Here is a 144,179-nt window from a genome sequence, read left to right on the forward strand (position 1 = left end):
ACCTTGCGCCATTGTGCGGCAAAAGCTGGTGGAGAAAAATCCAACAATCAGAGCTCTGATTGTTGTTGTTCGATATTCCCCCGTATTGAAAATTGAAAAGGCCCAACGTGGCCCTCTATGCAGCGGCCTGGGTATGTGTGTGAGGCCCACGCAGAGCCTCAAAGGCCGCCATAGGAGGGATACGTTGTCGCTTGGAAAAAAGAACTGGGATGGGTTGGGGGTGTTAAAAAGTGCACACACGCCCAAATGTTACATGCGTGCACCGTTAAATTGAATGCATTTTCAGCAAAACAAAAGCAGTATCCTGAAGGCTCCCGAAATACAATTACCTGTCGACTGACAAATACACAGCCAAGATCAAATAATGACTGCTTATGGTTTTCCTTCAGTGTCAACAATATTTTGGCTGTAGATTAGACACATAAAAAAGACATACACCCAGCTCCACCCGGGTAGGCCCAAAGAGGAAAAAATAGAAAAATAAGTGCCGCAGACGTGCAGGTAATTTTTTTTAATAATGGCTTCTGTAACACAGAAACACAATGGGGGAGGGGATCATATTTTACAGTATAAAAAAATCATAAGGAACCAATGATGAATTTTTGCACTTCGATTCTGTATACAGTATTTGACGCCTGTCCTTTACTGCATTTGTAAAATGAAATCGTGATAACAACTATCACGACAATAGAACAATACACACTGTGAAATGTTACTGCCAATAGAAAAATAACATGCCTTACTGTGTGTTTGCGTGTGTGTGTCTTTGTGTGTGTGTGTACTCCATGAGTGACCCCTGCTGCATTTTTATTACATAATCATGCGTCATGCGTAATTTTAATAAAAGTGCAAAAACAATCTTAATATAATTAAAAAGTCGTGTGAATCATATGGCTTTCATTCGATTATCTAATGCCAACCATGTGAATTGTTACATAGAAGGGAAAACCATCACGGTCATTCTTTGCTAAAAATAAAAATATAATCGGTCGTGCATATGAGGTTTCTAATCAATTTATGTAACCAACATTGTGGTTGGTTTTCATACACTATCTTATTTTCATATCATTATTGTTTTAAGAATGTGGTCAAAATTGCACAGAAGAAAACAAAGTAAATAGACAATTTAAAAACCCGAAGTATTAGCTGCAAATTTCACTTCAATTTCTCAGTATTTTATACATGTTCTCTTTTATAGTGTTTCCTGTTGAAATTGACACCCACTCCTAAAGGCTTATCACTTTTTATTTATTTATTTTTTTTAACAAGGTGGCTTTTCCAATCAAGAAAATAAACAAATAGTTGCTATTACATGGTTTGTGGGGGTAGGGGGGCGTTAATAAAATAACACGGGGAAGGGTGGGGGAGAAGAAAACGAGGCGGCGGTCACCCTCGAGTGGCAAAAGCTTTGAAGTGGAACTTATTATCCCGGGAATACTTTTGGGGTTGTCCTAACGACGCGGCTGAATGGGAGAAGGCGCTCCTTTGTCAGCGATTTGTTCTCCTTTAGTGGGACGCCTGTGGAAATGTACTTACATGGGCCACCTTTACACGCCGCCTGCAAATCAGTAACCGGCCGAGTCAGACTTGCAGACGCCACTATTTGGACGAAAAGACAAAGCAAGGGACCCCCCCCTCAAAAAAAAAAAAAAAAAAAAAGAAAAAGAAACGATGCCCATTTTTTTCTCTCAAGGGAATGAATGGTATTAAATGCTGTCATAGATATGCGCGCAAAAAGCATACGGTATGTAAATGTCAGCAATTTTTTTTGAATGTGTCATTTTCATCCCACTTTAAAAAGTGTTTGCGTGCATATGCGCTGTTGGGGGATGGGGGTGGAGGAGGGGGAGGGGGGGATAAGCACCTGCGCACTCTGCTGGGGCACCTTGCAATGCAGCCTCCTGCTTTTAGGGCTGAGGTGAACATGAATACCAAACCTATTTTTACTACCTTTGTTTCGTGATAAATTCTCTTAACAACGCCTCCTGCCCAAAAACAAACTGTGGACCAAATTTTTAGGGCCCACGCTGGGTGGGAATCGTACAATTGGTAACACACGTTTCCTGGGGGATTGGCAAAATCAGCATATGTAAATCAGCATTTTTGGAACTTTAAAGTTACACGACAAAGCAGATTCAAAAATTGGATTCAAACAAATTTATTTCATGTGCATGCAAGGGCACTTATGGTGGGGCAAGGAAACTCATGGAAATGTTTCTCTTTATTTAGTATTAATTTTTCCCCTCTAAGACAGTGTCCTCACTTTACATCATACATTTTAAAGGAGTTTAATTTCCCATTTAAATGTGGTAGTCACATTGCATCAAGAGTTTTAAGCAGACAATTGAGGTATAGGTCCATTTGGCGCTGGGGGGGGGGGGGGGGGATACCTTGCATTGGTTGGCCTCCAACAAGGCAAAGAGGAAAACACTGCCAAAAAACAACTTTTCTTTAAAAGCACGATTGTTTGATTAAAAAAACATCGCTCTAACTGTGTGTGCAAGAACATCTTGCCATGGATGGCATTCTTTCTTTTCATTTATCAATTTATTTTTCTATCTGTGTTTTAAGGAGGGATGTCATGCTGCAAAAAAATGGGAGTGGTAGTTTTGGTGTAGTAAACAGTGTATGTGGATGATTGTAACAATTCATTTGAAGGGATAGGTCGTATTTTTCATGTACATTATCATCCAATATTGAGGGCTGGTGACATATTTTTAGTCAGTATGGCGAAAAAGGTAGGGTGCCGAACCAAACAAACGCCTGAGTGTCATGTACTCAGATCTCCTTTAAAGAGAGGCAATTTTTTTGGTTCACGCTGGGTCATCTTGTGAGAGGTGACCTCCAATTTTTGAGGGTGCTATGAAAAAGGGGGCATGCAGACAACCCTCTTCCCTAACCACTTTATCTAAGTCACATTATTTTACTCTGAAGTTATTTTATTCACCCCCCTCCGCCAGAAAAACAGTTTGTGTGTATTTTTAAGGGTGACATTTTTCTGTGTATTGGAGGCACGTGCCTGGAAAGGGTGGCTAGCTTTTTGTGTGGTGGGATAGAAGAGGGAATTAAGATTTGACCACATCACTTTCATGAAAAAAAGAAGATAAAAAGTTACATTGCATACATGCATGACTGAAACCTGGGAACGGAGGCCTTTTGGAGTGGTCACAAAAAGGGGCGACCACCTCTTCAAATACTGCATCTGGTTCTGGGAACTTTCTCTTTTGGGAAAATGAATAGTTTTTTGCTTCCACTTGGGGTCCAAGTAGGTCCATTGAGGGTGCATATGTTGGTCTTGTCATCTACATACACTCTAAACACGAAATAGTACTACTCACTCAAAGTCATTAAGGTCCGTAAACTCAAAAACTTTTGAGTTTTCTGAATGAGTGATGCCTTTTTAATTTGCAGTAAATCAATACTTATGAGTTAACGGCTGTCGTTTACTAATATATTTTAAGTAAATGGCAGGACGCTGCCATTTACCAAAAGTTTACTTGGTAACTTGTTGGGTTTTACAGTGTATGGTCTAGCTCAAAGGAGCTCTGCGTTCACCTCCAAGACCAAGAGGAGTGAGGAAGTTTAACATGTCACAATGTGCACTCCCAGGGGGGTCACTGGACTGACCTGGACCCTTCCAGGCTTTTCATTGCAACTTCATTAAAACAATTACTCAGTGAATACATCAGGATTTTTTAGGTGTGTGGGAATTTTTCACGTTGAGGAAGAAAGAAAATAAAAATAAACATATTTTCATTTCAAACATTTTTATCATTCTCAATTCCATTAAACACATAACTCATTTACTAGACATTTTATATGAACAATTACAACCAATCATTTTGAAACATGTTTTTTCTTTCCACCTCTATGTTGCAAAACCCGATTGGGAGCAGAAAATCAGAAACATCTTTTGGTGGGAGGAAGTAAAAATAAACAGCGGCAATGTGGCCGTACAAGTGATCACGCCCCTAAAAGTGGGACGTTTCTTGCAATTAAATGAAGTTCAGCTGTTTCTAACCTTTTTTTTCACCATTTTCTTACCTGAGGATTTACTTAGCGATGACACGGGCCTTATTTCTTGTGAAGTAACACAGCCCTAAATAATGATGCTTCCACTACAAGTTTACTATCAGCGTGGTGAGGTTCTTCTCATGATAAGCAGTTTTGTTTTGGTGACAAACTAATCAGCTGGAATCACAATCATACAGAGCACCTGGTTTCATCGGCGCATAACACATTCCCCACATATTCCCACATATTGGGAAGGTATCAAGTGCAATTCTGTGAGCATACCTCATAGCTCAGAGCAAATAAGTTGGAATATTGTTGTCACTTGTACTGCACAGATAGTATTTTACTGAAATTTGCGCAGCTCTTTGAATGTTTGCATCTTCAGCCCTTTTGTAAGGACAGTAGCGACTTGGTCATATCCCCTTTATGCCATTATTTCTCCACTTGATTACAGTCTGAACTGTGTTATTGGGTAGACATATATAATGCATTGGTAGTTTTGTAGAACACTCCTCCTGACCAGTACCTTTGAACAACAAGAGTCCACCAATGCTACGGAAGCTATGACTTGGGCTATCGAATGTGACAACAAAAATATTACAAATTCCTACCAAACGGCTTAACTTTATTTTAGGTTAATCGGATGCATGATCAAGAACATTATCAGACTTTACAGAACTTGCTGATGATCTGTTCATTTGAATCTGGTATGTTGGCGGTGGGAGACATCTAAAACTGACAAGGTAGGTGCTCTCGAGGATCACACATGGGCATCCTTGATCCAAACTATTTACTTTAATTTTAATTCATCTACTAGATCTAACAACTCATCTACAACTGATTGCAGAACACACCAAAACATATCTATGCATCTTTTCCAGTGGGCATTAAAATGCACATGAGAGTAAAATGATGTTTTCATTGTCTTGATTAATATTTTGGATTTTGTGTTTGTTTGTAACTGGAAAGACAACGAATCGATCCATGACTCTTCAAAGTAAACTGTACAATAAATACATTTATTGTCATATTTTTTTCTAAATCCTGATTTTGCAGTTGTACACTATTATCGGCACTAAGACAATATATCATATCTGGTGGCTGGCTAACATAACATCTGCGGGGGTAGAACTTGGTCCCGGTCCAACAGGCTCCATCCCAAGGACTGGGAGCGACTCCAAGCCAGTAGGTAAGCAGAGAGCAAGGTCATCCACAGACGACGCACTTCCTGGTCACCTCTCCTTCTGCACCTCGCCGCCGCCGGCCACAAAGTCGCTAGGAAAAGGCAGATAGGCGTGAGCGAGCCTAGCCCTGTGGCTTCTCGCTGAATGACCAGCTTTCCCTAAAAGCCTCTAAATGCAGGATGTAGGCTTCAGCGTACTTGGAAAGAAACAGAACATGGACAGGTGGAAAGAGATGGAGGTGGGGGGGGGGGGGGGGGGGGGGGGGGGGGGGGGGGGGGGGGGGGCAGAAGGAAAGACAACCAGATGGACTGCTTATGGGATGGACACTCTAGATTTGTGCCCAGGGATGGGAATGGACAGTACAAGGAGCAGCTTATTCGCTGGAGTGTGAACAATATCCTGTGGTGGCCCTTTCAAAATAAGCCTCTTCCCTTGAAGCGTAATGCATATCACCTCACTATGCATGAGTCAGAAACTACACATGAAGAAAACAGATGGATGAAAGAGCCTGAAGAAGCCAGTTTGGATTTAAGGTGAAGTCGGTCAAGAAGTTGAACAGAAACAAGGCAAAGGAAAAAGTAACCAAGATTTGAGGCATCCTTGCAATAGCTATACGTAATTTGTTTCCCGCCACAAAGACCAAAATTCTTCTTTTTTTTTATTGTGCACAAAGCATGATATTAAGTTACACGCAGCCTAAAAAATGTCACACTGTTTAGCGAAGCAAATATGTTCCCGTTTTAAGGTGCTCATCTTTTTATCATTTCATATCAAGTGTAGTAAACCGGGAGCAGGCAGACATATTTTGGGGAACTGAGGTAGTGCTCCTGGATCTCATTTTATGTAGACGTCCACTAAAGATGACAGCAGGTCATTTCCACACAACCGACTGTACTTTTTGCATGAGTGAATTACTAGCATCAAAACGTGTGTCAACTTGACAATTCAGTAAAAGGCAAACTTATTTGTCTGTGTTTAGCAGGTGAACAGACATTTGAAAATATGATGTGGCTTTTCTGCTCTTCTCTTTTAGTTTGAGTTGCAACCCCGTGAAATTTAAAAAGACACCACCACCAATCTATCCGGGCAAGGAAGACAGTGGAACAGCAACATTTGGCGGATTACAAAGAAAATCCGGCAATCTCACACTCCTACTCAAGTAATATGTACAGTATAATATTTTATGTTTAATAGGATGATGGGGAAAAAAGGAAAAAATGAGTGCCAATTGTCTCCAATTAACCCAAAGCATTATAATCACTCACTTCACAAATATATTTGCCATGGTACAGCATAACAAAATTTGATTGGAATTACAACACGGTTAGAGAGTTAGGGGTACTCTTCATAGCATTCAGTGACAAAAAGTACAATGAGGGAGCATGTGTATACATTTTTGACCCATTACCTTGCAAAATATCCCTCAGAACAAGTAAATATCCCTCAGAACAAGTCTAATGCCCCACTACATTTCCACGCAGTCCCAGATTAGTGTCATAGAGCGGTGCTAACATGAGAAGGAGGCATTCAATGCATCTCATTTGCCCAAAATTAGGTCAGCATTTGGACATGATATGAGGAATGGAGGGAGCTGATGTTCATGATCATAGAGAAGCCAATTATGCCAATTATTATTTCATCGGAAGTCCAGCACGGACCAACTTCAGCCTCACTATTGGAGCTTTCATCCATTGGAGTGAACCAATGCACCCACACAGAAAAAAAAACAAAAAAACAAAAACAAAAACAATAACTAATCAGTAAATAAAGAAATCATTCGGTGTGAAAGCATTGCATGACCCCTCAACCATGACAAGGCCGAGACGTCCCTTGGACTTTGGCGGCTCCAGACACATCACAGACGGAGCAGACTGAAACGGCTTGGCTTTGGCAATGACTGATATGGGCTTGGTTGGTAAGAAGAAAATGTGCTGTCTTGATGTCTGCAGCCCGGCTCGGATAAGCCAGATAGGAAGCACAAATGGCTGGATAGGCAATGAGATTGAGATACGGGGGTCTCCATTTGACCCATGTCTTCAAAGAGACCGAATGAGGCCCCAGAAGAGGTTTAGGACAGAAATGATTGAATGCCAAGATGACCTATAGTGTCTGCAAAATATAATCTTAACACCGCCTATTTGTTTTGATTGGTCTACTTTGATAAAAAGCCACCCTTCAAGTTTACGGAGCGCTCTTCTATAACATATATAATATATCCCACAGGACACTTCGCTCTGCATTGTCCTACTCACAAGAGTAATTGTGTCATTAGGATGACTCGAGCAGGGGGCAGAAACCTTTTGGGCTTCTGCAGACATATTTGGTAGCAAACGACAGTATCGCTTGCAGAAGATGTCATGTCAGATCCATCTTAGTGACAAACAGATTGGTACTCACTGCCCTACGATTCCCCAGTTTGGAACGACACCAAAATCTACACACTGTCAGAAGCCACTTTCACACAGAGATCCTGAAAAATGGCCATATCACAGCTGCGGATTGCTGCTCTGACGGCGACGATTGCTTTTGTGACAACAGGGTGGGTGAAGTGCATGTTGGGTGTTAAACTACACATACCTGTGCCAGCACAACGTAAGTCCCTGACTGACAGGTAGCGGGCAACATCTTACTACCTCTGAAGCCAGAGAATTTAATTTGTCAATTTTATCACCCAATTCTATTGAAAGTAAGCCTGTAAAAAGCTGGGTGACAAAGAAATTGGTTATGACGCATTTACCGAAACTCCATGAGAAGGTGGAAAATTGATAGGTTTACTTTTTCCAGCCCATCCTCCTACATACAACAATTCAGTGTTGGTACTGTAAACAAAGAACACAGGAAAAAAGCTATGAGCAAGTCCTGGGTTTTTAAAGTTAAAGGAAGAAGAAAGACCAGGTTGACTTTGCTTTCCACCCAACATTCAAAGTCTGTCCTGTCAGCGTACATGTATGTATGTATGTGTGTGTGTGTGTGTGTGTGTGTGTGTGTGTGTGTGTGCGTGTTCTTGTTTGCGCGCCCCGGTGGGGACATCAACCTGACTGAAAGCAGCCCGGTGGGGACTCATGTACCAGTGGGGACCTAAAATGAGGTCCCCATGGGCAAATTGCTCTGAGAGACTTCAAAATGAGGTCCCCACGGGAAAATTACTCTGAGAGACTTCTGGAAAGGATACCCCCAAGCAGGACAGCATCAGCATGGTGTGGGACTTGCAACAAAAAATAGTCTCCTACTAAAACTCCCAGAATCACCGATTGGCATAAGCGAAAGGCTTATGTCACTTAGGATCCCTCTGGTTAATAAAAGATACACCACCCTTCTTAGTGCGTATGCACCTACCCTACCATCAAAGGAAGACGCTAAGGACAGCTTCTATAAGGCATTAGATGAGGTCCTCCGCAGCATACCTAAAGAGGATAAGATCTTCTTGCTGGGCGATTTTAACGCAAGAGTGGGGAAGGACAACAAGGTGTGGAGTGGGGTGATTGCTGGGCATGGCATCGGGCATGTCAATGCAAATAGCCTACGGCTGCTAAGTCTTTGTGCTGAGCATGACTTATCCATCACAAACACCATCTTCCAACTGAAAAACAAGCACAAAGCATCCTGGATGCACCCACGCTCTAAACATTGGCACCTGATTGATTACACCAATGTGAGACGCTCAGACATAAGAGACGTCTTGCTCACTCGTGCAATGGCAGGAGCTGAGTGCTGGACTGACCACACGACTCATGATGACCAGGCTTCGAGTGCAAGTACGCCCTGCTATTTGTCTCCAGAGGTCAGGCAAGAAGAGGCTGGACTGCAGCCGGCTAGCAGAGCCTATGGCTCGGGACAAACTCCGTCTCTCTCTTTCCGAAAACCTGGAAGACATTGAGCCTATCCTGCTGGGAGAGGACTTCATTAATGTAAAATGGTCCACTATCAGCTCCAGGCTCTATGAGGCAGCATCCAAATCCATCGGATATAAGCGCAGAAAGCACCAGGACTGGTTTGATGACAACACAGACACATTAACCTCGATGCTCAAAAACATGCACACAGCACAAATTGCTGTACTCAACAACCCCACATCAACTGCGGTCCGGCAGCAATGGCAGAAACTACGTGCCCTGCAGAATGAGTGGTGGACATCGAAGGCGGCTGAAATAATATCCCAGGCCAATAAAAACGATATGCACAACTTCTATGATGCAGTAAAAGTCATCTATGGCCCAAGAAACTGCGCTGTCTCCCCTCTGAAGTCTAGTGACGGTACAACCCTCATAAAAGACCAGAAGCTCATCATCAAAAGATGGGCAGAACACTTTGAATGTTTACTCAACCAGCCTTCCCCAACAGACCCTTTAGTTGTAGAGGAGCTCCCTGATCGCCCGGCTATCCAAGACCTTGACCTTCCATCAACCTTTGGAGAGGTTAAGAGTGCTTTAAAATCTCTGAAAAGCAACAAAAGCCCTGGTCCTGACAGTATCACGGCTGAGATCAACAGCCGTGGCATCTCACTTCTGGTAGTTGCTGGTAAAGTCCTGGCTAAAGTGATGCTACATAGATTGATAAACTGCATCACAGAAAATCTGCTGCCAGAATCCCAGTGTGGTTTCAGGAAGAACAGGAGCACCGTACACATGGACTTCACAGCTCATCAGCTTCAGGAGAAGTGTAGGGAACAGCACCAGAACCTCTTTGTTGCTTTTATTGATCTGTCAAAGGCCTTTGACACGGTCAACAGGGACCTTCTCTGAAATATTCTCCTGAAGTTTGGATGCCCACAGAAATTTGTCAACATCCTTAGCCAATTTTACAATGGGATGACATCACGTGCGACTATCGGTGGCCATGAATCACAACCCTTCAAGGTGCAGACTGGTGTACGCCAGGGATGTGTCCTCGCACCAGTCCTGTTCAACATCTTCGTCCTGTGTGTGACACTGTTGCTCCATGAGAGGATCGAGAAGAACAGTGGGGTTACCATAGATTTCCGGCTTGATGGAAATCTATTCAACATCAGGAGGCTCCAAGCAGTCACGAAAGTAAGATCAGAGCAAGTCATCAAACTCCAATATGCAGATGACAGAAGCACTACAAGCTAGTCTCTCAGCTGCTGCAGATGCCTATGGTAGACTGGGCATTTCTGTCAATGTGGAAAAGACTGAGGTAATCTGTCAGTGGGCATCCATTCCTCCAGTTCATCCACGAACATTCACCATCTCCAATAAGCCATTAGCAATAGTGGACTCTTTCAAATACCTGGGCAGCTTTCTCTCTGACGACTGCAGCATCGACAGAGAGATACAAAACCGGATCAAACAGGCATCAGCATCTTTTGGCAGACTTAGGGGGAGAGTCTTTCAAAACAAAGATCTCAAACACCACACCAAGTCTGCAGTTTATCGGGCTGTTGTTGTGTCAACCCTCGCCTACAGCTGCGAAGCATGGACCCTGTACAGTCACAAACTCAGGATGCTTGAGGCCTTCCACATCAAGTGCCTACAATGCATCATTGGGCTATCCTGGAGAGACAGAGTCCCCCACACTAAAATACTCTGCAAAACCAACTGCAACAGTGTGGAAGCTACAGTCACTCAGAACCAACTTCGCTGGCTAGGCCATGTGATCAGGATGCCAGAAGAGCGCTTGCCACGTAATGTGCTTTATGGCAGCTCCATCTCGGCTGTCGCCTGGCAGGAGGCCCCAAAAAACGCTATAAAGACCAGGTGAAGACTGCAATGAAAAAATGCGACCTGAACCCGATCGACCCAGCTGGAGGATATTGCAGCTCAATACGCCATCTGGCGGCAGCTCCTCCAACAAGGCATACAGAAACTTGAGGAAGATTGAGGTGATCGACGGATCAGGAAACGTCAAAGGAGACATCATGCCAGTGCCATACCCACAACCCCAGTCAACGTCTTCACCTGCTCTGCCTGCAGCAAGAAGTGTGGATCACGGATCGAGCTATCCAGTCACATGAAATTGTCCCACAAGAAGAAGTAGAGCTGGATTGTCATCATCGGACACGATGGACAACCTTAAACAAGTAAGACATTGTAGCAATAGAGGAATGAGCACGCCCGCCAAAACATATTTATATGTGAAAATACGTATAAGTAACACGAGACCTACAAATGGTGCGTTGCATATAGCATTCGATGTCACGGCCTTATGCCAACAACGTGGCACACTAGTATCGAGAGCATCCAGTATATTTCGTTCAGATAATGATGAAACTACGGTGACATAGATTGGTCTCATAAATCGTATTTTCGAGACTGTTGTCACCACCTTCACCATGGTTCATGGGCCAGTGCAGCCAGCAATACTCGATGATTTGTATAAAATTGAATTAAATTGATACATACAGCTAATACTGCAGCCCCTATTCTATTGTAAACGCAAAAACACATGTGCAGCGATGCATTTGGGCCGCCCCATTTACGCATTTAGACAGCCGGTGGAGCAACTTTGTAACTCCACTGCGCCAGCACCGGCGCGCGTCTATTACGATTGGCCTCATATGCGCCTCATATGACATACTTCTTTAAAAATGGCTAAAGAAACAAATTTAGTTAAACAGCAATTGAAAACTATTCGTTTTGCTTGAGAGGTTTTAACTTTCGTCGTGATTCGCTGGAAACTGCTGAGATAATATAATCGAATAATCATTTACCCATGATACATTGCAGTATTTACATCGAATGACATCGACATAAATGGTTGCATTATGGAGCGAGAGAACAGGAGTAAAACCCTAATAGATATTAAACACAAGCATATTTTCATTTTTTTAAGAAGCAACGGAGTGACAATTCGTTTCAGCAAACTGCTGTTAACGATTCGAATTTAGTGGATAAGGGACATTATTTCAGAGCTGTTGCAGCACATTGGAAATCTTCCAAGCAAAGAAATTTAAGTAGACACTAATGAGAAATATTGTGCTAAGTCTGTTCTCTTTGTCATCTCTGTCCCGTAGCATATCAAAATAGCACATCATTTATTGTGTAATCGTTGTACTAAGTTCATCCTGTCTACTTGATATCTAATTTTAAGCAGATTCTTTTCTTACAGACAGTGTCGGCGTTCCACACCGACACTGTCTGTAAGTAAAGAATCTGCTTAAAATTATAAATCATTTATTGTGTAGTAATTTAAGAAAATAGAAATAGTTTGTTTATTTTATGTATGAATAAATTATTTGACTTGAATTAAAATTATTTGTATATCAGAAATATAGATAGATAATGATGTTTTTTTATTTGCATTTTAGAAATAACATGCTCCAGTGAATGTATTTTGGTTTATTCCAGTTTTGGATACTTGGGCAATCTAGTTAAATCTGGCCCCATCCATTTTAGACTTTGGCCCCTTTTCAGACACAACCCTTTTTTAATTTCCCAGATGCATCCTTCCATGTGTTCAAAATATACAGATTGATCCAAACAGCCAGAGACAGGAATAAAAGTGGCAGCAATTGTAATCTCAGAATTTGAAAATGTTTTAAGGCTATTTATTGGAATTCTTGTCAGAAATAAAGACATTGATCATTTAGTTCTTTGCATTGAATAGAGCAGATCAAGCCATTAACCAATATTGGCGGTTATGGCAAAAAAAAAAAAAAAAAAAAAAAACATGCAACAGTATTTCCAAAAGTGCCACAAATGACAATCAATAAATAAAAAGAAATAACATGATTAACATCTCAAAATGTAATTTTTGTTTTTGCAGGATCAAAGTCGTTGGATGAGATATGACATGGAGAGATCTGGAGAGACTCAACCACAAATGTCAACCAAGGTATAAGGACAGAATTGACTGAATGCAACTTTCGCTGAACTATAGTCTGCCACAAATTTAACTTTATCAACACTGTTTAAAAAAACTTACGACTTCAGGTATAGTGTCAAATCCTTAGATTTCAGCCACCTGCACATTGTGACACATAATATCTGAAGAGAGTAACCCATTTATGCAGTAACCAAACATTCTTTCATTGGCAGTTGATTTGATGGTTTTTTGTTTGTTTTTCAGATAAATGACAAAGAGAGTTCCAATGATGACAACAGCCATGACCACACTTCTAGTGATGTTGGTCATAGTGCAAGTGTCTCTGAGCTCCAAGGCCGGTCAGTATCATCATAAGAATCTATTGTGCTTAATCTATTGCAAATTCCCCCATTGTGGGACTATTAAAGGCTTTCTGATTCTATTAATCATAGATATGGGGAAAAACATATTTTTTGAAAACCTGGATTTAACATTTCTTGGTATGTTTTGAATAACTATTAGATTCTTATTCACCCTCATATTATTATGAGAATAATAAAGGATACCATGAAATCACTGGACGGTATCATACATACATACAGTGAGAGGGGGAAAATGCTTTTCAAGAGTAATTAAAGCAACACTTCATAAGCTGCATCGCTTATGGTCCAACTAGCATCTCTTCAAAACAATTGACTTCCTCTTACAATGTCTAAGACGAGAATGAGCATGCTGAAGGTCAAAATTTCCACCAGAGAGATCTTTTGAAATTGTTTATTTCAATGTTTCAACTGTTCTATAGCAAGTCGCAAAAGTGTGTAGCAAATAAACTGCTATTTATATTTGTATATGTATATATGTATATATGTATCTTCTCTTCTTTTGGGCTTTTCCCGTCAAGGGTCGCCACAGTGAATCAGTCCTCCATCTTCAGAGGTTTGATTCGCATGTTTGTTTTGGCCAAGCTTTTACATCGGATGGCCTTCCTGACACAACCCTCTGTATTTATCCGGGCTTGGGACCGGCACAATAAGACACTGGCTTGTGTCCCCTTGTGGCTACAGAACAAGCAATTCGATGAGCTTAATAAAGATGAAGATGCTCGATAAAAAGGCAATGACAGCAAGGATAATAGTCGGCAATAACAAAGGGAGAAAATCAATGTGTTTTGGCAATGAATTACACGATTGAAATTATAACGCAGCATTTTTTTAATCAATCTTTTTCATCAGTCAATTTCAACTACAGTGTTAATTAACCCCTTAGAGCAAGCAATTAACCCCTCAGAGCAAGCAATTTTAACCTCATTGTCGTCAAATGAGTGGTTGCTAGCTTTTAGGTGCAAATGTACTGCCGATTGAGGCCCACTTGTATTATCCCTGCAGATGAAGGGAACTCCGGTGGGCAACTGGTTAGTCTATAGACGTCTTGGTGCAGAGGTGCAGGGTTCGAGTCCAGCTCTGGGCTTCCAGTGTGAGTCTTGTGATTTCTAATCCATATTGTGATGAACAAGAGGCATTTTGCAGGGATAATACAAGTGGGTCTCAATCGGCAGTACATTTGCACCTAAAAGCCAGCAACCACTCATTTGACGACAATGAGGTTAAAATCTTAGCGAAAGAACATAGATGGTTTGAAAGGGGGGTAAAAGAAGCAATTCTTATAAAACAACTAAATCCTTCTTTAAACCGGTCTGGTGGGGTGAGGTTCAATTTGGATCGTTCATACAATAGCCTGCTTAGGCAAAACAGGTTAGGCAACATTCGTTATGCTGATGAGGTGATACCGGTGGGAGTGGGGCAAATAGGCCAGTCGTTAGTCAGGAATGTAGGAACAATCAGTGGGGCAACAGGGAGGGGTCCTCTGCTCCCCACAACCTGAGAGTAGTTACCTATCATAGCTGTGTCCGGCGCCGCCATGCCTGGACATTAGGGATATATAAATAGGGCCGATACGACCAGTCAGACTTTAGTTCGCTGACGAAGCCTCTTGGATAGGAGGCGAAACGTCCGAAACCTTCAAAATTGTACAGATGACGGCTGAAGAAACCTTCTCATCGATGGACCACTCCTGTACGACTGAGAGCTTACACAGACGTCTCGTAATAAGCAGTATTATCAATATAAACGATATCGATATAATGAGACTTTGTTTTTTTCATGTTTGAAATTGAAAAACTTTTGCACACCATGTCCCCACCACGTAGCAAAAACGTGTATGCGTGTGTGTGTGCATGTGTATGTATGTATGTGTGTGTGTGTGTGTGTGTGTGTGCGTGTGTGTGTGTGTGTGTGTGTGTGTGTGTGTGTGTGTGTGTGTGTGTGTGTGTGTGTGTGTGTGTGTGTGTGTGTGTGTGAAGGATGGGGCGGGGTGGTTGCTGTGGGGGAAGATACGAGGCCAGGGGTCTTCAACCTCTGTCTTAAGGTCTGCCTGTTTTCTAGCTCTCCCATGTGGCTTCAGAGCTGGTTGATGAGCTCATTTTTGGAGCCAAGAGCGCTGAAAAACAAGCAGGACAGTAGCCCTCCAGGCCTGGAGTTGGACATGCCTGTGTCAGGTGATATTGAAAACCCAGAATCAACTGTTATTTCAAACTCCCCAACACTGGCGGAGTTTGAAGAAACAACAACACGGAGGAAAAGCAATGAAAATTATGATTTATGATCTGTGTAAAAGTGTTTTTTGATACAGATTTGATTGGTGCAGTTGTAAAGCGGTTCACCTAACCTTAGGTGCCAACGCTCACAGAATAACAATCACAACACATCTCAAATCCCCATCCCTGGATGGTCGGACTGAGGCATGAAATCTAGAAGTAAAGACTGACAGCAACCGTCATTTTAAAGTCATATCACCTGTGTCAAGTCTGAGAACCGTTTAGCACCAGTCATGTCATTTTCATTCACAAAGAATGACAACAGTGGAAGAAGGCGTGTAAAAGAGTCGCTTCCACTGGCTGTGTTAGTGGGGCTACCGTTACAATTGTTACAATAGCTTCGAAGATGAAACTATCTGACTGATGAATACTGTGGATTGGATCTCATTAGATTGTATGGTATAACCCAAACTCACTCTTTATCATTATGTGCCCGCTGAGAAACAATTCAAAACAAATAAAGTGATTCTTGTCTTGCTGCATAGTGTGAACGCGACCCCAAAGGGCAAGTGGCACTTGATTAACCCCAACCCTTTCCTCCATTTACAGGACTTGTTCTTTAACCCCCGACTTTCTCATATATGGGGGATTAATGTCTATTACTTGTCACTTTACAAAACCTACAATACAAGCTCTTATCTCTGGCTGGATGCACTTGGCACTATTGTTCACATGCATACAGAGGAACACAATACATTTGCTGGTTTTCTAACGAGTAATTGTAATACAATTTACCCACGGAACCAGTGCAAAGTGAATGGATGTGTTAGTAGGACAGTCTTAATTTGCAAAAATTATGATAACATGTAAATTGTCGTGTTTGAAGTCACATTTGAACGTTAAAAACTGTTTATCTTTATTTCAAAGCATTGAACTCCTCTTTATGTTGACAAAAAAAGTTAAGCGGTAAATTTGGTTTGTCTGCTTGGTAACCTGGTCCATTTCTCACTACTGGCTACTTCATAGCGATATTTCATAGTACAAATGGCTGATACGAAATTGTTTTGTTTATTGTTTTTTATTGTTTTAGCTTTATTTGCTTTTGAGCTGCTAAAAAACGGAGGTACTCTAAAAAAAATCCCATGACATGAATTGACTAGATTTTTGTAACCCTAGATTATTGCTGAATGTCTACACTAGTATACATAACATATTGACTAAAGAAAAACGAAAACTGAAATTGTCCTAATATTTTTGTTAAAGACGGCATGGCTTTTCCGACAAATCAACAACGCTTAAGCCAGTTAAGTGGGCATTGAATACAAAGTGATTATTTCATGCTCCTCATTCAAAGAAACTAATAACTGTCACCATCCTTGAATAAACCTTCCCCCTCCTCCTATTTCATTGAAAAGCCAAATTAACATGCTGCCTTGGAGTGTGATGAGCACGCCTGAAAAAAAAAAAAAAAAAAAAGAGGAGAGGGTGTCGGGGGCATGATCATACAAAGCTTGAGGACCAATCAGGGCTTTTCTTTCACTGGTGGTTCGTGGCTGGGATTAAGAGACAGAGCTCTTGACTCCTTCCTTTCACGCTGGAGCACAAGAGTGCTTGTCAGCGACTTGGGTGAAGAGAGAGCAGAACAATACCCAATGCAGGGTTATCGTCTTTTTAATTGGATTAACCAAGACTCGTGTTCGAGTCCGGAGCATGACCAACACATTGCCATTCACTCTGCCCACATCTGATATGCTACATTAAACTATTCAAAACAAAACCCAAACACCTAAAACAAGAAAGACATGAAGGCAAAGCAAGGTAAGGCTCGTGGGCCATCTGTGGTGGATTTTGGGCCATCTGTATTGAGTTACAGCATTTGATCTGGGATGCCAAGCCAATCTGAAAAAAAAGTAAACATCACGATGCTCATCATATATAATTTTTGTTCATGGCTTTTCTTTTCTGAGGAATTTGGAAGACTTTAGAACAGGGGTCGGGAACCTATTTTATATATGCACATTCTAAAACAGTCAATGTTTTTTATTATCCACTCATTCTAAGTGGTCTCAGTCCAAGTTTAGTATTGGATTGGATTTGCCTTTATTAGTCTCCCAGTGGAGAAATTTGCATTTCACAGCAGCAAAATTATGAAAAAAATGAAAGTAGAAAAGCAAAATACAGGACCTGCTGGAGAGGCAGCCACTCTCGCGGCGCCGTCTTGAAGTCAATAGTACAAAAAAAAAAAAACGAAACAAATAACATGACAACACAAAGACACAGAGAGACATCCATTCTTAAGCACTTTCTCTACTTTTACTCTTTGGCATTCGACTCAGCATGATTCCAACTTGATCTTGGTTTTATTTTCGGATGCTTTCTACTATCTTTGTCAGTGCTTTATTACCTGGATATGATAGTGTTGGATCAAAGTTGTTGTTCTTCTCCTGGATCATGTTCTTCGCTTGTGTTGGTCGAAATAGTCAACCAGCAGTAATCAAAATGATGAACAGAAAGATTATTTAGTCTTGGAACGGCACCGAGAATGCTCTTCACCGGAGAGAGAGGGAGAGGCCAGTGGTGGGAAAAGCGCGTCTGCTCTCCTCCACAGATGTTATTTATACAGATGAGCGGGAATGACCTCATTTCAAAAGGAGCTGTGACTTAAAGCGTGGAACATTAGACTGAAATATTGAAATAAGAATGGTTGACTAACAGATATAGCTATATTTTACGTTTTAAGACCCGCGCTGAATATTCCGGAAGTGTTGTTTTTGAGTTGGTGACGAGTCTGTACGTGACGTCACTGAAGGAACGCCCCTGACCGAAAAAAAGGACACATTGTAGCAGTCCTTCCATCACGTCAATACATTTTGCTGTACTTGTTTGGTCTGAAAACATCATGTGTCACCAAATAGGGCCAGAAGAGGGCGACCAAGCTCCATGTAATGAATTTATCAGCCTGTGCAAACGGGCTGATTAATTCCTCACACGGAGCTTGGTCGCCATTTTCTGCCTGTTTTTTTTGGTGATACATTTCCCCCCAATGTTGCCTCAAAATGGCACGAAATAAATTCTTTAATCGATTGCAAACGTATATTCTTTCTTCTTCAGAACTATTTGAATCATATTCATAACTGAATGTGTAACAAGAAAGCATATTTTCCGAATCTGAAGCCATTGTTTTAATTCTCCAGCAATGCAAGACGTCTTGGCGTGACGTCACGAACTGGGGGCGGGACTTTCTGAAAATGCCCAATTCGCAGCTCATTTCTTTGCAGATTTTGGACACTTTAAGTCATTTTTGTTGGTGTTTTGCATTTGAATAAAAATATCATACTGTGTGTTTTGGGTATTTTAGATGCCATAAAACGTTTTTCTGATGTCAGTTAGGAATCAAAAAAGTGACGTCGGTTGTCCTTTAAATGTAGTGTGTGCAAAACTCATAGCACAGTTTGAACGCTACAACCCAATTTATTAACTGTCTTTCAAATATGAAAAATAGCCCATATCAGTTAATACATTTGTCTGAAGGAATATGCAAGAGATGTCATTTACAAACTATTTTGCAGATACGAGGTGTCAAGTTTTGCGAGGTGGTGATGGCGGGTGCGGATCCCAAAAAGCAGGCAGGAGGGAGCAGGAGATTGTGTTTGACAAATTGTATTAAAATAAAGTCAGCAGGAACAAAATCTAAAACATCAAAATCATCTGAATGGAAAAAAAGTACAAAGTATCAATAGAAAACCAAGATTAAAAGTCCGCCAAGGTTAAAAAAAAAAAACACATGCACAGCATACAATGCATGCGATTGCAGACAAAGCACGCAACAAACAATGAACCGACACCGGATGGTCGTGCCGTTTGTCCTTTTAAGTGTCACTGACTAAAACGACCAGCACCTGCGAGGCTGCAGGCAGGGCTAGCGTCGCTACCCATTGGTCCCCAACCAGATCATGACAGTACCCACCCTTCAAGGGGCTGCTTCCAGAAGTCCCAACAGTCTCTCAAACGGTCCACTCGCCAGGGAACAATGGCGGAGACGTCAACCGCTGCCTCTCCAGCAAACGACGGGCGGCGGCCTGATGAGAACGGGACTCGGCCTGGGGTGGACGAAGACCGGCACGGATCGTCGTGGGCGTGAGTGCGATCCCTCTCGCACGTTCACGCGACGACGCATGGCTCAACGCGGACGTCGAACTGCCAGGCGCAGAGTGGCACCCCGGACAGCCGTATGGGACCAGGTCTCGGCCGGACGCCGACGTGGGCGTGAACTGCCCGGCACCGGGGAAGCGAAACCAGTCCTGAGCCGCTCCGGGATCCAGCGGTGAGTGGGGTCTCGGACTGACAGTGACATGGACGTTGCACGGCTCGTCGTGGATGCGACTCAATTCGTCATGCACGACGACAGCGTGGCTGAACGTGGGCGTGCACTGCCATACACCCAGTGTCACCCTGGACGGCCACCTGGAAGGAGGTCACGGCCGGACGTTGACGTGGACATTACGGCTCGTCGAGTGATGCAATTCAAACTCGACGAGGCGTGGGCTAACGTGGACGTAGCATTGCCAGGCACAGGGTGGAAATGAGACGTGTCCGTTGTACCTGCGGGATCCGATGGTTGGTCGGTTCATTCTGTCAAGTTTTGCGAGGTGGTGATGGCGGGTGCAGATCCCAAAAAGCAGGCAGGAGGGAGCAGAAGGTTGTGTTTGACAAATTGTATTAAAATAAAGTCAGCAGGAACAAAATCTAAAACATCAAAATCATCTGAATGGAAAAAAATACAAAGTATCAAAAGAAAACCAAGATTAAAAGTCCGCCAAGGTTAAAAAAACACATGCACAGCATACAATGCATGCGATTGCAGACAAAGCACGCAACAAACAATGAACCGACACCGGATGGTCGTGCCGGTTGCCCTTTTAAGTGTCACTGATTAAAACGACCAGCGCCTGCGAGGCTGCAGGCAGAGTTGACGTCGCTACTCATTGGTCGCCAATCCGAACGTGGCAGTCCGTCACTGATCGGGACGACCATCACCTGGGCAGGTGCAGGCGGGGCCGACAGTGCCCCCCGTTGGTCGCCAACCAGATCATGACACCAGGAGGAGGAAATGTAAATAGATTAGAATAACATATGCACTGTGATTTATCAAGATTGCTTCTGTTTTTAGTAAGTTTCAATCGAAGGTGCAAAGTTAAAGAAATCAACATTTATTGAAGAATGGAATCACTTTCAACATTCAAAACATTATTACACAACGAAATACTCAAGCTCAATAAAATCTATTAGTGTTAAACTCCGCAAAATCATGGATGGATTGTCCTGACCGCGCGCTCTACAAACTCCCCACAGACGGCATCGCGTTCACGTGCAAATAGTACACATGTATCGTTGCAAAGAACACAGACATAGGCTGTATTAAATATACTACCTGCAGCTGAAATCTGCATACTCGGCACGGCAGCCAATCAGAAGCCTGTTTCGTGTGATTTGGACTTTACCGAGCATTATAAGGTCGTGCATTTGCATATCAGCCCCAGGAGAAAGATTCAAAAGAAGCTAACAACATTTATGACGCTACAAAACGTAAATGTACATTATACCGTGACTGTAAAGTGTACTTGAGAGTTTCGAAAGGCGCTTAGTGGCATTTAGCAGACAACGCAACGCAAAGATTGCATTGTGCACCAGTGAAAGAACAAACGTAAACTGTAGCATAATTTTCAGCTAGGGATATTTACCGTAAATTAAGCAAGGTATCATTTGTGGTCAGTACATTTTTTTGGTGGAGCCTGATTGATGGTATATATTAACCTTCCAGTCTACACTCTGCTTTTGAACTATCAAAGTTGAAACAAGTCCAAATTTCACTGTTTTCTATCCATTTTCTCATCATTTCACTTCACTCAGCCTCATCAGCAGGAAGGCTGTTTGTACACCTGCTTTGAAAGAGAAGCTTATTTTCACTTTGCATCAATCGGAATTTTGACTGTAAAAAAATAATGTGCTTGGTGCCCACCAGAATCTGACATAATTTATTTAATGAAGGCAGCAATAGCATTGATTTGCATATTATGCTCGTAGAAAAAACAACAACATTGCCATGTTTTAAAAAACTGACAGACTCTTTAGCGTTTTAAAATATTCAACACTTTTTCCCTGAAATTAAATTTGTTTTCCATTTTCTATTGTTGATTTGGATTAACTATGTCACAATAATCAGGAAACAAAGGTGGAATTTACCTCAATGCTATTTTGAAAACTGACATTATACTTTTCGAAGGTGATTAATGAGGACTGATAAATCACTTTTGATTTTCCAACAGAGCTTTCTCGATAACATAGATAGACTAACATAGATAGACTAATAGACTAGGCATTTGGTGTTTGAGTTTAAATCACATTTGTCTAAAGTACCTGCCCAGATCTTGTTTTGTGCTAAAATCATTCATGCAAGGTCAGGCTCAGAAACACCAATGTCACCCTGTTAAGAATTTAGTTGGAAATCATACAAAAAAATTAAACACCATTCCACTTGAAATGGAACCTCCCCACCCCAAACTCACTTTTCAAAAATTATACCGTAAATGTCATCTGTCTCAAATTACATTATTGAGACATTATGCAAAACATTGAAACGTTAATCCTGATTGATCAGGTCACATTTATTTTGACCCGTATGTACAACAGTATTCAGCTGCAATTAACTGCTCATATATTGTCATGAGAAGCCTATTAAAACATCAAGCAATTATTTGGGAGAATCCCCATGGTGGGTGGAATTTGAATAAAAGCACACACATTTGCCTGCCACACGGGCCCCATTAAGATTAATGGAGAAATATGTAAAACGCGACGTTTTAATTCTCCTCCGACGATATTTTGCATAAATGCAAGCTCTGGTTTACGCCGCCCCCTCGGCTCGTCATTTGTGAAAGCAATCTCAAGCAACGCTTCACCAAACGACGCTCGCAGACTAATTGATTCCCGCCGCAGTTTGGAATAGCTTCTAATCGTGTTAATTGTAATTTACTCTCTCAGTCTGTCTCTCGGGGAAACACAGACGACACGAGTTTAAATAAAGCCGCCGAGAGGGATGGGAGATCATATCAGTTCCACGCATAATAGACACGTCACGTAGCATTACACAGTACAGAGACCCACACAGGGATCCGTCTAATCTACAGAGATGTCACTGGACTTTCGTTTTTGTGGAGTGAAACTCCGAATAAAAATGGTGTGACATGAACACTAAAGTTTCCCACCTCATCCCTTTGGGGTGGAGGAGGGGTTACTGAAGTCGTTTATTCCAACATTCCTGCCTACAACTCCTTCCTTCCTCTCGGCATAGGACACCTGTTGATAACTTGCATGTTGAGTAGAAATTCACTCATAACAAAAAATGACTCCAGATTATACTCACAGTCGAGTGCAACTGAAAAGAAGGTTACAAACTAAACTAATGAATAAAAAAATACTTTACTTTGCATTCATTCTCTCCGCCCCCCCTCCCCCCCAAAAATATTTTTGCAGATCTAAGTGTTATTTGCACTTGAGGAGACCTTGCAAAATGTCATTTTTTTACTGAAATTGAGACTGGAAAAGTACTTTAAGGAATTCACACACACACGCGCGACCACGCACACACACGCACGCACACACCACACACACAAGCACGCACACATGCATACGCACGCGCGCGCGCGACTACACGCACCACACACACGCATACGCACGCACGCACACGCGCCACACGCGCACACACACATACACACACGCATACGCACGCACGCACGCACACGCACACACGCGCGCACGCACGCACGCACACACGCGCGCAGACAAAACGAAACCAATTACTACTCCAACTACCTTTGTCCACACGGACATTTCCAAACAGCTCAACTCCACCGTAATGAACTCAGTAGGAGGGAGAGGGGTAGAGGAAAAACATTCCACAAATATGACAGCTAAAGTGAATTCTTGCTTTTTCTGGCATGTGAGTTGAAATTCCAACAAGCAAATGATTTAGTTTGACATTCCACTAAAGAAAATAGGGCTTGTATTATTTTCCGGTCAAGGTGCCCCAAAACTGAGCATTCTGTACCGCATCTCAACAATGATTTCAGAAAAAAGTGCAAATCATTTAAATAACAAAATCATCACATTTTGCCTCAAAGAAGAATTAAGGAAAATAGGGAAAATATTTGCTATGGTGAATTTAAATATTGATGCTACTATAAGTTTATCAAGTCCTGACATGCAAGAAATGTTGACAGTACAATGTCATAGTTATTAATCTAAGAATATGTAAAGTGATTCTGATTATATCAAGAAAACCTTTAGAAAATGTTTCAATCAGCTCTCAAATTAAACTATTGTGAGCTGTCTCTGTTTTCATTGATATGACGGTCCAAACAAACGTAGCATTAGTCATACACAACATTTATAATGAATAGGAAATCGCACGAGTCTTGAAGAAATATTTTTATCTCTAAAATCATCTTCAAAATGAGTATTGAATAGTTTATCTGCAAGTCATACAACCTATATATATATTATATGTTTTTACTTTTTTTCTATAAACAGTGCTGAAATGTTATGTTTAATTGGTTTACTTTTTTTCTATAAACAGTTCTGAAACAAAAAGTCAACACATTTGGAGAACGAGTCATATTTTAACAATGGCTTCACCTCTTGTCTAGTGGTCATGTATTGTGAACTGGTGAACGACTAAAATCCCTCACAATTTGTGTCTCCACATTTTCCTCACTGGAACTGTTGTGCATGTGTGCGGATTCACTTAATGAAAGCCATAAATAGGAGCAGCAGTTTTGTCTGGCGACCTTTGAAAGGGTCGTGAAAACAAACAAACAAATGCTGGTGAATAGAAGACAGCAAAAAGTGAAGCGTGAGTGGGGAGGAATAATGTGGCCGAATGCCAAACAGACAGCTTACTGTGGGGCCTTTGGCCTGGCCGCTGTCCGGTCTTTTTTTTTTTTTTTCATCCGGTCCCATCCTGGCGCAGAAGCGGCCCTGTCTGCAGACACAATACATCATACAGTGGCAAGAAAGCGAGGGGAAGATGAGTGGATGAGGTGGGGTGTAAAGCGAGCTTTTCATTGCCATGGTCACCAACATGAAGCACACGAACACCCCCCCTCAATTATCCTCTGGAGAAGACAAAAGCTATGATGGGCTGTGTTGGGGCAACAGCGCTCCTTGAGCACCGTAGTTTGCCTGCAATTCCACGCAGATGTATTGTAGCATGATAGTTGGACAAACAAAATCACTGGGGACCCAAATACTGCAAGAGGCGCCTATTTGGAATAAAGTGGCTTCACCTAAAATGAGAGAAAAGGCAGCTTTTATTATATTTGGTCACAGTTAGACCCGCAGGCTGCCCACGCAAGGAACTGTGTGACTTTGGCTCAGGGGACCCACACAAAGATGCTAACTGGTGAGTTCACATTGTTCCGTGTTCATGATACGGCTCTGAATAAGGTGAGTGGGTGGGTGGAGTATTGGGGGGGGGGGGGGGGGGGTTAACGCTGAATGGGTCTCCCGCAAATCAAAATAGTGTTTGTTTACCCTTTTCGCCCAGCAGCTCCAACCATCAAGATGCTTTCATGATGACCTTGAGCAGAGTGAAGGAGTCAGCACGTGACGATGGAAAGATGGCGCCCCTCCACGAGAAGCCCCTCGGGGACCAGGTTGTGCTAAAGTATAATGGCTCATACTTTTTTACGCCCACCAACCTCAAAAAATAAAACTGAATTGAAACAAAACTGTTCTCTTATAGTGTCGGGCAAAGTCCAGTTCCTGCCTGGCCCCCAGGGTCCTACAGCTCTTTGTATTTGGTTCCTGGCAACCACATTATTTCCGTGGCATGGCCTCAGAGACCGTGACGATGTTCTGTGCTTGCTTCAGCAACGGCATGTCAATCATGCTACCGTGGAACGTGAACGCACCCTGGAAAGGTAAAAGAAATAAAACAAATAAAAACAAAAAGGTATGATAAACCTTGATGTAGTGAGCATGAGATGATTACAGTAAAATAATGAGTCTCCTCTTCTTTTCCTTTCGGCTTTTCCCTTCAAGGGGTCGCCACAGCAAATCAGTGGCCTCCATCTTTAGAGGTTTGATCCGCATGTTTGTTTTGGCCAAGCTTTTACGTCGGATGCCCTTCCTGACACAACCATCTGTATTTATTGGGACCGGCACAAGAAGACATATGTCCCTTTGTGGCTACAGAACAAGCAACTCGCTCAGTAAAAGGCTCCCAAACACACAGTAAAATAATAACTTTATTTGAGAATTATTTTAAATAATCAATGGCATCCAACAAAGTTGGATGCCAATGGCACACATTTTAATTTGCAGGAAAGTGATATTTTTGAAAGAAAACAAATGTGGGTGTGGCAGTGGCGTGACTGGCTAAACAAACACATTTTGGAAAAAAAATAATCAAAAGCTGGAAGCCCTTGTCATACCCTGTCAGACAAAAAATAACTAAGTTCTCTCAATGTCTTGCAGGTACACACGCAGACATAGTCACCTATAAAAATGAATGGGCAAGCCTATATGAATCCCCGGGGCCATGCAGGCTAAGAGCCATCCTGGTGGGCAGCGAGAGAAAGAAAGCGAGAGAGCTAGAGTAATGGGAAGATTCTGCATTACCACAGCAGATAGCCTACCGAGCTGGACACATAGGATCCAACCATGCACTAAATTAGGAACAATAATATTGTACACTTAATTGGCCCAAGGACTTCCCCCCCATTAACTCCGCCTCTTCCTATACTGTCTCTGAGAGTCACCCAAGGGTGTACATTTCGCATTATGGCGAGCTATGGAGGTGTGCGAGAGAGAGAACATAGAAAGGCATACTTGTGTCACACTTGTATTTGTATGCCCCTTCATTTATGAATGTTTAATTTGCTTATCGCTTTGGAGAGAGCATTTAAATTACTGCGTTTAGGAGTTCAACTGAGCTTTAAATGAGGTTTGCAGCTTCAGTGACTTAATGTACGTGTTGGCCCAAAGGGAGATGGGGGAAGATAAGCATATTGGCTTTTTTCCGCTAATCCATTGGAAAAGTAGACACATTTGCTACAGTTATGTTGATGAAGAATAAATAAACCTGGCAAAAAAAAAAAAAAAAAAAAAAAAAAAAAAAAAAGTTACCTTTCCTTCTTTCTGGTGTAGCTCGAATGCAGCGATGAGCTCTTTAGCCCAATGGACCCTCTGCTGACTGGGAGAAAATTCTTCTTGCACGGCCTGGACCTGCCCCGGGTGGATCACCTGCTTACCTAAATGGAAAGGAAAAAAGAACAGCATTTTACATTTTCAGAAACTTCCTTACACTTGTCGATATTATTAAACACACTTGTACAATTGAAAACAAAATCAAGCTTGATTTGGGTTACACATAAAATATGTTTGAATAAAAAATGTCTGGTAATAATTCTGACAAGAATATTAATTTATTTAATATTTTAAAGAGGGAATAAAGACATCAAGGGATATTTCTGTTTTAGTCAAGAAATGTCAAAATCAGTTGACCTTTTATCTTGAAAATAAAGACGTCTGGAAAAAAATTACAATTCCTGGTGAGTTGCCTCGTTTGTGTGGTGGAACGAGGCAACTTAGCCCCCCCAAAATAATAGCGACAACATACGGAGAGAATCATTTGGCTGGCAAAGGAAAAGTTAATTGTGTGCATTTATAGTCAAGGCGTCTGAGGAGGACCAGCACCAGACCCCGGAGGACTGTGCGCATCATTAACGAGAGCACCCCACCGCCCTACGCTTACAGCCAAACACTTTACAGAAGCACAATGCGTGCATTTAAAACAACCGAGGCAGCAGAAAATTTGACATCGGGAGCTGGTGTCTGTTTTTTTCTGTCCTTACTCTTCAATAAGCTCAATTATAATATATTTGAGTGTGTTTCTGCAGAAAGGCTGTGTGCAACGAGGTGTCACATTAATTCACGCATCATTTCCCTCTCATGAAAGTGCAGCATGAAGATAAATATTACACTGAGAGCACTTATCGCTTCCAGATACCCATTAATTTAGTGTAGTTTGAAATCATTTGTTTTTCAATAAATTTCCAAAAGAGGCGTAGCCGAGAAAATAATAGTGTGTTACAGAAACCAGGGAGGGGAAATTTGAGAAGCATGCATTTTTAAAGATTGCACGCTTCTCTGTTTTAGATGACAGTGAAGACGCGCATATTATACTCACACCTGAATAATACAATGATGGACAAAAGAATGTGATTGTTAATTTACAAGGTGAAATTCCTTATTCTTGAATGTAATTTCAAATCACATTCCTCTACTATTCCACAATACAAAACCGGCAGATATTCTTTGCAGTACTATTAATATGACAAATATAATTATCCCTCATCTTCATGGATTCAACATTCCAGACACTTGCCACAATAAGTGAAATTTGAGATGTAGAAATAGCCTTTTTAAAATATGATTTTGAAATATTTACAACACTTATTTTTTTATATATGGTCTTGAAACACAATTCTTCTTCTTTCCTTTCGGCTTTTCCCTTCAAGGGTTGCCACAGCGAATCAATGTCATCCATCTATCCCGGTTTTGTGTCCTTCATGTCCACTTTGACCACATCCATAAACCTCCTCTTCGGTCTTCCTCTTGAAACACAATAAAATCAGTAAAACGTACAAAATAAAATTACATACAATAAGAATGAAAACTGGATTTCTCCACGGTGAAACAAACAAAGGTTAATGTAATCTAATCTAATTTAAAAATAGTATAAAAACAATAAGGATGATAGTGAAAAAGGAACCATTTTTTTATAGCACGACTTTGGTTGTTGAAATGTATTATTTCATATGAAAATACTTTTTTCCTTATCTCCCAAAAATGAGAGAATCGGAAATTTTGGTGACAACAACATTCAGCTCATAGACTAATTTAATAAAAACTTACACATTAAAACAAAAAGCAACATTTTAGTTTGCTCTCATGACACTAAAACTTGATTCTTTTGAAAGTAGAAGCACACTTTAGTTGTCACTTTATTTTCCATCTACAATGATCAATGCGTGCAACTTCTCGTAATACTCCAACTAAACATGGTAAACATGCAACTTATTTTGGACACGACAACAACTGGATTTGAAAACACTCTTTTCGAGTTTATCTGAATTCAACAATTTAAATAATTAACAACGCCTGTTCGTCAGATTGATTAAAATGAAAGTCCCAGCATATTGAAATTTTTCACAAGAAATAAAAAATCTGGCTGAAAACACCCAGACAACCCTCTCTCAATATTTGCTATACCCCCGGTTAAACGCGGGAAACGCCGCAGATGTAATCCAGTGTACATTCTCAGATCAGACTTGTCTTGATAAGTTAACGCCGGTTATGAAATGTCTGGTGGAGGACGACAAATCCCCCTGAAAAAAAGGTGGGCCAAGCTGAAGGAAGCAAACCAAGCAGGAGTGAATGGCGCAGAGGGTGGAGCAGAGGGGCCCACTCCCAACATTCAAGCTGCCTTCACCCTAGTTAACCCACACAAATACACTTTTGTAATGTATCACACTCTTTCACACACACGCACACACACACACACACACACACACACACACACACACACACACACACACACACACACACACACACACACACACACACACACACACACACGCACGCACGCACGCACGCACGCACACACACACACACACACACACACACACACACACACATTTGGCTGTTAAATGTCTTTTGACATTATTAATAAGACTAAAAAACCCGTCAACGCCTTTTCCGCGACAAGACATTTACTTTAAAAACACTCATTTCAGGTTTGCCTCTGCAGTATGTGAAGACTACTGGGTGAAAGCCACTCTGTGCATGAGTGTATGTGCACGCATGTTCAGCTGAGGGAGGAACCATATTCGCACAAGTTTTGAAATGAGCTTATAAATAAAATGTATTATTATTATTATTATTATTATTATTATTATTATTATTAGTAGTAGTAGTAGTAGTAGTAGTAGTAGTAGTAGTAGTAGTAGTACTCGTTGGATGGCCAAGGAGTAATTTAAGAAGGAGTGTCAATGAAAATGAAGAATTACAATAACAAGAGGGTTGACAAATAATTTGTCATGTAAAGTTATTTTTTTCCCCGAAGATAAGAATATCGGTGTCAAATTGTAACTTGCTCTAATAAACTATTCTAAAAAATATATATATATATATATATATATTTTTTTTTTGTACAATGACAACTTTATTCTTAACTACTCTTGAAGAGTTGTTACTAACCTCTCACGATCATCAAAACTCATTTTATTATCGAGTGGCTTCATGAGATTCCAAATGATCTCCAGAAGACTTTTACGATTGGCGCGACATGCTCAGTTATCACCATGCTCAGTGTTTTTCAGTTCATTACTGTTTTTTGATGGCATGGTGTATTTAATGAAAATATGTAGTATCGTTCCGACTACCAGTTCTTTGTACAACTTTGATTCTGCCGATGCCATTGGACTGGAATAGTCATAAACAGATATTGGTAAAAATAGTTTTGTTGATGTAAGGACTATTGTTGTAAAATACAGTTTTCTTGCAACACATCAACTGTATTGTTGCAAAATCCTAACCTTTCAAAAAAAGCTAGAAACTTATTCTTTCAGAGTGATAACTGTTTCTTCATGCATTCTCACAAAACTGCACCACATTTTTACATTACATGACAATTTTTGGTAAAGCTTTGCCTTTCAAATCAATGTTTCTGATGGTAATGAGTTCACGTTACAACAATTGTACGCTCAGGAAATCGTGACTTTTGTTATGTTATAACAAATACTTCTAATTCTTGTAAAATGTATGTTGACTTCATAAACATCACCTAAAAATTATTCTTGCATTTTTTTTATTATTCATAGATCCTTATAATATTATAATATTATAATATTATATATTATATTATAAAATATAATATATAATATCAAATATAATAATATTATAAATCATATATTATAAAATAATATATTATAAATATACTATAAATAATTACACTTATAAAAACAAGGGTTGTGGGCATGCCCACACATATTCAACCTAATTTTAAGTTGGTGATGTAAAAATTGAATACTAAATTTCAAATAAAATTCAATAACAAAATGACATTTTGAAGAATATAGGTGACCTTTTCCATATAAAATCCTTCACCATTGCTACTTCATTTCTTTCATTTGTATGGCCCTATAAGAAATTTAGACACCAGGAGGAAGCTCGGTACACATGTGAGAATTATGTGTCAGGCTTGCCTGGTTGTGTGTCCACAATTAATGAAAAAAAAATGTGTTTTTGCTATTCGGAGCAAGTGTAAAATGCAAATATGTGGCAACCAGTGTGAATTGTTGAATTAAGGCGTATGTTTTTAGAATGCACCTATTTTGGGTTGCCAGTGTTGCGTTAGAGAGTACAGATGTATGTATGGTTGTGACAGCATAGACGATGGGAATCAGGTACCCTCAGTTTCAAACTGATTGCCAGCAAGCCCAACTCAGTGCTCCCCGCCCACACACACTTCCTCCCAAAATGAATCATGCATGCCCAGCGGCCAATCGCGGGCTGCCATGTGGTGTAGTCACTTCATTGGTCGATGCCTATTTGGCAAAAACGCTCTCACGCAAGTGATGGGCAGCGAATTTTGTCAACTCAACCAGGCAAAAATAATGTCTTGACTAGAGATCAGAGAGATGCGAAACATGGTGCTTCACAGTAAATACACTTTGAAATGAAAGTAGCGGTATAAATTCAATTCCTCACCAATTACAGGATTTGGGGGTCAGAGCATTCTTCTGTGCTCTGTGTACATGGTGGTGTAGATTACACAATGATCAATAAGGTACTGTTTGTGCCAGCTTTTGGCTGCAAAGCTTGGCTGTTTAAGGACGAGAAATGGCTTACAAACCAAACGTGTAGCTACAGTTTTGTACATTTTGAACTTTAACATGCATGAATCAGTCAAGTAAGACTGGTGTTTCATCAAGTATAAATACATCCTGTAGTGAGCGGAAACATATTGAAAAGTAATTAATTGATAAGTATGTTTGTCAATTAAAAACGTAAATATTGACAGTATAAAAACATTTAATCCAATAAAAAAATAGCAGTTGCAATGCAAGCTGAGAAAACAATATATTATCTTCTCTCAAAAAGAGAATAACTTTCTATTTTAATTGACACAGCCAGAGCGTTATTAATTTAACAGCGTGTTCATTATCATGGTTGGCAGTTTATTTTATCACAATATCTGGAGCGCTTTATATTTTTGGGATGGCACTAATAAATAATTGCAGTAACAGCTCTCAGTGTGATCTACAGTAATGTGGTGTAATAATCTCTCTGTCGGTGAAAACTAAGCATGAATATGTTCATTGTGAAGACTGAGTATTTGGATAAGATCTTAATAGATTGTGCATGCCTAATGAAGTGGCTGTTCAGTGTATCTTGTTCAATAGTCCCTAAGGAGAGAAAACACCAGAATAGATATGTACTACAGGAAGGGTGGGGAGTATGATTGGAATATCCCTGAATGTGGACTGTCCTGTCGGTGTGTGTTGAATGAGCGCACACGTGATCAAGGTGGTTGCTTGGCTACAGACCCGCAGAGTGCCCAGTTAACCGTCTCCGCTTTTTGCTGATAGCTCACTTTAATCACACCTGCATTTTTCACCAACACGTGCAATGAAATTTTAGAGCATCAAACAACCTCGCAGCTTGGTTGTTCATGATTAGAAATAAAAGACAAAAGTAAAACAAAGGCTATTTATTCCCATTTGCAGTACAGATTTAGTGTATGCTATCAGTCTATGGAAATGTTTTGAACAGCAAAAATATTCACCACCCCTCAATGAGTCAATAGTATTGGAAATGGTAATAAATATACATTAATTTTCGAGTTTTTTTGCCAAGCCTCATATTATCCACATTAAAGTTTAATCCACCCCTTGTGGTCAAACACAATATTGAATTGGAAAACAACTATAAAAAGATAATTAGAATAAAATGCTGGAAAGTGAAGGGACTGACATTTCCAAGATTGGAAAAGTGAGCATATCTTTAACTGCATTCCTTTTTTTAAATAAGAAGACACATTGTTGGAATTTAATTTTTTAGGGGCTGGTATCGTCTGCAATGTCATGTTCCCATTACAAAACAAAAAGACTGAATTGTACAACAGCATGAACTTTACCTGTGAAGCCCATGAGAGCTCCCTCCCGGGCCTGCTGCCTAAGCCCCTCCACGTCTTTGTAGTCGATGTATACCAGATCGATCGCCTGCAGCCCGAAAGCCTTGGCGGTGGTGACCACTTTCTGCCTGGCATACAGCAGCTCCTTGGCATCCTTGGTCCGTGTGGCCCCTTTGGGAAAACACACAGAGCACATGGGTCACGTGTCAAGGTGTGAAAAGGAGCCGAGCTAATGCGAAAGGAAGCCAAGGGGTGTACAGGAAGTGAGGAGAGCGAAGGACGACGAGTGAGGAAGTCTGGAACATATACGGTATCGCCAGAAACAAATGCTGCTCTCATGCAGGGGTGCATGACAGGAAAGTAAACAAACCTCTTTTAGCTTTTCGAAAATACAGGGATCAATGTAGTATATCTTACACTGCAAAAGCAACAATATTACACACTTTTCTTAAGTTTGATACAGTGCATTTGTACACCAGTAAACTACTATCCCAACACATACACACAATTATTGTTAATTTAAATTAGAATACTTGTCAAGGCAGAATTTTATATGAGCATCTTGAATTGGATTGTATTTACTAAGCAACAACAGTCAGCATGGTGGGAAAAAAAACAGTCAGCTTCCAGTCGCAGTTGGGACCAAGTCAAAATGGAGTGGGCTTTAGGCAAAGGGAGTGAGGAAGGAGTCATATTTGGTGAGTAAATTGACTTGCTGACAGCTGTTGCATCTGAATAAGAATCACAATCAGAATCCTCTTTATTGGATTGGATTGGATTGGATTGGATTGGATTTGCCTTTATTAGTCTCACAGTGGAGAAATTTACATTTATTATTATTATGATTATTGCTAAGTATGTAGAGCACACAAGGAATTTGTCTCCGGTAGAACATGCTGCACTAGTATCATCATAAGGAAAATGGAGGCACTGTAAAGTTCTATTTGGGTTACTGTTTAGAGAGTTAATGGCTTGGAGAAAGAAGCCGTTTAAATGTCTGCTGGATTTGGTGCGCATGGATCGGTAGAGCATGCCTGAGGGGAGTAGCTGGAAAAGGTAGGGTGCGGAGGGTCCAGTAGGATTTTCCGCGCCCTTGTTTGGATTCTTGGAGTGTGCAAGTCCTCGAGAGTGGGTAGGGCGGTGCCAATGATTTTTTCCGCCATCCTAACTGTCAGTTGAAGTCGGATTTTTGTGGCGGCCCCGAACCAAACGGGGCCAAAAAAGCTAGATAGCATTGAGCAGCCAATGTATAAACACAATCACCGGTCACAAGATTTATAAGCGGTGTTCAAACTTGGTGATTACACCACATTTGCTTAGAGCAGACAGGAGGTGGGGCTGGGTCTGAACCTAGCTTAAGGACCTTGTATCTACCATCTTGTGAACTCTACCACAGACGTAATGCTTTACGGCAGGTTCTACCCAGGCATATTTGAGGGACCAGACAGAAATGTTGAGAGGGCATCACATGACGGCACATTTTTGTTTTGTTTTACGATTTGGAATCATTGTTTCATGTCACTAACAGATTACTTGCTATGCAACATCTTTCACCGCTTGACAACATGTCAAACATTACTAACACACCCGGGGGTACATTGCATAATGGCTATTATTGACAGGGTGCACATTCGGTGCTCTGCAAAAGTATTAGCCCCCTTTTAACTTGTTGATCTTTAGCCACATTTCAATTTTCAAAAACAGATATACAATAAAATGTGATGTTTTGTTGGGGGCGAAGAGTCAACAAAATGTGTGACACAATCCTGAAGTGAATACAATCTATGCAATTGTAAACATTTTTGTTCTTTTTTTAAAAATAATGAGTGATTGTAGGAGTGTTTTACACAGGACGTGTGTGCATCCTCATCGTTACAATGTGCCTATATTATGTACCTACCTATGTACTTAACTCTTGTCTATCCGCCACCCGTTCGCCGGCATCTATACTTCCATCCGGGAAATAATCCCAGCTGTCAGTCACAACACACTACACTTTTGCTTGTTGGTCTTATTTTGAAATTCAAATGCCATTGCACAAATTACATGTACAGGCTGAAAGTACATTGATACTATTGACAACAGTTGTCAAATGTTGAATAAGAAATGTCTTATTGGTCATTAAAAGCTTTTGCAGAATGTCAACAGTTTTGTGGCTTGATTGTGGTTCCAATCAATTATGTGAATGTTGGTTTGATATGGCAATAATTGACAAAAAAACAGGCATCTATTTACATGTCTCACATGCAATGATGGTTGCACCTGTAATGACTGCAATTAAAACAAAAAAATGCGTGATAGGTACCTATACTGGCGCAGAAGTCATCAGAACCGAACACCACACCATCATGATGGAGGCTCGTCTCAGATGCAAGTCGACGGATTTCCTCGCATACCGCCTGGAGAGAAGCAAGGCAGGTGCGTTACAGGCGGCCAGTTAGTGGGCGAAACGGCGGCATCAATCTTAAATCTAATTATACCCAAGTATTTCAACTTCAAACAGTCACGGTTTGTGATCTGTCTTCAAAAAGAACACAAAAAGTGCTCATTACAAAAGTTCATTCCCTCTTAATAAATATGATGATGAACGCAAAGCTTTTCCCTCACTTTGACTCTCTATCAGTGAGTACAAACATGAAGGGACAGTGCCAGGACGTCTCCCTTTTTAAGTTTTGAAAATTCTCAAGATAGTGAGAAATGCTTTGAGACAAATCATCAGATTTTTTTTTCTTATTCATTTGCTCTTCTAAATGATGTAAAACATCAGAATGAGGAGATGGATGCGAATGTCATTTCACCATGGGAAAAATTAACAATTGTAAGTTAAAAAATACAATTTTGTATGCAGACACACACGCGCACACACACGCACACACACACACACACGCACGCACGCACGCACGCACGCACGCACGCACGCACGCACACACACACACACACACACACACACACACACACACACACACTGTGATGGAACAATATGTGGCCTCTCTTAACTTCTGGTTCCATGTCAGTGACATATTGACCTAAAAATGTAAAGGCAGCAGAGGTCAAGAAGATAATGCTGTAGTCTGCATTCAATCCCAAACAAGCAATTTTTTTGGGATGATGATACTAGTGCAGCGTGTTCGACCGGAAACAAATTCCTTGTGTGCTCGACATACTTGACAATAAAGATGATTCTGATTCTGATTATATGGCAAGATAGGAAGAATGAGGCAAAGTGAAATAATTTTGTTTTTTCCTCCGACATTCCCAAAATAACCACGGTGTTTTATTTGAACACCTTAGAATATCCCGAGATGGGACTGTGAGCGGGAATAGTGCACCATTTAGGGTCACTACGGTCCAATTGCTACCATTTGTACCTGTATCTCCCAATTTGTTTGAGGTTTAGTTTGAAAAGCTTTCTGATCTTAAAAAAAAAAACAATACACACAATGATAAAAAAACAATAGAAAATACAAATCATTTATTTAAAAAATTTGTAAGGGTTTAATTCTAATTGTAGAGAAAAAATAACACCTTTTAAAATGTATTTCAGGGGGGGGTTGGAGGATGGGCTCTAGTCATTTTTAATTTACCTTAAAGTTGAGCAGACCCACAGCCGTTTCCACAAAGGTCACCAGGCGAATAGGGCCCGTCAGCGGCCGTCCTTTCAAGCTGCGCTGAAACCTGTCAACGAACTGAAGAACACAGGCAGTGCAACTCATTAGCTCGTTGTTTGCGCACACAGGAAAACAACATGGCACCGTGCAGTTACAATGTATTAATTTTGTTTATACGGTAGACATACATCAGGCATTTTGTATCCTCTGCAGATTTTAGCATGAATGATCACATCAACCCCTTCCCTCCTTTTGATGATTCACAAATTTATTTGTAAAATATGCTTAAGTGAATAAATTAAAAGACGCGCCTTGCTCCGCAGGGCTGTAAAGTTGCTGCTCCTCACCGTGCAGCTGCCACCCTAAGTGCACTTACCACTGCATTATTAGCCCACTCTAAAGAGCTCACACAGCGCTATTGTGGGATAATTAATTCAAGGGGTTAAAAAAAGCTGAAAAAGAAAATGGAATAGAAATATTTGACTATCAGGAAGCGATATGACAGCTTTGAACATTTGTCACAGAGTAAAAATAGAGAAGGCAAGCCCACAATTTGGATATGCATCTGGATACACCGTGACATGCAACGTTCTCTTAGTAGCCATTACACGAGAAAACACGGCTGACGGTTCAAACGCCAAAGAAGCAGACAGAATGAAATATTTTACATGATCACCAGGGAATATTTCTTCATTTTTGTGTGAAGTCTTCAAAAACGCTGCACGGCGACAGAGACTTGGCGTGCTCATGTAAATACACACAGCGTTTGCATACACTTCAAGGTGAGAAGGAACAAGATTTTAAGTCTTTGAAACGCACACACACGTGCACACAAACATGCACGTGTGCACAGGCACGCGCACACACGCACACACACACACACACACACACACACACACACACACACACACACACACACACACACACACACACACACACACACACACACACACACACACACACACACACACACACACACACACACACACACACACACACACACACACACACACACACACACACACACACACACACACACACACACACACACACACACACACACACACAAACACACACGCACACACACACACAGGCACACACATCTATCGATGAAAGTAGGTCCACTGGAGCAACAACGCGTCACTTCTGCCAGGGTCTTTTTTTCTCCCCTTGTTAATATGCGAGCTCACCTAGGCAGATCTTAAAACAGAAGTTTAATTCTTTTAAAGACCAAAGCGTTCCAATTTTTTTCCAGCAGACCAGTTCACAGCAAGCATTGTGACTGCCGGTGGGATAGGCCAAATTCCAAAATCTATCATCTGGAAACACACAAACGGCCCCTCCTTCCATCAGATATTTCTTTTCAAAGCCAGTACCCCCCTTTACTTTGGAAACCGGAGAAAACTTTGCATCCCCTCACCTTTTTCCATATTAATCTCAGGTAGGCGAACCAAAACCTACCCCCTTACTTGCTAGTCTAAAAGAACGAGACCTGTATTGAAGGATTTCCAAAATAGGCCAATTTTAATCATCTTTCCATTCAACCACAGCCAGGATAAATCATATCTGAAGAGATTTGCATAAATACAAACCCATCAAAGACTTTTCATCTTCAAAAGGGTCTTTTTTTCTTTCCAAGACCCCAGCAGGCTTTGTACTGTAATCATCTGAGGTCACAACCCGGTGGGAGCCTGGCTGCCATAGCAACGTGAACGCTGGGGGCTTAGTTGGGCATGGGACGGGTGGAGGGGACGTGAGTGGGGGCTGCGTCTGAGAGTGTGAAAAGAGGGTGTAAGATAAATCTATATTTGTGACAGAAGAAACAAGATAGATAGATGTCGGCCATTGTCGGGAAATGGTGATGATATCACACAACAGACAATGTTTGAGAGAGAGAAAAAAAACACTTCTTTTAAGGGCCTCCAAGTGTTTCTGATTGCATGTTTTCGTCCCCATATTCTCGTCTTCAGCTATTATGCACTTGGAGAGGCTGATTTACAGGCCACAAGAGGGGCTTTCATTGTACTTCTCTTGTGTACAGCGGCCATTAGATGTCAATGGCTTTCACAACTAAGGGTCTTTAATTGAGACTCAATTGGGCTAGGTTTAAAAAAAAATCTATATAGATTTTTCTTTCAAAAGGGGGCATAACGCCTCTACCAAGTAGGCCTTCGGACAATTCAGAAAAAAAATCAAGAGAAAGGAAGCGATAGCGGGACAAGTTTCAATTAATTTTGCTTCAAAAGGAGGCCAGATTAAATGTTTCCTGCCTGCTGAAGTGTTCATTTCACAGAGGGGAAGCGGAGAAAGGGATAAGGGGAGGTTACGGGAGGAGGAGGAGCAGGACGGGGGCGCCATTCTTTTTGCTACACCAAATAGTGTGGCGGGGCAAAGAATGCCGCACGGCTCTGAATCTGTGTGAGAATTGTCCTTCGGACAAAAAAAGAGGGTTGTTTTGTGGGAAGGAGGCACGGGGGGGTTACGCCTGTTACAGCCCAATAAGGCCCATCAGTCACAAAAGAGGTTGCAGGGTGCGGTTGAGAGGGGGTAGGACCCCGCTAAAGATTTTCCACACAAAAAGAAACAAGCGAGTCCATCTTTTAGCAACAAATCAGTCTGGAGGTTCCTGGGCTCATATCATTTTTTTTTAAGGAGGGGGGAGGAGAAAAATAAACAAGTTAGGGAGGGGGACATGGGGAGGGAGGGGATTTACTGCGCCTGTCTTACAAGAGTGGAAAGAATCAGACACATGCTCGCAACATAAGACGCCTCAATGCGCACAGAGAAGCAGCTGAAAAGGCCAAAGAGACCACAATGGAAGAAAGAAGAGTATGGTGATAAAATAGGATGCATCCCAATGACGCGTGTATGTACCGGCTGAAGTAGAAACAATAAAGTTAAAACACAATTCATGTTGGTAAACAGGTCACTTCTGTTCTCATTGCACAAACCAAACAATCGCTTGCTGTTTTCTTAAAAGATTTTTGGGCAAAATATACAACAAATAAATAAAAGACATGAACAAGATTGAAACGGGCCATTTGTCTTTTGAAAAAGCCAAGCTTTTACGTCGGATGCCCTTTCTGACACAACCCTCTGTATTTCTCCCGGCTTGGGACCGGCACAAGAAGACATTGGCTTATGTCCCCTTGTGGCTACAGAACAAGCAACTCTATGAACTTAATAGAGATGAAGATGCTAAGTAAATGGCTCCCAAACACAAAATGGTCATCGGCACAGCAACATTCAAAAAAGCATTATTCTTATAATTATTATATTTGCACTGACAAAAGACATGATATTTCTACTGTATTACTAATTTTTTGCCAAGTAGATTATTCTCCAAAAGACACGGCATGCAGAATTCTTAGAGTTCAAGATTTCAAGAGACAAACTTAAAAAATGAAAACTGATGTGTGTGTAAAATAAAGAAACAAAAAAAACATGCATTATTATTCTTATTATTCTTATCTGTGTTAAAAATACGTTTGGGAATACATTTAGCTAGCTCTGTTTAAAACCTGCTGTTGAAAATACCGGGGCGACAGAGTGTTTTTTTGTATCCAATTTTCCTTTCCCTAGGGATGTTTTTCATCTACAGTAAAGTCTCGTTATATCGATATCGGATATATCGATAGTCCCGGTTATATCGATACTATTTCTATGCACGCACGGAGAAAATTACATGCAAACAGGGTCGGATATATCGATAGTCCCGGTTATATCGATATTTTTTCGGACTCCCTTGAATATCGATATAACGAGACTTTACTGTATTTGCACATGGGCAACTTGTACATTTGATGATATTGAATATTTTTGGTTGCTGGGAAACGTCTGTGAGACACTTGAGTCCAGTTGTTGGCATAAACAAGATGCTTCCCAACAAAAAGTTAAAAAAAGGAGAAGAATACTAAAATTAAAGTGTAAGTCAATGAGACTGTATGTGTGTGTGCATGTGTATGTGCGCGTGTGTGTGTGTGTGTGTGTGTGTGTGTGTGTGTGTGTGTGTGTGTGAGAGTGTGTGTGTGTGTGTGTGTGTGTGTGTGTGTGTGTGTGTGTGTGTTGGGTTGCAAATAACCACTGTAATAGGTTCATGTGTGCCGAAAAAAAAGCTGGGTTACCATACGAATCTACAGGTTTCATTTCACTCAGAATAATAATTTAAATAATCCATAATGGTGAAAACTAATATTTTTTCCAACTCAAATATTTGGCTATGTAAACGTGATAGAGATACGGTACCTCCATTGAATAGGACATTGGGGTGTGTTGTGTGCATTCTTCATCTGCAAAGACTCTTTAGGTTTGATTGAATACATTTTTAGCCACATGTTCCGGCGACAAAATAGTCTTATGTGAGTTAAGGCGCAGTTATGGGCTCCATTAAGCTTATGAAGCAAATCCACACAAATGTCTGCCTCTTGAGCAGCAGCCAAGAAAAACACTGGGGTCCATCCATGATCTTGCCACAGGGATCAATTCCCACTTTTACCATGAAATGGAAAAGCATGTTATGATTGCTTTGAAGATTCCTGTAGTTTCCTCTTACTTGTAAGGATAATACTACCTTGCATAGACCCAAAGGGTCCGGGAAGAAAAGTTGCAGGATTTTTTAAGTTATGTTCTTTGTTTTAGTGAAGTAGGTCACATGTTGTCTCACATCGTAAACCTATTTCATAATTTGACCACATTTTAAAGATGGATTATCTATAAATAAACACACAATTTTTTGCTATTGTTATTTTGTGGGGGAGGATCATTAGTCCCTGCTAATCCTGAACTATTTTTTTTCCACATCGGAAAGAAAAATGCCTGTGGGTTGTGCCAAAACAGTTGCCTGGGTGGACGTCTTTTGACAGCAAACTAGTTTTGCCCTCCTGGTTGGTTATGTGTCCCTGAGACAGAAATTAATTAATTATAAGGCAAAATATGGAAGAAACAAGAATCCATTCATGAGTCAGAATGCATATTTAAAAACTCAGCAACGCAGAATCATACAATTACCATAGATGCTAAGTACAAATAAATTTTGAAATATGTAAACAAAAATAATAAGTCAGGAAAAAAATACATTTAGGAAGATGCTCCAGGGCACAACAATTTAAGAACTTACCCATTGAATTTCTTGAGTATCCTCCACTTTGGGCAGCATGAGGGCAAGAGGTAGAACCTCAGCCTGTAGGACAACTTGTAGGTCAGCCTCAGCTAAACCACTGGACACAGAGTTGACCCTCACACACTTTTCGGTCCGGCCCAGGTTCAATTCAGCCAACATCCTGGGAATGTTTTCCCTGGCATCTGTCTGCAACAGTGGGGAAAAAGTTCATCAAGACATGTGGAGTTGTAATCAATAAAACAAGTCGAGGAGCAACAACTGCACATTGATGCACAAAACAACAGAACACATTGTACTTTGTTCTTTTAAAGAAAATATTCCGTAAAAACAAAGTAGGAAGGAAGGTGAGGACGTTCAATGGAAGGAATTCAAAATCAAACCGACGACTTGCAGTTCCAAACTCTACCAGTACCAAAACATATGCCACTATATTTAAAACAGATGCCCAGGAATAGAAAAAAAAATGGTGTTGGAATGACGGGAATGACGTCCTGTTACTGAGAGGAGCGAGGTTTCTCGCTGTGGGAAAAATGTGGTCCGAGCTAAACAACATAAGGAAACGGAAGCTTATAAGTTGTCAGGTTTGATCAGAGACTCGGGCTGTTGATGGATACTTTTGGGTTTGCGAACATGCTTTTCATTGTATGAGGCGTACATTTTTACTTTAAAATGAGTCCAGCTCAAATGAAATAGAATGAGCAAAATATTTATATTTTGTGATCATGGAAAAGTTAGCTCAATCAGGTACGGCCCATATCGCTACAAAACAATGACAGAAACAGTCAACAGACGTGAAGGGTAAAAGGTTCACCAGCTTTATTTTATAATGTGTCGACTATGAAACTTGGGGGGATGCACAAGCAGAACCATTTGGCTGAAGTTAATTTGTTTAAAGGGATTTTTTTGTTTTCTTTTCTGCAATATATTAATGCTTGCTTCATTTCAACAAGTAATTGAGGGATCACTATTAAATTGTTAAAAATAAAACATTTGAAGAACAAATTGCAGTAAACAGTCAATAGAATGCAATTATCAAGTCCGTCCTGCTGATAAAACAAGGTATGAGAAACTCTGGTTCCAGATATGAACTACTCCATTACAGAGCTCCAGTTGATATTATTAACAACCTTCTAGAAGCAATCAAAGTTACTTTATGGTTTTGAAGTATGCAGTATTAGAAAAAAAACATACTGTAATTTAAATTAGTCAATATTGGTCTATGGCCATCTATGGCTGGTCTCAACAATATGGTGACAAATATGGTGATCTTCGAAAATGTGAATGCACCATTTTATTGTCGTGCTCATGAGCCAGTGATTGTGGGCTTCATCTTTGTAATTTAAAACAGAAAGGGTTATTTACAAGGCCATCATTCACGTTTCATAAAGCTTCGAGACCACCTGCTGCATGTGACAAACGTGTAAAACTGATTCAAGAGAATTATCGTCTAACATTGATCACTGGACCAAATCAACTGCCACCTACAAATCAAATGGCCTAGAGAAATGATTGTTGGATCAAACAGACTGCATGAGGAGAGTTGAATGGTTTCACCGTAATGAGAAACTGAATCAAAATCATTACTGACCTTCGCTGACTGCAGAATATAGTATGCCGTTGTTGAGATGATGGCAAGAAATGTTCAAGAAGATGGTTAGCTCACTTTTCCCTACTCTTTTTTATCTTTATTTATTATTTTTTTTAGCATCCATAAAGAACAGCATGTTAATCTACAAGACACCTTGACCCCGACTGGATGTGCTACTCAAGACTTGAATAAAACCCTTTGGAAAAGAATGATTTTTACATTAATGGACAGCCGTCCAATAAGTTGCTTCAAAGCTTTCTCCCCTTATCACCTGGTGCCCCACGGAGCGCTCTCCCCAATATCAGCTCCATCTCCTCTTTGATTCCCTCCATCATCTTCATCATTAGAAGCTGACATGCGGAGAAGGCAGGTGGGCAACTCATCAGCCAGTGAAGGCAGGGTCTCTGAACGTGAGAGAACAAGCAGCTCCTTAACGTTTATCCTGAAACTCGGGATCCCGCCGAGTCCAGTGTGCAATAGACTCGGCATGGTTACCGCCTTGTTGACATCACATCCGACGAGAAAAGTTAAAAAAGAAGGAACTTCTCCCTTTCTCTACACACTATGGGGAATTTCTACCATTTGGAGGAACTAATTTTCTCCCACAGCCTACATCTAAGTCTGACCAAAAATGGCCAATGTTAATTTCAAGATGTTCCAAAACAGAGGCTCTGTAACAGTCAACTTCAAAGTCTTGCAGGTATTTCCAACAACAAACAATACTGGTACCCCTAAATTATCATGGTCAGTTTTTATAGTTTGAATCATTGCAGTACAGTGATTCCTCTTTATATCGCACTTCATTGATCACAGTTTCATGACATTACATTTTTTTTCTTCTGAAAACTACTATGCAGAAATAAATGTCGAATGACTCAGAGGTTTTGTACATGACTGTATGCATGATTGGTTCCTGGCACGACGTTGACCAATGACAGCATGAGTGGATTGATCCAGTGAGCTGATTGGCTGCATGTCGGGCAGGCTTCTCTGCAGCACCGGAGCGCCGCAGGGAACAGTCCTGGCTCCATTCCTCTTCACCCTCTACACCTCGGACTTCAATTACAACACCCCAACCTGCCACCTTCAGAGGTTCTCTGACGACTCAGCTATTGTCGGCCTCATTACAGAGGGAGACGATAGGGAGTACAGGGGACTGACAAAGGACTTTGTGGACTGGTGCCAGCAGAATGACCTCCAGATCAACACCGGGAAAACCAAGGAGCTGGTGGTGGACTTCTGCAGGAAACAATCCTCACCTGCACCATTGAACATCCAGGGTTCGGACATTGAGAGGGTGACCTCCTACAAGTACCTGGGTGTTACTCTCAAGAATAAACTGGACTGGACAACAAACACGGATGCCCTAATCAAAAAGGGACAGAGTCGCCTCTTCCTCCTCAGGAAACTGAGGTCTTTTGGAGTTCAGGGGTCACTCCTAAAGACTTTCTATGACTCTGTGGTGGCATCAGCCATCCACTATGGCATTGTCTGCTGGTCAGGCAGCATCACCACCCGGGACAGAAAAAGACTGGAGCGCTTTGTCAAGCGGGCCAGTTCTGTCGTGGGCTGCTCGCTGGACTCTCTAGAGGAGGTGGGCAACAGACGGACGCTAGCTAAACTAAAAGCTATGACGGACAGCTCCTCCCACCCCCTCCTGCCCATCCTGACAGCTCTGGGTAGCTCCTTTAGCCAGAGACTATTACACCCGCGCTGCAAGAAGGAGAGGTACCGTCGCTCGTTCCTACCGACTGCTGTCAGGCTTCACAATTCTCAATGACCACATGTGAAAAAAAAAAAAAAAAAAAAAAAAAAAAAAACTGGACACTTGTAAATATGGGTTGTTGCAATATATCTAAATGCATTTCTTGATTCTGCACTATGTACAGTCTTGTTTATAGAATGGTTTTTGCACATCTACATTTGCACAGTATACAGTTGACATTTTTATTTTGTTATGCTTAGAATATCTTGTTTTCTATCCTTTCACTCCCACCCCAACCCCATCCCTCTACAATTGCTGCTGTGGACTGCAAATTTCCCCATTGCGGGACGAATAAAGGTATTCTGATTCTGATTCTGATGTCTGTGCAGGCCCACACAGCACCTTTCCTTTATGTCTCGCCACGCTATTGAGTCTCTGATCAGTGTCTTGACATGCTGTTGAATCTCTGATTGTTGGCCTGCCTATCTCTGAGATACTCTTTTCTGTTTTGTTTGCTAAATGTGTGGCAAAGAAGGAAGGAGGGAGGGATGGAGATAGAGAGAGAACGCAAGAGCAAAGTTGTCTCTCACTTTGACCGTGGATGGTTGTCCGTCTAAAGTGAAACTCATCTACAATAAAACCCACATGAGCGAAAATACCCCATAGTATGACAAAATCATACATTAAAGCCATTCCCACTTTTCTGTGTCCCACCCTCAGAAAAAAAATCCCAGTGTGGCGTAAAACAAAATACTTTACTGTGCCATTACCTTGCAACGAGATTCACTACAAAAGTCTGAACAGTCTACAGCACACCGATTTACACATGCACAATAGTACAGGAAATATCTGATATAGTTAGTTTCAGATACAGCATGAATGTTGCTAAAATGGTTACAAAATGGACCTTTGCAGACCAAGGAGTGAAGACAAGAAAATCCATAACATTTGAAGAATGGATATAAGTAATAAAGATGAAAGGTGGAGGAAGCAAAGTAAAAGACATGAAAGAAATTGATGTAAGTGAAAATGAACGCAGATCATACATTTTACAATGTCTTCCCCTTTTTATCCTTTCCATACAGGCCAGTTGAAGTGTCAATAAGTGAATGCTCATATTTATGCATTATTGGAATAAAAATCGTGTACACATACGTGTGTGTGTGTGTGTGTGTGTGTGTGTGTGTGTGTGTGTGTGTGTGTGTGTGTGTGTGTGCGTGTGTGTGTGTGTGTGTGTCTGTGTGTGTGTGTGTGTGTTTACATCTGAGATAAAATTAGATATTGTGAAAAGTCCCCAGTTGTGAACAAAAAATGTTGCTCCAAACTTGGTTTCATTATATGTTATATATAGGAGTTTCACTGTATGTGTGTCCTGGGATTTGCTGGCCACTAGTTCAGGGTGTGCCCCAATTTCTGCCTGAAGACTGCTGAGTTAGACTCCAGCACGCTCACAACGCTTGTGAGGATGAGCGGATTAGAAAATGGATGGATGTATTTTGCATTACCGCTTTCCTACCAATGCAGTCGTTAGCTCTTCAGTTTCTAATCATTTGCAAACCCTACATTTGTCTCGATGAGTTTGTTAGTGTTTGTCTTCACGCTTCATGACCTGTTTTCCCTGTTAGGCAGGTGCGCTCATTTCCAAACAAGCAATTGTGTGATCACAGAGGTCACAGGTTCATTATCGTTCATTTGCTTACTTGGTCTGCTTTTGCATAATTATCGAGTTTTGAAAACACATTTATTCTCGGGACACTCATTTGTGATTGTGGAGAGGAATACTCTCAAGGTAAAATAATGTGCGATAGTAAGGATGATCTTATGTTATCTAATGTGAATTCTACACTACTAGCTTGTCATGAATTATCAGTGTACATCATCTACACTTTCACGTCGATGATGATGGGGGGGGGGGGGGTGCTTTTAATATATTATCATATTTTAATATATTATTATATTATATTATATTTCCACGTGGCTTGTAGCGGTTTGCTTGTAGCTTTTGCTTTATTGAATAAAACAAACGTTTGATTTGAAAAAAATATTGTGTATTTTTTTTCTTGAAGAAGTTGTCGGCCACCGGGGCCGAGACGTTTTGAAAGTTATACGCCCGACGTAAAAGTACGCCCCGGGCCTCCGGGCAGACATTATTTCAAACACTGCTATTTAAGCATGCAATTAAGTGGATGAACAAAATTTGCATTCGCAGGCCACAGAAAATCATGCAACAGACAAGACCTGACCCTCAGGACTGAAACTTTACACCTGTGCACTAAAATATCAACATGGTGGAAGCACAACTGAGCCAAGTAGTGGGAATTTAGAAACCGCACTACTAGAATTGTTGGGTTAAAATTTAACCCAACAAGTCTCCTTGTTGCAACGCAGCTGATTCAAATGAGCAGGTTCAATGTAAGGCTTCCACGGAGCTTGGTGATTATCTGATCATTTGAATCAGGTGTATTGGAACAGGGAGACTTGGAAAACATGCAGGAGGGTGGCCCTCCAGGACCAGGAGTGCCCACCCCTGGGTTGAATGAACCCCATAGTTGTGCCATAGAATTTTGATTTTAAATATATATTGCAAATGATTCTGAGGGGCTGCCCGGTGGAAAGTGGTTAGCATGTCAACCTCACAGTGCAGAGGTTTTGCTTTCAATCCCCACTGTGGCTTCCCTGTGTTTGAATGTTATCCCCCGGGTTGAATCAGGATAAGCCTGCATTTCGGCCATGCCTTATGTGAATTGTGCACAACAAAAGATACTTCTATGTTAAAGCACTCTCACAGTAATTGACTATCAAGGACCCTAAATTATGATAAATATATGAAAATAGCCAACCAAACTAACTTAAAGGACAATCGACGCCTACGGACATGTGGCCATAATTTGTAAAATCACTTCAAATGACTTCTACTGAGCGTATTTTACAAAGATTCCACCGCATATAGCTATATTTTACGTTTTAAGACGTGCGCTGAATATTCAGGAAGTCTTATTTTCGAACTGATGACAATCCCCACGTGACGTCACGTTTGGAACGCCCCTGACCGATAAAGCGACACAATGCATTTTGCGGTACTTTGTTTGGTCTGAAAACTTCATGTTGATCCATGTTGATGGCGAAATTAGAAGGAAAACACATAAATAATGCGATGGTGAATCGTTGTGTGTTGCACCAAGACAACTATTTGATATTCGCTGACAAAAAAATCCCAGCAGACAAATCAGCCAATTTTCAACAGAGCTTGGGCACCATCTTCTGCATTTCTGGGACGCTACATTGGAGTTGTAACGGCTCAAATTGATATGGGAGGACTTCTTTAATCGATTTCAAATATTTATGCTTTTGTCTTCAGAACTATTTGCATCATATTCATAACTGGATGAGTAACAAGAAAGCATCTTCTTCGAATCTGAAGCCATTGTTTTGTTTCTAGAGCAAGGCAAAACGTCCTGGCGTGACGTCACGAACACGGGACCTTCTGAAACTCGGCATCTCCGAGGTCATTTTGAAGTAGTTTTGGGGCACTTTAACTCATTTTTATTGCCGTTTTGCATTTCACTAAAAATATCAGCCTGCATGATTTTGGTATTTTATATGCTATAAAACGTTTTTCTGATGTCAGTTAGGAAACAAAAAAATGGTGTCGGTTGTCCTTTAAGGTTCCTTATGATCAGGCCAAGAATGGATCAATTACGTGATGGGAAGGCTCACTGCCTCGTTATGAAACTTGGCAGAGTAGCTGAAATTTTCCTTGTGAATTTTTGGTGACAAGCAGATGTTTAAACGTGTGGAGGTCAAGATATCCACATCCATAAAACGATAAATATGAAATATTCAGTATTCATGGGCCAACAGACTGAATCAATATCTCCCAGCAGCTTGTCGAGAGTTTAGTCATTCGAGACCACTTCAAGGCAGAGCAGATCTTTCAGTGTCCATAGGAATAACACACCAACACTCAACCGAGGTCATGTAGCAGTTGACAGTTGGCTGCATAATTTATGTAAAATTGAAAATCTCTGGGGTCGGACGCCGGTTCATGCGTAGGCCATAGCTCATATCATGACTGCACCGCCAACAGTGAAAAGGTAATAGTGCGTAATAACATCATGCATTGAACATCTAATCTCCGCTCAGCTGCATGCACAACGACGCAGGTCTTTCTCTGCTTCGCTGGTTTATAGGAAGAACAGCGGTCGGAAAAACATCAGTTTGATGATTCATATGCATCAGTGAAAATGTTAAGCCCAGTGACCACCAGGCAGTACTGTTAGATACACATTCTTTTAAAGGACAACCGACGTCTCCGGACAAGTTGTGTCCATAATTTGTAAAATGGCTTCAAATGACTTCTATTGAGCGTATTTTACAAATATTCCACTAAATGTAGCTATACTTTACGTCTTAAGACTCGCGTTGAATATTCAGGAAGTCTTGTTTTTGAGTTGGTGACAAGTCCGTACGTGACGTCACTGAAGGAACGCCCCTGACCGAAAAAAAGACACATTGTAGCAGTCCTTCCATCACGTCAATGTATTTTGCTGTACTTGTTTGGTCTGAAAACCTCGTGTTGCACCCAAAAGCCATCAGAAGAGGGCGACCAAGGTCCATATAAGGAATTTATCAGCCTGTGGAAACGCAATACACTGTCATGTCTACAAGAGGTCCCCATTTTTTGCCTCCTTTTTGGTGATCAATTTCGCCCCAATGTTGCCTCAAAATGGCATGGAATGAATTATTTAATCGATTGCAAACATGTATGCTTTCCTCTTCAGAACTATTTGAATCATATTCATAACTGGATGTGTAACAAGAAAGCATATTCTCTGAATCTGAAGCCATTGTTTTGATTCTCCAGCAATGCAAGACGTCTTGGCGTGACATCACAAACTGGGGGCGGGACTTTCTGAAAATGCCCAATTCGCAGCTCAATTTTTTTGCAGATTTCGGACACTTTAAGTCATTTTTATTGGTGTTTTGCATTTGAATAAACATATCATACTGCATGTTTTGGGTATTTTAGACGCTATAAAATGTTTTTCTGATGTCAGTTAGGAAACAAAAAAGTGACGTCGGTTGTCCTTTAAATCAGAATCAGAAAACCTTTATTGGTCCCACAATGGGGAAATTTGCAGTCCACAGCAGCAATTGAAAAGGGATGGGGTTGGGGTGGGGGTGAAAGGATAGAAAACAAGATATTCTAAGCATAACAAACTAAAAATGTCAACTGTATACTGTGCAAATGTAAATGTGCAAAACTGTTCCATAAAAAAAACTGTTCATAGTGCAAGAATAAGAAATGCATTTTGATATATTGCATCAACCCATATTTACAAGTGTCCAGTTTTTTTTTGTGTTTTTTTTCACACGTGATCATTGAGAAAAAAAATAAAGTCCACATTGCCAAAGACCAGCACATTCAATTTGTGGTTATTTCTTTTTGAATCGTGATTCGTGTGATCACATCATAATAGGGATCTGGCTTTGAATGCCCATTGGAGCATGCACAGAGTTTATGTTGCCTCTGCTCATTCTAAACTGACAGAACATTTTTGATTTCTTCGATGAAGTGGCGACCCGCCCAGGGTGTAGCTCAATTTCTGCCCAATGTCAGCTGGGATGAGCCCCAGTTGTGGTCATACTGAAAAAGAGTTGGACTGATTCTGTGATACTTGTGAGCTAGTTATGTGTGTGTGTGTGTGTGTGCGTGCGTGCGTGTGTGTGTGCGTGTGTGTGTGTGTGTGTGTGTGTGTGTGTGTGTGTGTGTGTGTGTGTGTGTGTGTGTATACTGTATATCGGTGGTGGGGGTGTTGCCGAGAGGTTGATACGTAGACTTCAAATGCATAGGTCTTGGGTTACGGCCTCCGTGTGCCTGTGTACAGAATGAATGCTCTCCCCGGGGTATTGTCGTTTTTCTCTGTGTCCTCTGGTTTGCTCCCACATTCCAAAAACACTCATAGCAGTCTAAATGAACACTTCAAATTCACCCTAGGTGTGCGTGTGAACGTGAATGGTTGTTTGTTTCGGTGTGTCCTGACTGGCTACCATTCAGGGTGTCCCCTGCCCACTGCCCGAAGAAAAATGAGATAGGCTCCAGACCCAAGTGAGGAATAAGCAGTTCAGAAGATGAAAGAATATACAGTATACTGTACAGGGCAAACGATGGCTCTTGGGCCACAGCCGTTGATGTTTCTAATCTGCACTGCTGAACCTCGTTACAAAAGTGTCCAAATAATAAAGAAAAAATAAGACTCCATCACTGCATGATCTTTGTCGTCTAATATCTGATGTCCCACAAGGTGGCGCATGATATGCATATATACAGTGACTTGATTTTGCAAGGAGCAATCTGTTTCTTAGCTCTAACCACCCACAGTGTATAGTTGGTCCCCGAAAAATAGTTGAAAATGAGTGTTGAGTAATAATTCATGATTCTGACAGTGCTTAGTCAAGGAATTACATGGAAGACTACGTTTTACTTTTAGTTGAGTCATATTTCCTTAAATTAACAATACTCTTACTTGATTAAGATTTTTAGGGTCTGTCCCCTCCTCTCCTCAAAAATTTGAGGGAACACCTATTAAGAGCTAATGGTATTTTTATGAAAGGTAGTGGCATTGAAATTCGCTTTCATTTATTTCATTTGAAGACCATCTAAAACAGGGGTGCTCATTACGTCGATCGCAATCTACCAGTCGATCGCGGAGGTAGTACTGGTCGATCGCAGCATGACAGCAAAAAAAAACATTTGTCAGCCTATCAAACGTCCCGTCACTTGATTGACATACAGGCCAACCATTCACATGACAACTGAATTTTTACCTTTAGGTCGCCGTGCATGCGTAAACAACGGCGCTAAACGCAGCAAAATTTACAAGCTAGTCAGCGAATTACCTCCGATTTTCACTCACTCACTCACTCACTCACTCACTCACTCACTCACTCACTCACTCACTCACTCACTCACTCACTCACTCACTCATCCCATGGCCTAGAAGGCCGTAGGGGTGCCATGATGGACATCTGGGCAGTCAGAGATCTCCAGCGCTCTCGGTCTTCAGCAGTTCGTAGCAGGGTGTGGAAGCTGCAGCCTGTCCATTCCTTAATGTTGTCCATCCAGCACTTCCTCTGTCTTCCTCTTCTCTGCTTCCCTTCCACTGTCCCCTCCAGGATGTTTTGGATAGTGAGGTATGCCTTATAACGTGGCCAAACCAGGCCATTTTACGACGTTTCACCATTGAGAGTACAGGCTCTTGTTCTCCAGAAAGGGTGGTGACTAGCTGTCTGACGTAGTCATTTGTCCGGTGTTCCCTGTAAGATATATTGAGCATCCTTCTGTAGCTCTTACGCTCAAATGCCTTGATCCTGTGCTCCGTGTCTGCTGTAAGTGTCCAGCTCTCACAGCCGTATAACAAGGTGGAGAGTACTAGACACTTGTACAGCCTGACCTTCACTGCAAAGTCGATGGTATTGCTTCTACAAATTCTGGCCAGTCTTGTCATGGCTGATGTTGCTATTGCAATTCGTGATTTAATCTCCTTTGTGGAGCTGCCATCCTCACTCACAAAGGACCCAAGGTATTTGAAATCCTTCACTACTTCTAGGGTTTGCCCGTTCATTGTGATTTTTGGTGGTGTTTTATTGTAGCTATTGACCAGCATCTTGCTTTTCTCTGGGCTTATTTGCATACCGTAACCCCTCGCCACCTTTTCCAGTCTGGTGGAAAGCTCCTGGAGTTCGGCTTCGCTTTTTCCCATCAGATCTATGTCATCAGCGAACCGGAGGTTACAGATGGGTCTTCCTCCGATGGATATGGAGGTGTGAAACTCTTCCAGGGTGTCATCCATGATGTTTTCCAGAAAGATGTTGAATAGGACGGGGGACAGAAGACAGCCTTGACGGACACCGATAGATGTTTTGAAAAGTTCCCCCATGGTGTTGTTCATGAGAACTGCACTGCTTGAGTTGATGTAGAGTGACTGAATGACCTGGATGAGATTCTTGTTGAAGTTGTAGTTTCGAAGCACCTGCCACATCCCCTCATGGCACACCCTGTCAAAGGCTTTTTTAAAGTCGATGAAGTTGTGGAACAGGTCATGTTGATGCTGGAGGTGTTTCTCGATAAGTAATCTGATGTTAAAAATCTGCTCTGTGGTACTCCTTTTTGGTCAGAATCCTGCTTGCTCATCTGCGATAATTTCCTCTGCCCTACTCTTTAGTCTGTTCAGGATGATCCTTAGCAGCACTTTGCTTGCGTGGCAGATCAGGCTGATGGTCCTGTAGTTCTGACACTGCCTTGAGTTCCCCTTCTTAGGGATAGGGATAACCAGAGATTGTGTCCATTTTTGGGGCCATTGCTTGTTTCTCCAAATATTCTGACAGATGTGTGTGAGTGCTTTAATTGTCTCGTGTCCTCCATGTTTCCAAAGTTCAGCCGGGATGTTGTCGATGCCAGGTGACTTGCCGATCTTCAGGTTCCTTACTACCTCCTCCACTTCTGCCTGGAGTATCGGCACATCGTCATCTTCGCTGGTGACCTTTGCGGCGTCAGTGGTTACGTTCTGGTTGGGTTTTATTTTGAGGTTGTAGAGTTCCTGGCAGTACTCTGTCCATCTTCTGATTACTGCTGTCTTTTCGGTTAGCAATGCACCGTCCCCATCTTCTATTATTGTTGCAGTATGTTGCTGTGTCTTTGTCAAAGCCTTCAATGTGGCGTATGCTGCTTTACTGTTGCCCTGTCGTATACTTGTGTCTATTTTTTCACACTGCTCTGTGATCCACTTCTCCTTTGTTTTCCTCATCCTCTTCCTAATATATTTGTTCACCATAGTGTGCTGTTTCGCAGCCTCTGGGTCATCCTTCTTGGTCATTTTTAGTGTCCTTCTGTGGTCACACAGATTAAGGATGTCATCTGTGACCCACGGTTTCTTCTTCTTCCTATACTTCCCTAATACCTCAGATTTTAAGCCCTTGCTAAAACATATGGTGATCAAAATGAGTGAGAAACCTGGATAAAGTAAGGGGGTAAAACATATTACTTTCATAAGGAATGGGAAAATGTGGAGCGGCATTTTAGGACTGTTCATGGAAAATACGACATTGACTTCCCACCGAAAAGCCAGCTGAGAAAGAGAACAGTGGGCAAACTAAAATCCCAGTTGTCCGGACAGCAGTCATTTTTCACTCAACATACTTCAAAAGCGAAAGCCGGCAACCGAAGCATCGTTCCAGATGAGTCCTTCCAAGACGGAGAGATGGTAAAAGAAGCATTCGTTGAAGCAGCTGACTCCTTGTTCAGACACTTTAAAAATAAGGCAGAGATATTATCTTTAATCAAAGCTCTGCAGCTGTCTGCGCTGTGAAGCCATGGCTGAGGATTTAACCCAGCAAACGTGGAAAGACATCGGACATTGTGAGTGTTCTCACTGCTGAAGTCCAGGGCTCATGGGCAGTTCTGTAACTTACTCACACAGGAAAAGTACCCCAACATGAGGAAATGTGCTACCTCCTTGACTGCATTATTCGGCTCCACTGATTTATGTGAGTCAGCCTTTTCCTACATGAAGATCATTAAGTCCAAATACCGTTCCACCATGATTGATGAACATTTGGAAATGTGCTTGAGGCTGGCTGTCAGCAGCTACTGTACGGACTATGAATCCCTGGCTGATTCAATTCAGTGCAAGTCATCAAAGTAAAGTCAGGTAATTACAAAAAAATGTTAATAGTTATTTATTATGTTATGTATATGTAGTTATTATGTGTGTTGTGCAATATTGGCTTATTCAGTTATGCAAGGTACATCAACATACATTGTACATACAACGATGAGAAGGTTTCTTCAGCCGTCATCTGTACAAATTTGAGAACTAAATTAAGAACCATCACAGACGTATTGTACATACAAAGAATCCTTAAAACATTTGAAAATAATTATGTTTTGCATTTTTGTCGTGGGTAGATCATTTTGACTTGGTAGTTTTTATAAGTAGCTCGTATGCTGTTTCTTCGGTAACCATGCTGGTAGTGGGCTTTCTAAGACTCCACACAATGTGGGAAAAGAATGACAGAGGAAAAGTATACTTGCATATAAGTTGTTCAGGTCAAATAGTCTTTGCGTCCATATCTGGTAAATGTGTCTCTATTCATATTCATGTGGGTGTGCGTATATCTACCTCTGCAGGCTCAAGAGAGTGAGTGAGGTGCTTAACCCTCCCTCCCACCATGTCTGACGAGCCACCGTGCCATCTGGAGAGGAAATCGAGTGTGAAGTACAGTATAGTTTGGGAGCAAGCTCCGTAGCAGTGGCTCAGCAGTTAGTTCATTAGTTCCAAATTTCCATGGATTAGGACAGAATCTCGAAGGCGGGGTTCCAGGGGGTGGAGGATGGAGTGACCCATGTGGGGAAAGGAGACAGAGAGACACACGCCGGGGAGGGGAAAAGTGGACCATAGGGCAACCAACAGACCAGGAGGGAACCATCTTAAGGCCGAGGAACCAGCAGCGGCAGGAAGAGTACAAGAGGGGGCCAGAAAAGATGGTGTGAAAAAGATGACGAAAGAAGACAGGTGTAGCCGTCAGTTCCGCTCCAGGGTTTCAACTCCCCCTCTTCCTCCACCCTACTGATCATACGGATATGATGATATGTGTATGAGTATTAGAGCAGTCAGCCTTATCGTCCCTCCCACCTTTCCCCTACGGGTCCATGCCCACAGTTAGCAAGCACACCATGGCTTTGACCTCGTTGGTCCATCTCTTATCCCCACTTTCAAAGCACCGGGCACCAAGTTGGAGGGTGGACACTTTGGGAGACAAGGTGGCAAGCGTATAATGTGGTCGTTCTGCAGGTTTGAAAGTTGAAGGTGACAGAATAATATAAAACATACATTTACGAGAAAAGAAACAAACAAAAATGTCATGTTTTGCAAACAGAAAAATAATTGTGGGGGAAAAAAACAGTTCTTTTGAACTGCAAGCAGTTTGCAATGTCATTTGAGAAAAAAAAACTAGCAATTGTACCAATGGCTTCATTTAATTATCCCAAATAATATTTTGAAAGACTTATTTAGGTTGGTTATAAATGCGCACACACACACACATGCACAGACACACACACACGCACACACAGATCCAAACGAATACACACAGACACACAAACACACGCACACGCACACACACACACACACACACACACACACACACACACACACACACACACACACACACACACACACACACACACACACTCCCACAAATAGCTCTGCTTGTGATGATAAACACCGACCAAACAAAAACAATGAGAGAATACTGTAGCACGTTACCATCACAGACAGCCATTATTCGACAAAATGTCAAATGTGTCTTTTTTTAAACTACTGTGGGTGACACTCATATTATACGATGGTTTCTTTTACATGAAAGCAGTTGGTTGTAAGGATGCTCTTTTGGGTGGATTTATATAGAGGACCAACGAACCAGGGAATTCCTCATTGAGCCTGAATTGCTGCATTCCTTTGGTCCAAAACTGTGACATCATCACAGGGTCATGGCACCGAGCTGTCAGTCACACAGACCGTCATTTTATTGTCTTGGTCTAAGTACAGGAACGGCCGGCAGCCATATGATGCATCTTTATTATCACAAATTATAGACCTTTGTTAGCTCACTTTTTTGGGTATTTGTTTTGTACCCATTCACCAATCACAATTTTAGTGAGAGTTCAAGAGGGCCAATGGGGAGGTGGCATGGGCGGGAAGAGAATGCCTTTAAGCTGCTGCATCTCCTGCTTTCCCATTGCTTGTACAGTGGGATGTGGTCACCTCGTTTTAAAGGAGGCCTTGGAGCGGAGCAACGCTGCCTTTACAGCACTAAAATAGGGAGAATTTTGCTTGTTTTAAATGTGTTACTGAGGCACTATACCTTTAAGTGCCCTTGTGAGTTTTGAAATGCGTTTAGAAATTAGATGTATTATTATTGTTATTGTAAAGGCATTAAATGTGAAACGACCTGTCAGCCGAATACAGTGATACCTCAGCTCACGAACATAATTGGTTCCACAGAAAATGTGTGTGAGGCGAAAAGTTTGTCTTCCGAACATTTATTTGCCATAAGAAACCATTAACATGAGAATAATCTATTCCTAGGTCCCCATGAAACATAATTTTCTACTAAATAAGCCTTAAAACTACACAAAATATACCTTATTTCATGTATGATCAATGTGCTATTGTATTATAATTAAAGAAATAAACTGTACTGGATAATAAAGTTGTTTTATTTACCTTTGTGATGGTAGTTGATTACTTTATGGAATGGATGACGAACTTCCAGGTTGCCTCTATATCAGACATGGGCAAACTACTGCCCGCGGGCCAGATATTACCCGTTAGGTTTTTTAATCCGACCCGCCAAACTTGTGAAAATTATAGTAAAAACAGTGTCTGAAACTCATGCCAATAGTATGAGCGAAATAGTATGTAAAAGCCATATCTTGCATAATCCTTGAGACAAATTTATTAACTGATAAGGGCTATTTTTCACATTTGAAAGACTTGGTTGTAGTGTTGTTACTGTGCTATGAGGTTTGCACACACTACATTTAATGCTTTAGTATATCCGGCCCAAACACTCCCTCCAAATACTCCTGGCCCGGCCCCTCTGTCAAATTTTAGAACCCATTGTGGCCCACAAGTCCAAAAGTTTGCCCACCCCTGCTCGAGATGATATCCGAGTGAAGTTGCCGTGCTTTCTCAGCGATAATACCCAAACTCACACTGTCGTTAATCCACATTAACAGAAGTTTTTCAAACTCTCCTATTGCCAGAGACCGTTGGTTCGACAACACAGAAACACCTTTTGCCACACACGCACCCTTAATAGCTTCCTTGTTCTTAAGGATGGTAGCAATGGTCGACTTAGCGTACTGGTACTGGGATGCTAAGTCACACAAATGCACACCTCATTTGTGTTTTTCGATGATCTCCTTCTGCTCGACCGTCATTTTCTTTAGTGTCTTCTTCTGCTTAACACGAGACTGTGGTGGGGTCTTTTTCGGTCCCGTAATAGCAAAAGTACACTCGATAACAAACCACGTCCGCACTCAAAGAAAAGGGTTGACGAAAACTAGTCCGCAAGCCACCATGGCGCTGTTCGACCGTGTGGTTCGGTTCGTCCGCTGAAAACTAGTTTGTTAGCTGTGACCATATGCTTGCGAATTTAATGTTCGTGAGGCGAAAAGTTCGTGAGCTGAAACGTTCGTCAGAAGTGGCATCACTGTAATTCTAATTCAGGTAAAAAGCAAAGCCACTACGTAGACCTATTGTGTGCATAATACTGATATTTTTGGTTATTTTATTGAGGATCAATGCACGTAGATAACGTGAGAAAAAGTAGACTTTAAAAATGATCAATCAATAAAAAATAATGGTCTATTTTGGACAAATTTCCAAGATATGCATCAACACTTTAATTTATTTTCCTTGTCTCATGCGCCGCCCTTTCACGCTCAATACATTTTAAACATATTTTTACAGTAAAATGGAATGCATCTTTTCATTTGGAGGAATGTAGACATGTCAGCTTGCCCCCCCTCCTCCACCTCCCAAAACTTTTTTGTGTTAAAAAGGTAACATTTGAGGTTCTGTGTCTTCACTGGACACTGATGACATGTAAATACCTGCTTACTGATATTCATTCATCCATATTCTCAAACAAGACAGACATTTGTCAAGTTGTTGTTATAATGCAACTGTTCTGTAATGCAAACACACTTTGATGTTGCAATTCCTATACAGTATTATTGAGTTTCACCAAACTCTAATATCCATGACATACAGCACAGATGAAATTACTGTCCTCTCGGACCCAGCGTGCAAGGCACTTATAATGATTTAAACAAACATAATAACCACGAAAACGACAATTTGCCAGTAGCGGGGAGCCGCTGTGTGTTCACGCGCCGCCATCTTGGGGAATAAAATAAAATAAAATAAAATAAAATAAAATGACAACACAAAGACACAGAGAGTCATTCATTCTTCAGGACATTCTGTACCAATGTTATATGGAGCCCAAAATAAATCTGTGGTATTGAGGAAAGCAATCTGGTTAAAAAAATGTCCAAGAAGAAACGCCAACGCTGATACCCGTTTTAAAAACAAAGATTGGAACCAAGATGGTCGTGCAAACGGAGAGCTGGAGGAAGCACTTGAATAGGAGATTACTTGGAACTAATAGGGAGGCCTCTCATGCTGTAAGCATTCTGAAATTACTCAGCCAGCCCATCAGCTATTGGGTGCACCCTCTGACCTCACCACAACTGCACTCTCAATGTTTTATTTTTTTTCAATTTGAGAGCATGTCGCAATGGAGAGCACACCCAGCTTGGCACAACACAGCGTTCCATGCCCACCAACATTTCGCACATACACAATGAATGGAGTCACCGGAACATAGTGGACTTTTAAGTGCAGCAACAACAGGTCTTAACGCTACCACATAAGAAAATACACATTTTAAGTCTGATTCGTTTTGTGTTTTTTGCAAAACAAATACAATTCTCTTTTCAACACCTCTGCGTCAAAGTACAGTGAGACCTCAACTTACGAAATTAATTGGTTCCCAGACAGAGTGTGTAACGCGAAAAGTGTGTATCTCAAAAAAAGATTTCCCATAGGAAACCATTAAAATGGGAATAATCCGTTCCCAGGTTTCCACAAAATATACTTTTCAACTAAATAAGCCTTAAAACTACACACAGCATACCTTATTATATGTATAATAAATGTGCTAGTGTATTGTAATGAAATAAATACACTGCATTGTATCATAAAGTCACTTTATTTACATTTGTGATGGTCATTGATGGCTTGATGGAATGGCGTTGGAGGTCGAAGGTCAAAGGGAATTGCTGTTTGGAAAGAGATGCACATTGCATGAGGACTGTAATTAAAGAAATAAACTGTGCTGTAAAATAATGTTTTATTTACCTTTTTGATGGTCGCTGATGGCTTATGGAAGGAGAGTCACCTTCCATAAGGACTTTTGGTAACTTAACCTCTGGTGTGGCTTCTCTTCTTTTTTCTTTGGAAACGCCTCATCATTTTTGCTGATTAAAAACCTCTTAAATGACACCCTTTGCTTTCTGACTTGTAAGGTCTTACGAAGCGGAGGCATCACATTATCGTTCATCATGTTGATGATTGTCATAGCCACAGTCTTTTCTGGATGGAACTGTTCGGTAAAAGCCTGTACATCATTCCACTTTGCCAACATTGCCTTTATGAGCTCACTTGATGCTGCAGCCATCTCCTCCTCGTCGCCCTCAAATGTTCTCGAACCACCTGTTACTGGCTTTAAAATCCTCAATAAGCACCGAACTTCCAGATTGGCGCATGGCAATATCGGTGTGAATTAGCCGTGCTTTCTCGCATAAAATAGCTTTACTCACGCAGTCGCCGGATAGCTGCTTTTAGTTAATCCAAATTAACAGAATTTTTTCTACTTCTTCGCTTGCCCAAGACCGTCGCTTTGAGAGCACGAAAACACCTTTTGCAGCAGACACACTTTTGATGGCTTCTCTGTTCCGGAGAATGGTAGCAATGGTTGACTTAGCATAGCCGTGCTCGGCCACTAAATCACACAAATGCACACCTCGTTCGTGTTTTTCAATTATCTCCTTCTTCTCAGCGACTGTGATTTTATTTAGTGTCTTCTTGGGCTGAACACGAGCCTGTGGTGTTTTTTTTCCGGTCCCATCATAGTAAAATTATCAGCAAAAAGCTCCAAGTAGGCGATCGACGTGTGCATTCAATGAGAGGGGGTGTGGAAAGTAGCGCCGGCTGGAGCGCTGTTCGGTCGTGTGCTTCCGCCGAAGATCACTCCGCCAGATCTGAAGGTCGTGTGCTTAGGTGTTCTTCCGCCGAAGATTACTCCACCAGCCGTGGTGGGTGTGTATTATGAAAATAGTGCTTATTATAAGGTTTAATTTTCATAAATTTGACATTCGTAAGACGAAAAGTTCGTAAGATAAGGTGTTCGTAAGTTGAGGTCTCACTGTAGTCCATTTATCGTGACTATAGGGGTGTACACACCGCAAACTTTACTCTGGTGAAGCACTGGGGCTGCTCCCCGTAGAGCGTCCACATGTAGTGAGTTGGATTGGACTATCCTCTGAAAACAATTTTAAACCCTACTCAGGAGGTGGTTTAAAAATTTACTCTGGAGTACTACCACTACAGGGGTAGACTCGCCTCATAGGAAAAGACTTGATTACATAGAATATTTTGTGCTCTGTGTATTTCAGCCATCTTTCCTTTCTGTCTCTCATTCTTTTACGATCTAATAGAACACAGTTGATCAAGTAAATCATAGGTGTTGAAGTAAACCATGGTTCTTCAATATGTCACAAACAGAGCGGTGAAAAAAAGTACACTTTACGCAGGTTTTATTTCGATATTATTACTATTGTATTTTTGGGCCGCATAAACTGCTATATGAACAAAAGTGGAGCTGCAACATCATTAAAACGCTTCTCTTTAGTAAGCAGCTTCATACGTCTGAATGCTTCACAAAATCACTGGTGTAAGATACAGTAAAGTCTCGTTATATCAATATCGGTTATATTGATAATACTCCTTATTACGATACTATTTTCATTTCCCGGCAAATTTCTAGTCTTTTTATGTATAATTAGTTCCGTTTAGTACGATACATGGTTATTATGATAATCCGGTTACTATGGTGCTCTTTTTCATCTCCCGCCGGCCATTTTGCTATGTTTATATCGATACAAAAGCAGTTTAAGGTGAATCGATATTTGCTTTGGGGTTTCTAAACAGTACCACCATTAACGAAATCTGTATCAGTGGTATCAGCTGGTCACGTATCTTGCACAGTGTAGCAGACGCCATTTTCTACCATAATACAGACGGCATACGAAGCGCTGGACTTCGGACCTGGATCAAAGAGGATGAAAACGTCACAATACTGTAGTCTTCTTATACAGAATATAGTTGTTTGACACCAATTTCAACCATGGGGAAACGAATTGTGATATCCGAACAACGTACAAGGCAATCGGGGCTGTGGGGAACAATCTAATAATCAATTCCTTCATCGCGAAATAGTTCGACGTGCCGCAGAACTCTTCATCAACGGAAGTAATGTAAACGTTGCGTTTTCGTTTTCCATACATGTATTTAATTGTGTTGTATTCAGATATCGTTATCGCTTGCAATAATGACTGCTTTTCATATGTTTGTACATGCTGGCGTTCGTGGTTTCGCTAGCGTGTACAATGTCAACAATGTCGAGTGATACTCAGACTCACGATTGCAAGAGTGCGTAAAAAAATAATAAATGATGTTTTTATTTAACGCATACGTTTATTTTTCACTTCACTACAGTACAAAAGCATGCTAGATACGCAATCCATGAAGCCAATAAGAAAATTACATGCCATATCAAAGATCCCCAATTTATTGCCCCCGCTTCATGCAGTACGGCACAGGATCGGACATATAGATAGTACGGTTATATCAACATTTTTTCGGACTCCCAAGAATATCGATATAACGAGACTTTACTGTATGTCGCCAAAGAAATACATCAAGTGCAGCACCGATGCAAATGTGTGCCTTAAAAAAAATAAACAATCAGAACATCAGAACATCAGAATCATCTTTATTGCCAAGTATGTAGAACACACAAGGAATTTGTTTCCGGTAGAACACGCTGCACTAGTATCGTCGTCAAAAAAAAAAAACTGCTAAGTGGCACTATACAGTTCCATTTTGGCTACTGTTGAGAGTTCAAAGAGTTCAAAGAGTTAATGGCTTCGGGGAAGAAGCTGTTTAAATGTCTGCTGGATTTGGTGCGCATGGATCGGTAGCGCCTGCAGTGTGCAAGTCCTCGAGAGTGGGTAGGGTGGTGCCAATGATTTTTTCCGCCGTCCTAACTGTCCGTTGAAGTCGGATTTTGTCCATTTTTGTGGCGGCCCCTAACCAAACGGTGATGGAAGAACACAGGATGGATTCGATGACAGCCGTGTAGAAATGTTGCAGCACCTCCTGTGGCAGGCCATGCTTCTTTAGCAGCCTCAGGAAGTACATTCTCTGTTGGGCCTTTTTCAGGATAGAGTTGGTGTTGACCTCCCACTTCATGTCCTGGGAGACTGTGATTCCCAGGAACTTGAAGGTCTCAACGGTTGACACAAGGCAGTTGGATAGTGTGAGGGGTAGCTGTGGTGATGGATGTTTCCTGAAGTCCACGATCATCTCAACTGTCTTGAGCGTGTTCTGCTCCAGGTTGTGACGGCTGCACCAGAGCTCCAGCTGCTCCACTTGTTGTCGGTACGCAGACTCGTCGCCGTCTTTGATGAGACCGATGACCGTGGTGTCATCTGCGAACTTTATGAATTTGACAGCTGGGTGCGTTGAGGTGCAGTCGTTCGTGTAGAGAGAGAAAAGCAATGGAGAGAGGACGCTTCCCTGCGGGGCTCCAGTGCTCGTGGTTCGTGTTGTGGATGATATATTTCCCAGTCTGAACTGTTGTGTCCGTCCTGTCAGGAAGCTGAGGGTCCACTGGCAGATCGTGGGGGACACACCAAGCTGGAGAAGTTTGGGGATGAGGAGTTCTGGGATGATGTTGACCGCAGAGCCTACCACTGACACTACCCATGGAGGTGCCAGTGGTAGTATTAGAATCGTGGCAGAGGCAGGGTGATGATTTTACGTCAAGCTCTTTGCGCATTGTGTTGAGCCTGGCACATAATATTTATTAAATAACATTCACTTTCCCACTCTTTTGAATTTAATGTTTCTCTTGTACAGCACACCAGATGCTGGTGCTGATGTTGTTAAACACGATAGATTGATTTTAGTGTAAAACTCAGTTCTCCTGTTAGACCTTTGATGCTTTAATTAAAAATGAAATAAGGAAATTTAGAATCACGACCTTTTTGTTAAGAGCAACACCATCCTCGCAGTCCAGGACAGCGCAGTCAACATCCAGTGTGGCCAGTTTCCCCAACTTTCGTTCATCATTGCCGGGGCAGTAGAGCACGGCTCGGCGGGGTACATAGGGCAGCGAAGCACCTGCAGGGTTATGGTGGTAACGCCATCCCGAGGTACAGAACCTAAGCCAGACACCCTTCCTGTTAACAGCAATAGATATGCAGAACATAAACACATAAATACACATTCATTCACATAGGTGTGACATAAATTGGAAGACCTTATATACAGTATGAATGCAGGGTCGAGGACATTGAATAATTTAAGGGTATTGGTGTATTCATCTTCAAAATATATACAGTTTTAAAGGTTCACGCGGTGACTATAGTGAAAGTCTGCAAATGTTAGTTTTTGTTTTGGGTCCTCTTTACCCTTCCGCTGTTAATTTAAGTCTTGGGGATACATGTGATGACCTGGGCTTTAGTTTTCTTTTGTTGAAGACAAACTCAACCACTCAGCCACACATATGCTAATGTGTTCGCACTGCTAAATGTCTTGGAGGTGGGGGTTGCGGTTTTACACAGTGAACGAATTCACTGTAAACCCGAAGAGTACTACTGACTCAAAGTCATTGAGGTCAGTCAACTCAAAAGCCGATTTTTTGTTTCAAAAACTCTAACGTTTTGAGTTTTTGAATGAGTCCTGCGTTTTTAATTTGCAGTAGAGCAATACTTTTGAGTTCACGGCAGGGGGCTGCGTGATGACGTCACTGCGTGCTCTCATTGGACGCCATTTGAATTCTCAACGGCTGAATCTGGCAGAGACTGACGGATTATTTATTTTAAATTAGGGTGGAAAGACAAACAATCGTATTTAATATACTATATATGTATATTACAAGGACCCAGTGTGTCAATGCTGTAGTCGCTCCACAGGAAAGGAATATTTTGAAAAGTCTGTTTGGGGCTCTTGCCGCCTTTGCTGCGAGCAAAGATGCTAGTTTGTGGTGCTTGCGACTGAGGACTTCTCCTAATGTTACGAGCTCTTCTGTGGTAAGTAGGAATTTTTATTAAACGTCTCTTGTTTGTGGAAAGACACAGCAGTATTATTAACAGAATTGTACCGCACAGGTTTGTTTGGGCGGTGGTGGAGTAACAACTATCACGAGGTGATAAAAAGTTACATTTGTATCGGCGAAGATGAGAATAATCGTCAAATGGGTGTTAAATTAAGTTTTATATGAAATTCAAAAGTTATAAGGGTCACCCGAAATCCGCCACACAGATACTGCAATGCCAGCAGGTTGGTGCTTTGAGTTAACTTTGTTTTAAACGGCAGCACAATAAGTCATGCTAATTCAACGTGAAACAGTTGTGCTGCCGTTTTAAGAAGGCACTAAGTAAATATAATGCTAGCCAAATGAAATATCACTCTGTACAATTGGTGTAGTTTTAAATGGTCATTCATGTGTAAACATAAAACTTTATAAGTGTATTTTTGAAACTGCAAACACCTGCAAACATCATTTTTCAAACTGCAAACACCTGAATGGCTTGATGGCATCATTTAATCTGGTAAATTAGATTATTTATTCAATTTAAAAAGTAAACATGGATCATGGTGTCTTATTAAATTAAATGATTACATTTGTTGTCTGTTTTTTCTATTCAACCTTTTAGCCCCAGGGTGGAAATTGAGTAACACCGCCATTATCTAAGGTATGTTTACATTTTTATTAATGCTACATGATTAATTACCCAAATCATATTAAAAATAATACATGTATGTATTTTTTTATATTGAACAGAATTTTACCTAAACTTAATTCTCCATAGGTCTCCATAGGCCACTGTCTTGGGCTTGAGATGCTGAAGACAAGTACTGCAATGTTAAGCTCCTGTCGCTTTCCCCAAATTAAAACATGGCTTTTATCTCCTCTTGCTTCTGATAAAAGAACCGCATGATATACACGAGACGCAGTCTGGCCCTTCGTGATCTCCATGCATACCTACGAGAAGAGGACTCACAGTTCTTCAAAACATGCAATGTATGTGTTGCCTGACTTAACACAAATGTCTATTGATGTATTTTGCAGTGGGAAGAGGATCCAGACATTGAAAACATTCCTGTCCCACTTCTCTCCGTGACAACTGACATCTTGTTTAACCCCAACAGAATTTCTGTTGTGATAGAAGATGGCATTGTGAGATGTCTCCCCAGATTGGCTGATACACACCTCCTCTTGTTTGGTTTAATGTATGCACTGCATTTAGATTCTCCAAAAAAATTAATCCACACATTCACCTTCATTCAGAAAATACTGCTGTGTCTTGATGATTACAGACCACTCAAACCATGGCTGCTAAGTTTGAAAAATGCTTTGTTCCGCAATATTGAAGGCCTCCAATATTACGGAACAAAGCAACACTGGATAAGTAATTTCATAGTTTTACTCTGCTTTGTATACCTAAACATTGATGTACTGTTTGTGACTGATTTTCTATTCATAATTTGATGTGTAAACCTGGATTTCACCAAAATGTCTTTTTTTTTCATTTCATGAATACTGTTTGTTTTTAGTAAGTTTTACTTTGATTTGCACCTTATAACGAGTACATTGAAATGTATTCTCTTGTATTTATTCAAGTATATGCTTGTCAGATAATTTATTTTTTAACAGAACAGCAGAGTATAATTTGTTGTTTTTTTATGTTTTGTTTTGTTATGTTGTGTTTATTTCACCTTTTATCACGATGTTGTGTTAATTACTAAAAAAGAACTGTTCAGAGGTTTATTTGTTGTTTTGGTACGTGGGCATGCTGTGCATTTGATACTGTTATCATGAATTTCTTAAAGGTTGTTTTAAACCTTAAAATGTGCACTAAACCAGACATGTGAGGTGGGTTTTTGTTTTTAGACATAGAAGGCAAATGTAAGTACAGTATACATGAATATATTTTTTTCATGGAACATTATAAATTTGAGTTGGTTACACTTAAATATGAAACCTAATTTTAACTTAAAAATTAAGACAACAAGAAAACATTAGAGTAAACTGAAAGTACATCTTTTAAGTTCATTCAAACTCATAACATTTATGTCCAAACAAACTCATAACATTTAAATTCAGTCAAACTCAGAAAATTTTGAGTAAACTGTACTCAAAAATTTTGACGTAATCAGTTGCCATAAAAATTTTGAGTATTTTCAACTTTTTTTTACAGTGTTGAGTGCAGATCTCTGGCAAGCCCAGTTTTGATAAAAACAGCAAAGATGTACAGTATTTTTAACTGCACAATGATCAAAATAACTGTCGGTACCATTTTTCTTGCGGCTGGAAGAGATTAACATTTCCATTCATTTCAATAGGAAACAACCGGTTTGTGAAAGTTTCCATTTGAGAATGTGGTCAGGGAATAGATTCAATTTGTCCTTTGAGGATCCACTGTACAGTTTTTAAATGATCGGACAAGTTTTTAAATGATCGGACAATATTAATCTGCTGCTAAATCTCACGAACAAAGATCATTTTGTTGTATCAGTGCCCTTTTGTGAGATGGCTACAAAAGGAGGATGAAGGGCTTTACAAAATGAGCGGAATTATTCTGTTTTTCACTTGTCTTTTTCTTTATAAAAAGGAGAGGGAATCACTTCAATTGCCACTTAATCCTGTCAACAATGCTTCTACATGCCCTCCAGTCAGTATTCGCTCTAATCTTCTTGTGATTTGGAGATCCACTAATTTAGGGTAACTCTTGCATACATGACATAAGCACTTTGATTGAATAGCATTTAACCGAGCAAAACAGAAAAAGTGACAAAAGGGTGGATTTGTAGATTGTAAGAGGCAAAAAAAAATAGAGGGGAAACTCCAATGTTGCCTGGCACGAGAGGATCATTGGGGTTAGGCATCAGCAAAAACAACTGTGTACTATATTGGTAGTTGTTCAACCACATAAAAGCTTAAATTGGCTTCAATAAACAATTGCTAAATTGAGGTTCCATCATACCTCAAAAGTTGTGTGAAGTCACTTAACCGTTTTTTTACACTCCTTGACAATTCGTTGAAACATAATAAATGGTTTGGAAAAAAAAAGATCTACTAAACAATGATCCTCAGTTCCACACAATGACTTTAAAAATGAAGTCAGTTTTCTTTTAGGTTTCAACAATTGTGGTTGGTATACATTTACACTTGTAAGACAAGTCCTGCATCATTTTATTTTTTTGTTTTGAACAACCTCCAATAAACATTGTCTTCAAAATATTCCAAATATACTTTTAGTTAAACAAGCATAAGACTGGTTGACAAATTCTTCAGACTTGTAAATTAAAAATAGTCGCCAGCATGACATATGGGATTATATTAGCAATGCATTTCCTTTCCTGTCATGTTTCCAGTTTTTACATGAAAAGTTATGATAGCACAGGGATTCTTGGGTATGTAAGCATCTGTTAATTGGTGAGACATGGCCACAGCAACTGTGCTTACTGGTCTGTGATCAGAAGTGAGTGTGTGTTAGGGGGTTTATATGGTGCTGGTCCTCATTAGCAAGAAGGGCGGTGGTGGCCATGGCAGCACACAGCGGCCAAATGGCAATGAAAACAAGACCAGGACCTGAAATCGGGGCTCTTTTTTTGTTACAAGGGTGAAATTAGTGTATATCTTTTGGAAACATTGTGTTCATCTATCTTGTTAAGTGGCTAAGGGGAACAAATCAGAACAGCAGCAACACATGGCCAGAACCAGAAAAACAACATTAAAGATATAATTAATATTCCATGGCATGCTGAATCTGCCCCAATAACTTACAATTTTATGTCGCTTTTGCTTTTAATGTGTCACGCTTGTGTTGAATTAATTAGCCTGCGGCAGTTGATTCATTACCACAATGTGATGATAAGCATTTCCTGTAACTCTACAGGCCTCCAACTGGTAGCATAATGGCCTAATTCGGGTGGTAATATTCATTGTACCACATGAATGATAGCAGATAACAAGAGGCCACACTCCAAACAGAGAATGACAACAGCCATGCATTCAATATGTAGATTCTCACAATTACTTCCAACACGGAAGGTGAAGGTAGATGCTGAGTGGTAAATGTACAAAATTAAAAATTTGGGTTTCTTCTCCCCCAGTTATCATTGAGTGATGCATATGCAAACTACAGTCTAATGTCACTGGTTCTAAAGACTGTAAACTAAATTGCGTGGAGAGGAAATCATGTGTCAAAGATTTAATCAGTTTAAATCAGTTTAAATAAATGTGTTTTTCATTTGGCAGCCTATCCTTTGGATGTACAAATGAAAAACAAAGTAATGTAGTTTATTCAATACATTGTAAGAATGATAATTGTAAACAGCAGTACATTGGGAAAACTAAAAACATTCTCAAAAAAAAGACTATCAACATCGCAGCGATAATACTAGTGGGGCTCAATCGGCAGTACATATGCACCTAAAAGCTAGCAACCACTCATTTGACGACAATGAGGTTAAAATCTAAGCGAAAGAACATAGATGCTTTGAAAGGGGAGTAAAAGAAGCGATTTTCATAAAACAACTAAATCCTTCATTAAACCGGTTTGGTGGGGTGAGGTTCAATTTGGATCGTTCATACAATAGCCTGCTTAGGCAACATAGGTTAGGCAACATTCGTAATGCTGATGAGGCCAGTCGTTAGTCAGGAATGTAGGAACGCCGCCGTGGGGCCGCAGGGAGTGGTCTTGTGCTCCCCCCAACCTGAGAGTAGGAACCTATCATAGCAGTGTCCGGCGCCGCTATGTCTGGACATTAGGGATATGTATATAGGGCCGATACTACCAGTAAGACTTTAGTTCGCTGAAGAAGCATCTTGGATAAGAAGCGAAACGTCCGACACCTTCAAAAAAAGTACAGATGACGGCTGAAGAAACCTTTTCATCGATGGACCACTCCTCTACGACTAGAGCTTACACAGACAAATAAATACTTTTGACTTTCGCCTCATTTGTAATCCAACATTATTTTATTTGCGCCAAGAGTACATGTAATTTTAAAATATTACTTCGGGTCTGAAAAAAAATCTAAATAAGGTATGCGCCTGAAAATGGGAAATGGGCTTTTTACTAGTCCTGTAGGTACTCAAAGCATTTTACCACCGATTCTTATTTACTCACTGATGATAGTGGGATTTCACGATCTCGCTCATGGACACTTCAACATGGTCAGGATCGGACCTACAACTTTAGTCTAGGTGACGACAACCGTACCGCTTTGCCATTCAATATAATATGTTATTAATCTGATGTTATAACATAACATAACATAACATAACATAACATAACATAACATAACATAACATAACATAACATAACATAACATAACATATGCATACAACAATCTCTGTGATGAGGCTAAGGAAAATGTTGGCGGCTACCTCAAGAAGTGGATTCACTGCATGACTGTCCCTTGGTCAGAAACATAATTATCAGTCAGCAACACCTGAGTTAGTAAAATGATCGTAACACTACGGGGGTGTTCACGCAGCACACATTTGCATTGTGTGACTGATGTTATTTATTGCGATATTTTTTAACCCTGGTGTAAATTTTGTGGATCGTTTATACATATTAAGCATCTTATTAAATAGAAACTGATTAACCCTTGTACACCTTGCTTGCATTCACACAACAGTTCTATGGTCATGTAATATGATAGTAATAAATCAGAAATAAAATATGCATGGTGGATTTGTCAGTTGTTTCAGTACTATATTTTGTATGGAATGTATGTTTAAGTCAAACACAGTTTAAGTGTAAAACACAGACGCTCTAAAAATTGTAAAATACTACAACGACATATATCCTTGGGTCTTCAGTAAGCTATGACTGAAGCTGCTGCCACATAATTACTGATTTATGTGCCAGAATCCATTGCTTTTAGTTATGCATCGCCATTTGCCCCTTCTGAGATCCTCAACTAGGAAGAGGGATTTCCTCCCCACCCACATACACTATGCAGCCAAACGTAAGCGAGCTCGGCGGATCGGGGCCTGAACTCGTTGGCAACACTTCAGCATAGCTGGGAGCAGTGATTGGTCAGCATTAGTCTTTAGCATTAGCATTATCCAGCTTTTGAAACTTCTCATGTGTCTGTGTACGTTCCTGTGCGTGAAGCACAGTACGCAGCCAATCGCAAGCGAATAACTACAATGTAGTCCAAACTAGTTTGACAGCCTTGCCGTAGAGAGAGAGAGAGAGAGAGAGAGAGAGAGAGAGAGAGAGAGAGAGAGAGAGAGAGAGAGAGAGAGAGAGAGAGAGAGAGAGAGAGAGAGAGAGAGAGGATAATGGAAGTATTATAACTAGCATTTACTTTGGAGTAAATTTTTAAACCATCTCGTGAGCAGGGTTAATTTTGCTCTGGTTTAGGCTGTTTTCAGGTGCTACATGGAATACCTTTGTAGATGTGAACACTCTACGGGGGCAGGCCTACACACCAGAGTAAAATTGGCCGTTTGAATAACAAGAACACACAGAACTTCTAACTTGTGCAGAAAGCCGTGGAGAAATGAAAGTCCATTGCAAGTGTTTTCTGTAATCTGCAATTATTGGAGACAAGTGTAAATTGTTGATTATCTTATCTTGAAGCAAATGAGGCATTTAAGTGCAATACTTCACAGAACTTGGCGGACATCACATTGAGGCTCATTCTCAACTTGTTTGCAGGTGATATTAGCAACATGGATATGAGCTCAAAATGTATTTTTAATGTTCTCTAATTAAAAATATTCTCAAAATAATGGGTTCATCGACTGTTATGCACAGTTAATAAATAGGAGGGAATCAAATGCAAGGCTGTCGTGTAATGGTTACAGGTCTGTCGGGAGCAGCTGTAATCATGCCAACAGAGGAAGGAAGTGTATGTTGAGCATATGTTCAGAAAATGCAAGAAAAAAACAGGTATGAGTTTGGCAGTTTATCAAATATAGATTGAGTTGAAATGCTTCATATACTTTCAACTTCTCTCCTTTTTGTTCAAGTTGCTCTTTCAATCGTGTACACCACACAATGATTGTATGTGCCACGTTCATTCTCTCATCAAAAGTAAAGTATGTCTTGCGATTTTGCTGAATAACCAATCAGGTATAATGAAGTACATGTCGTGCTTTGCAGCAAGACAAAAAAATCAGAAATGACAGACTTTCATCGTCTTGATCGTCAAGCATCTTAGAAACATGACCGATCATGAATGCATGAGCTGTGATGCTTCCAAACAACAAAATCAGCTACAAGGCACGACATTTGACTGCAAAATATCTGTTAATTAAAAAATAAGGATACATTTGTGTGATCTGACATTGGTGTTAAGGTGCCAACCCTTAGGACAGACATTCCGGAAACATATTGTATTAGATCATCTATTGCAACAATAATGTTGATCTGAAAATACTGATAGTCATCATGAACTATATCATCCCCAACTCCCCGATCCACCGTGTCCTCGTCCCTCCCTTTCGGGACTCATTAGTTTGGGTTTTATGGCTTAATCTACACAGTGAGGATGAAGTCATGGCAGTTATCTTGGGCAGCCAATGCATGTTCTACCTGTAATCCTTCTCAAAGACCCCCAGCTTTTCTCAAAGCCCGCAAATCTGCGCACAATGCTTTTTATGCAAGGTCTACACTGCAATGCCAGGGGGCCGACTTTGGACTTGTGTCATCCTGCCTGTATACAACGACTTTAATCCCGTTCTTCCTTTGACGGATGGAGACATCTTTATCGGGGTCTCCAGAAAGGCAAACGTTTGAAGGAAAAGGACATGAGCACTATAGTAAACAAGAGTAGCAATATGGCCGGCGGCAAGCTGTCACTATTTTGTCAAAAGCCATTCTTTGTCTAAATTAGTAGTCACTCACCAACAAGCATGTATAGCAAAATATTGAGGATTATATTTATTTTTCGGATATGAAAGGAAACCCACCAAAATGGAATAAATACATTCTGGCAGATTGCTAATGAAAAATGTATCAATTATTCATTACAATAGACAATTTGAAAAACTCACATTATTGTGTTTGTGACAACTGTATGAAACGCTGTTTCTCATGGGTAACATATATTAGGGACCATTCACATTGCATTGTTTTTCATCTACTTTATAGAACATTTGTCACATCACATTACATTGCCCCATTTTTGATGGGAAAACAATGACCACATTTATATTTTCTGCATTAAAAGACCTCAAATTTGTTCTCCCATGCTTCTTATTGGACAGCAAATAAAACATGTTTATTGACAGTGCAGAGTAAAACACTTTTGTTGACAGAATCAATGAATTTATCATTAAAAGTCAATTGAGAGGGAGTCTTAAAAGAGGTCAAATAAGTTGTCCCATTTGAGGAGAACATAAGGGGGTTAGCTTTTAACTTAGCATTTTTATTGACTCTGACAAAACAAAATGAGTGGCTTCTGTAGGATTGTGCCCTCTGCATTGGCCATGCAGGCCTTCTGAGGTCCATTGTACTACTTTGAAGGGATTGAAAGGAAACCCCACTGGTGAAAATGCAGTGGAACAGCCCCACAACAGGCCACACCGGTTCTCTTATGCATGAAAGGGAGCCATATAAAAGGCAAGATGGACTTCTGAGGTAACAGCAAAAACAAAGGCAACAAAAGTGCTGATCATGAGGGGATGACACGGCTTGTCTCAGCAGAAGGAGTCCAAAGAAAGGGCGGTAGGACAATAGCACTCCTGGCTGATGACACGTTGAATAATTGAAAAATCCACAGAAGTATCTTTTCAATTCACTAAACCCACAATCGCTGGCAGAGTGGCGGCCGGACCCTGGTCGGACTGAAAGGGGGAGTAAGGGGGAGGCTGGAACAACCGCAACAGCCTTTTCTCCCTTTAGGTTGTGTCAAATGACATGGCGATGGCAGAGGCACACAAGGGTGATGCTTTAGTAAGGATACACCAAAACTAAATCGAAATGTGGGGACTTCCGCTCCCGCAGCTTCCCCTTCTTTTTTAATCTGCTGGCCGTCAGATCCATTTCTGTGTGTGCCACAAAACATAAAAAAAAAACACAAAGCAGTAATTATGCTGCTGACCTAACGCCATGGGAACTGTCAGACAAACAAAAACATGTTTGCAATCACTGAACATGCCTCCATGTTTTGTGATCAACTCTGTTGGCTGTTAGAAAAAGCAGATTTGGACTTTATGTTCCCACGGGCTGAATATCCCAAAACTTTTAACGTGGGAATAAAGAAAGAAAAAGCAAAATAACAACAAAACTCAATTCTTCACGTGTTATACAATATCAGCAGTGAACACGCTCACTTAGGACTATTTTTTAAAACAACATTTTGGAAATTATCTCTCTGCCACATACAAGATACTATAAAATGTGTTTGAAAAAATGAATTGATTGTCTCACAGACTTCCAAAGGAGGGGGCAAACAAAACACAAAAAAACAACTTGTTCATTCGTTTATACGACTTATATTTTGAAATCAGTCATGTTATTGTTTCTAGCCAAAGCTCAGAAATGCTGGCCGGTGAAAATGATTTCTCATCGCAACAAATATGATGTCCATGCTGTCCTCTAATTATATGTTTAGATGTTAAAACCGTAACTATGTTTTGGAGGCCATGACCTGACGTGTCTTCACGTGCAAAGTTTTACATATATAAATACATATTGTTTTGAAAACAATCGTGTGATTCTTCCAATTTTCAAAAAACAATTCTAGTCTAAAATATGCTTTTGGTAAAGGAACAAGCACTTATGTGTATATTTTAACTGATACACAAAGCACAATATTTTCCATTTTTGTGTCACCACCCATGAATGGGGAGTACATTCTGATACAAAATATTAAAAAAAAAAACTAAAATGATAGAATTGTATTAAAGCGCTCAGGACTTAATATACCTCGCGTAACCTGTGTGTAATAATGAATTACCATTTCCAGATATTGAGCAACCAATTTAATTTACACTCAGTTGTTCGTGTTGTTTGGTACAGTAATGCATTTTAGTTTTGGCTTAGCTACTTGCTGAACAGTGCAACCACAGGTGAGGTAACTCCTGCGTGATAGCCCGAGAACAGACTGCTCACTGTTTTTCAGACCTACCCATGGAGCCTTTCACTGGGTACCCCCTTGCCTGATTAATGAATCAATGTGGTAATTGATTAGTGAAGAGGAGGTGGAAATAAGTACACGGGTCATACCCCCGCACTGCCCAAGCCCCAAACAAAAGGGGGGACGTAAAATAAAATGTTGTAGTGATAGCCTGCAGCCAGGCCGCTGCCCATCAAAGTCAAGACAGAACTGACATAAAGGCCCCAGCCCATTCTGCAGTGAGTCCTGTCCTCCCTCCCCAGCACTTCTTTTCTCTTGGTAATGCTCTCTGTAAAGTGACAGGAACCATTCTCTGAGTTTCTTGTCCACTCACCTTCATAAAACGAGCCGTAAAGCAGCAAATAACAGGCTTATATGGCTTCATTATGCTGCCTTAACTGGTTCACAGCCCTTGGGCTGCAAGGCTGAGGGGGTTCGCGGTGGATGTGCAAAAGGCGGGGTTGACTGTCAGCAGGAAGGACAGCCTGGTTCTCGTGGAACGCTGATTCCCAAAAGCTGTCACCACGTCCGTATTTGCTCAAGAGGACTACTTGACCCTTTTTTTTTATCCCTGTGTTGCCTTTACTCTCAAGCAGGTTCAAACAAGGTGGCACAACACATTTGAAGAGCGGTATTCAAGCCCTTTCACAGGAGATTCACAAACCCTCATTTCTGTGGAGTTGGGACAATGACAGAAACATAAATCTAAACAGAAAACAATGATTTTCAAGACACTTTCAATCTACATTCAATTGAATATCTCACAAAACCAAGATTGTTTTTCAACCTCTATTTTCAAAAGTAGCAACAACAAACTGACAGATGGAAAAACACCAGTTCCAGAGTTTGGAACACTCCATATGTGAACTGGCTAACGAAGCTTCAACAATGTGTATCTTCAGTTTCCAAACTCTAATTTAGGAGGGTTAAAGGGAAAGTTGATGTGGCAGTGGTAAACATGACCCAAAAAAGGAAATACAATTTAAACAATACACACATTTTATCTTTGGCAAATATTCAAATACGATGAAAAACAACACAAATCCTTGTATTCCATTTTTATTTACATTTTAAACAATGCTTCGACTTTGTTGTAACTGGAGGTAGTGCTCATAATAAGGATGACAAGCCATTTATTGAGAATAATGCAATTGTTGTCAGGAATAATTTGTGACAAGATGGTAAGTGGTAAAAAAAAGTGGATGGGAAGTTGGTAAAATTGGGTCAATGTTGGTGGATGACTCTTCAGGAGGTAAGCAGCCTATAAAACAGGCTTTGGCCTCCCGTCCAAACTGTCTGATCTATATAGATCAGACAGTGCACGCTGCTGTTTTAACAGTGCCACATCGATGGCAACAGGACAGCCTCAATGATAAGAGGACAGCCTAAATTTCAACTAATCATTCGTGGCCCAGATGAGGGTATCTGGGAATTTTATTTTGAGGGGAAATCCATGGACATTTTTAAGATCTTTTTTCAAACAAGAAAGTTTCATGTAACCTCAAATAAGGTTCCGACTTCAACGGACAGTTAGGACGGCAGAAAAAATCATTGGCACCACCCTGCCCACTCTAGAGGACTTGCACACTGCAAGAATCCAAACTAGGGTGTGGAAAATCCTACTGGACCCTCCGCACCCTGGCCACCACCTTTCCCCGCTACTCCCCACAGGCAGGCGCTACCGATCCATGTGCACCAAATCCAGCAGACATTTAAACAGCTTCTTCCCCCAAGCCATTAACTCTTTTAACAGTAGCCCAAATGGAACTGTATAGTGCCTCTTTGCAATTTTTTGGTGATGATACTAGTGCAGCATGTTCTACCAGAAACAAATTCATTGTGTGTTCTACACACTTGGCAATAAAGATGATTCTGATGTTCTGATGTTCTGATTGTTTAATTTTTTTTAAGGCACACATTTGCATCGGTGCTGCACTTGATGTATTTCTTTGGCGACATACAGTAAAGTCTCGTTATATCGATATTCTTGGGAATTCTGATTCTGATTCTGAGATCACAAATATTTTCAGCAAGACGGTTCGGATGTCGTGCTCAGTTGCATTGCTGCCATCAATACAAGATGATTCAAACATGCAAAACCATGAAAAAACAATGGGAATGGTGAAATAGGCCATACATGCCGCCCACACTGCACGTGAAGCTGACATTGGACTGCAGATCTGTTTCCACCATGCAGAATATGGACAGAAAAGAGACAGAGAAGAAGCTCAAGTCATATCTCCACAATTTATGTCACGACAATAATCTGGAGAGAGAGAGAGAGAGAGAGAGAGAGAGAGAGAGAGAGAGAGAGAGAGAGAGAGAGAGAGAGAGAGAGAGAGAGAGAGAGAGAGAGAGACAGACAGACAGACAGACAGACAGACAGAGACAGAGAGAGAGGGTTAGGGAGAGAGACAGAGACAGAGAGACAGAGACAGAGAGACAGAGACAGAGACAGACAAAGAGAGAGAAAGAGAGATAGATTGATCAGCGTTTACTTTTAAACATAGGTCTCAAACTCGCGGCCCGTGGGCCAACTGTGGCCCCCGAAATAATATTTTGCGGCCCACCTTGACATGAAAGCTTAATGTTAATGCGGCCCGCATGATTGATATGAATGAAACTTGTGTGTGGAGCTGAACAAACCGCTGAACAAACCATGGAACAAACACGATTTTGGAGCTACAGAGGGAATTTAATCACAGATTTGCAGACTTCAAGACGCACAAAGACACATTTCAAATTTTTGCCAACCCATTCTCTTTTGACGTGCAAGATGCCCCTCCTGTGTTCCAAATGGAGCTCTGTGACCTACAGTGCCACTCTGCACTCTGAATGGAGAAGCAGACAAGCTTGGGCAATGTTTGAGAGAGTTAACACCCAGCTTCCCTGAACTTTCTCGAATGTTCAAGCGGACCATGTGTCTTTTTGGGAGCCCATACTTATGTGAGAAGCTCTTCTCCACCTTGAACTTCAATAAGTCCAAGTACAGGTCCAGACTTACTGATGAGCATCTTCAAGCCCTACTCAGAGTCTCCACTGCCTCCTCCCTCAAGCCAAATGTGGCTCGGCTTTGTGAAAAGAAGCGCTGCCAGGTCTCTAGCAGCAAGAAGTAGGCAAGAGAAGCCATGTTTACGACAGTTCATGTTCAATATTGTATTTATGGTCAGAAAGTTAAAGGTTAAAGAAGTGTGAATAGACATTTGAAACGTTATTAAAATAATTAGTTTCCTGTGTTTTTATTCAGTCGTCTATATGTGCCTTATGATCATTATAATTATTGTATTTATTTATTCCTGGTTAATTTATTTTTTATTCATTTTTCCATGTATTCATTTAATTCATTTTTTGTGTGTGTTAAAAATAATGATTTTGAGAACATTGGAATGTTTTATATGTGCTTTTCTTGTGAAAATCCTGATGCGGCTCAGCCTCACTCAGACTCTGCGTCCAGCGGCCCCCGGGTAAATTGAGTTTGAGACCCCTGCTTTTAAACAATCTTACAGCCAAACAGTGAGACTAAGTGGTATCAGATCTTTGAGACAAAGATACTTCAAAAACGAGACAAGAGAAAACATAGTTGGGTGATGTCTTGTGTCATATTCATGTTCATTATCTGTTTTAAAATTTAGTTTTGTGATTCAATACATTTCAAATTTGACATGACATGAGTGCAAATATTAATGTGTTAAAAATGCCAAGGGGCTAAATAAAGGGCATATATTGAATATTCAATGGCTCTTCCTATCAATATAATATTTATAGAAAGAACAACTTGGAGTTGTTAAAAACCCTGCTTTATTTTTTCCTTGGTGATTCTCATGGAAACAACTTTCATCAATTAAACAATCCGGTGGTATCGAAAGGACTTCTACATGGAAATTTTGATCTTTGTATGCAAGATTGCATGGCAGATTTGACGATTAAACATTGCTCTAAAAAAGTACATCCTTCATTTTTGAAATTAAATTGGATCTGCAGACGCCATGCCGCTTGAGATTTAATTAACATAAATTCATAAATAAATAAACAAATAACCAATTCATAGACCTGATTCTGAATTTGGCTTTTCAGCTGTACTAAAACTTCACAAAAATATGAGGCCTGGTTAATTCGAATACAAAGCTTAGTTTACCAGAATCAGAATCATCTTTATTGCCAAGTATGTAGAACACACAAGGAATTTGTTTCCGGTAGAACACGCTGCACAAGTATCGTTGTCAAAAAAAACTTCTAAGTGGCACTATACAGTTCCATTTCAGAAGCAAAAATAAAAAAAGATTTGAGTTGGTGAAATGAACAATATCAGAACAGAAGCCTGGCGGGTCTGAACTGCCATGATGAGCATTGGATGTGGCTACAGTTGAGACATTCGGTCAGATGGTAGATGAGACCATAGGGATATTTGGCTTACGAACGGATGTGTCCTGCTGATTGCTTTACCTCCTCCCCCAACCAAAAACATGCCCTAACAAACCAGACTCGGACCCCAGAAAAAGTCAGGCAGATGGGTGTGCAAAAACATCCACTTGGTAGACTTCTCAAATGAACACAAGGCACAATGCTATGATGTTCTGATTAAGAACTATAACTACAGAAAAGTAGCACAGCGGAAAAGGGGACATCTGTGTATTTTTTGTCCCCACTTATTTCATCTCTTGTGGGCCATAAGAGTCATGACTGAGTTTTTTTGGATCATGGTCTGTTTCATTAAATGGACCACCACCACACAGATACATACAGTACTAAATACTGACGCCCACCACCAACAACCCCCCACAAATGTATCCCAATCCCTCCCTACATTGCCTGTGCCCCCAAGTGGTCACATATGAACATGACACATGTAATCCAAAAAAGGGGAGTTGAAAAAAGTATTTGGATGTTAATTAATTCAACCCCCTAAGATATGGTCAATTTGGGCATGTCACTACTGCCCAGGAAGATTTTTTAAAAGGAATTTAATTCATAAAGTTCATGCTCCCTATAGTGTTGTAATGACAGACACTTCATTCTTCTGACCAACGGGGATGCCGCTTGCCCTCGACTTCTGTCCGGCCGTGAGCCTTTAATTAAGACTGGCTTAGAACTGATTGATCCTGACACACCAGGACGTTTCTTGAAAAGCTGACTGCCAAAACCAAGGAAGTATTATATCGGCCAAGAGCCCCCTCATAGCCTCACCTGGCACCCCACATAAAAATATTCTATGTTGAAAGTCTCAACATTTTTGTGGTATGTTGAGAATTAACCCTTAGCTACCTTCCGTCACTTGAAGAAATTAATGATATTTGCACCAGTTCTACATTTCCCTCACTGAAATCCTCAAATAATAACGAGACAGGCCAAAATCCACCACAATGAGTAAATCAAAAACATTTCCCAGAAGCAGGAGTTGTCAGGTGTGTCCAAGATCTGTGTGGTGCTCCTCTTAAGCATGTTTACACGCACCACATGGAAGAAGTTTAAAAATAATTAACATACAAGTGTAAAGATTTGTTAAAAATTGCAGTTGGTCACACAAAGGCAAAACACGACACATGCTTAAGGGTTTTCTTCTCAACACCAAAAATACCCGGCAAACTCATGTGTGTTCCTGTGTCAGTATTTTAAACGGGCATGAACAAATAATCCATTTCTTTATTAAGGGTGTGCATTGGGCAGGAGTGGTCATGAATCAAGTGCCCCCTCTTCCTTCCTTTAATGGGTGGACCTTGGAAACACATGATCTCATTTTCAACAACAAACCAACACACTTTAGGATCAAACTGAAAATAAATATATTTCAGTAAACTAGGACGATGACATTTGAAATATTAAAAAATTGTATTATTTTGGTTTCTTCATAAATACATAATTTAAGTCAATGTAACACAATTCGTGCCAGATTCAAAGAATATGAAGTATCACGACAAGAGCAAATTTATTCTCATCAACAATTCCAGCAAAGTGCTCCAAATAAAATGTGCTCATTTTAATGAATAAAAGAAATGCAACGATCATGATAATGAAAGTGTTAATAAATAAATTCAAAACCACCTTTCACACTGCACATTTTCTCTGTCATTCTCTATGAATACATGAAGCCATATAAAGGCAGGATAGTGGTCTGTGATTGCCGATATTTTTAAAAAGTAGAAGCATTGGCAAACACAGTAAAGAGAAAGAAAGAAATTAAAGATGGCAATCACGTTTATTGCTAGCAGTGTTCCAAAAGCAAATCAGGAAGCCACTGATGGGTGGGGGGGGGTGTTAAAAGCTAGATACAGTCGGATAAAGCAGGCGTGAGGGTTCAGGAAAATAATCAAAAATATTCCATTTGAAGTCTGTTAATAGATTTCCTGACCAGGGGTGTATAATGGGTGTTAGCATAGTGCTGCTGGAAATGTTTGCAGACTGACACCCTCCCACATTTGACAAGGACATGCAGCTAACTGTTTGGTTTGGAACTCGACAATGTGTTTTTTTGTTTTTGTTTTAATGACGCGAGGAAAATTGTAGTAGGTGCAAAAATATCTGGAAATGTAGCCTGTTTTTAGACTCTTGGTTTTTAGCAGGCTGTTTTTAGGTACAATAGTCAGAGGCTTCTGTTGTCACAAAAGATTGAAGAGTGGTGGATCAATGATAAAGTGTAACTTTTAACATAGCCTCCAAAAGGTAATCATGGAGGATGCTTGATAATAAAAGAGCAAGAAGAAAAACATGGCTTTTAATTTTTATTGAAATCATGAATAACGAAAACAACTGCTCATTGATTTAAAAAAACGATTCAACTACCAAAATGCAACTATCAGAACTAAAAAATAAATCATTGAAAATAAACATTGGGTTGGATTGCATTAGCTTTTATTAGTCTTGCAGTGGAGCACCCAGAAAATAAATAAGTAGCAAAGTATTATAGAAATATCAGATAAAATGAGATAACGTTTATTCGTCACACATTGGAGAAATTCCCAATTCACAGAGGCAAACTTATGAAAATATACCAAAAGAAACTGCATGACAAAACAATATGTAATCACTGTTCCTTCTCTCTGTTAGTCTCTAAGTGGCAGTTCATGGATGGGGTACACAGTGAACTCAGAATATAAATACTTAATAAGATGTGTTTTCAAGCATTGCTATATTGTACTAACAGTCTGGATGTTTTTTTTTTTTTGTGTGGATACAGTATTTGCTATTTGAAGGACAGCTGAGAAGATCATCGGTGTCTCCCCCCCCCCCCCCCCCCCCCCTTCAGGACATCTACAACACCCGCCTCACCCGCAGAGCCATCAGGATCGCTGGCGATCCCACACACCCCTCCCACAGCCTCTTCAGCCTGCTGCCATCGGGTAGGAGACTGCAGAGTCTCCGAGCCAAGACCAGCAGGCTCAAGGACAGTTTCTGCCACCAGGCAGTCCGGAGACTCAACTCCCTCCCAGCCCTGCCCAGCCTGCCCCTTCCCACTGCCACACTCGCCGAACTCTGAGTACACCCTACATGCTGTACGATCATCCTGAACTCTATTTTTTTTGTTCTTTCTCATTTTTTTCTGCGAGACCTCACTTCAACCCTTTCTTGTTGTTTGTGTTTGCAATTATGACATTACGTCACTTTATGTACGTCACTTCCTCACTTTACATATGTCACTACCTCACTTTACATAAGTCACTGCCTCACTTTCCAGACGACACTACCTCACTTTACATACAGAAATTACAAGTATTGTCTGTTGTCAATTGTATGTCTTTTAGCCACGTTATAAGTGCCTTGCATGTCTTGCACGCTGGGTCCGAGAGAACATTAATTTCTTTTGTGCTGTATGTCATGCATATTAGCACGTTTGACAATAAAGCTGACTTTGACTTTTGACTTTGAAGGAACATCCTCCCGGAAATTAATGCTAAATTGCTATTAGCGTGTCAATAGGATTTTAAATTGATTGACTTCAGTATTTGCATGAGTGAGGTTTTTAAAACATCTTGAATTTAAATACTATATTCATTCATCTCTCTATATATCCATGTTCGCCCCATTATTTGAGGTTGGGTTGCGAGGGGCAGCAGCATTTGCAGAGAAACCCAGACTTCGCTCTCCCCAGCCACTTCTTTCGAAGGAATCCCGAGGTCTTCCCATGCCAGCTGGGAGAGATAGTTTCTCCCCTGGGTCGCTCCAGGGGCCTCCTGCCATGAGGACATGCCCGGAACACCTCACCAAGGAGGAGTAGAGGCATCCTAATCTGATGCCCGAGCCATCTCAAGTGGCTCCTGTCAACGTAGAAAATAAAGAGTGTTTGTAATTATTTTTGTTTTGTACCTGGTTTTGCATATTATCCTATTATAAATTGGTTTACATGATTTAATTTGAAGCATGCTAGAGCAAGGCAGATTCACATAATGATCTGTTGTGTTATGAAAGGTGGTATGCGGAGGACTTGTGCAGTTGTGGGCATGTGTGTATCTAGTTTCATCAAGGGAAGAGACACGCACCCACAGCCACAGCTCAAACACCAACAGTCCTTAACAAGGTGTGTCTAATGCTCCTATTTAATGTTTGGGGGTTCAGTGGCGCATGGCCTGAGGTTTTTTTGTAATCTTTTTTCGCGAGCCGAGAACCCCGACAGCTGTGGGCCAAACTGCAGACAAAAGCCGAGAGGAAGTACAGCATCATCAAAGATTGCAGTAAAAATCTGTGGCGATTTGTTTGTGGTGTATATTTTGGTGGATGATTCAGAATTTAGTCTGCTTTTCTTGATGTAAAACAGGGGTGTCAAAGTCATTTTTTGCCGCGGGCCACATTGTAGTTATGGTTTCCTCTCGAGGGCCGTTATGAATTTGGGGAACCCATTAGAATGTTTAAATCCCTTCAAATATTACATATAGAGCACACAGCAAATTAATGAATAACTCGTTTTCAAATCTGAAGTCAAGAATAATGACTTTTATTGTGGTTGACATCCAAAAATATGACATTTTGACTCAGATTTTAGCAATCATCATGGAATTTAACAAGTTTGATTTGCTTTCGCGGGCGAAAAAATTGATGTGGCGGGCCGGATTTGGCCCGCGGGCCTTGACTTTGACACCTGTGATGTAAAATGTATAGGAGAGAATTGGCAAACACATGCGACCAGAAAAATCAATATTATGTGAAACTCAATATGTAAAAGCACCAAAGCTGCAAACTCAACAAAATACAGCGACATATTTTCAATAATTAACCTGTGGCTATTATAAAGTACTAGCTAGGTGAAAGGTCCTGTGCTCAGGACATTTTTAAATGTATTTTTAAAACGGGAGAAAGTAGCCTGATGTAAAATATATATATATATATATGCATGCATTGGCATAGAATGATTACCAGGTTTAAGAAAAAAGGTCACAATATTTCCTTCACTGCCATTCACAAATTTATTCGCGAATTGAAAAGAAGATCGAGAATTTGTTCAAGTTTAGTTTGGGTGCAGACAAAGCGCTGGATATGGCCTCTGACAATGTTAGTGACCTTCGACAAGGGGGCAGCATTTCCCTTTTTACCATGTTAGGGCTTTCGATGAGAAGGTTTCTTCAGCCGTCATCTGTACAAAAGTGAAGGTTTCGGACGTTTCGCCTCCTATCCAAGAGGCTTCGTCAGCGAACTAAAGTCTGACTGGTCGTATCGGCCCCATTTATATATCCCTAATGTCCAGACCTGGTGGCGCCGGACACAGCTATGATAGGTCCCTACTCTCAGGTTGGGGGAGGCGCGGGACCCCCCCCTGTGGCCCCACTGATTGTTCCTACATTCCTGACTAACGATTGGCCTATTACACCCACTCCCCCCGGTATCACCTCATCAGCATAACGACCCTCATCAGCATTGCGAAAGTTGCCTAACCTGTTTTGCCTGAGCAGGCTATTGTATGAACGATCCAAATTGAACCTCACACCACCAGACCGGTTTAATGAAGGATTTTGTTGTTTTATAAGAATCGCCTCTTTTACCCCCCTTTCAAACCATCTATGTTCTTTCGCTAAGATTTTAACCTCATTGTCGTCAAATGAGTGGTTAGTAGCTTTTAGGTGCAAATGTACTGCCGATTGAGGTCCACTAGTATTATCCCTGCGATGTTGATAAAGTCTTTTTTTGAGAATTTGTTGAGTCTCCCCAATGTACTGCTCTTTACAATTTTCATTCTTACAATGTATGGAATAAACTACATTACTTTGTTTTTCATTTGGTAGCCTATCTTTTGGATGCACTAATTTTTGCCTTAACGTGTTTATCGGTTTGAAATAAGTAGGAATTTTATGTTGCCAAAGGACTCGTTGTAATTTTTCAGAAACTCCTGCAATGTACGGTACTGCTACTCCTCTCCTTTTAGAATCTTGAGAATTATTGGTTTCGTTCGCTATTCTTTCTTTCTGACATTTGTTGAATGACCACTGAGGGTACCCACAGTTAGTGAGTGCTCTCCTGATATGTTTTGACTCCTTTTCTCTACCTTCAGTGCTAGTTGGTATTAGTTTAGCCCTATGCTGGAGGGTTCTGATAACTCCTAGTTTATGTTGTAAAGGGTGGTTAGAGTCAAAAAGTAAGTATTGGTCAGTGTGCGTAGCCTTCCTAAAGACTTCTGTTTTTAGCGCTCTGTCCTCTTTTATAATTACTTTACAATCCAAGAAGGCTAGTTGGTTCTCTTGAATGTCCTCACGAGTAAATTTAAGGTTGAAGTCTACAGAGTTGAGATGATCTGTGAAGGATTGAATTTCTTGTTTCTTAATTATGACAAAAGTATCGTCCACATATCTAAACCAGTGTCTAGGTTTTGTCCCTGGGAAGGATGTGAGGGCCTGTTTCTCCATCTCTTCCATGTAATGATTAGCCACTATGGGTGAAACTGGTGAGCCCATAGCACAACCATGGATTTGTTTATAAAATTTTTCCCGAAATTGAAAATACGTAGTATTAAGGCAGATTTCTAATAATTGGCAGATGTGATCCGGTTTCAGTTTGGTTCTTTCATGCAGAGAAACATCCGCCAGCAGCCTCGTCCTCACCACTGAGACTGCTGCTGGGGTTGGGACAGATGTAAAGAGAGAAGTCACATCGTATGATGCCAAAGTTTCCTCAGGTTCCAATATGAGGTCTTTGATCCTCTCTACAAACCCTGTGGTGTTCTCTACGTGGTATTCTGTGTTACCAACCAACGGAGCTAAAATAGTTTTTAAATATTTGGCTACATTGTATGTAGAGGAGTCAATGCTACAAACAATGGGTCGGAGGGGGAACCCTTCTTTATGTATTTTTGGCAGGCCATAGATACATGGCGTGGCCTCTCCCGGGTATAATCTAAAATACATCTGTTTATCTATATGTTTTCCTTTCTCTAGCTTTTGGAGACAGTCAATCATTTCTTTCTTGTATCTATTGGAAGGGTCCCTTTTTAGTTGCTCATACGTGTTAGAATCACTGATTAACCTATTTATTTTGTCTTCATAATCCAATGTGTTGAGCAGCACTGTGCATCTGCCCTTGTCTGCTGGCAAAATAGTAATATTTTTGTCTTTTTGTAGAGTAGTTAACGCCTTTCTCTCTTCTAATGTTATGTTGGACGGAGGAAGTTTGGCACTACTGAGAAGAGCTGATATTTTAATGCGTAGATCATCTGCCTCTGCATACGAAAGTTTGTTATTTTTAATAGCCGATTCAGTAGCTGTGATATAATCTATTGTAGGTATAGTTTTAGGAGTCACTGAGAAATTTAAACCTTTGGTAAGTACCGCCTTTTCTGTCTCTGAGAGATCTCTGTCTGACAAATTTTTGATCCAATTCTCCCTTGCAAACTGTTCATACCTAATTTTACGCGTGTTTACCAGTAGCTGAGATTGTTTCAGTAAAAGTAATTTTTGAAATTTACCCTTTTGTCTCTCTTTGGTTTTGCTGTGGTGCCTCATATAACCGGATTTAGTAAATTCACACACTTCCTGATAGATTTTGTGGGTAAGATTAGTTTGTAATCGCTGATAATAAGTTTCTATTTCTGACTGTTTGTTTTTTATCTCTATGTTAAGTCTCCTAATTCGCAAATTTAGAATTTTCCTAGTATAATTTTGTTGCATTTTATCGGCTAAGTATCCGGGTTCCAGGGGTGCTTGCTTCAAGCATTTAGGAATTAACCGGCTCTGTCTACATCTAAGATTGAATCTGAGGTGGTTCTTTAAATCAGCTAATTTAAAGGTGGCCTTTTCTAAGTTACGTACCAGCAGAAGGATGTCTCTCCCAAAGTTGGCAGCAATACGTCTGTGTAAGCTCTCAGTCGTACAGGAGTGGTCCATCGATGAGAAGGTTTCTTCAGCCGTCATCTGTACAAAAGTGAAGGTTTCGGACGTTTCGCCTCCTATCCAAGAGGCTTCGTCAGCGAACTAAAGTCTGACTGGTCGTATCGGCCCCATTTATATATCCCTAATGTCCAGACCTGGTGGCGCCGGACACAGCTATGATAGGTCCCTACTCTCAGGTTGGGGGGGGCGCGGGACCCCCCCCCCCTGTGGCCCCACTGATTGTTCCTACATTCCTGACTAACGATTGGCCTATTACACCCACTCCCCCCGGTATCACCTCATCAGCATAACGACCCTCATCAGCATTGCGAAAGTTGCCTAACCTGTTTTGCCTGAGCAGGCTATTGTATGAACGATCCAAATTGAACCTCACACCACCAGACCGGTTTAATGAAGGATTTTGTTGTTTTATAAGAATCGCCTCTTTCACCCCCCTTTCAAACCATCTATGTTCTTTCGCTAAGATTTTAACCTCATTGTCGTCAAATGAGTGGTTGCTAGCTTTTAGGTGCAAATGTACTGCCGATTGAGGCCCACTAGTATTATCCCTGCGATGTTGATAAAGTCTTTTTTTGAGAATTTGTTGAGTCTCCCCAATGTACTGCTCTTTACAATTTTCATTCTTACAATGTATGGAATAAACTACATTACTTCAAGAGAACCAACTAGCCTTCTTGGATTGTAAAGTAATTATAAAAGAGGACAGAGCGCTAAAAACAGAAGTCTTTAGGAAGGCTACGCACACTGACCAATACTTACTTTTTGACTCTAACCACCCTTTACAACATAAACTAGGAGTTATCAGAACCCTCCAGCATAGGGCTAAACTAATACCAACTAGCACTGAAGGTAGAGAAAAGGAGTCAAAACATATCAGGAGAGCACTCACTAACTGTGGGTACCCTCAGTGGTCATTCAACAAATGTCAGAAAGAAAGAATAGCGAACGAAACCAATAATTCTCAAGATTCTAAAAGGAGAGGAGTAGCAGTACCGTACATTGCAGGAGTTTCTGAAAAATTACAAAGAGTCCTTTGGCAACATAAAATTCCTACTTATTTCAAACCGATAAACACGTTAAGGCAAAAATTAGTGCATCCAAAAGATAGGCTACCAAATGAAAAACAAAGTAATGTAGTTTATTCCATACATTGTAAGAATGAAAATTGTAAAGAGCAGTACATTGGGGAGACTCAACAAATTCTCAAAAAAAGACTTTATCAACATCGCAGGGATAATACTAGTGGACCTCAATCGGCAGTACATTTGCACCTAAAAGCTACTAACCACTCATTTGACGACAATGAGGTTAAAATCTTAGCGAAAGAACATAGATGGTTTGAAAGGGGGGTAAAAGAGGCGATTCTTATAAAACAACAAAATCCTTCATTAAACCGGTCTGGTGGTGTGAGGTTCAATTTGGATCGTTCATACAATAGCCTGCTCAGGCAAAACAGGTTAGGCAACTTTCGCAATGCTGATGAGGGTCGTTATGCTGATGAGGTGATACCGGGGGGAGTGGGTGTAATAGGCCAATCGTTAGTCAGGAATGTAGGAACAATCAGTGGGGCCACAGGGGGGGTCCCGCGCCTCCCCCAACCTGAGAGTCGGGACCTATCATAGCTGTGTCCGGCGCCACCAGGTCTGGACATTAGGGATATATAAATGGGGCCGATACGACCAGTCAGACTTTAGTTCGCTGACGAAGCCTCTTGGATAGGAGGCGAAACGTCCGAAACCTTCACTTTTGTACAGATGACGGCTGAAGAAACCTTCTCATCGATGGACCACTCCTGTACGACTGAGAGCTTACACAGACATGTTAGGGCTTTGTTCCAGCTTCAGCTGTTGTTAAACCGCAATATGCATGTATTGCATTGTATTTTGGACAGCCGCCCTCATTTCAAAATCATATAACTCCAGACCAATATAATTTAGGAATTAACTATTTTTTCTGATGAAAGAAGAGAGTCTAAGGTTTCTTACGCTACATTGAATGCTTATGTAGTCCTAAAACTCAATATTCAGTGGGTCCAGGAATTCGAGTGACAATGACAAAAACCCTGGTACTGAAGTGGACACATTTTTGCATGTCTGGCAGTGAATTAGTTAAAAGTGCTACATTCTCCATCAGTAGTATATTTTTAGAGAATTCTTGAAGTGCTGATGTGGGAAGTAAGTAAAAAAGTCCACTGATCTGGCGGCTACTAAGGATTAAAAAATACAACTCATTACCTGTGCATATAACCAGCATGGTTAAAATCCACTCGGATGTCAATTCAGACGGTGCTACTAATTTTTGGTATTTCAATTACTGTGTTGAATTTTCTTTTCTATGAACACTTGGGAAACTAGCTAACACTTCTAAACTAATTTTCGAGATATCAAAGCAAAACCACAATACTGTAAACCACCACACCATCGGGATCTCATACCAGCCCATAAATATTAGGACCCAAGTTCAAATGAATAGTATCAATGTAAAATGGTTGTTTATTTTTATAATAAACCTGTGCTTGACGTCTGTGACACTGACATTTGTCTCTGTCTTCCGTTGTCTTTGTCTTCCGTTTGTCTTCCGTTGAAATACTCCAACTAGCCTAACTTAAGTCTTAAAACTTCAAACTGACCAAACAGACCGGTATCAACACACCTGCCAGAAGACTGGACTTGATATCTAAAAATATCAAATCTATTCTGTACGAGAGCACCAAACAGACAGCTGCTGATTTGTTATCCTGTCAATGTGTCTGCGGTTTTTTTTATCCACAGCTGCAAGTGCTGGGTAACTCCATTGCTAGTGATACAACCCTTTGGTACTCAGAATCAGAATCATCTTTATTGCCAAGTATGTAGAACACACAAGGAATTTGTTTCCGGTAGAACACGCTGCACTAGTATCATCCTCAAAAAATTGCAAAGAGGCACTATACAGTTCCATTTGGGCTACTGTTCAAAGAGTTAAAGGCTTGGGGGAAGAAGCTGTTTAAATGTCTGCTGGATTTGGTGCACATGGATCGTTGGCGCCTGCCTGAGGGGAGTAGCTGGAAAAGGTGGTGGGCAGGGTGCGGAGGGTCCAGTAGGATTTTCCGCGCCCTAGTTTGGATTCTTGCAGTGTGCAATTCCTCGATAGTGGGTAGGGCGGTGCCAATGTTTTTTTTCCGCTGTCCTAACTGTCCGTTGAAGTCGGATTTTGTCCATTTTTGTGGTGGTACTACTATTGACTAAGTGCCACATCTAGAGGAAGAACAGATCATTACAAGTTGTATCAGTTCTCCTTTGGTTCAGAAAAAAATCATAAGGACTTAAACTTCAAATAAGATTTTGGTTTCTTTATGGTTTGGAATTTGCCAAGATCTTTCACATACTGCGCGCCCCTCCCCCTCCCTGTTCCTCCGGCACTGTCACATCTGTTGCCTATTCACTAATGTGCCTTCGGACTATAAGAGTCACCCGGTTTTCCTCGATATTTGCCGTTTGTGTTTTACCACTGCCGTACGCCAGGTTGGTCGATCGCCTTTTTGCTGCCTCGTTTTGTTTGGTGTTCCCCTGCGTGTCTCAGTAAAACCTTTACTCATCTACTGTTTCCATCTAGTACTTCGGATCCGTGACAAGATCATTACGTTTACCAACATAGGGATTACAAAATGACATCACTTTCATTTGGTTTACGTTGTAGTTTGTGGAAGAAAACTGCAATGACAACAAATTATACGTTTCAATACATAAGTCTCAATAAAACCAAACGTCTATCACATTCCTTTGTTTCTTCGCTTTGAAATCATGTTTCGAGAGCATGAATAGGACTGTTACATCTCATCAAAGCAATGCCAAGGTCAAGATCTCGAAAGGACGAAGGTATGACTTCAGCGCCTTTTTATACTACCCCATATGCAGGGATGACAACGGCCATATTGGACAATGTGCCAGATGCATTGTCACACAGCGCCTCTGTGTTCCCTTGACAACACGTTCTCGTGCATGACAGAAAGTAGAATGTCGCTGCATCATCCCAAGTGATTGTTCTGTTCAATCAAATGCTGTGATGACGTAGTATTCACCTTTCCCTGGCAAGGTTTGTCAATAGACAAAGCTTCTCCGAACCTGCTGTCCCACTGAGCGGCAAACAGGTGGGAGTGTTTTTAAAGGCAGCAAATGTTGCATTCTCGTCAGGATTTTTTGGGGTTTGTTAAATGTCGCAAAGGTTTGTCAAATGATTGAAACTGTCTGGCACAACAAGATATTAAAAGAAAGAAATTATTCATAAGAATGGTGGGCAATTGTCTTGTCAAACTCTGGCATAAACACTTTTTTTTGTTTTTTTACATTTGCCAACAGTCACAGATATTTGCCCCTTACCGGATTCAATGGCTTGAGGACACTTTATATGTCACTTAGAAGGAGGCGCTACACCATGTAACTCATTGCTGTTGTTGTGAAGCACTCTAACTTGAAGGTGGCAGCATCTGTGGCATGCATTTGCATGTGTAAAGAAGCCTACTTGAACAATTTTGCAATACGTTTAAATGAATCATCTAGTCATCCTTCGATACTAGAACTAGTCTAGTTAGTCTATAGTCTAATGACAAATTAGACTTCTGAACTATAATGGGTGTAGGCGGAGGGCTCAAAAACCAACCTATATTCATGAATGAATTGACTGCATAATCGAGGCTCTCCACCATAACGTGACACGTGGTGTGTTGGGTTTGACCAAAGATGGAACCACGCCAGCAACAGCTACACAACTATGTGGTAAAACTATGAGGCAAAAGTCCAGAGCGTCACGAAAAGTGAAGCACTTGGAAACAGAATCATGAACATGGCCAAATAATCGGACAGCCAGTTTTCAGTCTAGCAGAGTCTTTAAAGGCTGATAATGTGGCATGATTACACAGAAGTGGTGGTGGTGGAGGTGAGGGGCTCCTTTGCCACCTATTAGAGATAAACAGAAAGTGGATCATAACACAGCAAAGCTATGAAAGGTGAACCAAGTTATGGCGAGGATGAGAATAAAATACACTGCGATGGCTATTTGAAAAACAATCCTCAATCACTTTGCTGCTGTGAAATGTAAATTTATCCACTGTGAGACTAATAAAGGCATATCCAATCCAATCCAATGAACACAGCGTGGGTCGAGCACACCGTCCCAAAGTTCAAATGTTCTTTCATCAACTCTGGAGGTCAAGGCCAAGTTCAAAGTATGAAGCATGCACCGATGATTACAAATTCTACCAAGACTGGGGAAACTGGAACATAGTCCATTCTGAATGTCTGGAAATGGTAAGTCTGTGTGTGATGAGAGAGTTCAGGCCGTCATTAATGCGAGTGGCTGTGTCCTTAGAGGGCATTAGCCCGTGCATTATCTTGTTGTGCCAGACAGTTCCGTAGTAAACACCCTGTCAGAGCGCCTCGTCCTTGTAGTAAACTGATGTGACTACCCAGTCGCGACAGAGTTGTGTAGCCATCCTGGCACGGAGATATGGGTCATGCTAGGCTGTCCTTTTGCTCACCCCGACAGTTGAGCCCAAACTCTGATGAGATTATCTTGGCCAGCCAGGAGGCTCAGGAGTTGCAAGGCAAAAGAAAAACACAATTTATTACGCAATCACTGCCGTTGAATCTCCTCGCACTTCGCCGCAGATTCTCTCTGGTTAATTTGTACATTTGGCCTGAACATATCTACAACGTAAACCACGACTGAGCATAACTTTATCATACACTGCGGGAAAAAGGACAAATCAAATGATAATATAGTTTGCCTTTGTAGCCGAAGTTTGTATTCATCTATTTAGTTAGTTAGTTAGTGGGATATGAGAAATACGCCACGTTGAGCAGTCATAGGTAAAATTACTGCTAAAAATGGGATTAGGCATTTTGGAATGCTGGGGTAACACTGGGGTAATCACTTAGCTCAAGGTAGGAGAGAATCCCTCGTTAATATGAAAAAGGGGTGGGTTCTATATAGCTGAGAGCGTTGATTACTGCACCATCTTAAAAATCAAATCCAATGAGTCAAGACAAGTGATTGGTCCTCTCCACGTTTACTGGGTGAGTGTGCCTCCTGGGTTCCTGTAAATAAGTGACGTCACAGTGCTTAATGATGCCCAGACGAGACTCAGCTGGATCTAGAGAAGAGAGCAAAACTGTCAACAGGACTAGTTCTTCAGATAATCTCTAAGTACTATGTAATAAACATGAGTGTACTTGTTGACAGAGCTGAGCCCTTTGGTGAAGAAACATTCCCTCATCTGAAGATTGACTGAAGTGAAGATCTTCATCGTGGTCTTTTTTGACAAATAATGCTAGTGTGTGGTACTGAAAGTTGTTTCTAGGATTAAAAAAGGCCCATCATAAAGCTCGGTTAGAGGAAACAGGATAAGCGCTTGAGCCAAGGCAGTAAAAAGCTCGCTGGGAAACTTGAAAGTCACACAAATTAAGTCTGTGTCTGCCATCTGGAAACAATAAACAAACAAAAACCCAGCAGCCAAACAAACATCTTGGTAGCGAGAGAGTGATGCAAAGAGTGGAAATGAATGATGGGGAGGGGACAGTGTAAAGCGACGCGCATCATTAGTGGACACTAATGGAGGGACAGAGACAAGGCTTTGTCAAAGACAAAAAAAAGCCTGATGCTAAACAGATGACCCTGAATGTGTGTGGTAAGACATCCAACACAACACGATTGGAATCAAATGTACTTGAATCTTTCACAGGAGGACACCTGTCTGCAACCCATGGCAGTGATCTGATGGGAAGAACCGATTATTTGGAATCATTACATTGTTTGGATTAACTCAGTCGGATATGCATCACAATAAAATCATACATTTAGTGTTCATTTCATGTTTGTATTTATTTTTTTAAATAAATGCCATATGATGGACAGAGCAAGTTAAAGGACAGTGGGCCACACAGAGTGGCATCAGTGTGGCACCAGCACCTTTTCTGTTGCTGTGAGGTGTATACAATATATTGTAAACCTGAAATGAAACAGCCCTCTATAAAAAGTCAAACGAATTACACATTATGGTGTTGCGTCTCATACAGGAAATGCTCCTAAATTACACCTCATCATTCTTGAACTGACTCATCGCCACCATTGAAATACATGTAGGCCAACTTCAGAGGGGTGAGAATTTAATCCACTGCCTTCAGTGCTGGGCAATTTAGGTGTGTGTGTGGGAGGTGTGGGGGGAGAGGGGCGTTGACTACCCAAAATAAACCAAATTATGGGTCTATATAACAGTTTAAAACAATGTGTTTTGCAGCAAACCTGGAAGTAATATACTGGCCACACACATGCATACAAAAAACTGCTAGGAAATTAATACGACACAAGATATCGAACTATAACAACAACATGTTCGTAAGAAAGGCATTATGATTGGTTCCTCATACTTGGCGCAAGCAACTCGGCTATCAGCAACTACAAATAATGTGACTTGATGGCAGCACACTATCAATAAATAGTTAACTTGTTGATTGCCTTGGATATTGGATGGAATGTGTCACTCTGGTGCCGCAATGATCCAAATCCAAACTATAAACTACAAACTATCCCTTAAAAGTTATAACACTCACTTCTTCTCGCACACTGAATGAATCAAACACCAGAGGGTTTCATTGTGGAAGTGTTGGTTCATCGCTGCATGATGTCACACAATACACTCGCTTCTCATGCCAGACCTCGGCGTACTTCACAAGAACTTCATTCAGCAGCAACTGGTTCTTTCCTTTAGCTTTGTGCAAAAATAACTTCAGATGTTCCATCATGCCAAACAAAAGCGAGAGACATTAAATTGGATAAGCCATAGCAATATTGAGAACATTTTAGCCATCACATTCTCTTTCATTTAATGTACATTTCATGGATTTCGAATGCCTTTGCAGTCATCCAAAAATAAGTGTTCAGAATTTCAAATTCTCCTGAATTATTCTTCTGAATGATTTCAAGTGAACCAGGTCAGCACATACCACAGACATCAACTCAAACACACCATAGTAACTTGCGAATGACTGGTGAAGCAAATTAGTGACGCAATATAACCGTATGAAGTTGGTGACAATAGTCATATGACATAACTTTTCAAAAAAGTTAAGTTAAACCGTTTTCAATTGTACTCGGGTTAACTTTGTTGACAAACTCCTTTGCCACTTTGCCATTATTCAGTGAAAATATTGTTTTAGATTGATGGTGTGTGTTTTTCTTAAGCTAGTATAGGAAGAATACTCTTCTAAGCAAATATGCCATATATATATATATATATATATATATATATATATATATATATATATATATATATATATATATATATATATATATATATATATATATATATAAGAAGTCCATGCTGAGCGGTTGCGCCTTTTCGGCAGCATGAATATGCCAGTACTGTTTTTGAACGGGAGGAATGTCGGAGCCATTCGACTGCCATCGCTGGACACCAAAGGGGCCATTGTGCTTTTTTGCGCCTGTAATGGGCCGCATCTTCACAGCCCCGCTTTGTTTAGCGGAAAGGTCAGTGCTGTTGGACAGTCTGCGGCTGGATGGATGCATGGCTTGAGGAACCCGCGATAACAAGAAAGGAGCGTCAGCTCAGAGCGCCGATGCGTATTTGAAACTGTTGCGGCTTGGAATTGAAGCAGATTTATGTGGAACAGGAGATGTGAGACAATCTCTTTTCGTCAATGAATGCTAAAGCTGCGCGTTTGCTTTCAACATTTAGCTTGTAGTCGACGTGCACATTCCACCATGATGTCCCTGATCCACTGGTGGAAAGACGCTTTGATCCTCTCCTCTTTCATCTAGAACTGCTTCATGTCATCACAAAGAGGGTACAGCAAGTCCTGAAGAATGAATGTCTCTCCGTGTCTTTGTTTTGTCATACTGTCTCTATGCTGTCATATTATTTAGTTTTTTTTGTTCTTTTGACTTCAAGACGGCGCCCCGAGAGTGGCTGCCTTTCCAGCAGCAGCTGCTGTGAAATGTAAATTTCTCCACTGTGAGACTAATAAAGGCAAATCCAATCCAATCCAATATATATATATATATATATATATATATATATATATATATATATATATATATATATATATATATATATATATATATATATATATATATATATATATACAGTAAAGTCTCGTTATATCGATATTGGATATATCGATAGTCCTGGTTATATCGATACTATTTCTATGCACGCACGGAGAAAATTACATGCAAACAGGGTCGGATATATCGATAGTCCCGGTTATATCGATATTTTTTCGGACTCCCTTGAATATCGATATAACGAGACTTTACTGTATATATATATATATATATATATATATATATATATATGCTACATCTGAAACTGTATATCATTACATTTCCTGAAACGTTAGGTCAAAATTCCACATCCGTAAAGAGCAAAGACACACACTCCGCTTCTGTTATTTTTAAAAACAAAGACAATCATGCGCTTCTTCATTGAATACGAAATTCCGAAATATATATGAGGTATTAGCCAAGACCAAAATTCTTTTGTTGCAGTGTTCACACACTCTTCCCCGATTCTGTTTTTACAGATGTGCACTCCAAGGGTCCGAAAATACTTTTTTTCTTCCCTTCACCCCTCGGCAGCTGAAGATGTGCTGTTGATCAAAGGCTTCTGTGCTGGACCTGAGACACTTGCTATGGTTGTTTTCTTTGCCTCTGGGGGATAGAGGCCAACAGATCCATCTGTTGGCCGCATTGATCCACCTTTCGCCGGGACAAGTGTAGTGTGGAGCCTCTTCCCTCTCCTTGACCACCCACCCCTCCCCTTCATCCAGCACGTTTACTCAGCTGGGCCCTCACACCGGCCGCCAGAGTTTGTTTTTGCATAGCAACATGTGTTAACTTAATGCTCCCTAACACATTTCAAAGGCAAGCTTAGGTAATAGAGCCATTTATTGATGCATTGCCTTGAAAATGGTGGCGTCAAAGGAGAGGCTTAATGGGTGAGCCATTGACATTAGTTCATTAAGAATGGTAACATGACTATAAAACAATGACTAAAAATGTGAACCTCTACGTACCACAGGGAATACATTTCAGACACACACGCAATACATAAAAGTGCACAATACAAAAACATCATGTAATTAGTTAAAATGTGTAATTCGACTATTTACAGTTTTATAATAGTAATACAGTGAGACCTCAACTTACGAACGCCTGATAATACGAACTTTTCATCATACGAACGTCAAATTTATGAATATTAAGCCTCATAATAAGAACTATTTTCATCTTACGCACTTCGGTGGAAGTGTGTATACAAAAATACATAATTTTCTGCGGAAGAACACGAAAGCACACGACCTTCGGCTCTGGCGGAGTGAAATTCGGCAACCGAACAGCGCTCCAGCCGACGCTACTTTGCACACCCCCTCTCATTGAATGCACACGTCTATTGCCTCCTTGCAGCTTTTTGCTTATACTTTTACGATTATGGCACCGAAAAAAAACCCACCACAGGCTCGTGTTCAGCCCAAGAAGAAACACAATAAAATCACAGTCGCTGAGAAGAAGGAGATAATTGAAGAACACGAACGACGTGTGCGTTTGTGTGATTTAGCGACAGAGCGCGGCTATGCTAAATCCACAATCGCTACCATCCTTCGCATCAAAGAAGCTATCAAAGGTGCGTCTGTTGCAAAAGGTGTTTCCATGCTCGTAAAGCGACGGTCTCGGGCAATCGAAGAAGTTGAAAAACTTCTGTTAATTTGGATTCACGAAAAGCAGCTATCCGGCGACAGCGTGAGTAAAGCTATTTTATGCGAGAAAGCACGGCTAATTCACGCCGATATCGGCATGCGCCAACCTGGAAGTTCGGCGCTTATTCAGGATTTTAAAGCCCGTAACAGATGGTTCGAGAACATCTGAGGGCGAGGAGGAGAAGGCAATGTTGGCAAAGTGGAATGATGTGCAGGCTTTTACCGAAGAGTTCCATCCAGAAAAGACTGGCTATGACAATCGTCAACATGATGAACGATAATGTGATGCCTCAGCCTCGTAACACCTTACAAGTCAGAAAGCAACAGATGTCAATTAAGAGGTTTTTAATCAGCAAAAAGGATGAGGAGTCTCCAAAGAAGCAAAGAGAAGCCACACCAGAGGTTAAGTTACCAACAGTCCTTCTGTGACTCTCCTTCCATAAGCCATCAATGACTATCAAAAAGGTAAATACAGCTTTATTTTACAGCACAGTTTATTTCTTTAATTACAGTCCTCGTGTAATGTGCCTCTCTTTCCAAACAGCAAGTCCCTTTGACCTTCGACCTCCAAAGCCATTCCATCAAGTCATCAATGACCATCACAAATGTAAATAAAGTGACTTTATGATACAATAAAGCCAAACAGAAAATTGAATTTTAAATAGGTAGGGTTTGAGATGGTATTTGAAGGTGGGAAGAGAATCAATGTTATGAATGTTGGGAGGAAGTGAATTCCAGAGTTTGGTGGCAGAGTGGCTGAAAGCTCTGTCCCCCATCGTGCTGAGACGGGCAGGGGGCACACAGGGGTGGAGGGAGGAAGAGGATCTGAGGCAATCAGAGGGAATATAAATTTGAAGAAGGTCAGATAGGTATGGGGGGAGGGTTATGGATAGATTGAAATGTATAAAGAAGAATTTTAAAGTTGATTCTATATTTGACAGGGAGCCAGTGGTTCTTTTGGAGGACGGGGGTGATGTGGTCAAAGGATGAGGTTTTACGACCGCTATGAAATTTTATGAACACACTTAAAATGTTTAAAAGGCACAGTTGAAGTATTAGCACACCTGATCCACCCAAATGTTCCCGTAAGTTTGCTTGCTGAATTCTAACATTGAATGTCAAAATCATAGATGGGCTAACAGAAATTAGCATGAATGTTTTTAACCTTTACAAATCAGCTATAAATGGTATAGCACAACCACTATGATAATATGGTCACATTTAACTTTGCAATGTGTACAGTCAATTATTTTACTGTTTTGTTTTTTTCTGTTGTTTTATTTTTGTGCATGCAAATAGTAGTTGTTTTGTTATTCCACTTTCTCTCTAAGGCAATGAGATAGGGCGGACATCAATGGAAACAATCCTTGCCTAGGTCAAACTGTCGCCATAATAGACACACTTCTTGAACTATATTTTAACATTCTAAAAAGTTGTGTAGATTTAAAATAATATTCTGAATATTTGGGATAGCCCAGACATGGGCAAACTACGGCTTTTTAATCCGGCCCGCCGAACCTGCCCAAATTATAGTAAAAACAGCGTCTGAAACTCATGACAAAAAGTCAGCGGACAACAGGGCAGATAACTGAAAAGTTGCCTGCCCCATCTTTCACAACCTGAAGCACAATGAGACAACTAATCACATTAAAAAACATTGTCACAAAGTATAACGTTTTCTTTTAAATCAAGAATGTACCTACTACAAATGCTACCTTGCATAATTTACGGTAAATGTGCATGGCTAGATTTTGCTGCAGTAGTCGATTGTCATTGTGGTGCACAATGCAACGTTTGGATTGCTTCCGACGAGCCACTCAGCCCCTTTCATGAGTCTCACGTACACTTTACAGTCACGGTTTAATGTAAATTTACGTTTTGTAGCGTCACATATGTTGTTAGCTTCTTTTGAATCTTTCTTCTGGGCTGAGGATCTGTGCATCTATTTTGGAAAATTATATGCAATTGGACGACTTTATAACACTTGCGAAAGTCCGGAAGAAAGAAGCAGGCTTCTGATTGGCTGCCGTGCCGAGTATGCAAATTTCACTGCAGGTTGCCTATGTCTGTGTGCTCGGCGACGGTACACGTGTATTGTTTGCGCGTGAAGGCGAGGGCGTCAGTGAGGAGTTTGTTGAGCGCGCGGTCAGGACAAACCATCTATGATTTGACGGAATTTAACACAAGTAGGTATTATTGAGCTTGAATATTTCGTTGTGGAATAATATGTTTTGAATGTTGAAAGTGATTCCATTTTTCAATAAATGTTGATTTCTTTAACTTTGCCCCTCCAATGAAAACTTATTAAAAACAGACGCAATCTTGATGAATCACAGTGCATATGTTATTTTAATCTATTTCCATTTCCTCCTCCAAGTATCTGCGAAATAGTATGTAAACGCCATATTCCTTGAGACAAATTTATTAACTGATCAGGGATATTTTTCACATTTGAAAGACAGTTAATAAATTGGGTTCTTACTGTGCTATGAGGTTTGTACACACTACATTTAAAGGACAACCGGCACCATTTTTTCGTGTTTCCCACTGACATTATAAAAACGTTTTATAGCGTCTATAATACCCAAAACAGGCAGGCTGATATTTTTAGTTAAATGAAAAACACCAATAAAAATGACTTCAAAATGAATCTGGAAATGGCCAGTTTCAGAAGGTCCCACCCCTTTGTTCGTGACGTCACGCCATGACGTCTTGCCTTGCTCGAGAATCAAAACAAGGGCTTCAGATTCGGAGAAGATGTTTTCTTGTTACTCATCCAGTTATGAATATGATTCAAATAGTTCTGAAGAGGAAAGCATAAATGTTTGCAATTGATTCAAGGAGTCCTCCCATATCAATTCGAGCCGCCAATGACAGCAATGTAGCACCCAGAAAATGCAGAAGATTGCGCCCAAGCTTCGTTGGAAATGGGCTGATTTGTCAGCTGGGAATTTGTATCAGCGAATATCAAATAGTTGTCTTGGTGCAACACACAACGATTCACCATGGCGTTATTTATGTGTTGTGTTTTCCTTCTAATTTCGCCATCAACACGAAGTTTTCAGACCAAACAAAGTACCCAAAATGCATTGTGTGTCGCTTTCTCGGTCAGGGGCGGTCCAAACGTGACGTCACATGGGGATCGTCATCAACTCGAAAACAAGACTTAGTGAATATTCAGCGCAAGTCTTAGAACGTAAACTATAGCTATATGCTGTGGAATCTTTGTATAATACGCTCAGTCAAAGTCATTTGAAGTGATTTTATACATTATGGACATAACTTGTCGGGAGGCGTCGGTTGTCCTTTAATGCATTAGGCTTAGTATTTCCGGCCCAAACACTCCCTCTAAATGCTCCTGGCCCGGCCCCTCTGTCAAATTTTAGAACCCAATGCGGCCCGCGAGTCAAAAAGTTTGCCCACCCCTGGGATAGCCTGTCGGCCAGGCAGACGAGTTTAAGAGAGATTCTCATACATATTTTTACATTTCATACAACTAAGTGTAAATTGCTAACTATTTCAAGGTGAGGATCGTTTGCTTCACATGACAATAGTAATGACTTGTGTCGCCTAACACGATGGCCTGAATCCTGAGCTTCACAAGACTTCAAAGATGTATTTTCCAATACTTGTGGTTGATTTATGAATCGTACAACCCCAGGTTCCGAGTCATGTGATTATATCACACAAAGGTTCAGCTGGTTAACAAAAGAATCCAAAACAGTGAGAAAATGGAATCAGCACAATGAAGGAAAACTCTTGCAAAGTCAAAACTTTTAAATAATTAATTGAAATCAAAAGATTAAGTCAAAAATGAAGTAGCAGTAGAAGTTGTTTACACATTTCCATTGGTTGTTTTCCCACCTGATCGGATAATGGCCGCACACCCACAAACACACTTCGAACTCTCGGCTTCCAGTGCCAATCAACGAGGAAATGAGGTGTCAACACGCGGGTGTTTATTCAAACACTCATTTATTTTTCTACCGGAAGCCAAAGCCAGCTCGAGCACAAACGACACCAGATGAGTGAGGGGATTTTCATTTAGGATTTCCCTCTCTCATATACAAATAAATCATGTGCAAATGTTTGTGATTCTAGGATGAGGAGTATTCAGGGGGATTCGGTTCTCCACAAGCATAACTAGAGCTGGGACACATTCTTATCCTTCATGGTACAGATCTCGAGTGGCTGATATGTCAACTCAGAGAAAAGACATTGGAGCCTCTGAAGTTTGTAAAATATGGCCGATTATAAATTTATTGGGAAAGCTTGAAAAAAAAAAAAGTGATAATTACCGGAAAAGTGTATGCGGTTATTTTTGATGTCCTCGGTTTGTGAAGTTTGGCAAGAAGGGTCATTGTGTAAATATATTTACTGTTACATTAGATGTGCTGCCATATGATTATTATTTGAACCCCAAATTCAACATTTTGAGAAATTCTACACAAAAATGAGATAGTGAATTGATAAACGGCTTTCTTTCAAGAAGTCTCTTCTCCAAATTTCAATGATAAAATTGAAAGCAAAGTACTTATGAATTGAACTGCCAATACTTCATCACAGGCTTACAATATTAATGACGGAACATTAGTGCAATATTTTAGTAACTACGCAAGTAGCATCAAAATAGTGTTCCGTACAGCGGTGGCCACTTTCAAAACAACGGTAACGTGTTGGAAAGAACCGATCAATGCCAAACACCTTAATTGAAAACGTTATAGGGAGGCATTACACTTGAGCTTTTTATATGCATCGCTATAAAGCCTTAGCGGGCCCCCAGAGGGGAAACTGCCCATTAACTTATAAGGTCCAGGCCTTGGCTCTCTTAATTGACAAGTTCCAGTCCACTTTCATCACTTGTGGACTTCATAGCAGCAGTCAATGCTTCCTCCCAGGATGCCATTGCATCTTTGACGTGAGGGTGTTGGTGACAAAGAGCAGTCCGCCGCCAGCGTTGAGGCGAAGCGAGGGCGGCATTAGGCTGTTCTTAAAACAAAACAACAACCGTGTGCATTCCCTTTTGCGGTTTCAGCCGTCTGAGCATCTAATCTTGTCGACGCCACTTTCCCTTCAAGACACAACGGATCCAATTAGGAAGACATGACCCTTTGTTGAGGTTGTAAACTGTACCCATTACATTTATTACCTCTGCCAAATGTTAAATGCAAGTACGAGAGGCATTTTGCCGGATTGTTAGTAAACAGGACAATGTAAAATGACCCAAATTAAAGGTGAGAACTGTTACAGAAATGCTTCCATTATGATTTGATGATTATTATAGTTTTATGATTTTAATAGTTTAGCCATTATCATTATGTGTAGGGATTCAGTTGATGCCATGTCATGAATTTCAGGCAATAAGTCCAAGCTTTCAGTCTTAATTAAAAGCAGTTAAAACTGACAGAAATATGTGGGGGAGACATATAATCATACATTTCGGTACAAAGAACATGGACATTAGTCCAAAACGGAAAACATTATCAGGTCAAACATTTTATTTTTAACTCATTCACTGCCAGACATGCAAAAATTTGGCCACTCCAGTGCCAGGGTTTTTTTTTTTGTCATTTTCACTCAAATTGCAGGACGCACAGAATATTTAGTTGTAGCAGTACATAAACATTCCAAATGGGTTTGAAACATGAGACTCTCTTCCTTCATTAGAAAAAAATAATTTCTACCTCATTTTGTTCCGGAGATATTGGCTGTTAAAATCAGGTGGTTTCAGCTCAAATGACTGATTTTTCCCAAAAAGCTGAGAACATGTGATTTTTTTTTCTGCAGAAAAGCAAAATCAAGAAGAAAGGTGATCAAGGACTAACTTCGAGTGACACCTCAAACATCTGGACAGTTGTTTACTTCTATGAAACAACAAAAGAAAAAAGACTTTGATGACAAAACTACATTTTGATGGCGCCCCCCTGTGTGGCTGCCTCCACAGCAGCTCTTTCCCTTTCTTGTCTACTTTTTCACTTCTTTACTTTTCCGTTTTTGTTTTGCCTAATCTCGTTCCATAAACCTACGGAGAGGAGATGGGCATCTTTTCTTTTGCTCATCGCCGTTATTTTTTACTTTTTCATCGCTCCTGTGAACGGGGAATCCACGCGCACGCGGAATCCCATTGTTTACAGTCGAGACCAGCTACTAGCGTGGCGGGCTAACAGCGGACTAGCGGCCGCCGCACCAGACATCCCCGATGAATTGAAGAGGAGGAAACGAGGATGTCGGGCCGGGAAAGATCGCCGCAAAAGAACGAGGAAATACCGACACGTTCTCCCGTCCGTCATCATGGGGAACGTGAGATCGCTCCCAAATAAAATGGACGAGCTGGCGGCGCTAACGCGACATCAGAGGGAGTACCGGGAAGCCAGCTTGCTACTCGTCACGGAGACATGGCTTTCGGCAATCACTCCGGACGCCCACGCAGAGTTGGAGGGCTTCCAACTCGTACGAGCGGACAGAAATGAAGGCAGCGGTAAGCAGAAAGGAGGGGGGATTGCTGTATTTGTGAATGACAAATGGTGCAATCCTGGGCACATCACGGTGAAGGAAAAACTTTGCACTCGGGACATCGAGCTGCTAGCCGTTAGCCTTCGGCCGCATTACCTGCCACGGGAATTCTCACACGTCATAGCCGTGACGACGTACATTCCCCCTACGGCAAATGGCGGCGCTGCCTCCGATGCCCTCATATCTGTTGTAAACAAGCTGCAAACCCAGTCCCCCAACGCCTTGTTTATCATCTCAGGGGACTTCAATCACGTTTCCCTGAAATTCTCCCTCCCAACATTCACACAGTATGTAACTTGTGCCACCAGAGACAATAACATATTGGACCTATTTTATTCAAACGCCAAGGACGCATACAAACCCTCCCCCCTCCCCCCTCTCGGAAGAGCAGACCACAATATGGTTTATCTCCAGCCTGTGTACAAACCCCTTGTCCAGAGGCAACCAGCTGGGACCCGCACGATCAAAAGATGGTCCACAGAAGCTGAAGAAGCTCTGCGGGACTGTTTTGATTCAACCAGGTGGGAGCTCTTTACTGAGATTCATGGGGAAGACATTGACTCACTCACCAACACCATCACAGACTACATTAACTTTTGTGAACAAAACACCGTACCCACCAGGACTGTGCGGTGTTTTGCCAACAACAAACCATGGATTAATCCCGACATAAAAGTCCTCCTGAAGGAGAAGAAAAGGGCTTTTGTGTTGGGCAACAGAGAGGAACTGAAGGCCGTGCAGATCCAACTGAGGAGGAAGATCAGAGAGGGGAAGAAGGCCTACAGGATGAAAATGGAGGAGCAGCTGCAAGCCAGCAATGTCGCTGGTGTCTGGAAGGGCCTGAAAAACATCTCAGGCCACAAAAGCCCAGTGACATTGAACGAAAAAGACAAGGACTGGGCAGATGAACTCAACCGCTTTTTCAATCGGTTTGACAAGACGCCAGCCGCCCCCGGCCCACCGTCAACTTCACCTGTAGCTGCACCTGCACCAACTCTCACTGTGGCCTTACCCTCCCTGCCCCCTCTCACGACCAGCTTTCCACAACCAACATCTGCCCTCCCAACTGTTGCCACACCCTCAGCCGCCACTCTGCCTCCTGGTTCCTGCCTGTCTGTCACAACTGCGCAGGTGAGGAACCAACTGAGGAGGATGAAGGTGAGGAAGGCAGCAGGTCCGGATGACATCAGTTCCCGACTCCTCAAGACCTGCTCCAACCAGCTGTGTGACATTGTCCAGCACTTGTTCAACCTGAGCCTGAAGCTGGGCAGAGTTCCACAGCTGTGGAAAACGTCATGCCTGGTCCCAGTGCCCAAGATTGCCAACCCCAAAGAGCTCAACAGCTACAGACCGGTGGCGCTGACGTCTCACCTGATGAAGACGCTGGAGAGACTCGTCCTCGCCCACCTGCGACCGCTGGCAAGCTCATCGCTGGACCCGCTGCAGTTTGCCTACCAGCCCAGCATCGGTGTGGAGGATGCCATCATCTACCTCCTCCATACGGCGTTGCTGCACCTGGAGAATGCTGGGAGCACGGTGAGGATCACATTCTTCGATTTCTCCAGTGCCTTCAACACCATCCAGCCCAGTCTACTGGGGGACAAGCTGCAGCATGCCGGAGTCGACCATCACCTCACATCCTGGATTACAGACTACCTCACAAACAGGCCACAGTACGTGAGGGTAAAGAACTGTGAGTCGGAAAGGCTTCTCTGCAGCACCGGAGCGCCGCAGGGAACAGTTCTGGCTCCATTCCTCTTCACCCTCTACACCTCGGACTTCAACTACAACACCCCAACCTGCCACCTTCAGAAGTTCTCTGACGACTCAGCTATTGTCGGCCTCATTACAGAGGGAGACGATAGGGAGTACAGGGGACTGACAAAGGACTTTGTGGACTGGTGCCAGCAGAATCACCTCCAGATCAACACTGGCAAAACCAAGGAGCTGGTGGTGGATTTCTGCAGGAAACAATCGTCACCTGCACCATTGAACATCCAGGGTTCGGACATTGAGAGGGTGACCTCCTACAAGTACCTGGGTGTTACTCTCAACAATAAACTGGACTGGACAACAAACACGGATGCCCTAATCAAAAAGGGACAGAGTCGCCTCTTCCTCCTCAGGAAACTGAGGTCTTTTGGAGTTCAGGGGTCACTCCTAAAGACTTTCTATGACTCTGTGGTGGCATCAGCCATCCACTATGGCATTGTCTGCTGGTCAGGCAGCATCACCACCCGGGACAGAAAAAGACTGGAGCGCTTTGTCAAGCGGGCCAGTTCTGTCGTGGGCTGCTCGCTGGACTCTCTTGAGGAGGTGGGCAACAGACGGACGCTAGCTAAACTAAAAGCTATGACGGACAGCCCCTCCCACCCCCTCCTGCCCATCCTGACAGCTCTGGGTAGCTCCTTTAGCCAGAGACTATTACACCCGCGCTGCAAGAAGGAGAGGTACCGCCGCTCGTTCCTACCGACTGCAGTCAGGCTTCACAATTCCCAATGATCACATGTGAAAAAAACAAAAAAAAAAAAAAACTGGACACTTGTAAATATGGGTTGTTGCAATATATCTAAATGCATCTCTTGATTCTGCACTATGTACAGTCTTGTTTATAGAACGGTTTTTGCACATCTACATTTGCACAGTATACAGTTGACATTTTTATTTTGTTATGCTTAGAATATCTTGTTTTCTATCCTTTCACTCCCATCCCAACCCCATCCCTCTTCAATTGCTGCTGTGGACTGCAAATTTCCCCATTGCGGGACGAATAAAGGTATTCTGATTCTGATTCTGATTCTGATACATTTAATTAGAATTATAACATCAGATTCAGAACCAGAAACACAGAACAAAATCCATCTATTTACTGATGTGTGCATGTGTTTGAACTATTTACAAGTGGACGCGTGAGCTATATACAAGTGTGTGTGTGTGTGTGTGTGTGTGTGTGTGTGTGTGTGTGTGTGTGTGTGTGTATGGTTGTGTGTTCAATACTGTACAGACGCTCCACACCTTACAAAACGAACAAACAAAACGTTCCGAGCGGTTATTCGTAAGGTGAATTTTATTGTAAGTTGCTTCAGTGCTATATTTTGTATGGAATGTATGTTTAAGTTAAACACTGAACGAGGAAGTACTTACTTATGCATCACGTCCTCCTGGAGCATCAACTGGGAAGAGAGATTTCCTCTCCGCCCACATACTCTAGACAACCAATCGTAAACGAGCTTGGTGCCTACTCCTCAGAGCGTCAACTGGTAAGAGGGATTTCATCCTCACCCACATACTCTACGCTGCCAATCATAAGAGAGCTCGGCGGATCGGGGCCTGAACTCATTGGCAACACTTCAGCATAGCCAGGCGCTGAATGGTCGCCTTGGTGTCCGTCGCATAAACACACAGCCCTCCAATGTGTCGGTGTGCGTGAAAAACAGGACACAGGCAATCACAAGCGAGCTTGGCTGGAAAAAGGCGCGCAATATAAAATCAAACTTCCAGCATTTCTCTCCAAACATTGTTCGACATACTCTAACCGCCAAAATGTTGTATGTACCGTTTTCTCGTAACTCGAATGTTCGTAAGGTGGGGAGCGTCTGTAGTTCTTTTTAGTGTGGCTGATGCTTCTTCATCTGCTTTATAGCACTCTCTGTGGGAGTTGGAGGGGATACTCCACGCCGACAAGGCTCTGTAGAAATGTTTAGCAACATCATCATACTGTACACAGCATCAAATCTCACAGCATCAAAGAGGTAAAAAAGAGATTGACAATGTGCTTGAGACATAACAGTAGGATCACATATGTGCTAGTGATATCACATGATGAACGTAACGGTACATAACTTGACAAACTGCGCTTTTTGAACATCTGAATTCTAACAGATTACTGCAGGAGGAATTCACCTAGCAAAAAAATAGAACTAACAAATGTGAATACACACCTGGACTTTGCGGTGGGTGTTCTGGCCTGCTTCTGTGTCGCAGATTGGGTGAAGTATCCCCCTCCTCGCCGAGCCCGACGGCAGCAACTCATCGGAGGAATCCGGATCCGAGTCACCAGACAGATCACTGTCAGCTAGTTGTGCAGCTATGCCGTAGAAGGCTTGTAATTGTCACTATAATGCTTCGCCATGATCGCCACTTTTTCCTTCAATAAAACACTGAAAGGAAGGCCTGCCTTCTCAGTGTTCTTCACGGGGAAATTGTGGGCTGCTTTTTTTGGAGCAAAGCGCAACTGTCGCCCCTTTGTGGGAGGGAAATACATGACTTACAGTTCTGGAATTCACACGGAGATAGACTTCAACTTCACTCTCCCGCAAAAAAAAAGCGAAACCCGGATAAACTCGGGAATAGTGTTCTATGGCACATTTTCAATTCCCAAATAAATTTGTGAATGGCAGCGATTGAGTTAAATACACAGTTACCCATATTTGTATGTTTGTACACAAAGGTGTATCTTCTTTTCCTTTCGGCTTTTCCCTTCAGGGGTCGCCACAGCAAATCAGAGTCCTCCATCTCATCTGGTTTTGTGCATCGTCTTCTCTCACACCAACTACCTTCATGTCCTTTATGACATCATCCATAAACCACCTCTTAGGTCTTCCTTTCGGCCTCCTGCCTGGCAGTCCAAGGCTCAACACCCTTCTTCCGATATAGTCATTATCTCCTCTGGACATGTCCAAACCATCTCAGTCTGGCCTCTCTGACTTTCTCTCCAAAGCCACTAAGATGAGTTGTCCCTCTAATATACTCATTCCTGATCATATCCAACCTCGTCACACCCAAAGCAAACCTCAACATCTTCATCTCTACTACCTCCAGCTCTGCTTCCTGTCTTTTCTTCAGTGCACCAGATTAATTCGGGTGGTCAGATCGGCACAAGGGCTTTGCAACTATTGGAGTCATGTTATATGATTGGCTGGAAGACAGTGGAATGTTGTAGGATTGTGGTTGGTCCATTTTGCAGAAATGGGATTTGAGTTTTTCAGAGAAAACAGATGAGGTTTTACCTCACCTTCTAAGAAGTACAGATGATGGATGAAGAAACGTTTTCATATATCTGTACTGTGAGTTGGACGTACCTCCCAGGACCCCACCAGCTATACATTTATTTTGTATATGATTGTGTTTAATTGATCATTGTAATTACTAAAAGTATTGGATAGCTGAGGGATAATTGGTCAAATAAATGGGAGAGAGAGAGAGAGAGAGAGAGAGAGAGAGAGAGAGAGAGAGAGAGAGAGAGAGAGAGAGAGAGAGAGAGAGAGAGAGAGAGAGAGAGAGAGAGATAATGCAATCGCAGCAAATATGTTTTGCCTTGGTAGGACGTGTGTGTAGGAATTAGATTTTTTTACATATTTTAAGTCAAGTCTTGTGTTTCCTTTTTTTATTATGAGCATTTTCTAAAGGGATTTCAATAATATTTTTGCCACATATATTGCACACAGTAAGCAAAGTATGTTTCCTGTACTTGTCAGTGCAATGACACATAATTGTGGAATATACGGTCAAACTGCAAAATTATATACATAATTGTATAACCAACATTAGCATAAACATCAATGATATTAAATCCAATCTATTGCCCCAAACATGAATGGGCAAACCAAGCACCTTCTTGGTGACTGCGGTCAACCCATCCTTTTACATTTTAGTTTGTTTATTTTCATCCAAACAATGCCGGCGATGCACTCGTTGTACGGTTTTATTTTGAAGGTGGCCCACGCCGCTCGCCGGCAGTAGACTACCGTAATGCACAGTGTTGTCAAAGTGGCGGCTCACTTGAATTTGATTTTGCGAGTAGAGGCTGGCCTGACCACAGTAACAAATGAAGGCTACCAAGCACTGCTATTCGGCAGCAAAGCTACGAAAATATACCGCAGAGTTATGTGAAGGTGTTCAACCCGATACATTTCAAAAATATTGATGAGAGAAAAAGCGTCTAAAAAGGCATAAAATGTAACTTACTGTTGCGAAAGTCGTTTGACAGTTGCTCTGAAGGGCGCCGCCATTTTTTCTTTCGCCTACGTCACAATAAAGAGCGTCTATTGGCTGGTGAAGAAAATTCTTGTCTGAAGTGGTCTTGACAGTAGAGTAGGCGGAACAGGGGGAACCAGCTCACTGGCCTTGACGTTTTTTGGCCCTCTTGAGGGCGGGGTGTGTGGGCATCACTTTGGTGCTGAAGCCCCACATTTCCAACAATGGACAGACACAAAAATAAATCAATAAATATATAAATAAATGAAAAAATAACTGAATAAACAAATAAGTAAATGAATAAATATACTTTTGCTTACGGCTTTTCCCTTCAAGGGGTCGTCACAGCGAATCAGTGTCCTCCATCTTCAGAGGTTTGATTCTCATATTTGTTTTGGCCAAGCTTTTACGTCGGATGCCCTTCCTGATACAATCCTCTTTATTTATCCAGGCATGGGACCGGCACAAGACGACACTGGCTTATGTCCCCTTGTGACTACAGAACAAGCAATGAACTTAATGAACTTCTATGAACTTAATAAAGATGAAGATGCTCAGGAACCCACATGCAAAATGGTCATTGGCACAGCAGCATTCAATCAAAGCAAAACTATACTCATACATACGTACGTACATACGGACGGACGGACGGACGGACGGACATACATAAATACAGGATACAGGAGCTGCTGGAAAGGCAGCCACACTCGTGGCGCCGTCTTGAAGTCAAAAGAACAAAAAAACTAAACAACAAATAACATGACAGCACAAAGACACAGAGTCATTCAATCTTAAGCACTTTCTGTCCAGTGGAGTTGGTGGAACCGGACGCAGAGTCACAAATTGGAATGGAACAGCCTGCAAGAAGGTCTACTCGTACTCGAAGACCTAGAGAAATATTCACATATGAGCTCTTGGGTCATCCATCATACCAGCCCTGGAGACCTGAAGCAAATGCCTTGTATACTTGCATGCCTTACCCCATGACCTCTTATCCAGTGCGACCTGAACACTATTACTACCCTACCCCAACTGTATGGACTTATTAGACAGCAGACTTGCACTTGAATGTGACTGACACCACACTACAGAGACCAGACAGATGACTGTTATTTTACTTTTACTTTGGATTGGATTGGATTTGCCTTTTTTAGTCTCGCAGTGGAGAAATTTACATTTCACAGCAGCAAAGTTATGAAAGAAATGAAAGTAGAAAAGCAAAACACAGGAGCTGCTGGAAAGGCAGCCACTCTCGCGGCGCCGTCTTGAAGTCAAAAGAACACAAAAAAAAACTAAATAACAAATAACATGACAACACAAAGACACAGAAAGACATTCATTCTTAAGCACTTTCTGTACCCTCTTTGTTACATAAAGCAGTTCCAGATGAAAGAGGAGAGGATCAAAGCGTCTCTTCACCAGTGGATCAGGGACATCATGGTGGAATGTGCATGTTGACTACAAGCTAAATGTTGAAAGCAAACACGCAGCTGTAGCATCCATTGACGAAAAGAGATTGTCTCAAATCTCCTGTCCCACGTGAATCCGCTTCAATTCCAAGCCGCGACAGTTCCACATCCGCATCGGCGCTCTGGATTGGATTGGATTTGCCTTTATTAGTCTCGCAGTGGAGAAATTTACATTTCACAGCAGAAAGGTTATGAAAGAAATGAAAGTAGAAAAGCAAAACACAGGAGCGCTGACTTATCGCGGGCTCCTCAAGCCATGCATCATTCTAGCCGCAGACTGTCCAACAGCACCGACCTTTCCGGTGAACAAAGCGGGGCTGTGAAGATGCTGCCTATTACAGGCGCAAAAAAGCACAATGGCCCCAGAGCTGTCCAGCAACGATAGTCAAATGGAACCGACATTCCTCCCAATCAAAAACAGCACTGTCATATTGTTGCTGCCGAAAAGGCGCAACCGCTCACCAGTCTCCTCCTTGATGAATGCCATGGCCAAAAATGCTGAAAAACAATCTGTATCCGTTCCATACAATGCACAACAATACAAAGTTACAAAATAAAACACAAAAACAACACAAAAACAACAAAGAACAAACAAAAAAGGCTCATGAGAGCACTTGCTGACAGCTTGGGTCAGAGTATTGCCTACTCGGGCGCCATCTTCGACTCCAGTGATTCTAATAGGAGGATACCACAAGTTACTGGTATGTTTTAAGTATTGAATTACATGTTTAATGTGTGCATAATAACATTTTGATATTGCGTGTAACACATTTGCAACATACAGGGATGTCGGCGGAAACCTACACAGACACAGGGAGGAGTTGCAAGGTGGACATGCTAACCAGTCTACTGGATTGGATTGGATTGGATATGCCTTTATTAGTCTCACAGTGGAGAAATTTACATTTCACAGCAGCAAAGTGATGAAAGCTGCTGTGCCTTTATTTTTTATTTACCATAGATGAGGTTCGTGAAATAAAACGTTTGAGAATCACGGAAAAGACTAAATAAAACAAAAAAGAAACCACTGAAAGGGGAAAAAAATAACAACCACTATATTAATACAATAATTATAATGGGACAATAAATGCTTTGAGCCAGATAAAATGACAAAATGTCCACTACGATCTCACACACCATGACAGTGACAACTTTGGCCCCATTTCCAGTTGACAATTTAACACTACCATTGACTAAATCTGGCTATGGGGACTTGGGTAACAACACTATACATTATTTCGTATATTGATATGTGGAAATTAGAAATTCAAAGCCAACCAGCAAAACAATAAAAATTGGAGGTTCCACTATGTCATATTTATTTAACATATTAGCATCCTAATGATCGGGATTGTTATGAAGCAGCTGGCTTGTTTGTCGCTTTGCTCCAATTCTCTGCCGCATTCAAAACTTCTTTGCGTCACTCCTGTTTGTGTTTACACTGGCGGGCTCAGTGGGACAGGAAGGCACAGGGACAGAATGAAGCTTGTGACCTCGAGAGAGTGCAGGGAGACGCGTGACCCCCCAGGAGTCCCACCTCACAGCGGTGAGGAATTACGAGCCCTGCCATCAGCCCCAGTCTGAGCAAGGGGCACAAAATGACACGCAATATCTGCCGTGATTAAGTCAGCAGGGAGTTTGCTCCAAATGTCACCATTGGAATACAGTAAGACGCAAATCTAACAATTATGGCAAAAAAAACTGGTGTTATCAAATCTTCTTCTTTTCCTTTCAGCTTTTCCCTTCATTGGTCGCCACATCGAATCAGTGTTGTCCATCTTCAGAGGTTTGATTTGTATGTTTGTTTTGGCCAAGCTTTTACGTCGGATGCCGTACCTGACACAATCCTCTGTATTTATCCATGTTTGGGACCGGCACAATAAGACACCGGCCTTGTGGCTACAGAAGAAGCAACTCTATGAATTTAATAAAGATGAAGTTGCTGCTTTCATCTTTTCTTTGTCCTCAGTTCAGCTTCTTTCTTGGAAAATGGTGTAATGCTTTTGTGGTTCAAAAAAGAATGCAGTGCAACATCAGCATACAGTATGCTATGTTTTGCCTCAAAACCTGAAACAGTCACTTTTTTCCCCCGTTGTCCCGAGGCGGTAGGTGCACACCGGTCAATCATTTGTCGTGTGTGTGTGTGTGTGTGTGTGTGTGTGTGTGTGTGTGTGTGTGTGTGTGTGTGTGTGTGTGTGTGTGTGTGTGTGTGTGTGTGTGTGTGTGTGTGTGTATGAGGGTCGCCAGCTGTAATATGTGCACCATAATCCATTTCAGTCATGTGTGGCTATGTTTTATGGTGTGAAGCAGGCCCTGGAAGGAAAGAGAGTACTAGTACTTCAATACATATATTGTACTAAAAATATATATTTTTATAAAATAAAACATTGCTTTTTGTGAACATACAGTTTTCCCGCCAAACATAAAAGAAACATGCGCATCTGTGTATATGGGACAGAAGCACCGATGCTTTGAGAAAATTCCATCTTTGTGCTCCTTGGAAACAGCTTCTTTATCCCCTAGACCCCTTATGGTCATTGTCTTCTTTTTCTTCCGCAGATCGAACACAAATGCTGTGTGATAATCCAGTGTTGATAGAATTTGGTATTTTCTTTAGATCACAGCAAGATTCTCAACTTCATTTCTGTTCTCCCAAAAGCAACCTCCCAAGCCCAAGAAAGGAGCTGACACTGGGCCGCACCATGGCTACTCGAAGAGTGGGGGTGGAGAGTTTCCCTTGTGTATTTGAAAAAAGGGAAGGCAACAAAATCATTGTATTTTGGGTCAAGTAACATCCTTTGCACCCCCCTCAGACACACACACACAAACACACACCGAGGAGATTCATATGGTAGCCCATTGAAACCAGTAGTTTTTGAATGTTACATTCACCTAATTACCCCATGTAAAGACAGTAAAATGCAAAACAACAATGTCAAAAGGAAGCACTTTTTTGTGACATTGCTCAGAAGTGTGCCTTCATTGAAAGACGTACTGAATCTGTAGTCCATGTTAAAAAAAAGAATTATACCAATAAAAAAAAATATGAAAGGATAATACATAGATGGTGAGTCGCTGCCTCACCCTGGCTTTTATAATTGTAAACAAAAGCTTTTCGTTATCCAATTTAAATTCCTCATTATACTCTGACTTTTGCCAAACACATTTTCATTTAAAAAAAAAAGAAACAGGGTAATTGATTCGATATACATGCTTCTCATCTGCATGTGATTTTAGCCATTAAAAAAGAGCTTCTAAGGCATGTTATTAGCATCATATAAAACAAAGCAACACATCAAACTGACCCTCCCCCCTATCCCCTCCTTCTCCATCGCTAAAATAATTGGCTTTCAATTCGTGCCTTTCAATTCGTGCCTTTGAAACAAACTTATGTGAGGGCACCTAAAAAGAAAAACGGTGCAAAAGACTTCACAGGCCGAGAGTCTAAGATGGACATCAATGATGGCTGTATTAGCCCATGGCTAAATCCCATCACACAAATGTCAGTGTATCCGTTATGAAACCATGACATTTAGATCCAAGGTCTCCATTGTGGTTCTTTTTAAACAGGTTAGATGGTGTTTGTCCATTTTGCTTTGTATCTGTCACACAGGTTGCACTGCAAGCACCGCAGAGGTTCAAGTCCATAGTGGAATTTATTTTACCATTACGGACAACACAGGCCCCTCAACAACCAAATACAGTACTCACAATTCTAACTGACTGACTAACTTGTCACGGCATCGCACAAAAAAAAGTTCATATCCCGTGACTGTAAAGTGTCCTTGAGAGTATTGAAAGGCGCTAAGAAATTAAATGTATTATTATTATTATTATAATGTGTGAGACTCTACTATGACTGAGTCTGTGACTGTACGGAAAATGATTGGCACCTTGTTGGATATGCCTTATGCCTTAACGCTAATACTGGTTCAAAATGTTTCACAGGTTCCTGTTTTGTTTTGTTTTTGTCTCTCAACATTATTTTGGGCAAACTCATTTTTAAAAAAAATTAGCTGCAAAAATGATAGAAAATTCACCAACTTATTTCTTGAAGTTTGATGGCCGAAGGAAAAAAATAATACAGGTACATGAATTGATAGTACCTGTCATGATCTGGTTGGCGACCAACAGGGGGCGTTGTCGCCCCGCCTGCACCTGCACAGGTGCTGGTCGTCCCGATCAGATTGGCGACCAACGGGTAGCGACGTCAGCCCTGCCTGCAGCCTCGCAGGTGCTGGTCGTTTTAATCACTGACACTTAAAAGGACACCCGGCACGACCATCCAGTGTCGGTTCATTGTTTGCTGCTTGTTTGCTGCATGCATTGTGTACGTGTTTGTTTAACCTTGGCGGACTATTTTTGGCCTTCTTTTGATACTTTGTATTTTTTCCATTCAGATGATTTTGATGTTTCACATTTTGTTCCTGCTGACTTTATTTTAATACAATTTGTCAAACACAACCTCCTGCTGCCTCCTGCCTCCTTTTTGGGATCCGCACCCGCCATCACCACCTTGCAAACCGTGACAGTACCAGTGTAAATACTCTTTATCTAGTTATTTAACTTGTATTATTTAGTCGATGTTATTTTATTTAATAGTCAAGGACTGAAGTTGTTCCATTCATGACTGTTGCTAGTTTTATTTTTTTCTGTAAAATATGACTCTGTAGAATATATTTAAACATAGCATTAAAAATATATGGACCACTAAATCAGAATGGCTACCTTCAGCTTCCCTTCAGCTAAGTGACCAAGTCACATACACTATCCAAACTCCACACTCACAGCAGCTGTAGGATATCCTTCCTGATCATGGCTATTAGCGCAATATACCGAAACAAGCTCGATGTGACACGACCCGACGACTCGCCAGTCTCGTGTGATGAGGACGTCTGCATTTAAGGATGGGACAGTGTGTCACAGCGCCCTCATATAACTAGTGCAACACCTATGAGCCACTTGGCCCAGCGTCACAAAATGTTTAATTATTGCCTCTTTCCATTAGCTTGACTTATCTCGACCGCAGCCTCAGGCTGTAGTTTGTTGAAGCGGCATCGGGAGGCGGTGTACGAAGACCCAGGATGGCTGGGTGAAGAATTTCAATGCTGCATCATCAGCTCTTGTTCTCCAGCCCAGACGGGAAAATAGAAATGATATCATGACACGTTTTCACGCTCTTCGGTTGAGTGATGTTTTACCGACTCATTTGCTGTGATACCTTGTTACGGCTCCAGCTGTGAATCAGTGACGTGTCATGGACTGGAAACTCGCCTCCTGCTGGGCCTGGCCAATGACCTGGAAGGCAATAGGGGATGCCAGCGCCTGCAGCATGTGCTGCACTGACAAAGCAGCAGGGCACCGTCAAAAAGCCTCCTGTACAAACTTTGGGGATCACTTCGCTTTTAACAGATGAGTTGGCAACACTCTTGATTTATACTTCCCTATAAAAGGTTTACTAATTCCCTTGATGAGTCGGCGATATTACATGCCAGGTGAAGCCACATGCGACAGAGGGGGATGAAGTAGCGCGGAGGAAGATCTGGGGGGGGGGGGGTAAGATACAGATGACAAATGGCAGGGTCAATGCGCAGGTTAAGCAACGATTCAGTTGAGTCTAAAGCAAGTGCAGTGCACTTGGGACAGACCAGCATACCACCAAGAGAGCATATAAAAAAGATTAAACTTTGGGCACTGCTTGAATACTTATAATATATAATATATAATACTTATAATAATAATTGTACGTTTTGTTTGGCATTGATCCATCCATCCATCCATCCATTTCCCGTACCGCTTATTCCTCATTAGGGTCGCGGGGGGTGCTGGAGCCTATCTCAGCTGTCTTCGGGCACGAGGCGGAGGACACCCTGAATTGGTTGCCAGCCAATCACAGGGCACACAAAGACGTACAGCAATCACTCTCACACACACCTAGGGACAATTTGGAGTGGTCAATCTGCCTTCCATGCATTTTTTTGTAGTGTGGGAGGAAACCACAGGACCCGGAGAAGGCCCACGCGGGCCCGGGGAGGGCATGCAAAGTCCACACAGGGAGACCGGACCAGGACGCGAACCGGCAACCTCTGCGCCTTTGGCATTGATATTTTAGATAAATAAATAATAACAAGTAATGATAAATGAATATATAAATGACAAAATAAATAGAAAGATGGATGGCCGGATGGATGGATGGATGGATGGATGGATGGATGGATGGATGGATGGATGGATGGATGGACAGGCAGAGGGAGAGAGAGAGAGCTAGATTGCTGGAGACACTAGCTAGTTAGTTCGACAGCTCGATGGATGTATAGACAGACAGACAGACAGGCAGGCAGGCAGGCAGACAGACAGACAGACAGACCGACAAACCGACAAACCGACCGACCGACAGACAGACAGACAGACAGACAGATAGATAGATAGATAGATAGATAGATAGATAGATAGATAGATAGATAGATAGATAGATAGATAGATAGATAGATAGATAGATAGATAGATAGAATTATTGTTATTTTTGTTTAATTTAAGAGGTGAAAGATCCTTTTTTTAATTCTACTCGAATTCTTAGAAGGCTGTCAAGGCTTTCCAGTAATCCATGCAATCCCCGTCCTTGATGACTTCTACAATACTGGAATGATGTGGGAGGAATGATGGAGCTCAAAGTGTCAGGAGGAATTAGCTTCCACAACCAGAAGATGGTGGACAGAACCAGTCTCCAGTCTCTAAATGCAATTCAAGTACAGTAAAGTCTCGTTTTATCGATATCGGATATATCGATAGTCCCGGTTACATCGATACTATTTCTATGCACGCACGGAGAAAATTACATGCAAACAGGGTCGGATATATTGATAGTCCCGGTTATATCGATATTTTTTCGGACTCCCTTGAATATCGATATAACGAGACTTTACTGTAATATAAGCAAAGGCTATGAAGAAGAAAAATCACAAGTGTGAATAAAATTACTCATGAAACAAACGCTCACAACGATTAGTATAGTACACTGTACAGATTGTGACACACAGCATGATCTTTGTACAGTAAAGTCTCGTTATATCGATACGCAAGGGAATCCGAAAAAATATCGATATAACCGGGACTATCGATATATCCGATCCTGTGGGGGGGGGGGGTGCGTAAATGCGGCATCTTTGTTATGGCATGTAATTTCATCATTGGGTTCATGGATTGCATATCTAACATGTTTTTTGTACAGTAGTGAAGTGAAAAATAAAGTTGTGCATAAAATAAAAACGTCTTTACACTTTTTAATGACTATTTCCTTTCAAAAATGCAACCAACCAATGCTAAATCGTCAAGTTCTATTCACACGAAGCCACGAATGCCAGCATATACAATCATATGAAAAACAGTGATTGTTGCAAACAATAAAGATATCTGGATGCAACACAATTAAATACTGTACATGGATGAAAAACCAAAACTGCAACGTTTACATAACTTATGTGACGTTCGAGAGTGGCTGAATAGAATGCCGGCGCGCAGCTGTGACGTTACAACAGCTTTTTGACTGACTCAAGAAACACAAAAAGTGATGTTGGTTGCCCTTTAATGCACAGTATGGAATGTACAGTCATTTTCAAAATCACGACGCTTCAGCAGACAAAACAACAAACATTGTTGCAAAAAACGCTTGCATTCATGTAACAGTACATTACATAACACTGCAATTAGTATGTATGTAAGCTATTTAAAAAAGTCATCAATCTTCTTCTGCTTCCCATTTTTATATTTTAATATGAACACTTCCATCTTGTTTAACGTTTCTAAAAAACCGGATGCATTTTCTACGGATTCAAAGAAAGATCGCGTGTCCGCAACCCCTTGCAACGCTTTTGTCGAAGTTGCAAAAGGTGTGCATTCAGTCGCTTCTTCTTCATCGTCATCAGCATCATCATCATCACGGGAATCTACTGTGGCATACTTGGCTTTGACCTCCGCTGCGATATCCGCATCTGATGAGCTTGGGAATGTCGCAATGTCTTTGTCGACTGCGACATACGATGCAATGTCGGCGACTTTTAGCTTTTCAGCCAACACTGCAAGAGGAATGTTGTCGTCATCCTCTTCGTTAGCTGCAGATGTTTCCTCACTGCACCCTGGATTTTCAAATTTGCAGTGACGGAAGCAGTTCTTGATGGTGTTTTCGGACACCGTGCTCCACGCTTTGGAAATTGCTCTGATGGCATCCAAAACAGTCGATTGTTGAAGACACACGAGCAGCCGTCTGATACACACGAGCTGCCGTCTGAAAATGGCGTCTGCTCGGGAGAGCTGCTCACGTAACAAGACACGTGACCAAGTTGACCAATGGCGCGACGGATATATCGATGTAAACAACAAAAATGGCCGGCGGGGGATGAAAAGGAGCGCCGTAATAACCGGATTATCGTAACAACCGGGTATCGTACTAAACGGTACTAATTATACATAAAAAGACTAGAAATGTGCAAGGGAAATGAAAATAATATCGTAATAAGCGGTACTATCGTTATAACCGATATCGATATAGCGAGACTTTACTGTATTTGTTATTTCTCTTCAAAACAATTCTGATGGTTGAAAGGTGCCAGGGGCCCCATTCTTTTGTCTGTTTATCCGTCCATCCAACTAACTGTCGATCCGTCCTGCCATCTATAGAAACTGCATTTAAAGGACAACCGACGCCTTCGAACAAGTTGGTCCATAATTTCTGAAATTGCTTCAAATGACTTCTAGTGAGCGTACACAGCATATAGCTATAATTTACGTTTTAAGACTCGCACTGAATATTCAGGAAGTCTTGTTTTTGAGTTGGTGACGATTCCTGACGTCACGTCACGGAAGGAACGCCCCTGACCGAGAAAGGACACACAATGCATTTTGCGGTACATTGTTTGGTCTGAAAACTTCGCGTCGATCCGCGTTGATGGCGAAATTTGAAGGAAAACACATAAATAATGCGATGGTGAATCGTTGTGTGTTGTACCAAGACAACTATTTGATATTCGCTGACACAAATTCCCAGCAGACAAATCCAATGGAGCTTGGACGCCATCTTCTGCATGTTCTGGGTGCTACACATCAGTCCTGATGCCTCAAAATGACCCGGAAAGACTTCTTTAATCAATTGCAAACATTTACGCTTTCCTCTTCAGAACTATTTGAATCATATTCATAACTGGATGAGTAACAAGAAAGCATCTTCTCCGAATCTGAAGCCATTGTTTTGATTCTCGAGCAAGGCAAGACATCTTGGCGTGACATCACGAACAAGGGGGCGGGACCTTCTGAAACTGGCCACTTTCGGGTTCAATTTGAAGTAGTTTTTGGACACTTTAAGTGATTTTTATTGGTGTTTTGCATTTAACTAAAAATATCATCCTGTGTGTTTTGGGTATTTTAGATGCTATAAAATGTTTTTCTGATGTCAGTTGGGAAACAAAAAAGTGGTGTCAGTTGTCCTTTAAGGGTGGCCCACATTATGTTTGCCAGTGTCAAGCCAGTGTCTCCATTGCCACTATGCCAGCAATGCCACTTTTGTCATGCCAAACCTGGGCCAAATGTCTTTGCTATCTGGGTAGGAGAACTGCATGGCATAATCCATCTGAAACATTTCAGAAATCAATGAATTGATCAAAATATGATTATTTTATTATTATCATTTTTAGTATCCCCACCTCCATGACACCCCCCCCCCCCTAAAAGGCACGGGACAACTGATGGGATGATTTGATACCCTGGTGCATGAATGTGGCTGCAAGACAATCTCGGTCAAAATCGCATACATGGGTGGCTAAATCATCAGCAGAGAGATCTTGCAGTTCCCCTTCCATATCTTACTTTGAGAATACCAGTTTCATGCATGGACATCACCGAGTAAATTTCTATTTCCGCAATGTCAAACACTGAGTGTGCTTCGACCTCTATTATTTGATTGGAACAGTCAGGCAGGATATTACTCCTTCTGAACAAAACATCTCATTCAAAATAAAATATTATTGGTTACCTGTTTCGATAGTAATACTCATCCACCCTGGGCGTAAATATAAGCAGTCAAAAAAACCTTTGTTTCCAATTTTTCATCACAAATGCACTTAAGATTGAAGGGTGACTGTACTTGTTCAGTCAAGACAAGCTATTGAAACAACAATTTGAGCATTTGATGAAATCTGAAACATTAATCTTAAAGGGGCATGGACATTCATAATGACCCAGTACATAGTGTTCTTTTGCCTACTGTAGCAGCTGCCAGCCCGAAAGTGCATTCATTAACATTTGTCTGAGTGAAAAACACCAGTGAATGTCAAGTGAACTGTAAGTAAGACAAGTGATGTCAGAGGTGCAGGATCTGACCCATGCATGGAAATAAGCTGGAGCCACCACCCCGCTGCCCCCCAACATCCAGCCTACCGTAAATAGATCAAAGCACATCTGTTTGGCTATGCGGCAGCCACACATCTCTAATTGCAAACTGGACCTTAATGGCTCTAAGCGAGCCGTCGGACACTGAGCGGTTTGGACATGGGTGATGTTGAAGCACATGAGCACCGTGTTAGCATTGGTAATCGCAGGACGTAGAATTCTCCGAAGCTGTCGTCTCTTCAAGAGACTGAAATAGATATCACAACTTCAGCACAATGGATGGCATGACCTGAGGGGTCAGTGTTGACTCCACAGCTGTGATTGGGAGTCAGTGGTTGAGGATCAAAGGAAAAGCCGAGTTGACAATGTTTCTTTCTAATGTGACATTATCTCTAAACACTTAAGGGAGTGAGTTTAGCAGCATTTATTTTCCGAATGCCGTGTTTCAGTTATTAAAGAGGGAAAAAAGGAGGAAACCCAAAGTTGTCAAATTGGGTCCGGCGGAGTCCAAGTTGGTCTTGACTGGATGGATAAGCACTGAGAGTGACAGGAGAAGCTTCAAGTTACCCGCTTGTCACGGTGTGACACTGATTCAGCTTAATGAGCATTGCGCTGTCACCGCACATCTGCCTCGCATTCACTTGTAGAATTTGGCAGAGTTGGAAAAAAAACCTGCTGCTAAATGTTGGAACTCGAGAAGGCCAACACCTCTCTGAGCCTGGCACAGTTTGCCCAAAAATGTCCGACAAGCCAACTTAATTACAAATTCAAAAGAAGGATGCAAGCTTCGGTCATGCCTTAGCATGTATGCGGGCTGTCAAGAAATCACAAGTTCCCCGGAGTTGATCTGTGTTATTTCCCCAAATGTGCATCAAAACGTGCCATGGTGTTTCTTTAGCCTTTGCCTTTGAAATGTTTTTACACCTCAGTGGCTTACACACAACTTATTTTTAAACAAGAGCTCAGCAAAGTCTAAATATCGGGTTATTTTTCTATCATGAACCTAGAGTACTTGATGCCAATGGTAAACAAAACAAAAACCAAAAACATTTAAATTGATTACTATGCCACTGTACGAACCATTAACGATAAACATTTGTCAATATCCTTTAAAAAATGAGTCTGTCCACATTATTTAATATTTATTGTCTGTATTATCATGCTGTTTGACATGGAGTAGTTAAAACAAAATAAAATAGACATTTTAGCTCATCCACTGCCAGACATGCAAAAATGTGTTCGCTCCAGTGCCAGGATTTTTGTCATTTTCACTCAAATTCCAAGACCCACAAAATATTGCTTGATCGGCACCCCCTGTAAGAGAAACCAAACCCTGAATAAATTCGGAAATGGCCCCCCACGTAAAATTTCCTATTCCCGAAAAAAATCAGGAATGGTGTGTATGAGTTAATTTAACAAGTATCGAGTATGTCCATGCAGAGGTCATAAGTTCAAGACCTGGTCCGGCCTCCCTGTGTGAAGTTTGCATGTTCTCCCCTGCATGGTATTCCACTGGGCACTCCGGTTTCCTCAAACATTCCGGGAAAAAAAAACATGCACGGCACACTCTAAATTGTCCCTAGGTGTGACTCTGCGACCGAATGGTTGTTTGTCGCTGTGTGCCCTGTGATTGGCTCCTGCCCAAAGACAACTGGGTTAAGCTCCAGCACACGTCTTGACCCTCGTGAGGAAAAAGTTGATAGAAAAAAATGAATGAATGTATGAATGTATGAATGAATGAATGAATGAATGAATGAATGAATGAATGAATGAATGAATGACACTCAGAAACTTCTGCAAAACTTGTGTGCACCACTTTTGTACACAATACCTCACCAGACATTGACTTTGATTGATCCTAAATAAGGAGGTGTTCCTTTGCTGTTTCTTTTTTTAAAGTAAAATATTTAGCTTATTTCTCAGAAGAACATGTTTCTTGTATCATTTATCCTTATTTCCAAAGTGGCAACGTGTAGCCTGGCAACAGAACGAATGACTCTAATCCTAACAAAATGTATGTTCACATCAAATTTGGGTATTATAAAACTGGGACCGAATGGTAAAATTATTGTCAGCAGTGCTTTTATGAGCACAACTTGCCCAAACGCATGACAGGTACATTAACCAACCTTCACTGAGTTTCATTCTTTCGCAGCCCACGGTCATGCTGATGCAAGGCGACAATAAGAAATTGAGCTAGTCTATATGTCCTACAAGGTGATAACAGCGATCCGCTCATCATGTCTGTGATATGACGTGAGCGGCACGGCGGCGGGTCAACCCATCTGTTTTAGACCGACTCGAGAAATTCCTCCTGGGCATCCTCGTGGAAAACAGCACAACGGTTTACCAAACATCATTGTGGCGGTGGCACCAATTATTCTTAATCAAATCAAATGGTCTCAGGCCAGTCCTCGAAACACACTGATCACTCCAATGACAGCAACTGTCAGTCTGCCTCCCACCAAAGAGAAGAAGCTGTTGGAATAATTAGTCCATGCCCTGTGAATGTAACAATAATAAAACAGCCCAGATGGCATCCAAAATATGAACGTCACCTTTAGATGACCCGAAAAGTGACCACAGTGAGCCTTATGTACTGAAAAATATGGCAGTCACAAATCCATACTGGCTTTGAGAAAGCTCGCATATTTTAAGTTACAAGCAAATTAGGTTGGTCTCTCAAAACATGATGCAAGAATGTACAAGAAAACGAATGAATATTAATGGGGTTGGCTACATACATGGGTTTAATGAATATTAATGGTTTGGCTGCATACATGGGATGAGCCATTGACAAAATTTTAGCCATCCTCCGAGGGGGAATTTATTTCTTTTTTTATAACCATCCCAAGAAAGAAAGGGACTTGTGCAAAAGCACAGCTTAATTTTATTGAAAATGTATGTTGTTTACAGCATTATTTTAGCTCTAGGTCACCATTCTGTTGTTTCACTTGGTTATATGCTCACAGCAAATGGGGAAATTATTACGCCCTGGGGACTGTGTTGAGAAACACAAATACAAAAGCCAAAAAGCAAGAGCAAGTTGAAAGCAATATACTGAATCATCAAATAACACATTGAAGAGACGTGATCTAATACACAGATGTTTAGGCAAAAGCAAAAACTAAACACACACGAAAAACACAAGCACATTCTTTTTGGGAACCCAACCATAGCTTTAACTGCCCTCATCACTGAAAAGCAGTCAGTGCCAGACAACATTATAGTTTTTTTTCTGGCTTTCACATCACTAAACAGGACAAGCCTACAATTTAAAGAGACAAAAACATTTAATTTCACAGATACAACAGTGGAGAACATAATAGTAAGCTCAAATGGCCATATCTACTACCGACAAAATCATGAAAGGAAGGGAGACTACACTGTTGTTATACTATACATGAAGTTTTATAATATAAATAAATAATAAAATATTTACTACTTATTGCTACTGTGCCGATGACCATTTTGTGTTTGGGAGGCTTTTACTGAGTATCTTCATCTTTATTGAGTTCATAGAGTTGCTTGTTCGGTAGCCACTAGGGGACACAAGCCAGTGTCTTATTGTGAATGTCCCAAGCCCGTAAAAATACAGAGGGTTGTGTCAGGAAGGGCATCCGACGTAAAAGCTAGGCCAAAACCAACATGCGAATCAAATCTCTGAAGATGGAGGACACTGATACGCTGTGGCGACCCCTTGAAGGGAAAAGTCAAAAGGAAAGAAGAAGAGGACTGTCGATTGTGTCTATTGTGAGAATGGCCTGGAATATTACCTGTACTTTCCAGACATGTTAAATATATGACAACCTCATTAGCTGCTGCTTCAGATAGTGTTTGTTTGTTGCAGCGAAATAGAGAAATTTCTCTGCATGTAACATGCAGAGATGGGCAAGTTACCCTTTTTTGTTGGTGCGGCCTCCGTCCCCCATCCCCCATCCGCGAGCGGGGCACCCTTCCGTCATCATCCCTCTGTCCTTATTCATATAGAAATCGTCCACTGTTCACGTCCAACCTCATTCTTTTATTTTGCTTCCAGACACCACACACCTAACCTGGTTCGAGAACATCTAAACAGGACATCTTTGCTTATTCTATCCTTTCAAAATGGGCATACATCCTGGAGTGACGTATAACCCTCAGTAACACGGTCTGAGTTGTGTGGTGCCATACCGACAATAAAGGTTCAATAAATAAATAATTATTAAAAATACAATATTGGGGGGTGGAGTGGGGTGTGGGGTAATTCAGTGAAAACTTCAATACAGTGAGACCTCAACTTACGAACTTAATTGGTTCCCAGACAGAGTGTGTAAGGTGAAAAGTGTGTATCTCAAAAAAAAAATTCCCATAGGAAACCCTTAAAATGGGAATAATCCGTTCCCGGGTTTCCATAAAATATACTTTTCAACTAAATAAGCCTTAAAACTACACACAGCATACCTTATTCTATGTATAATAAATGCGCTATTGTATTGTAATGAAAGAAATACAATGCATTGTATCATAAAGTCACTTTATTTACATTTATGATTGTCATTGATGGCTTGATGGAATGGTGTTGGAGGTCGAAGGTCAAAGGGAATTGGTGTTTGGAAAGATATGCACATTACATGAATACTGTAATTAAAGAAATAAACTGTGCTGTAAAATAAAGTTTTATTTACCTTTTTGATGGTCGTTGATGGCTTATGGAAGGAGAGTCACCTTCCGTAAGGACTGTTGGTAACTTAACCTCTGGTGTGGCTTCTCTTCTTTTTTCTTTGGAGACTCCTCATCATTTTTGCTGATTAAAAACCTCTTAATTGACACCTGTTGCTTTCTGACTTGTAAGGTCTTACAAAGCTGAGGCATCACATTATTGTGTGTCATGTTGATGATTGTCATAGCCACAGTCTTTTCTGAATGGAACATTTCGGTAAAAGCCTGCACATCCACTTTGCCAACATTGCCTTTATGAGCTCACTTGATGCTGCAGCCATCTCCTCCTCAGATGTTCTGTTACTTGCTTTAAAATCCTCAATAAGCGCCGAACTTCCAGATTGGCGCATGACGATATCGGCGTGAATTAGCTGTGCTTTCTCGCATAAAATAGCTTTACACACGCTGTCGCCGGATAGCTGCTTTTAGTTAATCCAAATTAACAGAAGTTTTTCAACTTCTTCGATTGCCCGAGACCGTCGCTTCGAGAGCACGGAAACACCTTTTGCAAAAGACGCACCTTTGATTGCTTTTCTGTTCCGGAGAATGGTAGCAATGGTTGACTTAGCATAGCCGTGCTCGACCACTAAATAACACAAACGCACACCTCGTTCGTGTTTTTCAATTATCTCCATCTTCTCAGCGACTTTGTGTCTTCTTGGGCTGAACACGAGCCTGTGGTGGTTTTTTTTCGGTCCCATCATAGTAAAATTATCAGCAAAAAGCTCCAAGTAGGCGATCGACGTGTGCATTCAATGAGAGGGGGTGTCGAAAGTAGCGCCGGCTGGAGCGCTGTTCGGTCATATGCTTCCACCGAAGATCACTCCGCCAGATCCAAAGGTCGTGTGCTTGATGGACCAGCCGTGGTGGGTGTGTCATATGAAAATAGTGCTTATTATAAGTTTTAATTTTCATAAATTTGACGTTCGTAAGATGAAAAGTTCATAATATAAGGTGTTCGTAAATTGAGGTCTCACTGTATGTACACTGTACAAAAGCTGTACTGTACAGCAGTAACGTGCAGTCAGGGGAGGCAGGTGAGGCTCTGCCTCACCTGTCATCATGGAAATATCAAATGAAAAAAATAAATTAAACAGTTATATTTATTTCGAGATTTTTACTTTAAAGTTCTTTTCCATTTAACTTCACCATTTTTGGATTATTTTTTTGAATTCACTGAATTTTCATATTTACCGTTCAAATACTAAGTAGAGACGAGCGGTGAGGCAGCAGCCGGCTGAGCCTCACCATGGATTGCGCAATGACTGCGAACTGTGCTGGCTTGCTCTGCAGTGAGACTGCATTGCTGTCCCTCTGCATATCGCTATTAAAGTGTTCAAACACTTTTAGTATATGAACTAAATTTATACAGTTTAGCTGGTGTATATAATGTAGAGTCATTTTACATTATAAACAGTGTCCTACAGTGTTTATTTTATTTTATTTTTATCAAAACTGTGTTCATGGGTGAGGCACACAGTTCTCGTGCCTCATGACAGGGGGCGCTGGTGATTGCAGATTGTTCTTGCACCTCCTCGGCTGCAGAATAACAGAATTAGTGACAGCAAGCAACAGTAAACAGTTAGCAAGTTAAGTGCAACCATCCCATCATTTTTTTCTTGTTGATTGGCCTTATTTTCAGAATGGAGGATTAAATATCTAAATTGAGAGAAATAGAGAGCCTTTTAAAACTGAAGAAAGATAAGGAAGGTTTCTACAAAGAATTTATCGATGCCTTTCTTCAGAAGGAGCGGCACATGGACTTCATTTATAAGTCAAGTTAACACCATAATCATCTCATCTCATCTCATTTTCCGTACCGCTTATTCCTCATTAGGGTCACGGGGGTTGCTGGAGCCTATCTCAGCTGTGTTCGGGCACGAGGCGGGGGACACCCTGAATTGGTTGCCAGCCAATCGTTTTTGGAGTGTGGGAGGAAACCGGAGGACCCGGAGAAAACCCACGCGGGTCCGGGGAGAACATGCAAACTCCACACAGGGAGGCCGGACCGGGTTGCGAACCGGCGACCTCTGCACTGTGAAGCCGGTGTGCTAACCACTTGACTACCGGGCCGCCCCACCATAATCATGTTTTTTTTTTTAATTCTTTTTTGTCTATGCTACAGTATTCAAAGAATGCTGACATGACATTTAAAAAAAAACAGGTTAACTGTTGCCAATCAAATGGTGAATAAGCTCCTCTGTAGAGTTCATATGTTTGTAAATCTGACTATGATGACGTCAGTGCCTCACCAGCCATGAACCTCACCGCTCGTCACTGCTGTACAGGTATGTCGAAACTGTGACACAACTCACTATGAATGGAGAGGTCCATTGACAAATTAATGCAAGTTGCCTAGAAATGAAGCCGACAAGCAAAGTGTGAACTGTGTCTACATGGGATTGTGATGGTGGTTGTACATATGTCGGGGTGGGGGTGAGTGTGTTGGGTATATGGCAGAGGCGGTGCTGGTGTGGTGATGATGAGACGAGACGAGACACGAGCCACATGAGGCCCCCTGACAATGTGCCCTGTAGTATGTCCAGCAGACTACTTTTGCACGTGCGAGCGCACGTATTTAGCGTGCGCTCAGCGCGCATGCACGCACGCACACACACGAAAACAAACACGCACGTACACTTGCACGCACACTTACGCACACAAGCACACTTTCCACACGTACACACACGTAAACACTCAAACACGCACGCACACCCACGCTCTCACTCACACACACACACACACACACACACGCACACACACACACACACACGCACACACGATGCACGCGCGTATGCACGCAAGCATTCACACGACTCTGAACCCCCACACCCCCTCACACACAAACGATCACATGCTTTAAAAATAAATAAAAAAAAATAGTTTTACAGAAAATGTTATTACAGAAATATAATTCATACATTTCCCTAAATCCTCCCTTTTCTCCTTTTCTATATTTTTTAAATTTCCAGAGTAGTGCACCGTTGTGCAATTTCTGGTGTTGTACTCCCATCTAGTGGTATGATGTTTATTTACACTTTTCCTATCAAGTCAAAGACAATCAGAACACCATCAATGAAAAGGTTTCTTCAGCCATCATCTGTACTTCTTTGAAGGTGTCTGCATTTCGCTACTTATCCAATATGCTTCGTCAGCGAACTAAAGTTGACTTTAAACTGTTCACTTTAGTTCGCTGACAATGCATCTTGGATAAGAAGCGAAATGTCCGACACCTTCAAAGAAGTACAGATGATGGCTGAAGAAACCTTTTCATCGATGGACCACTCCTGTACGACTGAGAGTTTACACAGTTTGTTTGTTGAAATTATTTACTTCAAGTGAGATGGTAGACTCGTGCTTGTTTGATTAACTTGTTTCATTTCTTTGAGTTGGTTGTTTTTGAGTTATTTGCTTAGCCTGTTTATTTAAGTGCAGGACATGCCCCAGCAATTACAACAGTGGCAACCAGTTCAGGGTGTCCCCAGATTACTGCACAAAGAAATCTAGAATAGGCTCCAGCACGCCCCGAAACCATTGTGAAGACAAAGAGGATCAGAAAACAGGTGAATCAATAATAAAAAAAACATACCACTCTTTTGTGGAATTTTAACTTCAAAATCCTTACTAGATCAAAATAATATAAAAATAATAAATACAGTGACATTGTTTCAAAATGGCAACAGAGGGTAGTATCACATGTGATGTACTCTGAAAAAAATAATCAGAAAAACATCCCAAATTTGATAAGGCAGTATTTGTAGAACCATGCTGGCGTCCGGACACGTTGCACTCCACAGACTGCTCCACCTCCACCATGAGGGTATCTTGAAAATGAAAAACCCTCCGGGTAGGTGTTCTGTCTCTGGCCACAGTTTCACCATTGACTGTTATTGTAGAATTCTCTTCAAATCACCCTCCTGACCTCATCCCCTCCCTGGAAGACCACCCTTGCCTTCACCAACAGAGAAAGGTCACATTTCTGAAAAGTGACTTTCATTCGAGTTCCACGCTGGGTCGTCACTTTCAATTTCCTGAGACCTTTTACATCAGACACTCATCAACTTAAAAAGACAATCGCACAGACCCACACAAGCCGCAAAAAGGATTTGCATGACTTGATTACTCAGTGTATTAATTTACTGTTAATCTTACATAATTGCAAGAACATTTTCAGTCCGTTCATAAAATGGCAGACTGTAAATGGATATGCGTAGAGCAGCAAGTGACACATTGCATGACACCATGCCCTCAATCCGACCAATGTAAAGTTGGGCGATAACCGCAACTGACTGATGACAACGTGTGTGACCTTCTGCCGATCCGGAAGCCATCAATTTCGATTACACCAGGCGCGACAGCGGTGGGCGTGATACTGCATCACACCTACTATTTGTGGTCTCTTTACTCATTCAATCTTAGTACAGTAATCTCATTGGCTAGCTCAGGGAGGTCTTGTTTGTTTGTTTGCCAGCAGGGCAAATAAAGAAAAGTACAGAAACCAGAGGGGCAAATTTCAATTAACCTCAGCTGGCCTTGGTGGAGAAGTCCTGTTATGGAAACTTAGTAAAGTAAATTTAACAGGATAAGTGTTTTATTTCAAAACAACGATGTAGTATAAATATATGGTTTGTTTCATTGGCTAGTTAATATGTTTGAGTGAAGTTGACAAGTTCATTTGTTCCACTTAAGTTACTGGGCTATTTTTTAAGGTTAAAGTATAAGCTGACATGTGTTTGATTTAGTTGTTTAGTTAAATCAGAACCTGAATCAGAAAGCCTTTAATAGTCCCACAGTGGGGAAATTTGCAATCTACAGCAGCAAAATTGAAAGGCGGGTCAAAACGAAAATGCATCTACAAAAAAAAAAAAAATGACAGAAGACTGAATTTTACAACTGCAGCAAAAGTAAAATAACAGTATAACAGTATAATAATCTAACAGTATACAGCATATACAAAACTAACTGTATTTAGTCTACGTAAGGTAACTGTGTTATTTACAATGTATGAGTCCATGTGTTTAACAATTTGTTCCAAATTTGTTTGAGTTTGGTATTTGGCTGATTTGTAGGCTGAAGTTAGAACATTGCTAGTTCGTAATACGTGGCTAAGGTTGTTTGTTGATGTTATTTCATCTTTGTTTGTTTGAGGTAGTTTACTTATTTGATTGTTTGAGCTATCTAAGTGGTTTGCACGGTTGGTTAAGTGTTCTGATTAGTTATTTGGGCACCTCCCAGCTCCTGCAACGCCTCAAGACGGTGGCGGGCAACAGCATCAAGGACCAGAGTTTCTTGCGGCACGTCTTAATAGATGATCCAAGCAGTCCTGGCAACCACACCACCCGACTCCACTTTGCAAGAATTGGCCACCCTCGCCGGCAAAGTTGCGGAGGCGTACGCGGGGCAGCCTACCGTTTTTGCCATGCAGCGTCCTCCGACGACAGGGCCCTCGACTGATGCTCTCCAACTGCTCGTCGACGAGATGCGTGCCCTGCGAACCGAAATCCGGGAACGCAGCCAGAGTTGAGAACGCTGCCATAATCGGGGACGCGGGCCCATTCGAGAGCGCAGCCCAAGCCGCAACCGGAACCCATCCAGCGCGGACCCCTACCTGTGCTGGTACCACACTCTCCATCGACCGACTCAAACCGGCAGTCGTAGAGCACATGTTGCCGTGCTCCCGAACATCGACGTTGGCCACCCCCCCACAACTCACCCAATGTCCGGTGATCAACCTTTTTTGTGCCTGGCCTCTCCGTGTGGCCGAACGACCCGCAGCGGTCGTTCGGCCACCTCCTACCGGCTCTTCTGAGTGCGTCCGGCTGGTTTTTTCCTGCGTCGTCTTCCCCGACTTCAGATCCAGGAGGGCCCTATGGCGTCACCGGTGGGCACCGCGGCTTTGATATCTTTCAAGCCCTTGATCTCTTTGATGTGCGTCTCAGCCTGACGCATGTCCCACACTTGAAAATGGTATAGTAGCCGTCGAGGGACAGAGAGGATCAGACTCATATCGGACTCAGACCCAGACAGCTCGCAGAGACCCGCTCAGCAGCGGACGGAATTTCACAGCACTACTTGCTCGACTCCACGCCACGATTAAGCTCTGCGTGCCACCTGCCTGGGAGAGCTAACAACGAACCTCCTTACAAATGAAGAGAAACATTAAACTCTTTAAGCTCAACGTGCTTCTGTATCTTTTGAATGTTTCTCCAAAGTCTAACACTGAGTTCTATGTCGCGAGGAAATTGTCGTACGCCACAGGTTGGCGGATGTAGATTAAATTTCTGAAAAAGAAAAAAAAATGCTCCATCCTTTACCTTTGGATAAATGTGTGCATTCTAAAGTTAACCTCTCACAAGCACACATTCATGGGCCACACTGTGGGCATATACCGGCGCAATTTGAAACACGACAATGACTGGTCCTGTGTTGTACACTGTAAACCCGAACAGTACTACTGACTTAAAGTCATTGAGGTCAGTCAACTCAAAAGCCGATTTTTTGTTTCAAAAACTCAAATGTTTTGAGTTTTTGAATGAGTCCCGCATTTTTAATTTGCAGTAGATCAATACTTTTGAGTTCATGGCAATCGTTTACTCAAACATTTTGAGTTCACGGCAGGAAGCTGCGTGATGACGTCAATGCGTGCTCTCATTGGACGCCATTTGAATTCTCAACGGCTGAATCTGGCAGAGACCGACGGATTATTTATTTTAAATTAGGGTGGAAAGACAAACAATCATATTTAATATACTATATATGTATACTACAAGGAACCAGTGTGTCAATGCTGTAGTCGCTCCACAGGAAAGGAATACAGTAAAGTCTCGTTATATCGATATTCAAGGGAGTCCGAAAAAATATCGATATAACCGGGACTCTCGATATATCCGATCCTGCGCCGAACTGCATTAAACAAAAGCCGCCAAAAGAGGGCAGCCAAGCGCCATATAAGCAACGGAGCTGGCCATTAGCTCCCTTTTTTTTTGGGTGAGAGATGTTCCCCCAATGTTGCCTCAAAATGGCACATATAATTCTTTAATGATTGTAAACATGTATGCTTTAATCTTCAGAACTACAGTGTATTTGAAACATATTCATAACTGGATGTGTAACAAGAAAGCATATTATCCGAATCTGAAGCCATTGTTTGGATTCACAAGCAATGCAAGACGTCTTGGCGTGAAGTCATTTTTATTTGCATTTGAATAAAAAGTGACATCGGCTGTCCTTTAATACACAGTATGGAATATTAATAATTTTCAAAATCATCGCGCTTCAGCAGACAAAACAAGAAACATTGTTGCAAAAAACGATTGCATTCATATACAGTACAGTGGGCATGTACATAACACAACAGGGAAACTGCAACGCTTACATCTTACTGTATTATGTGTACAATTTAAAAAAGTCATCAATCTTCTTCTGCTTTCCATTTTTACCTTTTAACACAAACACTTCAATCTCGTCTGCTACACACGAGCTAGCGTCTGAAAATGAAAATGGCTCTGCTACACGGGTGCTGGGCACGTAACCAAGTCACCTGACCAAGTCGACCAATGGCGCGACTGATGGCGTGACACGTAACCAAGACACGTGACCAAGTTGACCAATGGCGCGACCGATGGCGTGTCACGTGACAAAGTCACACGGCCAAGTCGACCAATAGCGCGACCGATGGCGGCTCATGTGACCAAGTCGACCAATGGCGCGACCGATGGCGGCTCACGTAACAAGACACGTGACCAAGTTGACCAATGGCGCGACGGATATATCGATATAAACAACAAAAATGGCCGGCGGGGGATGAAAAGGAGCACCGTAATAACCGGATTATCTTAATAACCGGGTATCGTACTAAACGGTACTAATTATACATAAAAAGACTAGAAATGTGCAAGGGAAATGAAAATAGTATCGTAATAAGCGGTGCTATCGATATAACCGATATCGATATAACGAGACTTTACTGTATTTTGGAAAGTCCGTTTGGGGCATTATATCCGCCGCTCGAGCCAAGGACTTCTCCTAATGTTACGAGCTCTTCTGTGGTAAATAGGAATGTTTCTTAAACGTCTCTTGTTTGTTGAAAGACACAGTAGGGTTATTAGGAGAATTGTACCGCGAAGGTTTGTTTGGGCGGTGGTGCAGTAATATCTATCACGGGGTGTTGCGAGTTATGTTTGTGTCCGCGAAGGTTCGAGAATAATAGTCAAATGGGTGTTAAATTAAGTTTTATATGAACTTCAAAAGTTATAAGGGTCACCCGAAATCCACCACACAGATGCTGCAACGCCAGCAGGTTGGTGTTTTGAGTTAACTTTGTTTTTAACGGCAGCACAATAAATCATGCTAATTCAACGTGCAACAGTTGTGCTGCCGTTTTAAGAAGGCACTAAGTAAATATAATGCTAGCCAAATGAAATATCACTCTGTACAATTGGTGTAGTTTTAAATGGTCATTCATGTGTAAACATAAAACTTTTTAAATGTATTTTTGAAACTGCAAACACCATTTTTCAAACTGCAAACACCTGACTGGCTTGATGACATTATTTAATCTGGTAAATTAGATTATTTATTCAATTTAAAAAGTAAATATGGATCAAGGTGTTTTATTAAATGAAATGATTACATTTGTTGTCTGTTTTTTCTATTCAACCTTTTAGCCCCAGGGTGGAAATTGAGTAACACCACCATTATCTAAGGTATGTTTACATTTTTATTAATGCTACATGATTAATTACCCGAATCATATTAAAAATAATACATGTATGTATTTTTTTATATTGAACAGAATTTTACCTAAACTTAATTCTCCATAGGTCTCCATAGGTGTCACATCTCGTCGCCACCCTGGGCGCGCCCCGCCCCTCCTGTCACCTCCTCCGCTGCTCCCTGGAGACGGCCCCTCCCATCATCATGCACCTGGGTCCCCACAGCTGATTGTCATTCCCTTGATTGTGCCTTCTGACTATATCTACCGATCGCACAATACAGTCTCCGTCGGAGTATTCTGAAAGCTACCCTGCTACTTCCGTGCCGTCAGATCAGCTGTCACCGATCTCCATCACTCACCTCATCCTGCTGTCATTTTTTCATGCGTGCCTCAGTAAAGACTTTTGTATACGAGTATCTGTCTCGCCGTGTATTTTTGATCCACACTCCCCGCTTTCCTTTCGTCACTCGAGCCCAGCCCTCGAGCCTCAAGTGACGTGACAATAGGCCACTGTCGTGGGTTTGAGATGCTGAAGACAAGTACTGCAATGTTAAGCTCCTGTCCCTTTCCCCAAATTAAAACTTGGCTTTTGATAAAGGAACAGCATGATATACACGAGATGCAGTCTGGCCCTTCGTGCTCTCCATGCGTACCTACGAGAAGATGACTCACAGTTCTTCAAATTTCCCCATTGTGGGACGAATAAAGGTGTTCTGATTCTGATTGTGATTCAAAACATGCAATGTATGTATTGCCTGACTTAACACAAATGTCTATTGATGTATTTTGCAGTGGGAAGAGGATCCAGACATTGAAAACATTCCTGTCGCACTTCTCTCCGTGACTTGCTGTGTCTTGATGATAACAGACCACTCAAAGCACGCCTGCTAAGTTTAAAATTGCTTTGTTCCGCAATATTGAAGGCACCAGTGCCTCCAATATTACAGAACAAAGCAACACTGGATAAGTAATTTAATAGTTTTACTCTGCTTTGTATACCTAAACATTGATGTACTGTTTGTGACTGATTTTCTATAATTCATATATTCATAATTTGATGTGTAAATCTGGATTTCACTGAAATGTCTTTTTTCATTTCATGAATACTGTTTGTTTTTAGTAAGTTTTACTTTGATTTGCACCTTATAACGAGTACATTGAAATGTATTCTCTTGTATTTATTCAAGTGTATGCTTGTCAGAGAATGTATTTATTAACAGAACAGCAGAGTATAATTTGTTGTTTTTTTCTGTTTTGTTTTGTTGTTGTGTTTATTTCACATCTTTATCACGATGTTGTGTTAATTACTAAAAAAGAACTGCTCAGGGGTTTATTTGTTGTTTTTGTATGTGGACATGCTGTGCATTTGATACTGTTATCATGAATGTTTTATCAAAGGTTGTTTTAAACCTTAATAAAAAAAATGTGCACTAAAACAGACATGTGAGGTGGGTTTTTGTTTTTAGACATAGAAGGCAAATGTAAGTACAGTATACATGAATATATTTTTTCAGGTAACATAAATTTGAGTTGGTTACGCTTAAATATGAAACCTAATTTTAACTTAAAAATTAAGATAACAAGAAAACATTAGAGTAAACTGAAAGTACATCTTTTAAGTTCATTCAAACTCATAACATTTAAGTTCAGTCAAACTCATAAAATTTATTTCCACTACTCAAAAATTTTGAGTAAACTGTACTCAAAAATTTTGACGTAATCAGTTGCCATAAAAATTTTGAGTACTTTCAACTTATTGGGTTTTACAGTGTGGGTAATACTACAGGCGTTAGAGCCACTGTAACCGGCTTCAGGCCTTGGGGATACCTGGGTCGGTCCAAATGAGTCACAGGCAGTGAGCACCGTGAGTCAATAAGGCGTTTTGTGAACGACGAGGAAGAGACGAAACGTTGATTATTGCCTTACTCAGCCAGCAGTGTTTTATTACTGACATCAATTCGGCAATCTCAATATCAGAATAAATACTATTCGGTTCGAATTTTCAATAATACCCGCTTGTGATATCAAGATAAACATCAATGTGTAGGTCTATACGTACATTCAACATATCTTCATAGTAACTCCTCCACATTCACACGTGCGTACGTACGTATCCACACTCGTGTGTGTTGTGCAGTGAACTACCAATCGTCATCCAAATACCAACTTCGTAAAGCCTCAAATCTACAGTTTCATATGCACATGTGGCACATCTAAAGCATCAACTGACATGTCCCTGATTACTTTAACACACTGGTTCTTAACCTGGGTTCGATCGAACCCTTGGAGTTCGGTGAGATGATCTCAGGGGTTCGGCAGAGCCTCCGCTGACACACTTCTGTTAATTACGGAAACGGAACATTTCGTCCGGCCCCAGAGGTCATTTTGTCTGTTGTTATGCCTGTTTAGCAATCGGTAGAGCTCCGGGCCAAACCGAGAAATGCCACAGGAAATTGTGTGGTCAGTATAGAGTCAGAAGCGTACCAAAACGGACAAATGAATACATAGAAAGACAAGAGGCCAAGTAGACTGCTGCTTCACCCATTCACAACGAATGAACAGGTTAGCCAGTAGCTTGCAGTAATCAACGTGTGACTGTCCTCGTAGTACATCGTTTTTATATTTTATCCATACTATGTCGGGCAAATGAAGAAAGTGGTCGGATGAATATATACAACATTCTCATGTATCACGGAACGTGACGGGAGCGTGTGCCCTATTTGCATGATTTGCAACGCCAAGTTCAGCAACTCCAGCCTAGCACCAGCAACAATAAAGGAACACTTCATCAAGCTGCATGGAGACGGGGAATACAAGAACACAACACTTGCTGAATTCAAGGTGAAGACTGCTAGATTCGATGAAAGGGCCACTCTGCCTGTTCTTGGATTTGTACCTGTTAGCAAAGTTATCCTCACAGCATCGTACGAAGTTGCTTACCTGATCGCAAAGCAGGGCAAGCCACACACCATTGGTGAAACACTGGTGAAACCAGCTGCGTTAAAGATGGCGAATCTGATACTCGTAACAGCGGCCAAAGGTAAAAGATCCCAAATTCCCCTTTCCAATGACACCGTCAGTGACAGACTAGAATACATGAGTAAAGACATCTTGGCTCAAGAAGTCGCAGAACTGATTTTAAGCCCGGCAAAATTCAGTCTTCAACTCGACGAAACCACAGACGTTGCTGATCTAAGCCAGTTTGCTGTTTGTGCGCTACGTGAAAGACAACATTATAAAAGAAGAGTTTTTATTTTGTAAGCCTCTTACAACAACAACGAAGGAAGCAGATGTGAAGAAAAATCATTGATTTCAGCAGAGCCAGGTTCAACAGCAACTCTTCAAAACAACAACGGTCTCAACGTTTTGGTGTCAACAAATCAATGTTGCAAAGAAAGCCCTGGATTTTTTAATACCATTTTTACAACATATCTCTGTGAGCAATCCTTTTCGGCGATGCTGGACATAAAATCGAAGAAAATGAACAGACTTTGCTGTGAAAATGACATGAGAGTGACACTTGCCAAGGTGAAGCCACGCATATCTGAACTGATCTCTCAAAGGCAACAGAAGAAATCACACTGATTTGCAGATATGTAATTTGTTGTGAGTTTAAGCATTGTGTAGGTTTCGTTTTTAAAACAAGGTGATGTTCATGCATGGCTAATTTTGTGTAGCAATAAAAACATATGTCTTGAATTAGAAGGAAAAAAAACACATTTTATTTTTCTCTTAAGAGGGGTTCCGTACCTCCAACAAGGTTAAGAACCACTGCTTTAACATCATGAGTATGTCTAGCAATTATTTTTATGAATACCTGTGAACGACGAGGAAGAGACGAAACGTTTATTATTGTCTTACTCAGCCAGCAGTGATTTATTACTGACTGCGCATGCGTCCAGTGATTTATTACTGACTAAACATGCGTGGGCTGAGCCTATGTTGTCTTCCTGCCATCTACTGACTTGGTGGTCTAATGGAATAAAAATATGGCAATGGAGGTCATTTTTAAACCTCCTACACCGTCATTTCTAAACCCCCTACACGCTCACATGCTTTAAGAGATGTTTCCTGACACCTTGAACTGCACCAACAAAAAGTAGTAGTCAAGTAGTCCAAGATGGCGCCCGAGTAGGCAGCCGTCAGCAAGTGCTCTGATGAGCCTTGCTTTTTTTGTAGTTTTTGTCTTGTTTTTGTGTTTTCTTTTGTCACTTTGTGTTGTTGTGCGTCGTGTGGAACGGATACGGATTGTTTTTCAGCATTTTTGACCACGACATTCATCAAGGAGGAGACTATGCTGAGCGGTTGCGCCTTTTCGTCAGCGTGGATATGCCAGTACTGTTTTTGAATGGGAGGAATGTCGGTGCCATTCGACTGTCATCGCTGGACAGCTCTGGGGCCATTGTGTTTTTTTGCGCCTGTAATGGGCAGCATCTTCACAGCCCCGCTTTGTTCAGTGGAAGGTCGGTGCTGTTGGACAGTCTGCGGCTGGATGGATAAATGGCTTGAGGAGCCCGCGATAAGAAGGAAGGAGCGTCAGCGCAGAGCGCCGATGCGTATATGGAACTGTCGCGGGATGGAATTGAAGCTGATTTATGGGGGACAGGAGATGTGAGACGATCTCTTTTCGTCAATGGATGCTACAGCTGCGTGTTTGCTTTCAACATTTAGCTTGTAGTCGACGTGCACTTTCCACCATGATGTCCCTGATCCACTGGTGAAGAGACGCTTTGATCCTCTCCTCTTTCATCTGGAACTGCTTTGTGCAACAAAGAGGGTACAGAAAGTGCTTAAGAATGAATGTCTCTCTGTGTCTTTGTGTTGTCATGTTATTTGTTATTTAGTTTTTTTGTGTTCTTTTGACTTCAAGACGGCGCCGCGAGAGTGGCTGCCTTTCCAGCAGCTCCTGTGTTTTGCTTTTCTACTTTCATTTCTTTCATAACTTTGCTGCTGTGAAATGTAAATTTCTCCACTGCGAGACTAAAAAAGGCAAATCCAATCCAATCCAAAGTAAAAGTAAAATAACAGTCATCTGTCTGGTCTCTGTAGTGTGGTGTCAGTCACATTCAAGTGCAAGTCTGCTGTCTAATAAGTCCATACAGTTGGGGTAGGGTAGTAACAGGGTTCAGGTTGCACTGGATAAGAGGTCATGGGGTAAGGCATGCAAGTATACAAGGCATTTGCTTCAGGTCTCCAGGGCTAGTATGATGGATGACCCAAGAGCTCATATGTGAATATTTCTCTAGGTCTTCGAGTACGAGTAGACCTTCTTGCAGGCTGTTCCATTCCAATTTGTGACTCTGCGTCCGGTTCCACCAACTCCACTGGCGCTCCTGCATCACCCTCATTATCATCCATTACAGGTTGTTCCGGGCTATCCTCAGCACGCAGTGTGTCAGCTGGTGTTGGTTTTGGTACTGATGCGGGTATGACAAATGGAACAGCTTCCTCCAGCTGCTGCACATCACCTGGTTCTGTAGTTTGGGCCTGGGGTTGGAGTTATGGTGCTACTGCTCTGAGATTGTGCGGTTCGAGGTTGAGACCCCTGATGACTGACTGTCTTTCTTGTATACAGAGGTAGCCGTCGGATAATGTATGAACATCCCTCCTCTTCATCTAAATCATCAGACTCCTGCTCAACTGCTTCTCTGCTATGAGTCTGTCTCTCTCACTGTTTTTTCTGTTTATTTTGTACATTACAGGGCTGTTAGACTGCCAAATCATTGACAGCCAGCAGGAGGTTGCGGTGCAACACACGAATAGTTTTGTCTCCTTTTTCTGCCTGAACCTTGTACACTGGTCCGTCTTCCACTCTTTCAATGACCCTGTGAACTCTCTCCTCCCAGTAATCCTGGAGCTTGCCTGGCTTGTTTGTGTTCATTAGTTTAAGTTAGCTCGTGGATTCTTTTAGTTGGGTCGTACACTGAAAAAAATGTGTGTTGAATTCACTCAATTTTATTTCATTAAATGGTTACATGGTTACAAATCCAATGTCACTAAATGTTGTGTGGAGCCAGTTAACAAAATAAAATGAGTAAATTCAAGGTACAGTGAGACCTCAACTTACAAACTTAATTGGTTCCCAGACTGAGTGTGTAAGGCGAAAAGTGTGTATCTCAAAAATAAATTTCCCATAGGAAACAATTAAAATGGGAATAATCCGTTCCCGGGTTTCTTATATACTTTTCAACTAAATAAGCCTTAAAACTACACACAACATACCTTAATCTATGTATAATAAATGTGCTATTGTATTGTAATGAAAGAAATACACTGCATTGTATCATAAAGTCACTTTATTTACATGTGTGATGGTCATTTATGGCTTGATGGAATGGCGTTGGAGGTCGAAGGTCAAAGGGAATTGCTGTTTGGAAAGAGAGGCGCATTACATGAGGACTGTAATTAAAGAAATAAACTGTGCTGTAAAATAAAGTTGCATTTACCTTTTTGTTGGTCGTTGATGGCTTATGGAAGGAGAGTCACCTTCAATAAGGACTGTTGGTAACTTAACCTCTGGTGCTGTTCGGTCGTGTGCTTCCGCCGAAGATCACTCCGCCAGCCGTGTTGGGTGTGTATTATGAAAATAGTGCTTATTATAAGGTTTAATTTTCATAAATTTGACGTTTGTAAGACCAAAAGTTTGTAAAATAAGGTGTTTGTAAGTTGAGGTCTGACTGTATCATTTTTTGTTCAGTTGACCCTGCCCACACTGACTGTACATCCCTGTAGGTGAATAGAATTTGCCAAAGGCCTGTATAAACCCAAGTGCTCCCGGTGAACACACACAAAGGGACAATTGCAATGCTTCATCACTCCACTCAAAGACATTGTACACTTTAGAATGATAGGTCAACCAAGATCGTTGCTGAGTTTGTAGAAGAACATTTGGGCAGGTTTACACAGACTGTGTGTGACTGTTCTTTTATTTTAAGATTTCTCATATTAACTGAAGCGGCTTCCAGATCGCACAAAGCCTGCGAATAGCAAACAAAGCTGCAATACCGTCTCTCAGCCAGACGGTGGCACTGTTTAGCCCAATACTGCTTCCATCTCCAGTTTTTTCCTTCACCATTATTCATGTATTTCTCACTTTCCTGGACCACTTGCCTTCATAGAGTGGTGAGTGACAATAAACTTTCCAAATTTATTCCAAATGATTTTGGTGTGCTTTACAGCCAAGTGTGTAGCACATGCTGGAAACCTCAAGTCTCATTCATCATAATGTTGTGGTCTTGCATAGCTCTGATAAAATACATTTTCAGTGTCCGACAACAGATAAAATTAGATTAGATTAGATTAGATTAGATTAGATTAGATAAAGAAACCTTTATTGGGGGAATTCCCAATTCCCAATAGATGTGCAAAGAAGAAGTAGAAGAACAAAATACAGGAGCTGCTGTCAAGGCAGACACTTTCGCAGCACCATCTTTATAAGTCGAAATAACAAAATAAAATGACTCACGACAATGGTATTTGTCTCAAAAACATCAATCACTTCTGTTAAGGTTTCTGACTGTACATTCGGTGGTAATGTCGCAAAAAAAATGTTGAAAAAATGATGAAAAACGAGAGAGAGAGCAGTTCTTTTTGGCAACTATAGTGAGTTGTACCAACTCGTCTTGTATTGTAAATAGCCTGTTGAGACAATACAGTATTTGGATTGGATTGGATTGGATTGGATTGGATTTGCCTTTATTAGTCTCACAGTGGAGAAATTTACATTTCACAGCAGCAAAGTTATGAAAGAAATGAAACACTGTTACACAATGTTATACAATGTTACACTTTTTGCATCCCGACACCACAATCTCTTTCTTCAGAGCTTGTGCAATTTCTGTGATCAGAACTCGACCCCGACAGAGACGCTCGTAAGTACTTGATGTGTCAGGAATCAGAATCAGAATCAGAAAGCCTTTAATAATAAAATGGGGAAATTTGCAATCCACAGCAGCAATTTGAACGGGAGAGGGGGATGAAAAGATAAAAAAAGTATTCTAAGCATAATAGAAATGTCAAAGGACTGAAATGTATAACTGCAAAAATGTTTCATAAAGAATTGTAAATAGTGCAAGTATAAAAAAAGCATATTTGATATATGAAACTATTGAGTCAACAGCAGATTTGGCAGGTGACATTCTCACAGTGGCGGTCCGTGCATTTCACACCTAGGCCTTCAGTGAAGTCCTGCTTAGTCCGACTTGAACAAATATCCCTCGTAATACCATAATTTATGACACAACGGCTGGAGATATCGTTTACAAAAGCACACGCATGCAGTACTGGGCGTGGCATCACCTTAATCGTCTACAACACAGGCTATTTTTCGGAGCAATTACACATCAATGAATCTGCATCAGCAATTAGAACTTGGAACTATACGTGATACTGCAAAAACTTGTCCACAAAGTTTTATTAAGTCCACCAAGAATATGATTATATTATAAGAAGAATAATCTTTAACAAGA

At 41.3% G+C, this 144,179-nt stretch overlaps 2 protein-coding genes across 4 annotated transcripts in view; one reads left to right on the plus strand and one right to left on the minus strand.

Moving 5' to 3' along the window:
• zic5 (Zic family zinc finger 5) overlaps positions 1–713 on the plus strand; it is a 4,839-nt gene extending 4,126 nt beyond the window's left edge. Inside the window, exon 2 of the mRNA XM_089002436.1 lies at positions 1–713. This exon is cut by the window's left edge and continues 1,695 nt beyond it. The gene's annotated coding sequence lies outside the window, so the exon portion shown is untranslated.
• A 24,292-nt stretch (positions 714–25,005) lies between these two features.
• Positions 25,006–110,489, minus strand: clybl (citramalyl-CoA lyase). 3 transcript variants are annotated; one of them, XM_089002739.1, is made up of 9 exons: positions 108,414–108,507; positions 107,617–108,160; positions 63,793–63,991; positions 41,537–41,725; positions 36,397–36,498; positions 35,118–35,211; positions 32,816–32,983; positions 26,740–26,864; positions 25,006–25,524 (listed from the first exon to the last, which is right to left on the minus strand). In XM_089002739.1, exons 2-9 carry the CDS (start codon positions 107,640–107,642, stop codon positions 25,429–25,431), a joined length of 999 nt encoding a protein of 332 aa, XP_088858865.1. In that variant the 5' UTR covers positions 107,643–108,160; positions 108,414–108,507; the 3' UTR covers positions 25,006–25,428. The 3 variants fall into 3 exon arrangements, with proteins under 3 accessions (XP_088858865.1, XP_088858864.1, XP_088858863.1); XM_089002738.1 differs by lacking the exons at positions 107,617–108,160; positions 108,414–108,507 and adding an exon at positions 110,440–110,489; XM_089002737.1 differs by lacking the exon at positions 107,617–108,160 and having other exon boundaries at positions 108,414–108,715.
• Between the last annotated feature and the right edge of the window lie 33,690 nt (positions 110,490–144,179).

This window comes from Hippocampus bargibanti, linkage group LG08 (genome assembly GCF_051943395.1).
Source record: "Hippocampus bargibanti isolate YZ-2025 linkage group LG08, ASM5194339v1, whole genome shotgun sequence".
NCBI lineage: Eukaryota > Metazoa > Chordata > Actinopteri > Syngnathiformes > Syngnathidae > Hippocampus > Hippocampus bargibanti.

What these genes read in the sequence shown, in the direction of transcription:
- clybl (XM_089002737.1), bottom strand. Translation starts at nt 108,505, where the DNA reads ATGAGTTGCTGCCGTCGGGCTCGGCGAGGAGGGGGATACTTCACCCAA. An exon ending in ATACTCAAGAAATTCAATGG is followed by an intron (nt 36,499 to 41,536) that starts GTAAGTTCTTAA and finishes TGTGTTCTTCAG; the next exon opens with TTCGTTGACAGGTTTCAGCG. An exon ending in TACACCAGAAAGAAGGAAAG is followed by an intron (nt 25,525 to 26,739) that starts GTAACTTTTTTT and finishes TTACCTTTCCAG; the next exon opens with GGTGCGTTCACGTTCCACGG.